Genomic DNA, 133,784 nt, shown 5'->3' with positions numbered 1-133,784 from the left:
AGGTTGGGTGCCTTTTTCTTATGGATCTAGTGTTTCGCATCGATGAACGGCAGATTGACCTTTTGTCTCTGATATCTCGAGTTTATGCTGTTAGTATACGGGTGTTTTACGTATAAACGTGATAGTTGTGTGTGATCTTCATGTTTTCTCCGATAATCTTAGAATTATGCTTGCGGGCTGTTGAGTATTACTCTGTTTTTGGGAGGATGTGGGGTTTTGCTGTTAATTAGGGGCTTCGCACTGATGAAAGATTGTTTAGCACTTTGTCTCTTCTTTCATGGACCTTTTTGCTGTTAATTCACGGGTCTTGCACCGATTAATACGTCGATTAATACTTTGTTGTTGTTGTAATGGGGTTTGTGTTGCTGATGGGTGGATAATTTGCGTTTAAGAATAATAATTACTGATGTCCTTCATGCTTGTTTAGACTAACTTTCGTCTTATGCACTGAATACTGCCTTATGCTGCTAATCTGGCCGATTGCCATGGTAATCCTGTTGTTTATAGGTTTTGTGGTTATTATAGGACATGATCGTGTCAATCTTTGGTTACGATGTTTGTTTCCTTACATAGTTCTTGTTTATCTATCTTTTCTAACGAATTGCGCTGACAAGCCTTTTGATGATTGTTTTGGTTTTCTTGATGCTCTGTTTTTTCCGTTGGATCTTAATGCGAGTTCACCGGGGAAAACTCCGTTATGCGGGTTCTGTTTTTTCAATCTATGTCCTGGGTTTATTTCCCAGTGCATAGCGTTACTTCGAGGGGAATTTTTTAACGGTCTCTGTACCGGTACTCGGGATTTATTATTGGATCTCTTATATCGGGACTTCAATCCGTAAACGGAGGATTTATGCTTTCGTCGCTGGGATTTTTCTCTCACGCTGTTTATATGCAGGTACCATGGGATCCTCTGATGCTCACCGGAACTTGGAGAAGGAGTTTGACTCTGCTACTGTCACTACTGAGGTGCCTACCTCGTTGTTCACGGGCCTTCAGGGTAATCCTACTTTCACTGTGCCACCGGGTTTTCAGGCTATCTCAGCCACGCCGACAACAGGGTTGAATGTCAGCGCACAGAGGTTTGCTTTGGTCACACCGGGTTCTGATCTGCCGAATCTGGCTCCCACGTCTGGAGGAGGATCGATTAACTTTGGGCTGGCAGAGCAAATGATGGCCTTGCTCAGCTACGCTAACATGCGACAGGCACTGGGAACTCCGATGATGTCCGTTATCCCTACGGTGGCTACCCCGGTGGGAGCAGCCAACCTGCAGGGCACTGAGGCCCCACCTCCCGCTGCTCAGGAGGCAAATATACTGGCAATCAACAAACAGGCCGTGATGCCTGGAGAAGGGCAAGGGGACGCTGTTGACAGAGAGTTAGCTATACCAGAGGGGAGCCGTGTTAGGCTTAATAGTGTTGTCAGGAGAGAGCGAGTTGACGAGTCTGATAGTCAATCCGTCTCCCTGGTGTTTGAGGAGGAGAGACCGAAGGAGAAAGCACGGTTGAAAAAGCAAGTATCACAATTGAAACATCAGCTTGAAAATCTGGAAGAATCGCTAAGGGAGAAACAAATACAAAAACTGCTTCTTAGCAGGTCAAAGGGAAAGCAAGACATCAGGAGCTGACGACTTCGCCTCCATGTGCCAACACTTCAAGCTTTTCTCCTCCGTTGGAGGATATTCACGCCAGATCTACCTCAGATCCACTCCGGATCTACCCCACACCTGCAGAATACCAAGAAAAGCAACAAGTCAAAATGCCAAAAAGAAAGAATACGGAGGAATAGAACAACCAACATCCAGATCTCGGGAACACGGCAATAATGCTCTCAAATACGGGAAGTCCCCTCCTTACAACCACAAAGCTAGAAACTTGCACTGGAAGCACAGGGAGGAAGGCGGAACCTCTAGGGATATGAGTGTTCTGAGGGGAACTTCCCGTACTTGAGTGCTTTACAACCAAGATGGGAAAAGATACGGGAAATGAGAGACAAGGGACGGCAGATCTAGGGTTTGAAGAAGAAAACAATTTGAGGCGGCGGAAAAAAGATGAAGGATTCTAAGCTAGGTCATGAAGTGGGGAGGGTATATATAGAGGCAGTGTTGGGCTTAAGGGAAGGGCTAAAAGATAATGGGCCCACGTGAGTAATTGGACCGGAGATGGAATAAGAAGTAATTGGGCCAACATGTTCATAACAGAGTATTGCACATGTCACCAGAGGGGGGAGTAGGGTGTATACCCGTAGGTCCCAATTTTTAAATTCTAAAATTTCTTCTCAAGGAAAACAGAGGAATCACGCTCCAGCAGAGCAGAGGAATCACGCTCCAGCAGAGCAGAGGAATCATGCTCCAGCAGCGCAGAGGGAGGGTTACCACTTAATCGTAAGCCGCGAAAGTTGGTTGTGCCATCCGGGCCTTCCATGCTCCGTGCAGAGGGTTACTATTTAATCGTAAGCCGCGAAAGTTGGTTGTGCCATCCGGGCCTTCCATGCTCCGCGCAGAGGGTTACTATTTAATCGTAAGCCGCGAAAGTTGGTTGTGCCATCCGGGCCTTCCATGCTCCGCGCAGAGGGTTACTATTTAATCGTAAGCCGCGAAAGTTGGTTGTGCCATCCGGGCCTTCCATGCTCCGCGCAGAGGGTTACTACTTAATCGTAAGCCGCGAAAGTTGGTTGTGCCATCCGGGCCTTCCATGCTCCGCGCAGAGGGTTACTACTTAATCGTAAGCCGCGAAAGTTGGTTGTGCCATCCGGGCCTTCCATGCTCCGCGCAGAGGGTTACTATTTAATCGTAAGCCGCGAAAGTTGGTTGTGCCATCCGGGCCTTCCATGCTCCGCGCAGAGGGTTACTACTTAATCGTAAGCCGCGAAAGTTGGTTGTGCCATCCGGGCCTTCCATGCTCCGCGCAGAGGGTTACTACTTAATCGTAAGCCGCGAAAGTTGGTTGTGCCATCCGGGCCTTCCATGCTCCGCGCAGAGGGTTACTACTTAATCGTAAGCCGCGAAAGTTGGTTGTGCCATCCGGGCCTTCCATGCTCCGCGCAGAGGGTTACTATTTAATCGTAAGCCGCGAAAGTTGGTTGTGCCATCCGGGCCTTCCATGCTTCGCGCAGAGGGTTACTACTTAATCGTAAGCCGCGAAAGTTGGTTGTGCCATCCGGGCCTTCCATGCTCCGCGCAGAGGGTTACTATTTAATCGTAAGCCGCGAAAGTTGGTTGTGTCATCCGGGCCTTCCATGCTCCGCGCAGAGGGTTACTATTTAATCGTAAGCCGCGAAAGTTGGTTGTGCCATCCGGGCCTTCCATGCTCCGCGCAGAAGGTTACTACTTAATCGTAAGCCGCGAAAGTTGGTCGTGCCATCCGGGCCTTCCATGCTCCGCGCAGAGGTTGCACATAATCGTAAGCCGCGAAAGTTGGTTGCACCCCCCTGGGTCCTCCATGCTCCGTGCAGAGGTTGCACTTAACCGTAAGCCACGGAAGTTGGTCGCACCCCCCGGGTTTTCCATGCTCCGTGCAGGGGGTTACTACTTAATCGTAAGCCGCGAAAGTTGGTCGTGCCATCCGGGCCTTCCATGCTCCGCGCAGAGGTTGCACTTAATCGTGAGCCGCGAAAGTTGGTTGCACCCCCCCTGGGTCCTCCATGCTCCGTGCAGAGGTTGCACTTAACCGTAAGCCACGGAAGTTGGTCGCACCCCCCGGGTTTTCCATGCTCCGTGCAGGGGGTTACTATTTAATCGTAAGCCGCGAAAGTTGGTTGTGCCATCCGGGCCTTCCATGCTCCGCGCAGAGGGTTACTATTTAATCGTAAGTCGCGAAAGTTGGTTGCACCCCCCGGGTCTTCCATGCTCCGCGCAGAGTGCTCAAGCTTGGATGGGAAGCAGCAAAGGAGTGCTTGGATGGGAAACAGCAAAGGAACGCTTGGATGAAAAGTAATCACGAAATCTCTGGCAGAGAAGTTAACCAAATCCTCGTAAGAGGAGGCGGTGAGATCCCTATCAGAGAAACCAACCAAATCCTCGTAAGAGGAGGCGGCGAAATCTCTGGCAGAGAAGTCAACCAAATCCTCGTAAGAGGAGGCGGCGAAATCTTTGGCAGAGAAGTCAACCAAATCCTTGCCAGAGGAGTCATCAAGATCCTCGCCAGAGGAGTCATCGGAATCCCCGCCAGAGGAGTCGTCAGAATCCTCGCCAGAGGAGTCATCAGAACCCTCGCTAGAAGAGTCATCAAAATCAAATCAAACCAGCAGAGGAGACGCGGGAATATAAATCCAACGTGAAAGAGCAACAAAACTACACAAAGAACAAGGAGAGAAAAGCAATGCAAGTAGGAAAGAAATTTCATAAAAACATGCCAAGGAGGCACAGCTGTACATCCAAGAACGAGAAGTAAGTACTAAGTTTGTACAAATTTAAGAATTACAAAAATTGCCTGTAAGACAGGGAAGAGATAGGAGACATCAAGAGGGAGGAGCAGAAGAATCTTCAGTGGGAGTAGAGGAAACCGGAGGAGGAGCATCACGGGCAGGGATCTGGCTAGCAGAGGTTCCTTCTGTAAACACCGGCAGCATGCTAGCTTCCTTCACCTCGGGGAGACGGACTCCCAAGTCCAGCAATTTTACAGCTTCTTGTACAAACGTTTTCTCATCTCGATACAGGGTAAAAAGCTGATCCATCGCAGAGGAGGAGGAGGAAGCGGAATCTTCAGAAACGGAGGCCGCCAAATCAGAGGGTAGAGGAAGCACCACGCCATACTGAGAAAATCTTCGGGTGCTTTTGTTGGTGGGATCCCGCAGCCGGTTCACAAAGCCCGCCAGGGAAGCAGAGAAAGCAGGCGTATACAATGGAGCGGAGGGCAATGAAGCAGACCCAACCCCAAAGGCGAAATAGGGAATGGCCCTCTCCAGCACTGGATACCCCACTCTGGTTTCCCCGGAGAATTCGTAGGGATCCCCATCAGCTTATTTATTTCCTCATCTTTGAGGTTATCCATTAAGGCATGCAAGTCCAGGGTAGCAAGCTGTTCCGAGGTCGCCCCAGCCATCTCTAACGCCTTGGAGGCAGACTGCTGTATCACATAAGCAAAGAGGGGCCCGAAGTCCTCCAGGTACTCTTGAGTCCGCTTGTAGGCCGCCAAGGTGCCCTCCAGCATTAACCCCAGAAAGTGTTGACCCCGCGGAGACAAGAAATACTCCAGACATTGATCTCGCGCCCCCAAAACATAGGCACGGTTCTGCGCCTCCACAAGCGTTTTCTTCCAACCACGCCGGGTCTCCTTGTAGGCTTCTTCATATCCCGCCTTGAACCTGGCCAAGTTCTCATGGCTTTCCTTGGTCGTCCTGGTCAGTTCAGAAACCAGGGAGGACTTCTCCACCTCTGCTTGGGACAACTGAGCCTTCAACTCAGCAATCTCTGCTTCAGCCTTACTCAAACGCGCCACCACCCCGGCCACGTCGTCATCACGCTTAGCGATATCCGCCTGTTCCTTCTCTCTCTCATTCTCTGACATGTCGTAGTCATGGATGCACTTAACATCCCCCCACATCCGAGCCTCCACCTGCAAGAAAGCAAAACGAGTTCCGACAGAACAATAAAGAGGTTAGTAACTTCGTTTTTTCTATGATAAAAGTATAAAAGGCAGGGTACCTGAAGAGCCAACTGGCATAGCTGAGTAACTAAAACCCCCCGGGTCAGCTTTTCCACTTTCTCCTGGTCATTTGAGTGGACACGAGCTATCAAGGCATCAATCAACTCCTGCCCCGACAAACTCGAAATCGGCCCACGAACAACATCTTCTGGCTCATCAGCAGGGGGCACCACAGCTTTGCCCTTGCCCTTTCCCCCGGCAGAAGAGGGAACCTTCGAACCGCCAGCAGACTTCTTCGATGGTTCCTGCGACTTGCCGGCTTTCTTTAGGCTCTCTTGCTTCTCCTTCTCGCCTACAGAAATCAGAGAACCTCTCTTCCTCTTCTTTGAAAGCTCGGAGAGGGTGACACCAGGAACCGAATCCGGCGAGGGAACTTCATCGGTAATGTCCACAATCTGGACATCTTCTTCACCGGCACCAGATGTATCACCAGTGCCGGGGCGGCCACGCTTGTGAACAAGGCCACCCGCATCAACCTCCTCGGCATCAAATGTGCGGGAGACTCCCATATTTCCCTCTGGGACCTCTATCACAGGGGGAATGATGACCAGCTCGGCCCCAGCTGGTTGCTCTGAGGGAGCGGTTCGGGAAGCAGAATCCCCCGAGCCATGCTCCCCACTGGGAACAGGAGAAGCAGCGATAGGCAATTTATCCCCACACTTCTTTCTCCAAGACATGTCTGCAAATCACAATTCCACATCTTTAAAATCAGGGTAACAAAAGTTAATGTATTTTCTAATTCATATTCTTTACCTATTGATTTCTTGGGATATAGGGGAAACAGGCCATTGTATGCCAGAGCCGAATTGTTCTCAGCAAGGTATTTACAATCTAAGGGCTGGGCCTTGTTCATAGCATTCAGACGAGCTATGACATCCAAGTCAGAGATCGAAGGGGCTTCTAGGGAGGCTGGTTTATAAGTAGTCCGAGGATTATGCCATTCTAGTTCCCGAACATGATAATCGCTCCAGGTGCCGAGAAGGGTGCGCACATAACAGTAATAGCTCAAAAAGCCCTTATCAGAAGAATTTAGAGAGGAGAGAAAGGTAGTAGGATATCTTCGAAGACCAGCAAAGCTATACAAGGGACTGCCCTGCATACGAAGAGATTGGGTTTGACAGAACAGTTGGGCGGTGTCCTTAACACCGTGGGCTCGGCAAAGAATATGGAAGGCGTATAGTCTTCGGATGGCAGAGGGAGCAACCTGATAAAAGGGGATACGAAAATGGTTGCAAACGTCAACCAGAAGGGTAGGAGGAGGGAGCCGAAGGCCAGCATCTATCTGGGCTTGCCAGATGGCGATTGTTTTGTGGTCGCGAAGTTTCTCGGGAGGTGTTGAGGCCTTAGAGAAGGCCGTGAATTGTAAACCTTCAGGGTGTCGACACTTGCTCTTTAATTTTTCCACCGCCGCGACGCCAAGGCGGGATTTAGGAATTTTCTTTGGAGGTTGGGGGGTCTTCTTACCCCTTTTCTTAGGCTGAGAAGAACTGGGGACGGTTTGAGAGTCATAAGAGGCAGGGGGGGAAGGGAAGTTGTCAAGATCCTGGAGTTGGGGAGAGGAAGATGAAGAAGTTCGGGAAGAAGGAGAGGGCGAACGCGAGGGTTGGGGAGCGGAAGTGGAGGCCATTATCGGAAATATCGATCCTAGGGTTTTCTAGCACGCTCAATCAGAGCACCAAATAATTATACCACTACGCTACAACTAATCACAAGAATTGGGAGAGGAGGGTATGCGAATTACCTAGGTCAAATAAAGTTTGACTGTAAATACCGGAGCGGAAGGGTCGCTGAAGGTACGCCGGAACAGGAGGGAGAATCGCCGGAATTTGCAGACGAAGGAGTTTGAGAAAACCGAAGAAGAAGAATAGTGAAAAACGGGAGTTCGAATCGACTAAGTAAAAATATACGCGGGCAACTACCAACATGCGGGATGAACGACACGTGGCATACGGAAATAAATCGACGGCTAAAAATCCCTACGGAAAGACGAAAGGACGCAAAGGTTAAAAAGATAACTTCGGGGTACGGGAAAAGCACTGTAGCTCGGACAGGCATTTAATGCGGGTGACGTCACCCACGCGGGCGAGTCCTCTGACTACTTACACTAATCCAGAGTGAACTAGCCAGACCAGGGGGATTTGCAGGGATCAGGGAAAACATCACAGCACCAGCTTTAACAATACTTCAATGGTTGAACACGAAGAATACCCGGTTCAACCAAACCAGAGGGGGGAGTGGTTGATGAGGAGTAATATGTGCAGAATAGAGAAAGGATTCAAATAAGAGAAATCCTCCATGCCAGAGAAGTCCCCCACGTCAGAGAAGTCATCCACGCCAGAGAAGTCATCCACGCCAGAGAAGTCCTCCACGTCAGAGAAGTCATCCACGCCAGAGAAGTCCTCCACGCCAGAGAGATCACCTCCATCAGAGGGACCGCCAGAAACACGGAAGACTTCCCGCGTAAAGATGAAATTCCGGATATACCCTTCGATCACGCCAAATACATGCGCTTACACCAATTTTACCATTTTACCCTTCTTTGTACTCTATAAATAGATCTCGCACTCGTGTATTGCGATTACGCTATCAGATACTTTCAAATACAACAGCTAGTTTTCCTTTGAGCTCCTGTTTTCCGATCGCTTCATTTCACTCTTTCTGATCAACTTTACTAGGTATAGTTTATGCTTTTCACCTCATAGTTTAGGTGTTGGTTTCATGAAACACCAGATAACAATTGATAGTAGTGGGTATTGTTGTGAATGGAGTTTGGATCTTACTATTGTTGTGAGTGGAGTTTGTGGACCATATTGTTATAAATAGAAGTGAAATGATATTGTGGACGGATCGAAATAGCAAAAATGAAAACATTATCGTGGACGGAGAGAATATAATTTATTGGATATCATAAAAATATTAATATAATACATAAAATTATTATTCTATACATATGTCTTTTAATATTACCCTCGCATAATTAACTGAATATCTGATCTATGCCATCCACTACTATTTTTCTTAATAATTAATAATGAAATTTAAAGATTACTTTATAATGGACTCAAGTATTAATCACTATATAGGTAAACCAAAAAATACAATTCCGCTGCCATTTCTTGCTACAAAATCGAAGGAGGTCGCATGTCCCCTTCGAATTTGTAGGACGACCGTTTTATTCACTGTAAATCTAGATAGTTTAGCTTTCATAATTAAGTGGGGAAAAAAATGATGGTAGATCGTAGAGCAAATTAGAGCATCTTCAATACATTGGTGCTTAGGGGGTGTCTTAGAAGGTGGTCCCCACCTAAGACACCCCTCTCCAATGCATTGTGTCTTAGATAGGTGCTTAGATCCTTATTTCCACAAAATTCACATTTCTACACTTTTATTTTTAAAATTCATATTGTATTAAAATTAAAATTATACATTACAATAATTTAAAGACATAATTTAAATACAATAATATATATATATATATATATATATATATATATATATATATCTCAAACTACCGTTGGAAGCCAACGGTCGAATTAAAAAAAATAAAAAAATAAAAAAAAAATTCAAACGGTAATATTTTAAAAAATTGAATTTCGAATATTTTTTTTTTAAATGAGGCGCGTCCTCCGGACGCGCCAGCCATTTCGCTCCTTCGCCCCGGGTCTCCACTTCAACCCAGCTTCGAATCAGGGCGCCACTCCAGCGCGGCCACCACCTTGGCGACCCGGATCGACCCCCCCTTCGCCCCCCGCGGTGGAGATGCTCTTAGTCATATACTAAAAAATTAAGAAAAATAACAGTGGGTGACATGCAAATAATTTAATTAAGGTAGTCATTTGCCAATTTAATGCAATAATCTAATTATGATAAGTTGCGAACTTTACGAATTTAAGAATTATTAGAATATAGAATTACTATTGTCGCAAAAAAAAAATGAATATAGAATTATTAGAAATATATATATGCAAAAAATTCCAAATAGCCCAAATTAGTAATTGTTAAACAAAATAACTCATAATATTAATATTATATGTAATCAAAGTAATTCATTAAAAGTAATTTGTCACTTACACATAAACATAAAAGATTAAATTTTAACTTTTAAAAATTTAAGAACATTATAGAGTAGTACCTCTCAATCAAGAAAAATCATTTACTACATTTGTTACAAACTTTATAATTTTTTAGTAGAAAATACAAACTGTCAACGTGGAGACATGAGTACGATTAAAAATTTAGAATAAAATTAAATTCATTTTGCAATTTGAACTCATGAAGATGATCGATTTTTTTTTCTCACACACATTAACATAAAGTGTCTGTTTCTGAAAAAGCAAGAACGTGAAAACGCCAACTCAAAATAATTTCACATTGAACCTTAAAAAAAAAAAAAAAAAACTTTTACTTTCTAAAATAAAAATCTTAAACTTTTACATTATCTTATACAATTTTCCTCAATCAATTTATTCCATTAAAACTAAAATTTATTTTAGTTTTAAATTTATCTAAAAGAATTCCATAAATTCACACCGAAAAGAGTATAAATTTTAATATGTTCAAAACAATCATCCAACTTATTCTGATCTCTATTGTCACCATCCGTATGAATAAAATATACTCTATCCGTCTCAAGTATATAGGCTTATTTTTCTTTTTCGAATGTCCAAAATATATAGGCCGATTTTCATGAAAAGTAATGTATTTTTGTCGTAATTTTTAGTGAAACATATGGACCTACATCTTCCCAAGATAATGCTTTTAGCTATTTTTCATAATTTTATTTATAACTTTTACATATTTTATCTTCATATTTAATTTCTTGTTATCATTATTTTATGGTGGTAGAAAACAATGACACATACTTTCACGAACAAAGATATTGAACTCGTCGTTATGACCTTATTTGGTTATCGTTCGGGCGGGAAGCTCATAAGGGAAATGTTTTACTTGTTATTTTAGGCATGTCTAGTAATTTGAATTTAATAAACATTTCTTAGATTTTTTTATAGTTTCAGTTGAATAAGAAAATGAGGAAATTTATAATCCATATCTTTATTTTTGTAAAGATCACAAATAAAGTAAGATTTTGGTGTTATTTGAATTTATAATACTTAGTGGATAATATTCGTGTCAAGCGACTGAATCTCTGGAAAAGGAATAAGAAAAACGTGTTGAATCACCGGAAGGAAAAGGACAAGCTAACCAAATTACACAAGCTAAAAAAACAAAAACGAAGTAACCAAATCACACACTTTCCTTATCCTTTTTCCTTCCGGTGATTCAACGCGCTTTCCTTAGCCCTTCTCGGCTTCTCCAGTGATTCAGTCGGCTGATACAAATACGATCTACTGAGTATTATAAATTCAAATAAACAAAAATATTATTCCCTTTGTTCACGTAAAATGGTGCACAATTACTATTTTTGGCGTCTACAAAAAATAGGGCACTTAAAATGGGCACAATTACTATTTTTGGCGTCCACAAAAAATAGGGTACTTTCTCTTTTAGTACATGGGCCAACATCTTTTCCTTATTACAAAAAAAATTGTCTTGAATTCAGTCTCAACCACTCATTTCATACCATGATGGAACCCTTTCTACACTTACCACCCATTTTATTAAAACTCATGCTAAAAAATGTGCTTCATTTATCATAGAAGAATAGAATATTTTATTTGTGCTCTTTACAAAAATAAAGACATGCATCACATTTATTGTTAAACTCAAACTATGAAACAATTTAAGATATGCTTATTAAATTTAAACTGCATGACAGACCTAAAATGAGGAGTAAAACATTCCTCTTATGGGCCTCTGATTGGAACGAAAGTAGCTCGTGACCAAATAAGGTTATAACAACGAGCTTATTATCCTTGTTCGTGAAAGTATGTGTCGTTGTATGCTACCACTAAAATATGTAAAAAATTATAAATAAAATTAAAACCATTACTTTGGAAAGTATGTTGGTCCAAATGTTCCGCCAAATTACGAAAAAATCGTAATAAGTTGGCGTTGTCATTTTTATAGGTGTATCATGTTTAGCAGCACTATGAAAACACAGACTAGCAGACCTCATTCTCTTGGATGCATCTTCTTTGCATTTATTGGTCCATTTTCCACTATTGAGTTGAGACATCCTTACCACATTTACTGCCATATCATATGCACTCGTCCTTATGCAGCGTGACAATCAACTCGTATGACGTGAATATAAAAATTAACTAAAATCATTACCTTGGGAAGATCTTTGTCCATATGTTCCGCCAAATTACGACAAAAGTGTAATAGGTTGGCATTGACATTATCATAGGGTGTGGCCTGTTTAGCGGGCCTCATTCTCTTGGTTATCATTGGGTGTGGCCAAACAAAAGAATAACAAAATAAAAATATAATTAACAAAAAAACATAATAAAGTTATATAGTACATGTAATTGTCCATGATATTCAATAGATCTTTCATATTAGGAGCCATTTCTTTTTTATCAATCGCCATAAATTTAAGTAATACTTATAATTGTCCATGATGTTCAAGAGATCTCAGAAGACATCTCTTTTTTATTCCGATTGCCACACAAGATAATACTTCATTTATCCCACTAAAAGTAACATGTATTCCATTTTGGGCCGTCCACTATAAGTGGTTTGTTTTCATAAATACAAAAATTTAACCCTTAAAAAAGTGTGGATCCTACCACTTTTTAACAAATTTACACATTTCTCCTTAATTCTTGTGTCGAAAAGTTTTGAGCCACTTATAGTGGGACGGAGGGAGTACTACTTACAAGAAAATAAAATGACTGCATTTCACTTTTTTTTTCACCACTGTCAAATTTATTACTCCCTTCGTCCGCCAAAAGTAGACCACTTTTACTATATTGGGCGTCCGCAAAGAGTAGATCACTTTCCTTTTATGGAAATGGTCCCACCACCCACTTTAATATTTTATCCTTACAAACAATCTTTATTTACAATAAAACCCACCCAAAATTCAATCTCAACCACACATCTCATAAAGTGGTGGGATCATTTCTCCACTACATCAAAATCATCACCAATTTTATTAAATCTCGTGCCCAACCAAAGTAGTCTACTTTTGGCGGACGGAGGGAGTATTTTTTTCATCTTTAACAAATGTGAAAACAACATCCAACATACATAGCCTCTACACGGCGGTAGTGGGCCGGGATATATATGATGAGAATAAGGCTTGTATTAATGGAAAAGTAAAAGAGTACAAAACATCCAAGAAAGCGCAAAAGAGAGCAAACAAAAGATCGAGCCTCAAAAAAACCTTCTAAGAAGAAGAGACCTTAGAAGGAAAAAGAGTACTCGTGAAAGACTCACATTCGGTTCAGGAGCGGGAAGAGACAACTTCAGGAGTTCCGGCCTAACCATCACCCCTAAGAAGCTCGGCTCAAGAAAACCGGAAGAAGAAGAACCAAGAAAGAAAACAGGAGACCAACAACAAAAGAAAACAACCCAACCAAAGCCTAAGGGAACCAACGAACCTGCTTATATAACCATACGGATATGACTATGCGTCGACATATCCCTTGCAACCGCAATCCTAATCTCCTCAATCGCAAAAGGCCACCAGCCTTCCTGCCGATCATCATTGGCCATAATATCTGCCGGTTGATTACCCTCACGGTAAATATGCGAGACCATCAAAGAAAAATCCCGAAGCAGGCGAAGAGTATGCTGCCAAAACGCCCTAAATCTCCAAGGAACATCACTCGAGCGAGAGTACAAAAGGTGAACCACATACATAGAGTCAGCCTCAACCCACAGATGCCGCCAGCCTCGGGTATGAGCAATGTGAATAGCATAGATCACAGCCAACAATTCCGCCTCGAAAGCAAAGCCGTTGCCGCCTTTAAAATGAAAACAACCTCGGACATGAGACCACTTGTCTCGAAAAACCCCACCCGCAGCAATAACTCCAGGAGCTCCCGCCGCCGAGCCATCTGTATTAACTTTAATCCATTGACCAACGGGAGGCCACCAGTGAACCTCCACCATACAGGGGGGAGGAGCAGCACGGCTCCTCACCCCAATCGCACGAGTGATCGAATAGTCAGCCCAAGAATTAGAAATATTACCCAACTTCCGGAAAACCCCATCAATCTCCATAAAGTAAGCCTTGACAAAGGCCAAAACCGCACGTCTATCAAAGCACAAATCCTCAAAAATAAGCGCATTGCGTCCCGACCAGATACGCCACATCAGAGTGATAATTCCCGCCTTCCAAAAAGAACCAATTTGGGAACTCCAAGAGAGATTCCAAGCCAGAACTACGGTTGATTCGTAACCTTGTTGGATATATATATATAAGGGGGAGCTATATATATAAGGGAGAGCTAAAATAAAAACACTTCTTAAAATATAAAATATAAATAATTTTCAGCCCTTAGATCATCAAGATCTACGGTTGATTCGTAACCTTGTTGGATGAATTCGTGGTCATGAGTTCGAATCTCAAAGGTAGCAAAAATTTATTTTTCACAATTCGTAACCCTGTTGGATGAATTCATACGTATTCTACATAAAATTTGTACATTGAAAAACTTTTTTATTTTTATTTTAAGAAGTGTTTTCACGGTAGCTCTTCCCTATATATATATATATATATACCGCGACGGAAGCGGCGACACGTGTTTGAGTACGAACCTCATTGCGAAAGGCAAACGAAGCAAGAGAGAAAGACCTAATTTCCCGGTTTCCTTCACCATCACACCACTCCCACGCGCTGCCGCCTCATCGGAGGAGAGCACCACGACGGAGAAAGCCGACACCGCCGGGTGCCTCACCCTCCTCTCCCGGGGCCTTTTCACCAACAACCGCCGAGCGACGCCGTGACCACCTCCTACGACGGCGGTGGCGGCGCGTGCATGTATTCATGCAAGATGTGCAACATGTCCTTCTCTTCCTTCCAGGCCCTAAGCGGCCACTGCGCCAGCCACAAGAAGCCTAGAAACGAGAAGCGATACACCATATTCTTCGACGAGGAGGATTTGACGTCGTCGTCATCGAGGAACAAATTCTCTCCGACCTCTCTCTCCCTTCAGCTGAGCTGCATGTCGACCACCACCACCACTGTGGTAAAGTCGCCGAGGGTCTACGAGTGCTCTTATTGCGGGTCGAGTTCGCTTCGAGAATTTTTGATGATGCGTTGAGGTTATACGACGCTGAATTTATATTTGTGGATGAGGATATGCTCTACGACCTACTCATGGCAGGACACTATCTGCAGCTCAAAATCCTTATTGAGCTCTCGTGCCATGCTGTAGCAGACGTGACAGAAGAACTACGGATAAAATCCGTCAAATATTCGGGCATAGATAGTGATTTCACTGATGACGAGGAAACTGTAGCAGATAGAGAACTCTGGGATCGCCATAAGTGGTCCTACCATCGACGTTTTTGAAAAAAAAAATATATTAAGGTAGAGATTGTCTTGGGACTTGATGAGCAATTTGGAATCTGTGTGGAAAAAGAGAACGCCCAGAGCATCGTTCAAGAAACAGCTGTGACAATCAACTCGTATGGCGTGAATATCAAAAATAACTAAAATCATTACCTTGGGAAGATCTTTGTCCAACAAAATTTAATTTTTCTTCTGAGTAGGGATGTAGGGATTAGCTTCTCATTTCTTTGTGGAAGAATAACTTCTCATTTCACCGATTATTTAATGGATTTGCACTGAGATCCGTTTTTCACATCTGTCGACTTCTGTTGGCCGGTAGCCTACCCCAACTCTACCTTACCAGTGAGACACCATGGATATTCATATCGTTACTATGCTTTTTCGACGGTGGATGCCCTCTACACCTCGTATTACATGGCTACCGGCTAGATGGTTAAATGCTCCGAGCAAGAGTGCTTGGATTTTGTATATAAGGTGATGTCATCTTCTTAAGAGTTTGATGACGACGGTAACATGCTTGAACCTGGCAGAGAAGGCTCAGGCCAACAATTAGCGGACGTGTTCGACTATCTAGAACTGTTTGGGCTGCTACGAGAATCGGACTATACGTTTCTCGGTCAGAGGAGACTTGTGGATTGGAGTGAGCGGCCAGTGGGGATGCCAAGAATTTATATTATGGACTATTTGTGGATTGAAGATCATCGTGATGACACCATAAGGCAAATGCTTGAGAATAAGGGCACTTTAGTTGCGGGGATCACATCGTTCCCCGATTTTGACTTTGGGGTGATGAGGATGAAGTTTTCATCGGTCCTGAATATGAATACGAGTACTTTGAAGATTACTCGATGCATGTTGTTCTCATAGTGGGATATGGAGAGCAAGACGGGACTCCATACTACATCATCAAAAATTGCTATCGCACTGACTGGGGCCACAAGGGTTACGCCAAGATTCGCCGGAAGTTAATAATTACGAGGGATTATATGGTCCGTCAAATACATATATGATAGACCCTCGATGATTGATGGCATATCAAACTTAAGACCCTCGTAATTAATGTGTGTATTTAGGTACATACATATCAAACTTTAGGCGCTGAATTTTTTTTTGAGGACACACAAATATTTTGGGAAACGATGGGTATTAATGAAAAAGTCAAAATTGATGGGGAGGGGGAAGATCTTTGTCCAAAATGTTCCGTCAAATTACGACAAAAGTGTAATAGATTGGCATTAACATTATCATAGGGTGTGTGGCCTGTTTAGCGGGCCTCATTCTCTTGGTTATCATAGGGTATGGACAAACAAAAGAATAACGAAATAAAAATATAATTAACAAAAAAAACATAATAAAGTTACATAATACATGTAATTGGGCATGATATTCAAAAATAGATAAATTATTTTAAATTTCAAACTCCATGAGCCACATGTGGGCCAAATTCGGCTATTTAAGGTCCCATTTTGACCCATATTTGGGTCAATTTAATTAGGAACATATTTGCAAATCGCTCTAAGAAAGCGGCCATAAAAAATTTTAAACTTGATTTTTCACATCTGGACGCATCTTTTTTTTTTATCTCGGTTGCCACATAAGATAATACTACTTAAAAGAAAAGAAAGTAACTCATTATCACCGATTATTTAATGGATTTGCACCGAGATTCGTTTTCCACATCTGCCGACTTCTGTTGGCCGGTAGCCTACCCTAACTCTACCTTACCAGTGAGACACCAGGGATATTCATATTGTTGCTATGCTTTTTCGACGGTGGATGCCTTGTACACCTCGTATTACATGGCTACCGGCGAGATGGTTAAATGCACTGAGCAAGAGTGCATAGATTTTGTATATAAGGCGATGCCATCTTCTTTAGAGTTTGATGACGATGGTAACATGCTTGAACCTGGCAGAGAAGGCTCAGGCCAACAATTAGCGGACGCGTTTGACTATCTAGAACTGTTTGGGCTGCTACGAGAATCGGACTATCGGTTTCTCGGTCAAAGGAGACTTGTGGATTGGAGTGAGCGGCCAGTGGGGATGCCAAGAATTTATATTATGGACTATTTGTGGATTGAAGATCATCGTGATGACACCATAAGGCAAATGCTTGAGATGAAGGGCCCTTTAGTTGCGAGGATCACATCGTTCCCCGATTTTTACTATTGGAGTGATGAGGATGAAGTTTTCATCGGTCCTGAATATGAATACGAGTACTTTGAAGATTACTCGATGCATGTTGTTCTCATAGTGGGATATGGAGAGCAAGACGAGACTCCATATTACATCATCAAAAATAGCTATCGCACAGACTCGGGCCACAAGGGTTACGCCAAGATTCACCGGAGGTTGATTCATAATTACGAAGCATTATATGGTCCGTCAGATACATATATGATAGACCCTCAATGATTGATGACATATCAAACTTAAGACCCTCGTAATTAATGTGTGTATTTAGGTGCATATATATCAAACTTTAGGTGCTGATTTTTTTTTAGGACACACAAATATTTTGGGAAACGATGGGTATTATTGAAAAAGTCAAAATTGATGGGGAGGGGGAAGATCTTTGTCCAAAATGTTCCGCCAAATTACGACAAAAGTGTAATAGGTTGGCACTGACATTATCATAGGGTGTGTGGTCTGTTTAGTGGGCCTCATTCTCTTGGTTATCATAGGGTGTGGAGAAACAAAAGAATAACGAAATAAAAATATAATTAACAAAAAAAACATAATAAAGTTACATAGTATATGTAATTGTGCATGATATTCAAAAATAGATAAATTATTTTAAATTTCAAACTCCATAAGCCACATGTGGGCCAAATTGGGCTATTGAAGGTCCCATTTTGACCCATATTTGGGTCAATTTAATTAGGAACATATTTGCAAATCGTTTTATGAAAGCGGCCATAAAAAATTTTAAACCTTATTTTTCACATCTGGACGCATTTTTTTTTATCTCGGTTGCCACATAAGATAATACTACTTAAAAGAAAAGAAAGTAACTCCTTATCACCGATTATTTAATGGATTTGCACCGAGATCCGTTTTTCACATCTGCCGACTTCTGTTGGCCGATAGCCTACCCCAACTCTACCTTACCTGTGAGACACCAGGGATATTCATATTGTTGCTATGCTTTTTCGACGGTGGATGCCCTCTACACCTTGTATTACATGGCTACCGGCGAGCTGGTTAAATGCTCCGAGCAAGAGTGCATGGATTTTGTATATAAGGTGATGCCATCTTCTTTAGGGTACCCGATTTTTTCGGGTAGGGTACCCGAACCCGACCCGATTCCAAGCCCTACTTTAGGCACTGAATTTTTTTTTGAGGACACACAAATATTTTGGGAAAGGATGGGTATTATTGAAAAAGTCAAAATTGATGGGGAGGGGGAAGATCTTTGTCCAAAATGTTCGGCCAAATTACGACAAAAGTGTAATAGGTTGGCACTGACATTATTATAGGGTGTGTGGCCTATTTAGTGGGCCTCATTCTCTTGGTTATCATAGGGTGTGGACAAACAAAAGAATAACGAAATAAAAATATAATTAACAAAAAAAACATAATAAAGTTACATAATACATGTAATTGGGCATGATATTCAAAAATAGATAAATTATTTTAAATTTCAAACTCCATGAGCCACATGTGGGCCAAATTGGGCTATTTAAGGTCTCATTTTGACCAATATTTGGGTCAATTTAATTAGGAACATATTTGCAAATCGCTCTAAGAAAGCGGCCATAAAAAATTTTAAACTTGATTTTTTCACATCTGGACGCATCTTTTTTTTTTTTAATCTCAGTTGCCACATAAGATAATACTACTTAAAAGAAAAGAAAATAACTCATTATCATCTGCATCAGATGTTGTAGAATTTTTTTGAAACTTACCCACGAAACATAATTCTAGCATTTGCACTGTAAAGATTGTTTTCAATATGAATATCTTTGTTCAAAGATATGTCCTAGTCATGTATATATCCTAAAAAACTTGTCATACCCTTGATAAGATTTTGATAAGCTATATGGAATTGACTTGAGCACACACTTCTTCTTGTATTGATAAAGGTGACGATCAATATATTCGATCCACTTACCAGACGGTTGATAAGCTATATGGAATTGACTTGAGCACACACTTCTTCTTGTATTGATAAAGGTGACGATCAATATATTCGATCCACTTACCAGACGGATCACGTACGGAAAACAAGTCATGAGAAAAGGGTGGCACAAGTATGAGTAATTGAGGAAGTTGGGCCCATGATCCAGATTTGGGATCAAATATCTCAAAATCAAAATTATTATGTTCAACTAGGCTTTCAAACTTATAATACTGGATGCACCGTGAAAAGATCATAATCTTCCCATCAGAGTTTTTGATAGTGTCTGGATCCGTTTTATATGATTTCGTCTTTTGTACCTCCTCATTTGGCCTACTTGGCTCAAATACAACATCAGTATCCCAAATATCTTGACTCAAATCAAACTTAAACATCTCCAATGGTCTCGTTTCAATTTCAAATTCAAATTCAGTTTCATGAAACATATAAAGACATGAATCTAATACACAGAAACACATTGGAGTCAGTGTTTTATCAACGAAAACATAAGGAGAATCACCATTAATATCCAGAGCAAATAAAGTGTAGCCATTATCATCTAGGCAAATAACCAACAACGTGTCCTCCAAGGTAGACATTTGTCCTTGGGTTTCAATAATCAATATCAAGTTCTAGACGGTGAAACTAACATTCGAACACTAAGTTCTCAACAAATGATCAATAAATTTACAAAATTGACAAAAACAATTCTCTGATTCAATAATCAATACCAAGTTTTCGACGGTAAAACTAACATTCCAACACCAAAATACAAATACAACAAGGCAACAACTAAATTCAACATACATAAAAATAAAAAAAAAAATTGAGTGTGAACATTTTTAGGACTCAGATTAATATTCTTTTAGGGTGGTTTGCAAAAATATGTCAATTTTTTTCGGACTTCCAAAAATAGATAAATTATTTTAAATTCAACGTCCATGAGCTACATGTGGGCCAAATCAGGCTATTTTTAAATCCCATTTTGACCCATATTTGGGTCCATTTATTATGACCATATTTGTGTTGTTGTATGCTGCCGTCAAAATATGTGAAAAATTATAAATATAATTATAAAAAAAATTAAAACCATTACCTTGGAAAGTATGTTTGTCCAAATGTTCAGCCAAATTACGATAAAATCGTAATAAGTTGGCGTTGTCGTTTTTATAGGTGTATCATGTTTAGCAGCACTACGAAAAGACAGACTAGCAGACCTCATTCTCTTGGTTGCATCTTCTTTGAATTTATTGGTCCATTTTCCCCTATTGAGTTGAGACATGCTTACCACATTTACTTCCATATCATATGCACTCGTCCTTATGCAGCGTGACAATCAACTCGTATGACGTGAATATAAAAAATAACTAAAATCATTACCTTTCGATTTAATTTAGGGATATTTACCGTAAAATACATGAACTTTCAGTAAATTCTTATTTTTCCCATGATCTTTAAAATTTGAAGAAAAATACATCACCTTTCAATTTTTTCTGATTTTTCTCATTGCTACGAAATACCCCAAATAGAAGCTGATTTTAGGAATTTGACTTTGACTTTATTATGCCACATTTATTATCCGTCATGCTTAGGTTTCAAAAAATCTAAGTCAAAAGTCTTAAAATCAACTTCTATTTGGGGTATTTCATATCCGTGGGAAAAATCAGAAAAAAAACAAAAGGTGATGTATTTTTTTTTTCAAATTTTAAAAATCATGAAAAAAATCAAAATTTACTAAAAGTTCGTGTATTTTACGACAAATATCCCTTTAATTTAAGCTTTAAATAGTAATAGTATCTATATTTTATATCTTATCTACCAAACACTAATTTTATGATACTAATCTCACTCTACATATGATATACTAGTATATATCTTAAATTTTATCTATGTTGGTTTATCCCAACATAGCTACCAAACATGCCCAGGCCCGTTTGATATATAGATGATTAGAATATGTAATAAGGCATTTAATATAGATTATTAGAGTGCATGATATGATGAATAAATAACAAGTTTCTTATGATATATGAATTGAGCGTTTTTTTTTTTCGCAGGAAAATAAAATTTGAAGTCTGCTTATTTACCCACACACATTTGAAGTGGTCAAAGGTGAAAAACAGCTCGAACTGATGTAATTCTAAGCATATAAGTGCACTGAAGTTGCAAGCATATAATCTCCTGAAAACAAGATCCATACATACATGAGGAACTTAACAAGTACCTGCTAGCCAGACTGGCATAGGCATATAGCTACAGTGCAATATATATAATAACTTTGAACGTGTACGGGTCTGAGAAGAGTCGAGAACAATGGGTGTGAGAGGGAAAAGATTGCATCCAGATAAGAGAATGCTATATATACATAATTTGAGATGGATGAGCATCAACCAGAACGGATCCCGCCCATGAAGGTCCTTGGATCGGGGCAATTCCCACTGAACTGAGCTTGCGAAAAGTCGAACCCTGGGTTCTGCAGAAAAAATTACAGTGAAGAACCAAATATAAGAGATTTGAGAGGGGGAAATAGTGGCAAAGTTGTGAAACTTAGTGAAGTGCTCTAGATATTACAATAAGCTTATTATGTGTTGATGGAACGAGGTCTGCTATTTTAAAGTCAGGCATTTAAGAAATGCAGTAATATGTTAGTTTGAAATAAATTGACTACTCATAATGCGCAAGCTTTGTATAGCTATGACGGATAACATGATTATACGTAAAACCAGATTCTACTCATAATGCATAGGCAATATCACCAATGTCTTACATGGAACATGGCAATTGCAGGTTTAGGTGCAATTATTAATATGTACATATTATTCCATGCTAGAAATATACGGAAATCAATTTATGACCTTCAACTGAAATATTACCAAAACTTTTCATCTATCAAACAATCAAAAACTAAAACCTGGGTTCTTTATGCTAAAGAATTAAGATGCTGTACCTCTTCTTGGAATCGTTGAAGCATGAGACGCCTCTGTTCAAGATCAGCAGCATACGGATCCAACTGGGCTTGGCCCATTATAGGCGAAGACCATGTCTGACCTTTGTCCCTCTTCTGCAAGGTTATGTGCATCATATTGTCTTCTGCAAAATGCAAAATTTGAAATACTGTTAAAGTCGTGCACTAGGAAACTAAGTTAATCATTAGAATAAAATGATATCCAGAACATGAAAAGTTAACTCTTATTTGGCATGACAATCTACCAAACCCAGTCATCAATGTTTTTGTGCACATGGAAATCATAGGGCATTCGAGAATACAATAAGTCCCCACAATAGCAAGCACAATAGCTTGGTTACATCAGACAATTTTAAGAACATGTATAAGTTTGGGCATGTACTTATCATAGGCTTCATCTCTAATCATTGCAGAAACTTTTGGTCCAAAACGAAAATGTTGACAGGCATTCCATAAGTGATGGAGTCAGATCTTTCAAATTCGTAAATTCAAACTTACCCATATTCAACTATACTTGAGCAATTAAATGATTACAACATTAAATGATTACAACTTATTTCAGTTCTTACACTTCTTCCTCCAAAAATTTCCTAAATCCTAATTACCAGAATGTTAAATTCTTGATTTCCATTCAAAAGACTGAACAGCAAAATGCAGTTCATAAAAACAGAAATAACATAATACATGATAAGGTAACTGCATTCTTATATCTAATTGAGTGAAAAAATTCAACTTACAAACAACTACTTTTTTCTTTTTCAAGATGTTTCTTAATTTTCAAATCTCTTTTTTCTGAAGCATTCAAACTGTCCTCGAGTCCTAAATTTTAGAAGATTTTTGTTCTATGTTAACTTTTTACCACACCACCAAATCATAGCAGACATTTATCAAGAAGAAATAATTAAAAATTAAAATAAAGAAGCAATAAAGCTATCATACTCATCTAACGCCCTGGTTTCCCAGAGAGAAATGACTTAATCAAAGTCACAACCTCATCAACCTAAGTGGTATAACTTGCACTAGGAAAAAGAAAAATTGATGTATTCTTTTAAGTGAAAAACAGCAGGGAACAAGAACATACCAAGAGTCCAAAAGGAACAATCCGTCTTCACCGGGAAAGCAAGGTCGTGCTATAATTCATCAATGATGGAAATGAGACAAAATCACTCTCAACCACTTAATACAGCTATAATAAGGCACATAAAGAATTAGGAAAAAGTTGTCCAAGAAAAAAGCACAAAAACGGACATTAAGGTAGGGTGGATTCCCTTTGATCCCAACTTCAACATGCTTGGAATCAATTTTGCAGTGGAATAACTTCTTTGGAACGTTAGCTGGAAGCTCTATGTACATATTCACCTCTTCTAGCGTTTGATCCCAGTCGAACACCTTTTGTCCTAAAACACCAACATTTCCACAAGTTCGTCACCATATCTAGATAGAAAATTTACTGTATTTAGAAAATATTATTACCGTTGTGAATGTAGCTGTGGCTTTTCTCAGGAGCTAATTTCTCAGCCATTTCTTTTGTGTTTTTGATCGGAGCTGAGCTGCTCCCTCTCTCTCTCTCTTAGCTCTGGAAATCTGATCAATCACAAATTTCTACCTCAGCAATCCAGACAATCAAGTAACAGTAAAAGGCGAGCACAATATTGACAATTAAAACAGTGTACTTTGCATTAATGCGATATTCTTGTTAATTTCAGATATTAAATTGCTCTATTTCTGAAAGACACAATCGCTGAAACTCAGAAAAGTTGGAAAACGGATTAAACAATGAAAAAAAAATCGCGATAATTACACGAAGAAGATGACTGCAAAGAACGAACCAGAAAATCTGACGAACACTGTTGAAAGTAAGCTGTAACGGAGAATTTTTGGTTGGTTGCGTCGGCGTCAGCGGAAAAGGTGACGGTCACGGTGAAGCGGAATTGGGCGTGTGATTCGCAGTGATGAATTGGGGCTTTGATTCTAGAATTTAGGGTTAATTTCATTTAGACCCCATGAGGTTGGTTTATATATTTGGCACCTTTAACTGTGGTTATTACAAATTACAATGAGTCCCTAATATTTTGTAAATTGCATAAATACCCTAAAACTTTTTCAAATGATCCAGCCTACTCCACGCGATTACCCGGTATTCTATTCAGGTAAGGATGCGATTGATAAGAAGGAATCAAGGAAATGAATTATAGTAATGAAACTATTATTTTTTTGACAAAAGTAATGAAATTAATGTAGGAATTGAATAAAGGTGAGAATAAAAATTTAATATTTCCTATGAGTATTTGTGGAATGAACAAAAAAATGTAATATTAATTTTAATATTTATCTTATAAAATTGAATATTTTTTTTGTATGTTCACATTGCTTTGTATTTAAAGTAACTCTATAACAAATATTACAATGAAATTGACCCAAAAAATATCTCAATGAAATTATCCTACATGTCCAACTACACTTATATCATATCTTAAAATCTACAGAACTGTCCCCGAGGAGACACCAAGCGGTGCGACCTTCTGTGAGTGAACAGTGAGGTCCCGTGTTCAAACTCCACTGCTCCCCCTCCCCAACTCCCCCCCCCAAAAAAAATCCACAGATTAAAAAGTAATAAAAAAATAATAAACTTACCTTTTTATCCCAAATTAAAAAACTCCTAATCTAACCATATAACCTCTCCATTCCCATTCTCAATCTATTTCATCCCACCATTTAGTTTGATTTTTTTTTCCTTCAAGGATTCAAGCAACAAATCTCTCTCTCTTCTCGATGTTTTAGTTGTGAGTTTCACATGAAATACACCCTGATGATACACATCATCGACAATAAATAAATATAGCACTCCATAAATATAATATATTTCTTAATTTAAGGGCTCAGACGATAGAAAGAGCAAAAGCTTCTCGACAGACTTTAGAGTGCTGCTATTTAGCCTCCATTTTGTTACCTTCATTTTCGTCATATGTTCATAGTATCATAAGAGCACCCACAGTGGGGACCCGATAGGGGGGACTCGAGTCATCCCCAAGATCGGGTCACCCACCGCAGCCTCAACACACTCGAGTCTGGCCTGATCTCCATTTTTGCCTCCGCGTGTGTTACACGCGCCATTATATATATATATATATATATATATATATATAGGGAAGGGATCAAAAAAGAAGGCTAAATGTAGAGAGAATGAAGAATAAATCCTGAGCCTTGATTTATGCCATCTAACGCACCAGATTTTTCCTAATTTTCGGTTATAATAATTAAACTAGTATTTTTCCCCGTGCGATGCACGGGTATTATTTTTGTTAGATATTATAATTTTTATTTTTTTCTTTAAAAAAAATTATTATATTTTTTATTTTATCTTAGTATTAAATTATACTCTCTCCGTCCCAATTCAAATGTCTCATTTTCTATTTTGGATTGTCCCACTTCAAATGTCTCATTCCTTTTTTGGCAATACACACTCTCTCTATACTTAATATTTAAATAATTTTCACCAACTCAACCCACTTTATCTACTTTTTACGCATTTCTTAATCTCCGTGCCCAAAAGAAAAGAGACATACGGAGCAGGACGGGGGAGTATATTATATAAAAATAATGTGATTGTGATGAGTTAATATATATATATATATATATATATATATATATATATATATATATATATTTTTGAAGTGGTATAAATTTAGGAATATATCTTTGTAAGTGACATGAAATCACCAATCATATACTATATCAATAGTTTGAAGTGAAATTGTCTAAAAAAATTTTTAAAGTGAAATTAACTAAACGATGAGTTGCGATCATATTTATTAAGCTTCACTGTTATGTACACATCATTTATTTTATACACTTATTTTAAAATTTAATAATAATTATGCAAACAATAATCTGAGTGCGAGTATAACCCGATTCTAAAGTTATTTTATACACTTATTTTAAAATTTAATAATAATTATGCAAACAATAATTTATTATTGAAATCCATAAAATTAAACATATTTTGTTGTTGATTTTATCATAGCCATTAAAAATAATGTATTTACAATTTTTTCAATGACCACATGATCTGCTTTTATATATAAATGTAGCTTTCTGATTAGACGGTTGCACTCGCGTTCAAACTCTAACCCGCGCTCAAATACCAACCCGCTTCCTGATTCGAACCTTGTAAATAACACTATTCAGTTATACAAATGACACTGTCTGTAATTGACTCTATTCGGTTATACAAATAACATCGCGTATAATTGACATTATAATATTGTAAATGACATTGTGTATAATTGACATTATTCATAAATATAAATGGCACTTCCTGTCATTGACATCATAAAATTGTAAATGACACTATGATGTTTCAAAATGTTATAGTGTAATTTGTATAACTGAATAATGTCAATTATAGACAGTGACATTTGTATAAGTTATAACTGAATAGTGTCATTTACATGGTTTGAATCAAGATGCAGGTTAAAGTCTGAGTGCGAGTATAACCCGATTCTACAGTGCACCCAATAACACCTAAGTTTTTGTGTTTGACTAATTGTTTACCTATTTTTATAAACGACAAATTAGTGTTGCTGATTATTTTGTTTCAAAATCTAAACAATTTTAACAATTATCATCTAATTTCATGAAGAAAATGCATATCACCTAAAAAAAAAATACTCCATCTTAACTATTTTTTTCCATGTCATTGTTTTCAATTTTAGGGCCGGTGAAATTGATTTTTTATTTTTTTTAATCTTTTAACCTATATAAATAATTAAATATTTTTTAATTTTATTTATGTCTCACTGAACATATTTTCAACTAACTTCCTATCCATATAATCATTTTACACAAAAACAATTTTTTATATATTTTGACGATAATTATTAAGTTTAGAATAAATTAATGTGGTTTAAGAACCTAATGTTATTAGTGTATTATATGAGAGATTATTTTTTACCAAAAAAATATCATTATACTTTTGTAGTATTAATTCTTATGAAATCCAATATTTTAAGATAAATATAAATGCTAATTCAAATGAGCATTTATATTGAAAATGATAACAAATTATAGTCGTAATTTAATAGATCAGAAATAGAACTTGCTAGTATAAATAAAAATCAGCATTAATTATGTAAATAAATGTTGAAATTAATATTGAATTGTGTAAATTAAGGTTAAAATTAATGCTACACTTTGGGCGGGAAAATAGTATAGGCATAGTGGTTCCACTTTTATATATATATAGATTCAAGGACATACATGTAATTTACTTTTTATCATTAACAACCATTCCTATATTTAAGGTAGATATGATTTTATTATTTATGGACATACACGCATCAAACTTTAATTCTTTCACACATTAAATTAAAGTAAATCACACGGTACATTAATTCTTCCTCAACTCAGCCTCACGCCATTATCGTCAGCAATTGAAGAAAAACATTTTCTTCAGCATTTTCGTATTTTCCGTATTCGCACAACTTGAAAGTTTATTCAGTTTAATATGTGAAACTATTCAGATTAGTTAAATGTTAATTCAACAGAGTCTGTATTTCATATTTTACGTTATTTATGGTTTTTTTCACAATTATTTTATATACTCGAATTCATGAATTCATCCAAATTTTTTATTTGTTCAAATTATTTTAATGTGTATTCAAAAATTAATATTATGTGAATAAATAATAGAATCTTCACCTAATTTATATTTTTATTAGTCCAATAATTAATTATTCATAATTTAACTCTTAATTGCTTAAATAAAATTAGTAATTCATGTAGCATTTTATTTTTTTCATTATTTCAAAACCTGTACATATTAATTTGGTTCTTTGTGTGATAATAAATAATTATATTGTATTTGAATATTGTTCAAAACGTACCCAAATAAGAATTATATTTTTGCGAATAGGGATACTAATTTGCAGAAAAACGTAACTGTTACTCATAAATTGTGAGCAAAGAAAATATTTTGTTGAATAAAGTAACGTTATTCGTGAATATATCGTATTCGAATATTGTTCATAACGTACTGAATAAAAATCATATTTATGCGAATAAGGATAATAGGTTTCTGAATAATTTATATGATACTCATAAATTGTGAATAAGGAAACTATTTTGTTGAATAAAGTAGCATTTTTCATGAATAAGTCTTATCTGAATATTGTTCAAAATTTACCGAATATTTTTCACTTGGCATCCAACCAGAAGCCTCATCGCCTCTAGCATCACTATTCTGGGCAGGGCATGTGCTTGCATTTCTTGGGAAAAAATCACAAAACACAGATCGTATGATATGTTCAACCAGTGGTGCCACATTTATAAATAAACAATTGAAAAAAATAAAAGAAACAAAAAAAGCAAATCTGCAGAAAACCACAGAAAAAGCAAGAAAGAAAAATGCCCACTAAAGAAGATGATTCAGAAAACCAACAACTTTCATCAATCCATCACGCCGGAGAAGGAGGGGGGCGGAATCGCTTAACGGCAAAAAACAACAACTTTCGCCGGAGAAGAACCTTCATCACGCCGTTTTCAGGCAGAGGCTGCACCGATGAGTGGATGAAATCCGGACACGCCGCGGCGCCTTCAGATGCGCGCGACGACCAATTACCGATCTTAGACCGCGGCTGCGGTAGGCAAAAGTGCAGGGAAGCGCCGGACTGAGGAGAAATTGGGGTTTGAGAAATTACCAATTCATATCGATTACCGAAAGTGCAGGGAAGAGCGACGACCAATTACCAATTCATCTCGATTTTGCGATTTGGGTTCGAGAAATTGAGAGAAGAGAAGACTGAGGAGCGTTGCAATCAGGCGGAGCAACGCCGGTAGAGGCAGACGACGGCGACAGCCTCACCATTGATATATTGAAGAGAAATGAATTTGCCTCTATTGTAGGTTTTCTGAATTGAGTGGAGGTGGGGTTTGCAGAAGTCGTGGGGAGGGAGAGAGAATTCCGACGCTAATTTAGGAATTACAGTTCAGTGAATAAGAAAATTGACAGATACACCCCTCTTCGAATATTTAATTGATTTTTTAGCTTATTCAGAAAATATAAAAAAGGAATTAATAACTGCCTAAATGTAATCCTGGCCATTAATCTATTCAGATTGTAAGGTTAGGATTAATTCCTTATTCTTTATACTAAGGGGATTCTTTGTAGATCCCCACCCTATATATATATATATATATATATATATATATATATATATATAGGGTAGGGTTAATATAAAAACCCCTCTTAAGATGAAAACTAGGAACCAATTTAAAGCCATTGATTTAAATAAAATAGAGGGCTGAGATTAAACTACAGATGCACAATTTCGATTGCATAGATGCACAGTTTCAATTGCATAGATGCACAATTTCGATTTGCTTGAGTATTTTGCATTGTTGGTTTCAATTGCATAAATTGCATATTTTTTAAGTGCACAGTAAAATATAATAGATGCACAGTTTCTTTTGTTGACTAAATCCTAACCATTAGATCTAATATTTAAAAGGTCAAGATTAGGTTCCTAGTTCTCATTTTAACAGAGGTTTTTATTAGAACCTCTTCCTATATATATATATATATATATATATATATATATAGGGGATGGATCCATAAAGAATAACCTCTAAGTAAAGAATAGAGAATAATCCTAGGCCTTAAGATGTACCTAATCTGACGGTAGATATAATTTCGAATAAACAGAAAAAAATAAAAAAAAATACAGAAATAATGAGATTTTGAATACGGAAGGACATTTTTGGGTATTTACCACAAATGTAAATCGAGTAGTTCCGAAAATTACTCTTCCATATTCTCTCTGTTTCAACTTCTCTAGTCTAGGGTTTTTCGAACAATAAAATCTTTGATTTCAGAAATTCTCCAGTGAGAATGTCGCCATTTGAAGCAGCCGGACAGCATCACATCTCATACCTTCATATTTCCTTCGGTCAGATTGTTGCTGACCATAAACCACCACCGCCACCCTTTCGCCTCACCTCACCGCCGCCGTCGCACAAGTATTGGGTCTGGGCCAACGCTGCTACTCCTTCGGCCGAGGACTGAGAGTTGATGCCGCCTGCCATGGTGAGCCGCTCTGTCGTCGGTCCTCCCTCTTCCATTCTCCCTCGACTCCGACAACGACTCCGACTCCGACCATTAATTATGTGGTCTTCTCTTTGTGTATATGTAGTTTCTTTCTTACATTTTTTGCATTTATCTATTATATCTGACATCATTCTAATGATATGGATGTTTCATCTTTATCTTGGAGGTTGACAATTTGGTGAATTTGATTGCAATTCAGAATTTAATTGCAACGTGGTGTTTAAGATGTGATTTTGCATGAAGAAAAAGGAAATATGACTTGTGTATATTCTGGAATTAATGAAACCAACAAGATCAAATGCAGATGTAGCGATCAAATTTCTCTCAAAGAAGATCGAGAATATATGATTGGAAATATCTCACCAATGGGTAAGCACTCTGAAGACGTTGTGCAGGCATGCAAAAAGGCAAAAGTTGGACATGATATAGCTATTCATACAAACTCAAAGAGTAGAACGGATTAAAGTTTATAATCATGTGTTGTCGTGTTAGATACATGGTTATAAATTGAATATTCGTTATAAATTCAGTATATTGTGTAATTTATTCTAAAATTTTCTATATATATTCATTAACTTTTGTAGTTTATTCAAATAAATATGATCTTTATTATGTGTGGTCATGTCATATTTGTTTATTATTCACAATTTATGAGTATTATAAAAATTATTCAACAAACTTTATTCCTTATTCACATAAATATGATTTTTATTCGATAAATCTTGAACAAAATTCAGATACGATTATTCATGAAAAATGCTACTTTATTCAACAAAATAGTTTCCTTATTCACAATTTATGAGTATCATATACTCCCTCCGTCCCGCGAGTCTTGACACGTTTGAGTTCGGCACGGGAATTAAGGAGTTGTAGATTAGTGTTTTAAGTGTGTAATTAATAAATTATAAAATTGATAAAGTAGGAGAGACAATGTAATAAAAGTGATAAAGTAGGAGAGAGAATATAATAAAGATGATAAAGTAGGAGAGAGAATGTAATAATTATTGCCAAAAAAGGAAACGTGTCAAGATTCGTGGGACGGCCCAAAAAGGAAAACGTGTCAAGATTCGTGGGACGGCTCAAAAAGGAAAACGTGTCAAGATTCGTGGGACGGAGGGAGTAAATTATTCAGCAAACTTTATTCCTTATTCACATAAATATGATTTTTATTCGATAAATCTTGAACAAAATTCAGATACGATTATTCATGAAAAATGCTACTTTATTCAACAAAATAGTTTCCTTATTCACAATTTATGAGTATCATATAAATTATTCAGCAAACTATTATCCTTATTCAGATAAATATGATTTTTATTCGAAAACGATATATTCATGAATAATGTTACTTTATTCAACTAATATTTTTCTTTTCATAATTTATGAGTAACAGTTACGTTATTAATCAAATTAGTATTCAAATATAATATAATTATTTATTATCACACAAAGAACCAAATTAATATGTACAGGTTTTGAAATAATGAAAAAAATAAAATGCTACATGAATTACTAAAATGATGAATTAGATAAATATTATTTCACGAATTTTAAATACTAATATGAAAAATACATAAAAACGAAAAAAAAATACAGCAACGCACATATATACAAAATGCAATAATAATAATAATAATAATAATAATAATAATAATAATAATAATAAAAGTAAATTTCTGAATGGCACACGGTGAAAGAAAGTAACTAATGTTGACCTATAATAATTAAATATATTTATGGATAGATTAATCCTACCTAATATAAAAAAGATATGGTCTTTTGTGAATCAATGCAGAATCCGTTACTCAAGCTAAAGGATTACACTATAGCCCTTTTGAAATTAATATAATAATTTAATCCCTAAATATATGGATCGTTTGATTAACTGAAATGAAAGCTTGTGATTAATTCTTTATTCTTCCTACATTTAGCTTTCTTTTTTGATCCCTTCCCTATATATATATGTATATATATATTTCGAATTTAAGGCTAATATAGCCGTTTCTCCCCTTTTGTTTTTTGCTCCCAACGGCTATGAAGTCGTTTCCCCCCCCCCCCTTTATTCCCTCTACAAATACCTCCACTTATTTCTTCATTCACACACATAAATCAATCTTCCTCCATTTTCTCCTTCAATCTTCCTATATTTTTCTTCAAAAAATGGAATGGTTTGATGATAATTCTTCATCTTCCTCCGACAAGGTAGCGCAGGCGATCATCGATGAGATCCAGAAGCAGAAACATTTGCTTCGATGAGTGCTTCGATGAGCGCATGCGATCATCGATGAGTGCTCGAGCAACACCGGTTTGCTTTGAGGAATACGTGCAAAGAGATGTAATTCTTCGAGATAGACAGATGCATGCTCAGCTCCAACGTGATTTGATCGAGCACATTTGGGCACGTTTCGGACCTCTAGATCCGGAATAATTATTTTAGGATATGTCTTTAAATTTTTAAGATTTATGTCATTTTTCTATATACTTTTTAGGATTTTAAAATTAATGCAATTTAAATTTGATATAAATTGTGTTATTTAAATGCGTGCAATGAAAAATACAAAAATCAAAACTAAAAAGATTAGGTGAGCTATTATGTCATCTCACTGTAGTCTTTCTGATCCAATGTGGTCCCCCTCTATCAGGTCAACCCCAGTGTGAATTCTCTAACTGCTATAATAAAAAATAAAAGTTTGAGAAATAAAATAACTTTTCGTTGAACTCCAAATTTTATCACCTATGAATTTGAGGCTATTCAACGTATTCTCTTCATGTTTTTAAAAATTGGGGATAAAGGAATTGATCTGGGGTTATGAGGTTAAAATAATATTTTTGTCAATTTTTTATTAAATTTTTAAATAGGTGACTATAGAGAGTAAAATAGAGACTATGAATAGAATCTATGAAAATAGGCCCATCTACTCATTGAAATTTGGCCCAGCCCATACTGCACCGAAACCCTAGAATTCAAAATCAGTTCTTTATAAATTCTCCTCACAATCCCATGAATCTCATCTCTCATCTCTCTGTATATCCAAATCTCTCTCTGCGATTTAGCAATGGTTCAAGGGAGCTAAGATCATCTTCGATGGTCGATTTTTAACATGATTGTTACAAGCAATTGATTTTTAGATCTAGATTTTTAAATTATTTTGGTTTGCATTTTTCAAATATTCAAAGAATTGCCTCTTCTTTCGGCTGCAAGGGAGCTGAGATCATCTTCGATGATCGATTTCCTGATGGCTTTGTTCTGGAGGCATAAATGTAAATTCAATCAAAGCGTAAGATAACCCACTTCTTTTTATCCACAGTTTTGGGTTCGCTCGCTCTGGTATATTTACCATTACAAAAAAAATCAATTTGTTAATTTCTTTATTTAAAAATACAACGTTGGTATTTTCTTTGCGTGGTTTTTCAACATTTTTTAAGTTTTGGTATATTTGGAAGCTAATTTCTCGTGTTCTTTGAAACAAAAATATCGTTTCAGTTATTTTTACACGCACAAAAATTGTTCACAGAAATTTCTGCGTTTTATTTATATTTTCATAGTTTTCTGTAAAAAAATTATGCTACTTCTTTTACCCGTTTGAATATCTCAAGTATTCCCGTTAATATGCGAAAGACGTGCACCGTTAAGAATCATTGAAATTTCGGCCAATGGATTGGATAATGAAGGAGATGGACTCAATTTGTCTTCGTTTGGCCTTACTACTGTACTTTTGATTTTGAATTCTAAAATATGGCAATTAAATTAAAAGAAATGCATGGTTCTCATTTATAATGACTTAAAGAACGAAAAGAAGAAAATAATGATTTAAAAATAAAAGTAACAGTGACTAAAAGATAAAAAGTGGCGAAATCACTTTTCTATTTTAGAATAAGTTACTATAATGACAGAAAAAAAGGACAGAGAGAGTACTAGAAGAATAAATAAGGCTGTAGGACACAATATTAATCCCCTCGAAAACGAGAAAAAAACCCATAATAGTAATAGTAATAATTGGAATAATAATTACAATTCGTGAAGGAAACAAAAATTCGTAGAAAAATTTATTTGAACGCCATACTTTTTCGGGTCAAGCTCCATCTTAAAATGCAAATTTATTAAACTAAAATTCTGCATCCGCAAAACAATTCCACTAAATAAACCAGAGAATATAGAAATTGAATCAAGGTAAACTCAGATACGGGAGGAGGCTCAACCAAAAAGTTGCCGATGGTTAATCGAGTTGATTCTAGATGGAATAATGCTGAGTTGAAACAATTACGAGGAAAATGGCAGTAAAACTAACACAAGATGGAATCATAATCGCAACATCTAGTATCTTGCCATTTGAAAGAAAAAGCAATACAAGTTAACAATCTCAAGAGATAAAAATGAACAACACCACAAGGTTTAGCATGTGCGCCTCTGCTATTTCCACAACATTTTTCTTCTTCTGCACCATTGTCAAGCTAGCTCTGTATAACAAGCAAATCAAGTCAAGACCAACCAAAAAAACAAGAAATTTGTGAATTGAAAAACATCACATTTGGTGAAAACTTGTCCAAGCTAATAAAGCTTACCTCTCCATGAGTCTCGTCGACCTTAGATTGTTCACCTGCGCCATATAAAGAAGGCGGGGATGAGAAACACAGAATAATTTAATACATATAAACAAACATAATATTGATACATTGTATGATAAAAGACCTTCTAGTCAAACATATAACAAGTCTTATTCATACTGTCAAGCAAATGAACCCTTAAAACTGAAGCATAGATGGTTGTTTGACTTAAAAAAATGCAATGCATGTAGGTTGTGAAATCCATGTATGAATTATGGTGATTTTATATACGTAGAGCTGGAACAAAAGATAATACCTCCTTCTTCTGGAAGATCTGAGGTCCACAAAGTAAGATTGTCCCTTAGAAGCTGCATAATGAGAGTGCTGTCTTTGTAGGATTCTTCGTTGAGGCTGTCAAGTTCTGCTATAGCTTCATCAAAGGCTTGTTTCGCAAGGTGGCATGCCCTGTCAAGTCAATACCAAACAATCAGTGGGGCAACACAAATTATACAGTAAACCTTCAAATGAATGATCAAAATGGGCAAAGGAAATTTCTTTTGGAGAGTGTCTAAACATACTAACTGTGAGAACATGACCATAGTGCTTAAAATCATAGGCACGGAATTCATCCCTTTCTAGTCACTGATTTAGGTTTACCAATAGCATACATAACATGAACATTGGAGTGAGGCGTATTATTATCTTCCCATTTTTTACAAACAAAATCCATTATATACTATTACTACTACTATTAATATCATTTTGCTTTTGTTGCAATGGGACCATCTAATTTTCCAGGAATCAAGATCACATGACTGTTAAAGTGTGAGATTCATTTAAAATTTAATTTGATTTTACTCCACATTTTTTAATGCATATTTTTCCAGTTCTTTTAATGGTGAATAAACCTACCTCATTATTCATCTTAAAGTAGCTCACTAGTGCATTAGAATATAAAATGATCTACTTAAGGCAGAGAGAGAGAGAGAGAGAGAGAGAGAGCATGCACACCTCTCAGGGGAATTCAAGATCTCATAGTAGAAAACAGAGAAGTTAAGGGCCAACCCAAGCCTAATGGGATGTGTAGGAGCAAGGTCAGTGGAAGCAGCACTAGTGGCAGCCTGAAATGCAAAATTAAGTCCTCAAATTATAAATCATGTAAGGTAACAAAGGAAAACCAATGAACCCAGAAAACTATCCATTAAGAAAATAAAAGATTTTGTGACTGCTATGGAATAATACATCTAGCAGCTACTGCATAGCCAGGAAAAAAACGAACCGAAAAAGAAAAAAGGTAAAGTTAAAAAACAAACTTCATAGGCCTTGAGTGACTGGTCTGCTGCCTCTTTACGATCATCCGTACCCTTGAATTCAGCTAAATAGCGGTAATAGTCTCCTTTCCTTTAACAAATTACAAAAAAAATATTAAGCTCAAGCAACCTACTAAATAAAATAATAACCAAAATCCACAAATCCAAGTGATTACAAATTGAACTGAAAGCAAAGTGATAAACCAAAAGTAGGGGCAATTTCAGGTTTTTCTTTTCTTTCGGGGGGGGGGGGTGGACTTTTTCTTATTCTATACTGACCTTAAGAGATGATGGTTAGCTTTTCCTTTAAAGGCAGAGAAAATGCACTTACATTTTGTAATAAAAAACTGATGACTCTCCTGTTGAGGAAGATGGAAGTAGATGTTCATCAATCACCGCGAGTATGTCCATGCATATCTTAGTGAGTTCATCTTCAACCTGTTGTCTGTAACTCTTTATTCTCTTCACATTCTGTTCGTGCCCCTTACTCTCCTCCTTTTGCTCAATGGAAGACAAGATCCGCCAGGATGCCCGTCTTGCACCGATGACATTCTTGTACCCAACTGAAACCAAATTCCTCTCCTCGACGGTCAGTTCAACATCCAGTCTTGCAACTTGTTTCATTGCTTCCACCATTTCTGGAAAACGAAAATAGTTAACAAACATTGATTGTCATCACATAAGAAAGAAAAGAAGTTAACCAAAGAAGTTCTGCGACTCTTAGAAGATGCATGAAATAAACTATGCCCTAAGCTTTAAGTCTACATTTCTACACAAAATGAGGTACATCCACATTAAAGCTAATTAAGGTGAGAAATCTATTTATTATCCTACTTAGTGAGCCACCTAAAATTTCTACTTTGTCTAGGTTATTAATAAGGCTCTGGGTCGAACACAATATTCACAAGTACAGGAGTTACTTTTCTTCTTCTACACACATGACACATCCACCCGTACAAAATTCATTCGGATAACCTACCATACTACTAAATATGTCTACAACTCAAAACTCCCCTTGATCATACACTAATCTGAAAATTCCTTTCATATAAATATATATACATATGTATCTGTAGACCTGTTATGTACACACCTCAAACAAAATGCCTTAGGTACTATAGGAAAAATCCAATAGATCCCTGACCATCCACGATACAAACTAATCAATAGCAGTTTTCAGCCAGAGTGTGAAACAGCAAACAGCACCACAAATAAATAAATAGAGCTGGTCTACTCTAATACAACGATAAATCACATAGATAAAACAAAGCAGAAACCATATTCCCAAATCCAAACCATCAAACCAAAAACCAAGTAAAAAATCATCAGATTCGGCTTCCGACGGCAGAAAATCACTCAGATCGGAAATTGACCGAAACAATTACACGCTGAAACCACGATAAAATAGCATAACTAACAATCCATCAAAACATCCCTACTTGAAAACCAAAACACACGAGCGCGAGATGTTTACCATCGTATCTCTCAGCTTGCTCAGCAAGCCTGGCCAAGTAAACCTGCTGCTCTCTCTCTTTCTCCATCTCTCTCTCTCTCTCTCTCTATCTAGACTCTAGAGTGGACGAAGCGAATTGCACGATCTTTTATCGAAATGATTCCTCTTTCTCTCTCTCTCTCTCTCTAAAAAGAGACGACTTTTTGGCGTAGAGGGGGTAACTGTATTTCTGGAGTGGGTTACAATGGCCTCTTGCGAGAAAAACTAGGTACTTAATCTCAGCCGTCCGTCGGTTTTGGGGTTTCAGCTCACAGCCGTTGGATCCCAATGTGAAACTGCTCCATTGACCCTTTGACCTCAGTCACATTTCGGCGCATGCGCTAAATTATTGCTGCTTTGTCACCAACGACTCATCCTTCTATAATGCTTACAAACAAAAAATGGATAATCGTTGTATAATAGTCATACAATAATACTACCTCGTCCCACTCCAATAGGCTCATTTTTCTTTTTGGAATGTCCCCTTATAATAGGCTTATTTTTCTTTTTGAGTAAAAAAATTATACTTAATTGGTGTGAACCACACTACTTTACTACCACTTTCCTACTAAAAAGTAAGTTTTCTTAATCTCCGTGCCCAAAAGAAGTGAGCCTATTGGAGTGAGACGTAGGAAGTAATTCACATTAAAAAATACACAAAATACGCAATTTTGATGTTATCGTTGTATAATAGTCATCGTCCATACTAATTCTTTAGTTTGGATATCTATGCAATAACTAAGTGTAAAACAAAAAGAAATTCATTACTTTCTTTAAATATACTCCCTCCATCTTCTTAAGGGAGATAAATTTTAATAAAAATTATGTGTTTGATGAATGGAAAAAAATACTACAAAAAAAATGATAATTTGAAGAAAAATAAATGATGATAGTAACTAATGGACCCATTCGATCAAATGAAAAGAAATGTGTCCATTAATGATAACATGTAAATATTTATAAGGGTAATAGTTTGTAAAATTATTTTCAAAAATATATTAAGAAGATGTTTTGAAGACAGACAAAAAATAAAATAAAATAAGATGTTTGAAGGACGGATAAAGTAATTTTTATTAAATAAGTGAAAAAGGTAGTAAATTATTCCCTTCATCTCAATTCAATAGGTTATAAATCTAAACACGAATATTATGAAATGAATAATTTATAATAAAAAAATTGAATAATTTACAAAACTATAATGGCCCTAAAAATATTAATAATGGCAAATATGATAGTCCGATATCATTTTTACATAAAACTTGCAATACAAAACGTATTTAGGGATGAAATAAATATCATACACTTCGAAAAGAAAAATAGAAGATTCTGCTTTATAAAACACTGATTGTAAAAAATTCAGCCACTCAATAATAAGATAATTATTGGTGCTTTTTATTTTAAAATATAGCATGATTTGATTCGGTATGTCTAGAGCTTTAATTCGATACTATTTGGGAAGATAATTACTATATCGAGTCTTTTTGGGAATGACAATAATAGTGAAAAGAGCGAATTTACAGTCAAAATGCACCAATTTGCCAATACGATCACGTGTATTTTATTGTATCGAATTTGTGCTGAAATTGATCAAAACTTTTTAATTATGCTTATGCGCCGCAAACCAACTACCAAGCATCCAATTAGTTAAGTATCTTATTTCCTAAAAAAACATAAATATATCAGTAAAAACTTAATCCTTCCATGTTCACTCCACCACCATCTTCATTCTCACCTGTATGTGAGAAGTGAAAACAACATTTTCATGTAAAATCATAAAAATGCACATAGCATGTATACTTCTATTGTAAAATTTCATTCTATGAATTCACTGTGACTTGTAAAAGTAACATCGGAATGGCAACCATTGGTTCATCTAAACAGAAACTGAGAAATAGAGAGAATACACAGAGATGGAAATTCGAAACTCGATGATGCATAGTAATCGAAGCTACACAAATTGAAAGGTAAGATATGCTCTTAACAAATTCTTTAAGGATGGTCAAACAAAATCAGCACTATGTTACAAGAATATATTATCACTGTGTGCCCCAACAAACATGAGATATGCGGCGCCGTGCAGAGCCTAAAACACCTACCTAAAGAATTTGGAAAAAGAATAGACGCGCACCAACATCAGCAAGCACCGAACCTGGATTGTGGTTTGTGCAAGGAGATGGTTGTGATTGCACCACGTCGTTGTTCCTGATGATGAGAGCTTAATTGGGGGGTTCGTCCAAGAAGACCTCATCCAGGCACGTGCAGCTCAAACTCTGATGATACTATGAGATATCTTCGTCTACTTGAAGAGCTGCTATCAAGAAAATGTACATAGATAGAAGTTAGTGGAGATTACTGAGCATTGTTATGGCTTGAGCTAGCATCCCCGAACGAGACGGTTGCTAGAGACTTGGACGCCCAAGCCTTGGCGTTCTTCGCTCCTTCCTGCAAATTACTTTTCTTGCCCTGCTCATTAAGAGACTTGAACAGCTGTAGAAGTCGATTGATGTGGACAACGGAATGCTCCCACAAGCTACTGAAGCTTGCGTTTATTATGTACCTCCTCCAAGCCAATTGACCATAACTGCGTAGTGTTGGGAAGGTGTAGTAAAGCAACCTCATGATCACAAAAATAGTTGCCAAGGCCAAATACGTTTCCTGCTGCAGCAAATTCTCCGGTGATCGAGCCCAAGGGAAGGGGCACGTTTCCTGCTGAGAGTTGTGTTTTTCGTCGGATCCTGAACATCCAATCTTTTCCAGATACACTGGATCAGCTGATGACGTCTTCAAGCCTGAATTTTTTAGACAGGTTTCAAGGTTAAATTCTTCGAGTTAACGAGATTTATATAGAACCTTATGGAGTAGGAAAAAAAAACTTGATTTAGACACTGATCTCCATCCACACCATCAGTTTGGTTATCTGAGAGTTGGACAAAATATTTTCTGGAGTAGCGATTTAACACGTTTTAAGAAATAACAATGTCTCTAGCTAAAGTTAAGCTACTGATGCAATACTCTAATCCAGAAATTTTAGGGCACTAACAATAACCAATAAGAGTGTTCTTTGATAACCTTACCCGTAACATCACCGTAGAAATTGATTAGAGAATCCATAGTGCGAGAGCCCTGATACCGTACGCGCATGGTAGAGTTTAGAAGTATCAAGGTAGGAAACCCATAAACTCCATATTTTGACAGAATGCTGAAAATAGACGTAATTTTCATTTAGATGATCATCCTCCAATGTAAAAAAGAACATAAGAATGAAGATATTGATCATCTAACCTTGGCCTGACCGATGATTCTTCGATTGCGAAGTGAGGGATTGAAGGAAATATGGAAGACAAAATGGAAAGCTTTGGTCTAAATGTTGCAGAGAAAGGACACCAAGCCGAGTAAAAGAGGACAGACGCATAATCATTTTCGTTTTTGTGAACCATATGCAATGCCTTCTGCAATGCAACTTCATCCCCCTTCACAGTCGAAATTTGTTATTGCAATAAGAACCCTTAATAAACATGAAACACAAGCATACGCTAACTCAAGCAATTGTCTTAAGATCAAAATGAAAATTAGCAGTCTCCCATTCCCAATAGACATGTAATAAATTTCAACTGAAAAGAAAAGGGCGCCATGCAGAGAGAGAGATAGAGACTATGATAGAACATCATTTCCATTTTGCAGCTCTTGCTTGTTACCTGATAAAGGAAATAAAATGGATTTTCAAGATGAACTGAAAACTTGCAGGCACACTAAGTCTATGTTGTGAGACCAGAGATGCAATCTTTTCTTATGTTTCTCAAGTAAAAGGGATCGTTACCAACATAATTCTTCTCCTCTTATTTTCTTATTTCAGTGATATTGCAATTTGCAAACCAACCCATCAACGCAAAGCTTTCTTTGCACATGACATTCGGAAAACCAAACCAAATATTTATCTTCCTAAACCTTTCACTATTCCTTACACTTCCCAAGTCATAATCCTCATCAGATAGTTCTCTCTTAACACCAATAAACCTTCATAGCATTCACAGGCACACTAAAAATAGTTAAGGTTAAAATCGCCAAGGAGCTCGTATCGAAATCAAATGCACCACAACAATGGATCGCAGTAAATTCTCCAAATATTCTTAAGAATTAAAAATCACTCAGCAAGAGCTAAAACTTCCAGCAAAAAGTGTTTCAGCTGTTTTCATAAATTCACAAACCCTATTCCACACATCAAAGAGCTTTCACAGTCATCAGTGATCGACCAGTGACCGTCAAAATAAACACTGTATCTTAATTCTTACATCAATTCACAAAACAATTAAATTACGCATATCCAGAAAGCAGTTTTACTTTAACCCAAAATAAACAAATAAACCAAAATTGAACATAATATACCTCAATCACGCCGACAGCGTGAGAAAATCGGTCCCGACTAATGTAACAAACATCGGTCCGGGAAGCAAAGATTGAGTCTTTGAGGGAGTCTAACGGACACACGGGCCGCGACGGAACCCTAACGGCGTCGGCGCACGTTAGCCTCCCGATGAGAAGAAACACCGCCAGTCCAGCAAGCTCGAGAATTCTGCGCAGATCCCCCATTTACGGAATCGATTAATCGAGGGTTTGGAGGAACGATTTGAGGAGGTAGGAGACGGGAGGTGGTGGTGAAGAAGGAACACGGCGCGTTTTAGCATCTACACCTTAATATTTTTGGTTTCAGCTTTCCCCTTCCAACCTGTCTCCTCTCTCTTTCGCTTACCCACCTATTTATTTTTTTAATTTATTCATTTATAATTTTCTCTTTTTCTCTATATTAAAATTTTGTGATATTTCAGAACTTTGAAATATCCGTTATCAAAAAAGTGGATTAAATTTAAAAAAAAAAAAAAGTGGATTAAATTGGCATTTGCGGTGTTGGCGGCTACATATCAACTATTTATATAACGAAAAATAAAACACCACTACTATAAACTATGATGGTTAATATGTGTGGGTCAACTGCTTCCCTTACTTTTTTTTTTGGTCAGACATTTAATTTTGTATTTTATGTCAATGCAGTTCATTATCATAATTACTATTTGGTTCATGTTTCATGTTTGGTTCCTTAATTAATTAACAAACTTATTATTCATTGGTTAAATTCATCATGTGATTGGATGTGTTATGACGTATAAAACTATAATTAAATATAAATGGTTGGAAATACTTTAAATTAACAATATCCAGCGGGAAATAACTAAAAGCTTGGACTATATCTTATTTTAGACAATTGATATTTATCCATAAAAATAATAAATCTAAATTGATGTATATAAGTGGTGTTTCCCAAATAACACCTAAAGTACCCTGAAAAAACAAAACAAATGATTTATCCTAATATTAATAATATAAAAATGGACTTCGAAAGTGAAATAAGTCTTTAGATCGATCATAAGCTTAAATCTTGAAATACAGTATTAAGATATTGAACTGTTAATCTTTTTACAATAAATATTGAACTATTAATCATGAAATATACATACGATTAGTTTACACAAGAAACTCTATAAGAATTCGACATTGCTTTCACTAAATACTTAATTATCCCATTATTCTGAAGAGTATGATTTAAATAATTTAGGTAATCTAAAGAAACAAATTTAAGTATGAGCAATTGAGCACATAAGAATAATTTAGACTAACACATGTTAATGTAATTACAATCAATTTCAATCTCGAGTCGATCATAATGGTGGGCACAATTCTTTTCTTTTTTACAAAGGATAAAGAATTTGGTAGGCATAATTCGTTAAAAATGGTATTTTTGTCTCAACGTGTACATGAAAAAGAGGATCTCCTTTTGGAGCAAAAATCAAATGTCAACTGAGGAATCATATTTAGATCGGTAGCACTAATTGGAATATATTTATTTTTGTTTCCTTTCTTTGTTTGTCTCAAATTAAATACTGAAATGGATTCTTTGAAGTTTGAATGGCAGAACTATTGCATAGTATAAGATTTGTGGCAGTTTCATAAAGATAAAATCGAATCATAACAAACAATATATATATATGGGGGCGCGCTCCAGTGAGACCCCCTATTTTTCGTGTAACATGAGTACAATGAATAAGACATATAATATTAATGAACAAAACGTATATCTAATGAACAAGATGTATATACTGATGAAAAATAAAATTCAAAAAATTCGTAATGAATAAGACATATATACTGATGAACAGGGTCGTATATACTGATGAACAATGCAGTATATACTGATGAATAACAAAATTTAAAATATTCTGCTCCCTCCAGGATTCGAACCCTGCGAAAAAAAATCATCCTTCAGATTCAATATCAGCCATATGATTGATAAAATAAACGCACCAGATCGTGCCCTAGATCTCACTAAAATTAAGGGGTCTCATTGGAGCGGCCCCCTATATATATATGTATGTGTGTATGTACATATTGACATTTTTCTAAATAGAATTAAAATTAATGCTTCGAATTTGAATCTGATTTATTTATTTGTTTTGGACAAGGGGAAAGACTCATAAACACATCCCTGATTTAAAAAGAAAAAAACAACTTTAAAATGAAAATTAACTCCACTAGCTGGGTCTGAAATGAACAACATATGATAAACTTGCTCAATAATTATAACCACATGAAAAACAAAAAAATGACTTAAACGGTTTTACATAATCACTGAATTTGAAAGATAATTTGTGGCTTTAGTAGTACCAGGCAATTGTTAAAACATTAGAAATTAATCAACATCTTTGTTGCTTATTTTAGGCAGAAAAGATGCAGTATTGATTGTAATTTAAATTTGGAGATGAATGACAAATCTGGTTAGGTCTGAAGTAGCTTTTCTTATGAAAAAACATCATCCTGAAATTGACATTTCTGAAGAACTTGAATGGAAGGTAGTGTCAGATATATGTCAGTAAATTAGTTCCTAATTACTTGAAACCATAAAAATAACATCATCAGTCAACAAAAGAATCAACATATAAGTTGGTCTTTAACACATCTTTTCTGAGCCATTTAGAGATGCCCCAACATGAAGTTTCCAATCAAATGCCAACACCGGAGATAGAAATTAATTTGTTGTTCAGCATGCATGCATGTTGCTGCAACAGATTCTTCTTCTTGTAGATCAAACATGTTTCTGACCCAAAGATTAGAAGACTTGTCAATCTTATGTGCCTCTGTTTAACATATTAAAACACTTCAGCCCAAAAGAATATGATCATTTAAATTCACAAATACTCTTGTGCAACTGGTTGCCAGAATGACACTACTTCATTCGATAAATGACAATTGGACATTTCTGAATGACACTATTTCAACATACAAGTGACACTTTGTCACTTGTATGTTGAAGTAGTGTCATTCAGAAACCAGTTGCACTGGAGAGTGCCTCATTTAAATTTATATTTGAACCTCTTGTTATCTTGTTCTCATCCAGCAATTAATCCTCGTCTGCAGGATTTAGCATTGTCTTTTGTTGAGTAACTTGAGTTCAGATGATACTTTATGCATTGCATCTTTTAATTTCTTACCTATAAATAACTTGTTGTTTACCTCAATCTCAACATGGGATACTACATTAAATTTAAATAATGGCTCGAAACCATAACCATCATACCAAAAAAATACTAATAGGATAACTTTTGGTTTAGGATTGACAGTTTGAATAATAACTCACTACAAAAAAAAATGCTAATTTACACGGGTTTTTAACCAGTGTCATAGCCTAGAAATGAGTGGTGTCATAGCTTGTGATGTTATAGGTGTCCTAGAAAAGATGCTAATAGACATCGGTTACCAGTGTCGTAGATACCTATACACCGGTTTTTAATCGGTGTCTATTAGCGCATTTTTTAAAATCTGTGTTGTAATATCACTATGACACCACAATAAAGAGACCGGTAACATAAAACTGGTGTCTTTCAGCATAATTTTTTAATCTACGACACCGATTTTTGAAGCTATGCCACCGGTTTTATGATAAAACTGGTGTCTTTTTAGTGGTGTCTATTAGCGTTTCTCTTGTAGACAAAATAAATGAATATATTTTACAGTCATGAAAATGAAACTGCATGATTCCTTCTCTTTCCTCAGGAATGAATTAGGATATATGGATATTGCCCTAGATACAAGTAAATTATAAGTATTTCTAATAGGAGGAATAACTCCATTTGCTTTGTCAGGTCTTCGTACACCAGATCAACCCATTAGCTGCTAATTATAGAAAAATTTAAGTACACATTAAATAAAACTAGGAGACAATTCTTAGTTAGTAGAGATGAAAAGATGTAGATGTACAAGGCAATCTAAAGCTTTTGAAAAACATGTTATGCAATAATAATGTGGAGGCTCTAGAAATTAGGTGATTAGAAGAGAGAAGATTGAGACTCGGTGAAGGAAATGTAGACGCCATCTATAAGCTCTTTCATACGTTGCAAATACACAAGCTATTCCAAGAAGAAATTAACAAGATTTGCAATTGCAATGTCAAAAGGGTTGTTAGTATTAGAGAAAACGATGTGGGTGGTGTTGAGAGATGAAGATGTAGAGAGCAATCCAAGAAAAAAAGAAAAGATGAAGAATTAATTGGAGTATTCTTGCCTTGCGCCTGGACTGGACCTCCGCCTCAACAAGGAATAACAATAATCACTCCAATTCATGATCCCACCAAACCAAAATTCAATCAAAACTACTGTTGTTCCAAATAATCCAATATTCTGTATTTTTCTTATGTTTTTGGATTCAGTTTCAAATTTTTTATTTTGAGTATTACTTGAATCTTCATTTTTTAAGTTTCTTAGTTTGTTTTTAGCTTGTTTGATTTCAGACGAAATCTTTTGTTAAGGTTTATGTGCCTTTTTTTCTTTCTTTTTCTGGATTTGCTGACATTCCCCTCTCTCATAATAATATGATGGAGATTTCAAGTTTATCAATTGAATCTTATTTTATTTGTTTTGGAAAAGGGGAAAGTAATTGTCCCAACTCATAAACACACCCCAGATTTAAAAAGACAAAAACAAGTTTAAAATGAAACTAAACTCTTTATAGTTCAACCAGAAGTTCATGAAATGAATTGATGAAAAAAATCCATCTACAATCTATCAAAAAAATCCATGTACAGCCATATCTACCTATGCATTCTAAAACTAATCAAATTCTAAAAATCTTTCTATAATTCAAGAATAATCCCGCAACGAATAGGTTACCTATTGGCCTGGATTATTGTTGGAGTTGAAAAAAAAATCGTCCGAGGAAGGCGGAGCCAGAGGGGAGCACGGAGCTCTAGAGCACATTGAACTGTCCTGGGCTCGAACTGCAGGATGGACAAATAGTGCCAATTGCACCTGTTTGTATTCCCGCTTGAACTTGCTCATGAAAGAATACGTTTCTGCACCAAACACAAATAGACGTAGCCTGACTGGCACGGGATGCATTTGGCGTTAAAGCATCCTTCCCCAGCCAAAATGAGGGATCCATCTCTTGTTCCACATTATTACCATATGGAAAATTCTTGGCATCTCCAGGTAACGAGTTTACACGTTCACCCATGAAACTGTATTCCACGGGTTGGGCTCTACCTGGCCTCATCATGCCACTTTGAATACCGAAGTTGTGATCCACACCAAATGAGCTTTCTTGTCCCTGCACAGGAAGCATGCCGACAAAAGCATGAGCATTTAGCAAAACAAGAAAGACAAACCATGTTTAGATCATTCATTGTTCTACTCAATTTCTTTTGGGATTATCATCTCCATCTAACATTGCACAATAACGATTTATGCAAGGTACCTTATTTGGTGCGAGGCCGAAAGTGGGAAAAAAACTTGATGGAATATGTGGGCCTGAATTAGCATCATAACAACCACCAAATACATTATCATGACCGGTTCGCCAAGAACCATCAGCTGTAGCACACTCATTGCTTGGCAAGCTGCTATTCCCGAAACCAACCATAAAGTTCTGGCTAGAAGTTCTTACCTTGTTTCCTCTGATCCCGTCCCAGTCCCTTTCAGGGTGAGCCACATCAAAACTACTGCCAGGTTCGTTTGTTGTGTCACTGAAGGATATATTAGAATATCCAAAAGGTCTGACTTGTTCCAGGTCAGAAGCTATGTTACTACTTAGGATACTTGAATGTGTTGGATCACCATATGTTTTAGGGCCAACAGATTCGATGTTAAAGCTATTTGCTTGATAGCTTTCCTGTTCAACCCTATTCGACTCTGCACACATATCTGTCTGAAGACTACCAAAGGAGAGGCTTAGCTCATGTTTCCCAGCATTTTCAATTCCATTGAGTTCAGAAGGATTAGCAGGGGTAGTGTAAATCTTATTCAATGTAAACGCCTCATTTGATATTTCTGAAATACCAGATTGATTGAGTAATATACCTTCAGATGGATCTTGTCTGCGCTCTTCCAAGGTATCATTGAACATCGTAATCATATTATCTTCTGCAGATAACGGCTTATCAGTTGTAGATGTAAAAGGAGAGCACACTCTAAGTCGTGTATCCTGCTTAGTTCCTGTAATGGAATTGGAACTTATTATAGCAGAGCTGCTGCTGAAAAGATCACTAGATTGACCACTCCCAAAATTTTGGAGACTATCAAATTCGGTCATTTTTGTCTCCCTTCCATGAACTCCAACGTCATTATTTTCATAATGATATGTGTTTTTATCATCAGCAACTAACTGGCTTTTAGACATGTCCTGCACCCCCGGCACCTCCAAAAGATGAGTGAATACATCGGTATCATCTTTTAACTCATCTTTTTTGGTTGCATTTTCTTGCTCATTCCAAGACTGAATAACTGAAGCCATTCCATATTGCATTTCCTCGTACCTGTTCTTGGAACTCTCATTCTCACATTTACCGATACTGAGTGTTTCACCGACTTTGCATTTAACTGTAGAGTAGGAAACATTGTCTTCTCGACATGCCTTCTCCCCATCAGGTATGGTCATACTGATATTAGGACCTTTCTCAAGTTTAGAGGCCTCTGATCCAGAAACTGATATACACTCGGTGGTACCAATGTTCTTACAAGGCATGTATTCCAAATCACTCTTTTCCATAATACTAACTGCTAAATCCTTTTCCTGGACTCCTTCACCTTGAGTACCAAAAAGATCGAACACAGACTCATTCACTGCAAGCTTCTGAGAATCAAAGTTGAGCTCCATCGTCTTTTGATTGCTATGATCAACACTTCTATGCTGATTATCATTCACCAGAGGACATTCTTCCACATGATCATTAGAATCTAATAAACAACTTGAAGATACCATAACTTGCACGGGGTTATCAGTAGATACAGAATTCTCAATCACACTGCTGTTCATATCACTATCTGCAGTGCCATTTTGAGACAAAGTTGATTCCATCATCACTCCCCCTTGCATAATGGAACCATCTTTACTTATTTCAGCAGCAGAATCATTCAGACATGCATCCTCATGCAAACTTTTATTCTGATCGCTAGAGAAGAGAACATCAGGAACTGAACAATGATTTGTTTCAGTGACTATCTCAGTAGCTTTATCCATCCCTCTAATGTTCCGATTAGCATCTTCTAAATCTCCGGAATGACCATCAGCTTTATCACCGTATGAGCAAATATTTGGCCCATTATTTGTGATAGAGTTACAAATCTCCATAGCATTATGAAACTTTGATGATCCTTCCATTACATTATCTTGAGTAGGAAATTCATTTATAGAAGTGGGATAAACAGACTGAGATAATTCTCCAGCAATCTTAGGTTGGAATCTCACATGGGTACCGACATGACCATTGTACCGATGCCGTTCACTAAATGTCTTGTGACAGAATTGGCACTCATATTTTCCATCCTTAATTATCACTCCATCAGTAATGCGAACGACATTTTTGTTCTTGTTTTTCCGGTGAAGTGATGATTGGTGGTGCAAGAATTCATCTTTGTCACTGAAAGTTATATTGCATTTGTGGCAACATAGACTCTCTCCTATTCTAACCTCCGAAGCATTCCCCATACTTACATCAACTTGGATCTCATGATTACCAGTTACCAAATCCAAAGGAGGTGATGATGCATGGGAGAAGTTCTCTGCTTCATGATCTTGTACAGTGACCTGCAAAATCATTCACGTTCACCATGAACAGACTTGTAACGAGAAAGGTTAAGTACAGATGGATAAATGGAAGAAACTCAAGAAAAGACAAGAGTACTTACAGGGACAGTAGTCAATTTATCAGCATCATTGACAATATCATTATATTGGCCAAAGCCGTATGGATTTGTATCTTGCATGCCATGAAGAGAGAGCAAATATGATGATACTCCCTTGCATGAAACAAAATGCAGTCCACTGGGGCTGAAATGAACAACATACGATAAACTTGCTCAATAATTACATGAAAAAGAAAACTGACTTAAATGGTTTATATAATCACTGAATTAAAAGATAAATTGTCGCTTCCAACTAACAGGTTAGTAGTGCCAGTAAACCTATCAAACTAAGCATATGGCTTCAGCAATTTCCAGGTAATTGTTAAAATATCAAAAAATTAATCAACATCTTTGTTGCCTATTTTAGGCAGAAAAGATGCAGTATTGATTGTAATTTATAATTTGGACATGAATGACAAATCTGCTTATTCCAAATATTAGCTTAACGGTTTGAAGTAGCTTTTCTTATTAAATATATGAAAAATATCATCCTGAAAATTGACATTTCTGAAGAATTTGAATGGAAGGTACTGTCAGATCTCAATAAATTAGTCCCTAATTACTTGAAACCATAAAAATAATATAATAACTTAACAGTGCAAGCAAGAGTATCATCAGTCAACAAAAGAATCAACATCTAAGTTGACCTTTAATACACCTAACTCAAGAAATGCAATGATAAGCTTCATAAAATTGCATGAGTGAGGATGATAAATCATCATTCAACAATGCCTAATTTTGACCAATCAATGCTCTCCGAAAAGAACCAATTGTTATTGTGGTAAGTCTTTTCTGAGCCATTTATAGATGCAACAAGCCTAGATTGCCCAACATGAAATTTCCAATCAAATCACTCTCTGCAAATGCCATGAATTTCACAACACCGGAGATAGAGTTTTTAGAAGGGGAGTGACAATAATAGATCACATGAAGCAGATAGTACTGATAGTTTCCCCCAGATTCCTAGTACTATTTTTAGTCCTTTTTTTCATGATAAATTCCAAGGCGATTGGCAGCGGCATTTTACTATCAAAGCTAATAAAAACAGGAAAAAAAGGAAACGCTTCATATCACCCAATTCAGGAAAACAATATAATTCCACAGTGTAATAACTATGATATCACTTTTTCCTTCATAATAACACAACACATAAAATCGCAACTTAGATAGATAAAAAAATAAAAAATAAAAAATAGAAAGGGAACCTTATGTAGCGACGGCAATACAGCCATACATGGCCATTTTTCTTCTTCACCGAGAGTAAAAGCTTCCAACCATCCGGCAGCTTAGACCCGAACTCATTAGCATCTACGATCCTCTTCTTCTTCCTCCTACTTCCCCACCTTCCATTCAGTCCTGTCAAAAACCCTAACAGTTCCTCTTCTGTTTGCAATCCGTCAGTCCTGCGCCTAATCTCCTCCCAATAAGGATGTTCCGAAGCGCCCAATGCCGCCAAATCGACGGCCACTCCGTCGCTATTCAACACTTCTCTGTCTTTATCCTCCCCATTGTCGCGCGGAACGAACTCATTCAGCGATGGAATTGGCATTGGGATTGGCATTGGCATTGGCATTGGCAATTGCAACCTATCCATATAACTGGCATCAATAACACTAACCTCCACAGCCAAATCCCCCACATTCCCTAAATAATCGGTCCTGCGGGGCCGGCCACGTTTCCGTTTGAGTACTGGCGGGGGCGCATTAGACGGGGACGGCGACGGCGGGGACAAAAATTGCTGCACCGGTAGCGAATTCAAGTACTCTATCTTCACCGGGAATAAATCCGCGGGGTTCATGTCCGCGACGAAGAATTGCTTCAGGAGATTGATGATTTGGTGATTCTCGGCGTTTTCCGGATCGGATTTACTGTTGGTGGCGCCATAGACGGCAGCGGTGGAGCGGAGATGGGGCGTGCGGCAGCGAGGGGTGGCGGACGAGGAGTCAGTGGGGGCGAGGCGGAGGCGGGAGTAGGTCTGCTTCCGGGAGCCGGCGGACTCGTTGAAGACGGAGCGGTCGATAATTGGGATGACGACGTCGTCGCGGCGGTTGGGGTCGGAGGCGGATGAAGAGCAGCGGGAGAGGGAATAAAGCTCCGATTGGGAGAGTAGGCGGAGATCCACGATGGGAATTGAATCCAATCGAAGTAGGCCACCGTCTGCGGTGCTCGCGGCGGCGGAATCGACGGTGGCAGAAGCCATAGTAAGGTCGGAATATGGAAGTTGGTTTGGGGTTTTAATTGTGGGAATAGCTGAGTTTGAAATTACTTTTCGAACCCTTCAAATTGGGGATTTGAAATTTGAATCGACTAAAATCCCTAATGTGCAACTCGAAAAAAATCTCTAAAAACCATAATAACCTTTTCTTATTTGTGAATGGTGTTTACTGTTTAGTGATCACAAGTTAGTATTTAAACTATTTTATTTTCTCCAAAAAAAAAATTATACGGCATTAAACCGCTTACAAGTTGCAATTAATTGGATACAAAACATGATGTTATAAAAACTCGAATTATCTAAGATATTCTTCGAGTAAGGGTGGGAATTAATTGACTGGTACTCCTCCTTCTACGATATCGTTTCTAATTTGTAGATGACACAAATTATAATAAAATGATGGATAATAAAAGATATTGTTGTAAGTAGAGTTTGAATCACATCATTGTTGTGGATAGAATTTATGGACCATACTATTATAAATGAAAATGGAAATAATATTATGGACAAACAAAATAACAAAAGTAGAAACGACATTGTGACCGAAGAAAGTATTATTTATTTATGAAAAAAAAAATATTCCAAGTTATTGAGTTAACATATATTCCCTATGTCCCACTATAATAGGCTCACTTCTTTTGAACACGAAGATTAAGAAATTTACCTTTTAAGAAGAAAGTGGTGTGGGTTCACATCAATTAAGTATATTTTTTTTTTACTTAAAATGGAAAACGAGTCTATTCTAGTGGGACGTCCCAAGAAGGAAAAACGAGTCTATTAGAGTGGAACGGAGGGAGTATATATTTATGGAATGGATCATGTAGATCCACCCCCTTATAATAGTACGTAGTATCTAGCGGATTGACCAAAAAATAGGCTATGTGACGCACCAAGAGCGCACCACGTGACAGCAAGGGGGTGGGGGTAAAATAGAAATATGCATGGAAAGTATCATTATGTGATCTATCTGAAAAAGTATGATCCGTCAAATGACCAGCGGCGAGAGCTACCTGACAGTGTCGCATAAAACTATGCATATAGTTCAACACGAATATGTATAAAGAAAAACATGAATATGCATAACGTTATACACAAATATGCATAGCATTATTCAACAGCGAAAGACACCTAAGGGTTTGTATACTGATACTTTCTCATGCATATTTCTATCCAACGTTATGCATATTTGGGTTTATGTATATGCATATTGGTGTACAATTATATGCATGATTTTGACGACGGCCGTAGGAAAAAAAATGAATTTTTGGTAAAAATTAAATTTAAAATTAAAAATATATATTTTTTAAATATATATATATATATATATATATATATATATATATAGGGGAGGACTAGAATAAAAACACTTTTAAGTGTATAAAATATGGATGAATCTCAGCCCTTAGATCATCAAGATCTACGGTTGATTCGTAACCCTCCTGGATGAATTCGTGATCCTGGGTTCGAATCCCAAAGGTAGCAAATATTTATTTTTCACAATTCGTAATCATGTTGGATGAATTCGTAACACTGTTGGATAAAATTCGTAATTTGAAAAAACGTTTATATTTATACACTTAAGAGTGTTTTCATCCTAGCCCACCCCTATATATATATATATTTGAAATAACTATTTTACCCCTCCGTGTTTTATGCCTTGGAAGGTCTTGGGAGGCTGTTGCCACGTGACGCGCTCCTAGTGAGCCACGTTGCATCATTGTGTGGTCCAGATTTGGACCTATATACTATGAGTGGAGTGGATACTATAGGATCTCACCCCTATATATATATATATAGTGAGAGAGAGAGACGGGAAGAGATCATGTAATACTCAAAATTTAGGTAGTACTCCCTTCGTCCCAATCTAATAGACTCGTTTTCTTTTTTGGAACATCCCACTATAATAGGCTCGTTTTTCATTTTAAGTAATAAAAAGTGTACTTAATTGGTGGGGATCATACTACTTTTCTCTTAAAATGTAAAGTTTTTAATCTCCATGCCTAAAAGAAATGAACCTATTAGAGTGAGAGGGAGGGAGTACTATATAGTTTCAATTTTGGATCACATATTTTGTTCATGCACGTGGCAGATGCCTTCTAAGGCAAAATACACGCATGGATAAAATAAAAATAGAAAATTTAGATAAAAAACTAATAATAATTTTTTATAAGTCTAATTTTTTTTTTTCCGCATCGCTCGTCGTCTTGATTATGCATATAATTGAATACAAAAATACATATATATAAACACAAAAATATGTTTGATGTTGTCATGTCACGTAATGCAATGCACATTTATGTTTAACTATATACATTTTTGTGTGCAACGTTAAGCATATTTGTTTTCAATTATATGCATAATTAAGACAACGAGAGGTACCTAATGAGTCGTCAATGCATATTTTGTTTAACTATATGCATACTTGTGTTCAATTATTTGCATGTGTACAAACAAGGCGGCCATTGAAGACAAAAAAATAAAAAAAATAAATATTTTTTTCAAAAATATCTGAAAAGTTTATTTTTATTTTACCCCTATATGTATTTTGCTTTGAAAGTCTTCTGTCATATGCCGCGTTCTTAGTGCTTCACATGTGCACAATATGGTTCAAATTTTAACAAGGCCCAACCCTTAATCTGTTTTTTTGTGCTTTCAAGGGTTTTAGGTTTTTTCTTTTTTTTCTTTTTAATAAAATTTAAATTAATAATATGTAGAAAATTCTACAATTATTTATATTGATTTAAAAAAAAAACTTAAACATGTGCCAAAAGATTGTACATCATAAGGGTGCAATACATCTAATTTTGTTTCTTTAAGTTTTGATAATTTATAGTGTAATATATTATTTCAATTTAGTATTTAATACAATTGATTTTTTTTTTGTTTTTTGTCTCTCTCTTATTTTTTTTAGTTAAGTATCTTTGTTTCTTAAATATTACTAGTATTTGTTTATTTAATTTGTATGACAAAGTATTTTTACTCTCAAGAATATGATTTCTTCAATCTTACCCTTTTATTGAGATATGAATCGATCAAAGTGGCTTAAATGATGAAATAATCAAAGACTTTGAAATATTTCAAAATTTTAATTTATTAAACTAGACAAATATTAAAATTAAAATAAACAAATATTTGGTAATTGTAATGGACAGAATCCGTGCAACCCAAAATCATGCGGCCCAACGGGTCGGCCCAATGAAGCAAGTCCATACGTAAGTCAATAGTAGTTGGTGTAATGGACAGAATCCGTGCAACCCGAAATCATGCGGCCCAACGGGTCGGCCCAATGAAGCAAGTCCATACGTAAGTCAATAGCAGTTGGATACCTAGGAAAAATAGGAAGATATGAAAGGACGTTTCCGGGGTAATCGGAACCAGAAGGGTTTCAGAGAATACTCTAGAAACCCTAGTCGCCACCCTACGGGCCCGTAACCTATATATGCACCAGCCCATTGACATAATGGGGACACGGTCAATCATTCATTCCCACTCTGGACTCACACACGATCTCTCACTCCCGCTATCCCCGCTCTTCCGTTCCGCCTCCACGCTCACAACTTTCCAGGGTTTCGATCGTCCGGCTGGCCCCGCTAGCCCCGACGTCCGTCGCCCCTTGATCCATACCGTTCATTAGCTCTACCTCTGACTACTGGATCAACCGGATCAGTCGGAGAACTCCCTCATTACTATCATTTTTCTATCTTCTCTCCATCGTTTAATTATTGTCATTACGTTACTTACGTTATTATTCATATCAATTCACTAACTTGAGCGTCGGAGGCCCTTCCATCGACACCCCCACCGGTGCTCTTCGGAGGGCTCTAACGTTGCTTGTGGTTTCAGGTTGCTAGTGCCCATCGATCCAGACGTTACTGACGTCACTTCCGTAATTGTTGGATTCATCCCCTACAATTTGGCGCCCACCGTGGGGCCCTAGCAATCAAAAGCTACACCATGAGTGCCCCGAACGACGCTCACGACCCGAACAACGCCTCAGACCAATTGGGTTCAACCCAATCCGAATTGCTTGCCAAGTGGAGGTGAACGCCCGGATCTCCGCTTTGGCCGACCAAATTGCGCAAGAACGGGAGAGTAGGCTGTTGTTGGAAAAGCAAAATGCGGAGCTACTCGCCCGATTGAATGCTATTAGCCAGATCCAGACGCCCCCTCAGATCCAAACGCACCAGACGGACAGATTTCGAGTTTCTGTTAATCCCATGGTGGACATGGAGGATATTCCGCTCACACCCCACGGAACGGAGATCAACCCGGATGACCCTTCATCATCGGTAAGAAACAACAGACTAGAGACCCTGCACTCTAACATGGGTGCCCTTCTTGTGAATGCAGGTGAAACGCGTACTCTAGATTAAACGCCCGGAACAACAGGGACAAACGCGACAAGATCCCTCACCCAGGCCACCCTGACGACCGGGGGAATAAGTCAGTCAACCTTGACGGGTCGGACCGACATCGCCCCTGAAGATGACTTCCTGCGTGACGCCCCAACGGGTCAACCGGATGGGCCAAGGAGAACAGCCCCAGTGGGCCAGAATGGCAGAACTCACGATCAACCACCTCTGGTCGAACAGGGTCGACAGGGCATACCGAGCATCCAACAGAGTATGGACCCCGTCTTGGCCAGAAGATTGGCAGACATGGAGGCCATCATCCAACGAATCCCTGGAGTCCCGGCCCCGATCAAGAAGAGTGCAGAAAGTTGCTACGCTGACTCTCCATTCGTGGATGAGATAGCCTTGGTGGAAATGCCCAGAAAGTTTAGCTTTCCACATATGAAGATGTTCGACGGCGCATCCGATCCAGACGACCATATAGCTCAATACCGCCAAAGAATGTTCACTGTGACCATATAGCTTAATAGGACTGGCCCTCCAGTGGTATACGAACCTTTCTAATAATTCAATTAGATCTTTTGCTCAACTAACGGATGTTTTTGTTCAACAGTATGCAAGCAGCAGGAAACTAGAGAAAATCTCAGAAGACCTGTACGCTATTGTCCAAAGGCATGGCGAACCTCTTCGGGACTACATCGGACGCTTCAACAAAGAGATAGTGTCAATCACCAACTGCAGCGAACAAACCGCTGTCACGGCCTTCCGTAAGGGCCTTCTACCAGGGTCAGATTTGTACAAGACACTCACCAAATACCCATGCAAAACTATGGAAGACATGTTGATCCAGGCTTGGGCTCAAATCAAATGGGAAGAGGACCAGTACAACATGCAAAGAGTCTTCCCGCCAGAGAGACCCGAAAGAGACTACAGGGTTGACAGGAGATCCGGTCGTGACAATCGTGACAGACGAAGTGAGCCTTACACGCCATCTCACAGAGGGAACAAAGGGAGAGGAGACTATGATCAAGCACCAAGTACGCGCCCGCGTGAAAGAGCAAAACTCCCAGAATACCTCCTATCCATTTCACCCGTAGAGGCGGTAACAGCTCTAATGAACCTTGGCAATAAAGTCAGCTGGCCGGAGAAAATGAGAGCCCCACCCGACCAAAGAGATAGATCAAAATGGTGTGACTTCCATAGTGACCACGGTCACCGCACGGACGAATGTATTGCACTCAGACTGGAAGTGGCGAACTTGTTGAAAAAGGGGCACCTAACCAATTACTTGACTGACAAAGGCAAGCAGACCCTGCAGCAGGCGAGGGATAGACAAGAGAAACAAAGAGACGACAGCCCGCCAGACCCGCCGCATCATGAGAGAACTGTAAACGTGATATTCGGAGGTTCCGAGGTCAGCGGAGTCACTCACTCAGCCGCAAAGAGGCATACCAGACAGGCAAGATCAAGCAAATCCGGGGTTCCGCCTTCAGGAAAAGCCGGAACAACAGACCCTACTCAGCTGATCAGCTTTGCAACATCCGAATCAGACAAGCTCCTACACCCTCATCATGATGCTTTAGTTATTTCCATTTATATTGCTAACTGCTTGACAAAGCGTGTACTAATAGACAATGGTAGCTCTGCCAATATTCTGTTTTACAGTGCATACAGGGAGATGGGTTTGGATGAGTCCAAGCTAATCAAGAAGGCTGCCGTACTCGTCGGCTTCAGTGGCGAGATTACGACCACTGTAGGGGAGATCGATCTTCCCGTCTATGCAGAAGGAGTCAACCTGTCCACTAGGTTTCTCGTGGTAGACGCCCCGTCTGCATACAACGTCATCCTGGGCCGTCCATGGATCCACGGAATGGAAGCAGTACCATCCACTTATCATCAAGTCATACGATTCCCAACCAAGTGGGGAATTAAGGAGATCAAGGGAGAGCAAAAGGACTCCAGGGCGTGCTACCAAACCACTATGAAAGCAAAAAGCCCGTCCTTATAGCAATTACAGCAGGAAGCTCCGTCCCGTTCGAAGAAGAATAAAGAATGCACGTCGAATCAATCAATTACACCAGGAGGGATACCTGAGTCGCTCAACCATGTTCATCAATCGAAGTACATGGGAGAACAGGAACACCCGAATGATACTCTGCAGTGCACTCAAGACATGAATCAACAGACGGATCACTATAATCAAGCTGCACGAACGAAGAGACCACGCAGCCTGATCGAGGAGGAGACGGTGGAGATAGAGGAAATTCAAATTAATGCGAGCTTTCCAGACCACAAAGTTCGGATCGGAGCACAACTCGAACCAGAGCTCAGAGAGAAGCTTATCAATTTCCTATCCGATTACTACGATTGTTTCGCTTGGTCCCATGAGGACATGACAGGGATTGACCCTAGTATTATTGTTCACAGGTTACAGGTCACCCCGGACTACCCACCGAGGAAGCAGAAACGTAGAAAGTTTGCACCGGAGAGGAACCAAGTAGTGAATGACGAAGTCACGAAGCTCCTCAAGAATGGACTCATTCGGGAGGTCCACTATCCCGAATGGCTCGCAAATGTGGTGGTAGTCAAGAAAAAGAACGACAAATGGCGGGTCTGCATCGACTTCACGAACCTCAATAAGGCATGCCCAAAAGACTCGTTCCCACTTCCACACATCGACATGCTAGTAGACGCGACAGCAGGCCATGAATTGATGAGTTTCATGGACGCATACTCGGGATACCATCAAATCCGGATGCACCCTGATGATGAGGAGAAGACGGCCTTCATGACCAGCGTAGCGTTATTCTGCTACAAGTATATGCCATTCGGATTGAAGAATGCAGGAGCAACATATCAACGCTTGGTCAATCGAATGTTTGCTAGCCTGCTGGGCCAAACAATGGAAGTCTACATCGACAACATGTTGGTCAAGTCCATCCACGCGAAGGACCACATTGATCACTTGAGGGAGACGTTTAAAATTCTTAGAAAATACAATATGAAGCTAAATCCTACTAAATGTTCCTTTGGTGTCAATGCAGGGAAGTTCCTAGGTTACATGGTGACCCAGCGGGGAATAGAGGCAAACCCGGCTCAAATCGAGTCAATTCAAATAATCCCTTCACCCACATGCGTGAAAGACGTTCAAAAACTGACGGGGAGAATAGCCGCTTTAAGCCGCTTCATTTCAAGGTCGTCCGAAAAATGCCACCTCTTCTTCAACACTTTGAGGAAGTCAAGAACGTTCGAGTGGACTGAGGAGTGCGAGGAAGCTCTAAAACAGCTCAAGCAATACTTGACTAGCCCGCCATTACTCGCAAAACCAAAGAACCATGAGATTTTGTTAGTGTATCTGGCTGTCTCCGATACTGCCGTTAGTGCCGTGTTGGTCAGAGAGGAAGATGGAAAGCGGTCACCAATCTACTACGTAAGTAAGTCACTACTTGATGTAGAAACCCGATACAGCCAGCTGGAGAAGCTAGCTCTCGCACTAGTCCACGCGGCAAGGAAGTTACGTCCGTATTTCCAGTGTCATCCGATTGTAGTAGCCACCACATATCCCTTGAAGGCCATACTCCATAAACCGGAACTATCCGGTCGACTGACTAAGTGGGCGGTGGAATTGAGTGAATACGACATCACATTCAAGCCACGGACTGCACTTAAATCTCAGGTATTAGCCGACTTCGTAGTTGACTTCACACCTAACCTTACTATGCAGGCAGACCAGGAATTATGTTGTATGACGGAGGAACCCGATCAAACTGGAATTTGGAAACTATACGTCGATGGATCCAGCAACATGCAAGGAAGTGGACTTGGAATCGTCCTGTCATCACCACAAGGAGACATCATGGAACGATCAATCCGATGTGAATTCAAAGCGACGAACAACGAGGCTGAATATGAAGCCATGCTAGCCGGACTCGAACTAGCTAAGGAAATTGGGGTAAAACGCATTAACGTATTCAGTGATTCTCAACTTGTAGTTAACCAGATGCAGGGTACATTTCAAGCCAAAGATACTAAAATGGCGGCTTACCTGGGTAAGACGAAAGAGCTCCAATCATGCTTTGAAGAATTCACCATCAATCAAGTACCGAGGGGGGAGAATGGCCATGCTGACGCTTTAGCCAACCTTGGGTCAGCAATTCAGACCGCACAACCTAAAACCGTAACGATCACTTGTCTTCAATATCCAGCAATCCAAAAAGGTGAGGCCGAAGAACAGGTGACCGAAGTATCAGTCGAACGAACATGGATTACCCCCATAATGGAATATCTCGAGAAAGATATACTCCCGGATGATCGTAACAAAGCACGTCGGCTCAAGGCTCAAGCAGCACGGTTCTGCATCATTCGAGGTAAACTGTACAAACGTTCATTTACTGGTCCCTATTTGAACTTCATTAACCCTGCAGAAGCAAGATACGTCTTGTCCGAATTACACGAAGGTGAATGTGGCAACCACTCGGGAGGCAGAAGCCTCACACACCGCACCTTAACCAACGGTTACTACTGGCCCACAATGAAAGCAGATGCAGCTGATTACGCCAAAAAATGCGATAAGTGCCAACGGTTCGCCCAAGTATCACATCTGCCCCCGGAACCCCTGACCGCTATCACTTCACCATGGCCATTCATGAAATGGGGGATGGACATTGTAGGCAAATTACCCGTTGCACCCGGCCAGAAGGTATACATGTTGGCAGTAACTGATTATTTTAGCAAATGGATAGAAGCAGAGTCTTTCCACCAAGTGCGTGACAAAGAAGTCAAGGGGTTCATATGGAAGAACGTGATCTGCCGGTACGGGGTACCCAAAGAGATTGTCACAGATAATGGATCACAATTCATCAGCGCGGACTTCCAGGGCTTTTGTAAGTTCTGGAATATAAAGCTGAGCTTCTCAACACCAAGGTATCCTCAGGCAAACGGACAAGCGGAGTCTTCCAACAAAACCATCATGAACACCCTGAAGAAACGGCTAGAAAAGGCCAAAGGCAAATGGGCAGATGAGTTACCAGGCGTGCTATGGTCCTACCGAACAACTACAAGAACATCAACAGGGGAAACACCATTCTCCTTCGCCTATGGGATGGAGGCAGTAATCCCAACGGAAAGCGAAGTACCCACCGCCAGACATGAGCTCACGACAGACGATGGGAATCAAGAGGCCATGTGCCACGAGTTAGATCTCCTCGATGAGAAACGGAACAAAGCAAATATCCGACTAGCTTCCTACCAACAAAGCATCGCCAGACATTACAACAAACATATCCGCACCCGCACATTTAAGCCGGGCGACTGGGTATTACGAAAAGTATTCCAGAACACCAAGGAAGCAGGTGCAGGTAAATTAGCCCCAAATTGGGAAGGACCATTTCTGATCACCAAAGTGGTTGGACACGGAGCATACAAATTGCAAACAACGGACGGACGTGACATCAACAACAGTTGGAACGCCATCCATCTCAAACAGTATCACGCTTGATCTCTACGCTTCTACTTTATTCCATAAGGTCTTCCGAGACCAACTCAATCTACTACACGTTTACTGACCTTTGCATGTAGGTCAGAACTACATTCGGGCTTGATCCCTTAATTGGGTATGTAGGCAGCTCTAAGGAGCGCAGCCCCCCTCCCCCTCCACACCTGTGGGGAAAAATTTTTATGTCTAAGGCGCACGCCCGTCTTACCCCGCACATCATGAATTTAGCCTTAAGTTCAAACAACTAAAGTCTAAATGGGGGAGAAAATTTTCATGACAAAGGCTAACGCCCGTCTCACCTGAATTTAGCCTTAAAGTTTAAACAACTAAGTCTAAATGGGGGAAAAAAATTTTCACATGAAAGGCGCAAGCCCCGTCTCGCCCCGAACATCCTGAATTTAGCCTTAAGTTTATTAACTAAGTCTAAATGGGGGGAAAAATTATCACATAAAAGGCGCAAGCCCGTCTCGCCCCGAACACCCTGAATTTAGCCTTAAGTTTATCAACTAAGTCTAAATGGGGGGGGGAAAAAATTTCACAAAAAAGGCGCAAGCCCCGTCTCGCCCCGAACATTCTAAATTTAGTCTTAGTTTAAACAACTAAGTCTAAATGGGGGGGAAAAATTTTCACATAAAAGGCGCAAGCCCGTCTCACCCCAAACACCCTGAATTTAGCCTTAAGTTTAAACAACTAAGTCTAAATGGGGGAAAAAAAATTTCACATGAAAGGCGCAAGCCCCGTCTCGCCCCGAACATCATGAATTTAGCCTCAAGTTTATCAACTAAGTCTAAATGGGGGGAAAATATTCACATAAAAGGCGCAAGCCCGTCTCACCCCGAACATCCCGAATTTAGTCTTAGTTTAAACGCCTAAGTCTAAATGGAGGGAAAATTTTACATATACAAGGCGCACGCCCGTTTCAACCCGAATAGCATCCATTTAGTCTTAGTTTAAAAACTAAGTCTAAATTGGGGGGGGGGGGAAATGGTCATCCTGCCATGAAACGCTTGATTGCCCATCTCAACCGACACGGTTCGAATACCGGAGTGATGCTGAAACTAAACGACGCGACCCTGCACGCCCCGCACCATTGGGCCCACCGTGTTCTCTCTTTTTTGAAAGGGAACATCAACACCCTGCACGCCCTGCACCATCGGGCCCATCGTGTCCTCCATTTTTTTGAAAGGGAACATCCTACACCCTACACGCCCCGCACCAATAGGCCAACCATGTTCTCCCTTCTTTTGAAAGTGGACATCAACACCCCGCACGCCCCGCATTCTTCCATTGTCCATATGGGGGGATACCCAGCCGCGCCCTCCTACACCGCGCACGCCATGCACGCCTCGCACGCCCTGCAATCCTCCATCATCCATGTTGGGGAAGCCCCAACTTCACTACCCCACGCCCGGCACGCCCCGCACGCCCGGCGCTCCTCCATCATCCATGTTGGGGAAGCCCCAACTTCACTACCCCACGCCCGGCACGCCCCGCACACCCGGCGCTCCTCCATCATCCATGTTGGGGGAGCCCCAACTTCACTACCCCACGCCCGGCACGCCCCGCACGCCCGACGTTCCTCCATCATCCATGTTGGGGGAGCCCCAACTTCACTACCTCACGCCCGGCACGCCCGGCGTTCCTCCATCATCCATGTTGGGGGAGCCCCAACTTCACTACCCCACGCCCGGCACGCCCCGCACGCCCGGCGCTCCTCCATCATCCATGTTGGGGAAGCTCCAACTTCACTACCCCACGCCCGGCACGCCCCGCACGCCCGGCGCTCCTCCATCATCCATGTTGGGGGAGCTCCAACATCACCACCCCACGCCCGGCACGCCCCGCGCGCACGGCACTCCTCCATCATTCATGATAGGGGGTCCCCAACCTCACCTTTCCACGCCGCACGCGCCCTACGATCCAGCTAAACTAGGCAACACGCCCTCCTCTTCTCCGGTAAGCCCCTCTCGAAAATTATGCCAAGGATATACGGATCACACGAAAAACTTTAAAACTCCATAGTTATAATATAACTAAGGAGTGGGGGACAAACTGTAATGGACAGAATCCGTGCAACCCAAAATCATGCGGCCCAACGGGTCGGCCCAATGAAGCAAGTCCATACGTAAGTCAATAGTAGTTGGTGTAATGGACAGAATCCGTGCAACCCGAAATCATGCGGCCCAACGGGTCGGCCCAATGAAGCAAGTCCATACGTAAGTCAATAGCAGTTGGATACCTAGGAAAAATAGGAAGATATGAAAGGACGTTTCCGGGGTAATCGGAACCAGAAGGGTTTCAGAGAATACTCTAGAAACCCTAGTCGCCACCCTACGGGCCCGTAACCTATATATGCACCAGCCCATTGACATAATGGGGACACGGTCAATCATTCATTCCCACTCTGGACTCACACACGATCTCTCACTCCCGCTATCCCCGCTCTTCCGTTCCGCCTTCACGCTCACAACTTTCCAGGGTTTCGATCGTCCGGCTGGCCCCGCTAGCCCCGACGTCCGTCGCCCCTTGATCCATACCGCTCATTAGCTCTACCTCTGACTACTGGATCAACCGGATCAGTCGGAGAACTCCCTCATTACTATCATTTTTCTATCTTCTCTCCATCGTTTAATTATTGTCATTACGTTACTTACGTTATTATTCATATCAATTCACTAACTTGAGCGTCGGATGCCCTTCCATCGACACCCCCACCGGTGCTCTTCGGAGGGCTCTAACGTTGCTTGTGGTTTCAGGTTGCTAGTGCCCATCGATCCAGACGTTACTGACGTCACTTCCGTAATTGTTGGATTCATCCCCTACAGTAATGAATTATAATTACCATTAGAATTATTAAACTAAAAATTAAATACCCCATTAATGATTAATTTTCAAAGCTTAATCATATGAATTCTTCCCTCTATCTCATTGATAATAGCTCATTATTGTTTGATATGATTATTAAGAAGAAAAGTGATTGATAGAAATTGATGAAACCTTCAACTTTTTATGAGAAAATGTACTATTTTTTTTTAAAAAAAATACACCATCCGTTCCATTACAAAATATCACATTACTTTTGGGCACGGAGATTTAGAAATGTGTAATTAGTAAATAAAGTGAGTTGGTGAAAATTGTTAAATTTAGGTAGAGAGAGATAATATGTTGACAAAAAGGAATGAGACGTCTCATTATGAAAAGTGGGACATTTGTAATGGGACGGAGGGAGCAATTATTAATAGAACAGAATAAAAGGAAAATAGATCATTATTAGTAATAGTTAGGGATGTTGGCAGGGCGCATCACCTTGGTGAAAGCAGTATTGCAGGCTATTCCGACATACCAACTCTCTTTCTCTACTTTACCAAAAAGCAACTGTCAGATCCCTTACATCCTTGTTTTGCAAATTTCTGTGGGGGGGAGGGGAGAGGGACGGGGGTATGGAGGGATTGCGTGGATAAAGTGGCAAGATTTATGTGCTGAAAAAGGGGAGGGGGCTGGGGTTTAGGAATTTAGAATGGTTTAATAAAGCTTTAGTCATGAAATGGTTGTGGAGATATCTTGTGGGAAATGGAAGGCTATGGGCTATCATGGTGAAATCCATTTATGGGGAGATTGTGTGGGATGAAGAGGGTGTGAAACTTGATGGAACTAGAAGGAATAGGGGGAGGGGGTGGCAGAAAATTGTATCGTTAGGCGGGGGGCAGTCCGGGAAGTGGTTTGTCAACAATATTAGACGTAGGGTCGGGAGAGAGAGTGATACAAAATTCTGGGAGCACAGATGGGTGGGTCCAAAACCTCTCAAGTTCGTGTTTCCTAGACTTTACCAGCTCAGCGAAAACAAAGAAGCGGTTATTAGTGAATTGGGGTTTTGGGATGAGGGAGTTTGGGTTTGGGATCTGAAATGGAGAAGGGTGTTATTTGACCAGGAAGTCAATGCCGCAAACGACCCTTTATCTTTCATCTTTAGTGTTACTCCGAATGCAGGTTGCGACGATGGATGGTCCTGGAGAGCGTCAAAGGAAGGAATATACACAACAAAGTCGGCATATGCAATCATCAAAGATGTGGGAAACGCGGATCCGGTGGAGTTATGTAAACATGGAAGGCTTGCAAAAATCTGGAAAATCAAGGCCCCACAGAAGACTAGAGTAACGGCGTGGAGATTACTCAGAAACCGGCTGCCTACGTGCGAGAATTTGAGGAAGAGAAATATCCCGCTTGGTGAGGAGGAATTAATGTGTAATGTATGTTGTTACCATCTTGAGTCGGTAAACCACCTGTTCTTGTCGTGCCCGAAGACCGAAAAGGTATGGAGTGAAATTTATAGGTGGTTGGGTTTGAGTGTAGTGCAGCCTCAATCTACCGAAGCACACTTCGATCTTTTCATAAATCATGGCAAATGAAAGAAGAGTAGGCAGTTCCTATCGTCTTTATGGATCTGCACTACTTGGCTACTGTGGAGACGAAGAAATGAGAGTAGATTTGAGAATAAAATATGGGAGATTAATGACTTGATAGATGAAGTAAAAGTTAGGATGAGAAGTTGGAACAAGATCTTTGGAATTGTTGATAAGGAGCTTAGCCCTCAAACTTGGTTCTCTTGTGTTATCATTTCTGTATTGTGTAATTAGGTACTGCTGGTACCAAACTTAATCTATAAAATCTTTTTTTTCTGTACAAAAAAAAGGGATTTCAATCAGGCCAGTCCAATCGGTTTCGGGGCAACCCATTCGGTTTCAAGTTATTTTCGATTCAGGCTAGTCATTTTTATTTTATTTTTCGGGCTAAAATTTTTCGACCCTAACCCTAACCCACTTGATTTCGGGCTAGCCCGTTTGGGCTTGCAAGTTTACGATTTTCTTATATGTTTAATTTTTTTTATAGATAATCGTAACAATAAATTGAGTTTTTACCCACACATAATTACCCACACATAATAATGTGTGGTAATTTAGCCACACATAATTTCAAAATGTGTAGGTAAATCACACAAAAAAAACTCATTAGTTATTGACATTTAAAATGTGTGGCAAAAATATTTTCGTGACATTTATTATTTTATGGTTATTTTTAAGTTTTATTTATGTATAACAAAATTTATTTTTGAATTTGTTGTGCCAATGTGGCAAACTAATAAAAGTTATTAACCACACATAATTATAAATTATTTATGTGTGGGTAACTAATTTTTATCATTATTTATTCTTGACATGTAAGAAACATGGCAAAATATTTTTAGCCACATTTATATTTTGGCTTTAATTAATTATTTATGCAAATCTTAATTGATGTTTTACCCACACATATTTTAAAAAATGTGTAGGTGAATCAATTCCAAATTTTCAATTAGTTATTGACATTTAAAATGTGTAGCAGAAAATTATTAGTAACATTTATTGTATGGCAGTAATTTTTTTTAAGTTTTATTTTACTTAATGAAGTTTATTTTTATATTTGGTGTGCATACATGGCAATCTATTAATTTTTTTTAACCACACATAATTATCAATTAATTAAAAATATTAACGATAAATTATTTATTTATCTATTGATATGTCTTTAAATTAATAAAAAAAAAAAATGGACCACAAGGCTATTACTAATTTATAGAACCGTGACTTTTAAAAAAATTGTCTTCCATCAATTCCCCAATTTCCACTATTAGATTATATCAAAAAATAAATTCCAAAACACATTAAAACTTTCAAACTCTTCAAATAATACTCCATCAGCGAAGTGGGGTTAGTTGAAGCTAATTTCATCCAATTCCCTATTTTTCGGTTTATTGGAGGTGGTGGAATTCTTTATATCAATCTCTTAACAATCATAGATTCATTTGTATATTTAAATGAAATAAAGAGCAGCTCAGCTCATTTTTCTTTTCATTATCTGTTTAGCCATTCATTGGTCTGCCAATCGCAACGAGGCGGGATCACCATAGCCTACGAAGTGCATGTCAAATAGCGATCCCATCTACGATTGCATTATCCATATTTTGGTCCTCATCTTATTGTTGTTCCCAATGTTGTGTTTGCATTATCCATATTTAAGGGCTCATTGTTGTACCTATTTAAATTCTTAGATGGGATCTAACTGTGATGGTGAATGGATGGAAGGTAAGGCTTCATATTGTTGTGTTTGTTCCCAATGTTTCTCTTTGTCTCGTTTTGATGTTTAATATGTTGAAACATTTTTACTTTCAAGTGGGGTGGTAAAAAAGAAGATAAGTTCTTTGCTAGAATATGAAAGAATGTTGTGTCTGTTTATGAAACTGAAAACTTTCATCTTATTGACAAGAAATCTATGAAGTTAGAAAATGTTGTTGACTTTAGTTGGTCACCTACGGATTCCATTCTTGCGCTTTATGTGCCTGAGTTGGGTGGAGGAAATCAATACAATATTCTTATAATTTCAATACATTTACATCTTAGTTATTTATACTTTATAATATATGATATTGTGTATCTCAAATAATATTGTGTTTTTATTATCTTAATAGAAATAACTGAAGCAGATATCAAGATGCAGTTAACCAATACGTTGGATTATTTTTCGTTATAATAGCTTTATAGAGTAGAGTTGTTTGATCAATTGTGTAGTGTTATTATGTAAAGCTTGTAGTTGTGACATAAATAATGTACTTTGATATTATTAATAAAGTAAATATTTTTATATAATCATGTTATATTTAAATTTATTTATGATAGAAATAAATATTATTATCATTTTACAATCAATTATCAAATGTCATGTCATCATCCACGTAATTTTCACATCATCATTATATTATAAAAACTTATTACCCACACTGCCAGTCTTCCACACATATGATATACTCCCTCCGTCCGCCAAGATTATGTAAAAATTACTATATTTGGCGTCCGCCAAGATTATGTCACTTTCCTTTTATGGCAATGGTCCCACCATCCTCTTTAATATTTTATCCTTACTAACACTCTTTATTTACAAAAAACCCACTCAAAATTCAATCTCAACCACACATCTCATAAAGTGGTGGGACCCTTTCTCCACTACATCAAAATCATCACCAATTTTATTAAATCCCGTGCCCAAGCAATTTTACATAATTTTGGCGGACGGAGGGAGTATCAATTACCTACACATATAAATTGTCACCTGTCAATATCAAATGTCACGTCACCATCCGCGTAATTTCCACATCAGCATTATATTATGACAAAAACCTATTTAACCACACATAAAAATCACTTTTGGCGACATATATATGTGCAGGTAATATTAACAGATTCATCCACACATAAATATATGTGTGGATAAAAACTTTTCTCTACACTTTTATTATAACACATGTTGACATTTGCATTATGTGTGGGTACTCACACATAACCTTACCCACATTTACGTGTGTGGCTGAAAATTCAAATTCTTGTAAATATTTCGTGTTTTTTAAAGCAAGGCATTTCGCCTTGATTTAGATACAAAATTAGTGTTATTTTAACCTAAATTTACATAATATCCAACTTTAACTTCGTTTCTGATAAAAATTGTATATCGATTTAACATAAATAACTATCTTTTTTTTACTTTTATATCATATATGTTTGTTATTAACCGTAGGAAAAAATCAAAACATATTATACACGCACCAAAATGTTATTATCGAATTAAAAAGTAAAGTATTAAAGTTTAAAATCAATTATTAAGATAGCGTTCGATTAATCGGGCCAACCCACTCAATTATTGGCGCGGGCTATTTTCAGTTTGAGCCATTCGAATTAAATATTTTTGGACTAAATTTTTTAGCTCTAATTTTTTTTTTTCATCGGTCTATTCAAATCGATCCATTGATTTCGAATTTTCTCGACATCCCTAATAGCAGTAGTATATTAAAAGAAAATACTAATGGGATTAGAGTGGGAAAGGCTCTTGACGCGTGAGATGGGACATATGGCTCTTGGAATCGGCTAAGGCTTCAGCATTCCGTACGCCATTTGGTAGTTGTACGGAGATTTAATGTGATGACGTGGAGTATTTTTTAAAATATATTTGTCTGTCCTTTTCATATTTCGTAATTCCGTGTATTTGTTTTCCTTGTTCTCCTTTTCTCATTTTGATCTTTGCATGTGAAATTATTGGCAGAAACATATTGGTTAAAGTTTAAATTATTCCTTTTTTTTATAAGTAATATGTTAAAAGAACATAGTAATTTCGATACAAATATAAATATGTTAGAATTATTTATTTATTTTTATTAGTCGCCCTTATTAACCATAATAAATTACTCGCTCCATCTCACTAAGTGTGACTATTTACTTTTGGACACAATTATTAAGAAAGTTATTATGAAGAAGAATTATTAAAAGATAAAAGTGATAGCGAATGATGAAATTCATAATTTTTTATGAAATAAAATAAATCTTTTTAAAAACTAATCATTTATAGCATAAAAACCCAAAATAGTAAAATGGTCAAAATGAGTATACTCTAAATGTTATTGTCAAAATGAATTTTTTTCACATGCATCTTAAGTGGTATATCTATGGATTGACACAAAATATATAACAGACACATGAATTAGTTTTATGAGGTTACGTGCAAATTAGATCTCAATCTTGGAGCGTGCTTACAAAATTAGACATAATTTTTCAAATGTTGCAATAATGTTCTAACTGTTCGATTTCAGCCGTCGTCCTGTATTATCAATTATGTCGTTAAACGCTTGAAATTGCTAATTGATATAAATAAGCGCTTTAACTCTACCTGTCAACTCTCGACTCAATTACTAAGTCATCAAAGAAACTGACAGCACGAGAGAACTGCCTAGACAATCGACTTCAAAAGTCCTCCATCAATTTTGAGTTTCAATATATATTGAACAAATAATTAATTCTTATATTGAAATTAGTGCAAAAAATTAAATGGAATGATTAATTTACTATAAATCGAAAGTTTGTGACAATATTGCAACCTTTTAAAGGTTATATTTAATTTGCAAAAACACTAAATGTTGGGATTTAGTTTGAATTACCCCTTAATTTGTTGTTGTTGTAGTCATAATAATTCCCCCCCCCCCTCCCCAAAAAAAATATAATTAAATTATTTATAATTAATTTCTTATTAAATTTAATTAATCTGAATGCATCATATATTCAAACGTTCGGAAGTTTTTTCCTTATAATATTCATACATATTTTTTTAGTTAATTTTTATCAATTTATTTTTTATATATTTCTTAATCTCCGTATTTAAAAGTAACGATGTACGTATTTTACCACTAAATCAACCGCATTTAGACAAAAAATGATACTCCTCGTCTTGTAAACACTCGGTGTACTCGAGGTTCATCTCATCAAACCTCATTTTCTCCGTCACTCTTATCAAAAGGAGGCGTGTTTCATCTTTTTCTTTCCTTTCCTATTTTAATTTTATATTTTATTCATTTAGTGAAAGTAAATGTTACATTCTTCTTCCTTTTAGTGCAATTATCTTCTCTTATTATTGCGAAAGTTTTTTTTTTTTCATTAGATACATGAATTTACTCAAACATATTGGAATAACATTTATGTTTATTTCGAAGGAATAGCGATTCTTTGACAGTATCTTCACGTTTTAAAAGTGTGACAATTACTGTAGCAACTACAACGATCTGATTTTGCTCTAACCTTTTGAATAGTTTATCAATTTTATAAAATCTGTTTTATTTTTCTCTCTTGTATGTGGGAAAAGTCATTTTATTTTGAAAAGTTATATGCACTAGAAAAACTAATAATACAAATCATTTATTTCATAAATTTGACCTCTGACTCTTGACACCGATTTTTACTAACCTTGTCATCATATAATAATACATAAGCATCTTTCTCCTGACGCGATTCAAGAATACTTATTTATTTTCGAATTTATTAAATCATTATTCATGTTCACATAAACTGGCTTGTGAGATAAATATGAGTAATTAATTGAGTAGATTGACATTATTATGTAGGTCACGACTTACGACAAACATGAATGCAAAGGAGATGCATCGATAGAGAAAATTGTGGCTTGTATTTTACTTGGACCCACATATAATCAATTTTAAAACTCCATCCATTTTTGTTTTCTTCTTTTATTTGAATAAATATCCTACAATTTTTATGGAGTAAACTATCGGTTCAAAAAAGAGTTCACTTTTAATTTTCATGCATACTAGGAAAAATATTTATTACATTTAAAAATTGTAATCTCCAAAACAACAATCACGAACTTTAACCCAATTTTATAAATCATTTCGATAATAATACAGTTTTTCAATTTGTACTAAATTAGACACACTCAATAGTCAATATATTTTAAGAGCATTATTTGATTTTGCACGATACCCATACAATATTAGTTCACGAGTGATATATAATGAGTACACGTAAGATTTTCTATCAACGTATATAAAAAATAGGCCACTTTAATTTTATTGACCGTTGTAAAAATATAAGCATGTTTATTTTGCTACGAATTAATAAATGACATTATCATTGCAACAATGTATTTTTTCAGATTTTCTACCAACGAGGGAAAAAAACAGGCCACTTTAATTTTTCGATCGTTGTAAAAATATAAGCATGTTTATTTTGCTACAAATTAATAAATGACATTATCATTGCAACAGTTTATAAAAAATACGAAATCTTATAAAAGTTCCTAACTTTAACAATTTAACCTCATTTAACAAAATGAATTACATTATAATTCTATATTCCAAAGTCTAGAAACCAAAAATGTCCTTCAATTGTCCATCAGCTATGTATTGTTTCATCGATACAACAACAAGTGTATAATTTAAATCACTAATAAAATATGTATACCCGCGTTGAAAAATATACAATCATCACATGTTAACGTAGTATGTTTCATTAGAAAAATCCTCACGGCGTGAAACCACCACATCGTAGAACTACCACTAAACATTATTAATCTAGTCAAAGAATTCTAGGTCGATAATTTTCGGTAATAATCATAAAAAGACGTCAATTTTCCAAGCTGAGACAATACCCACATGTAAAAGAATTGCAATAATTGTATTTCTTTATGTTGGAAAGATTGCAATAATAGTGTTTGGAGGCATATATGTGACACTATTAATTAATGAAAGCAGGCACCACCGCGGGAATTACGCGTACATCTGTTGATGAATTTTCCGTCTATTTCTAGTCTCTTCTGCTCCACCTCACGATCACCATTTTTATGCAACTTCGTCGCACACAATTTCACCTCGCACAAACAGCTTCATTGTAGCTTGCTTCTTCCCAATATTTGGAACTTCTCAACCTGGCCTCAATTTTTTCATGTGAATCTCTACGGTAAATCTTTACCTGTCTCAATCGTTTTGCCGTTTTTCTTTTATTAATTAATGACAGATAATCAAGCTTTCATGTGGCCATTATTTAGCATATCCTTTTTAGGTTTTGATTATTTTGCCTGATTTGTGGTGAAAATGGTTGCTTATTGGTTTGGAACTTGTCTAATTTGAGATGGGCTACCTGCAAAATTTGTTGGCTGTTTAAAAAGTTTTGATTTTTCGTGTGCTTTTGGGACTTTCTTGAAATGGGATTGTGATTTTTGTTGCTGAGGTTTTACAGGAAAGGAGGTTGGTGGAGGTTCCAAATATGCATTGCCTTGTTTGATTGATCACTCTGGACAACCTTTCCTATATATTTGAGTTGTGTTGGTTTTTGGAAAGGTTGGAAGCAAGAAAAGCAGGTTGTGTAGCTCTGTTTATCCGGTTTTGGGGTTTATGGATTTGGAAGTTGCCAGTTGATTATGGCTAATCCGATGTGAAATTCTGTGTATTTTTGTGTGGGAGGGGGAGATGTGAGTGTTCTGGTTGAGTATACAATTGCAGCTTTGCCCGAATACGAAGAGAGGAGGCGACTCGCGGTAATTTTAGGCTTTGCCGAAATCGGTTTGAGGTTTTTGAAGTGAGGTTTTGATCTGAGGAATGGCTTCTCTTAATTGCTTTTGCCCTTCTTGGAAGAAGAAGAGGAATAAGGTGATTTGTCTATATGAGTTGCTTCTTGATTTGATGAATTGTGTGGGTGTGTGTGTGTGTTGTTTGCATTTGTTGGTTGTTGAACTGGTTTGATTTGGGTGTAGGGAGGGAAACTACGGCGCGTTGAGCTATCCGATAAGGAGAAGAATGTGAATGCTTTGCACGTGAAGCTCGATCATGTCCAGACATCTTCAGAAATGGCCGAGTTGAGATCAACATCTTTTAGTGTTCCCGTTCCTTTCCGTGTCACGGGGAGTTCTAGGTGCAGTGTTAAGGTGATGAATCACGAGAGCCCCGTTGCACTTGATTCCGGTGAGGTGAACTATGAAGGGGGAGACGAGCACGATGGGGCTTCCCGACTGGAGAGGCATTCTGAATTCAATTTCCAAGCATATTCTGGAAATCCAAACGAAGAAAAAGGCCGAGATGCTCAAGGTACTAAGAGCTCCAGCTCCTTGGATATAAACCATGCTGAATTTAACTTTCAAGCGTGTGTTGAACGTCCCAACGAAGAAAAAGGGCGAGCTCTACGAGAAGTGAATTCTTCCTGCTCTTTGAATATTGATGACGATGTTGAACACAGTAACACGGAAGCAATGTTCGAGATGGATGCCAGCGGACACCTAAGTGATCCGGGGACCGGGAAAGCTAGGTTTTGGGCTTCTCCTGAGCTCAAGCGCTCGTGCTCTAGTTTGGCAATAAGAAGCGTCTCTCTAGAGCTGGACAAGTGTAAATCCTACGAGGATATGCAGATGTTAGCTGAAATGCACGCGGTAGGTAATCTTGGAGTAGATGGGGCAAGCCCTACTGTGTCCATCAAGACGCGTTGCAGTGCTGACAAGGTGATGTTGAAGAAGCATTCCTCGAGCCAGATTCTTCCCTCCGGGAGCCGGAAATTGTGGTGGAAATTGTTCCTATGGAGTCACAGAAACTTGCATATAACAGCTAGTACAACAAAACCGCACCTATCTGAAGTCGAGGGGGCTGCTCCTGTCAACCAGCGCGGTGGCTACTCATCAGATACAGTTGAGCCTAAGCACGCCACCGGCTTGAGATCTCCGAGTTCATTCACACAAGAGTCGACTGAGAGGGGCAAGCACAGCGTGGATGACACCAAGTGGGATGGATTTTACGGAAACTCCAGCATGTGGCCTCAAAATGAGTGGCTCGCCTTCCCCCCAGACTCGTCTCCTCTATGGAGAGTCAATGAGTGGGTGAAAGAAGCTTCCTCGCAGCCTCCTTGCCTAGTGGACAACGATGAGCATGAACACGAAGATGATATCCACTTCCCGTCCTCTCCTGAGAACGATGCATCACAGCCACGAGGCTCATCTCATTTGTCTCGACCTCCAGCTGCAGACACGCCAGAGGAAATCTCACACGCCAACACTGTCATCCGGTCCTTGACTACTAACTCGAGCGTGGCTCATATCACAGGCCTCGGACTTGCGGCCATTCCCTCCATTTCACAGTTTTCCAGCCTCCGATCAGTCAACTTGTCTGGCAATCTTATAGGTATATAAATATGCTCACTTCAAATATTTGTTGAATGCTTATTAGTTCCATAACGGATTAAATGATGCAGACAGATCTCACACTCTCACATTTCTTACTGTATAATTGTCACTTTTCTTAATGATGGATGATTTATTGTTCTCGTATTTCCAGTCCATATAACTCCAGGATCTCTCCCAAAGGGTCTCCATGTTCTTAATTTATCGAGGAACAAGATAAGCACGATCGAGGGTTTGAGGGACTTGACTCGTCTCCGTGTGCTCGATCTCAGCTACAACCGGATCTCCAGAATAGGTCAAGGTACGTCATGTGCAAGCAAAACATTCATAATGAATACGAGCTATATCAAAGCTAGCTAACACGTCGTTGTTTTCTTGCAGGGTTGTCGAACTGCACTCTTGTTAAAGAGCTGTATCTTGCAGGGAACAAGATAAGTATGGTGGAAGGTCTGCATCGACTCTTGAAGCTGACGGTGCTCGACTTGAGCTTCAACAAGATAACCACAGCCAAGGCGCTAGGCCAGCTCGTAGCCAACTACAGCTCCCTCATAGCAGTCAATCTGCTCGGGAATCCGATACAGAGCAACATGAGCGACGACCTACTGAGGAAGACCATCTGCAGCCTGCTCCCCAAGCTCGCCCTGCTCAACAAGCAGCCCATAAATCCGCAGAAGGCTCGAGAGATTCGTGCGGACACCAATGCTTCTAAAGCTGCACTCGGGAGCAGCAGCTGGAGCAGTCGGAGGAAAGCAGCAAGGAAGGGGGCAGCAGCAACGGGGGCTTCGTCTCGGAGAAGCAGTGCTGGCGTCAGCACCAGCCATAAGAGCAAACACAGGTCAAAAAGCAATTATCGCCAGCATTCCACTTTGAAGGACAAGGCTTAATTTAATTTTAAATTTGAAGCTCTTGGCCCTTTTGATTTGTTTGCTTGGTTTTTTAATTTCAAGCATTCAAATATGACTTTTTGTGATCTGTATTTTGCATTTGAGTGTAAATTGTAGCTGCTTCTGTATGATTTCCTAAATTACAGCAACAAAACACAGTTTACATCCTTGCTCGAGCCAAATATTTCATCAAGTGTAGCATCTCGTCATGATTTCGACTTAATCATGTTTTTCTATTATGTAAAATAGAAAACGAACACCCAAGCTTGGAGAATTGTTTCATATACAAGAACACACAAGTATGATCCTATTCCTCCCCATAAAAATGACCCTCTCTCTCTCAAAATTCAAAATCCATTTGCCCTCCACTCTCAAGAATCCATCCATTCACAAATCTCTCTGCCCATCTTCTCATTCTCATTCAACCCTGCAATCCAATTGCAATTCTTGCAAAATCAAATATTTGGAACCTCATTTCTCATCTCATTCTTCTTCCACCTCTTCTATTCTTGCTAAATCCGATCACTCATTACGTTCCTGCTCAATCCTGCAACCCATCTCCGATTCCTGCATATCCGCATACTTATAGAGCTTCTCATTGAACACCACCTGCGGATCCTTGCTAACGAGCTCCCCATCCCCGCCATAGCCATCCTTGAGAAACACACACCAGTTCATCTGTGTGCCAGCCAGGTAGAACGTCCGAGGCTGCTTCAGAAGCATCTGGTACGTGTGCTTCGTGAGGCTAAACTCCTCCTTGAACTCCACAACATTGTGTATGTATGCCCTCTTCTCCAAAGTCAAGCTCAAGAACTCATGGATGATCCCCACTCTGTACTTCTCCGCCTCCAACGTCCATAAATCGAGCTTGCTCCCATCCGAATAAGGCGAAACCAATGGCAATGTGTTCAACAAGTTCAACTTCCTCTCATCCTCCAACTCCAACTCCAGCTTCCTACCATGCTTCACCGGGAATCTGAATGCCTTCTTCACCTTCTCCTCATCAGCCATGAATTCCTTCTCCAACGCGCTCACCGCCAACGAGTCGTCCCAATTCACTAGCTCGAGAATCCTTTTGCCATCATCTTCAACAGTTACTCGAAAATAATTTGGGTAATTAGCAATTTTATCCCTAAAATCCTCTGAAATCCCAAATAGAAGCCTATTGTGATAGATTTTGCTCAAGGGGATCCGTTTATTCACCGACATCATCAGCAATTTCCTCACGACATCGACCCTCTGAAGCTCCGATTTGGCTTCGATTTCGCGCTCCTCGCGGAGGAGATCGTCCATGAGGTCGCTGAATCCGAACCACATCTTGCCGTCGGAGTGGCGGTAGGTTTGGAAGATGAGCGGGTGGCGGAGGATGGATTTCAGGACTTTCCGGCCGCGGGGGAACCCTAGCTGCTGGTGGAGCTTTCCGGCGTCGTCGAGGAGGAGGACCTGTTCGCGCTGTTTGGAGAGGAATTCCTTGGTTTTAGTGAAGAATCGAAAATAGGCGTCGCGGTGGAGGATGTTCTCGAAGTGGGGAATGAGATTGGGCTGGGTTTGGATCGATTTGGTTCTAGGGCTTTCCTTTTTCTTGCGTTTTTTCCTGAATTTTTTGGGGATTTTGGTGATGAGGAAGGAGGTGGAGAAGAAAGCGGCGGCGGTGGCGGATGAGGAGGAGAGAATGTGGTGGGGTTTGGAGGGGATTGCGGTGGTCCTGGAGAGGAGGCGAAGAAGGGCCATGACGGCGGCGAAGGCGGGAGAGCGGCAGAGGACAGCAATGGGGTTTTAGACTGTGAAGTTCAAAGTTCTTGCAAGGAAAATGGTGGAAAATTGAAATTTACATAACAAACTCCTACAAAGAAAAGAAAATTGGAAAATCTATAAAATATTATTAAATTAAAATTTTATTAAAAGGGGAAAAAAGAAAAACTAAGAACCCAAGCACAAGAGAGCAGACTATGGGCCGAGCCTCATTAAAAACTCAAGACGAGGAAAAAGAGTACTCGTGTAAACCAAGCCTCATTAAAAACTCAAGACGAGGAAAAAGAGTACTCGTGTAAACCAACAAACGAATTGCTTGAAGAGCGGAATTAGAATTATTTTAAAAGCTCCGACCAAACCATCGCCCCTAAACAATCTCGGCTCCCAAGCACTAAATAAAAAACTAGAACAAATATAGAAACTAAAGCCATCAAACGAAAAGTAAAAACTTATAAGAAAAAAAATACCCTCCAACTGCTTGAGAAAAGTACACAGTGAGCAAAGCCCGCCAAGTGAGACCAAATGAAACCAAATCTCCCCCAAACCCATCTATCGACCAAAGGCCAGTGAGAACGCCAGCACCCCCAACCTGCTGAAAGAACCTGCAGCAATCCCACCCCACGCCAACAGGGAGACGGGACTGAGCAGGACCCGCCACCCGTTTGAAGAAAAACCCAGCCGCGCAAATCCTGACCAAGCGCCAACACCCGACAGCTGCACGACTAAACCGTTGAGACAGAAACCCAGAAACCAAACTATGAAAAAACATGTAAGACACATGAATACTCCTCTCTTCAACGACAAGATCAGAGAAATAGAAGACAAAACCACAACGGCACCAAGAAGTGCCGTTGGGCATCCAAACAGACGAAACCAAATTCCCAACTTTGAGCTCGCCTGAAAGTTGACAAAGGAAAACTGACAGCATCCAACCCACAACACCAAAGAGAAACCCGCGGCAGCCCCGGGACCACCGCACTCTTAAGTTAAAGCTTGATGCGGAGATGACTATGAACCGCCATATCCATACGGACTGCATCCTTAATAGCATTAATCTCATGAGGCGACCACCCCTCATCTCTGCTGTCATTAGCCATAATATCAGTTGCCTTATTCCCCTTACGATAGATGTGAGCTATTTGAAGATTAAAATCTCCAAGTAAACGAAGCACCTCCCGCCAAGCAGCAAAATACCTCCAAGGAACCGAGGTGGAACGGCCATGAAGAATGTGGACAATGTAAGCCGAATCCGACTCCACCCAAAGATGTAACCAACCACGACGATGAGCAATACGGATAGCGTAAATGGTAGCAAGGAGCTCAGCCTCAAAAGCATATCCAATACCTCCTTTAATGTGAAAGCAACCACGAACCCAAGCCCAATTGTCCCGAAACACACCCCCAACCGAAATTTTACCGGACGCACCCAAGGCCGAGCCGTCGGTATTCACCTTTATCCAATGAGCATTTGGTGGCCACCAATGGACGTTAATGATTGCAGGGGAAGGAGTTGCCCGGGAGGCAACCCCAAGCTGCCTCAGGATAATATAGTCCTTCCAATCATTATAAATATGGCCCATGCTAGGAAAGACAGCCTCCGTCTCAAGAAAAGTGGAGCGAAGAAACTTAACGATAGGAATTCTATTCCACATAATATTCTCGAAGATGCAGTTGTTACGAGCATTCCAAATAGCCCATAGCATGGTAATAATGTCAAGCTTCCAGTAAGCTCCAATTTGTGAACTAAGTTTTCTGTTTCAAGAGTCCACCAACATGCTATGAATGTCCGGAAGAGAAAGAGCCTGTTTATAGCGAAACCAAGTGAAAAAATCTTTCCATAAAGGCTCTACCTGGCTGCACTTCCATAGAATGTGATCAATCGTTTCAGCCTGCTTGTAGCAAAAAACGCAGTAATTAGGCATGATCATCCCGTGCTTAATAAGCCTATCAAAAGTAGGAAGGCGGTTATGAATAATGCGCCAACAAAAGATGGATCTTCTGTCATGAATAAAATCGGCCCAAATCCATTTCCCCCATAACACCGAAGGATGCCGCTGCCCATGATGTCTAAACGCCAGTTTGGCCATTACATCGCCATGAGTAGCAGGTTTCCAAAATCACGTATCTTCCTCCTCCCCGATCGGAATAAGCAAAATTGTCGCAAACAATCTCCGAGTAGTCATTGACAAACTCATGAGTAAAATGCCACACACCCTCAAAGAAGTAGTCTGCCACCGAAAAAGAAGGCTTTAAAAACGCAGGAAGGCCACATTTCTCGGCAATAACGTAACCAAGCCAATCGTCCAACTAAAAATTAGTCAAATGTCCAGACCCCACATGACAATAAGTATCGTCCACGATGCCATCAATCTCATCACGTATGCCCAGCCAGATGGAAGAGGATGTCGTATTAGAGGAAATACGGCTATGAGCATTCAAATAATGGTTATGCATCAGATCATAACCAAACTCAGTTCCTTTGATAACTTTCCAAGCAAGCTTCATTAGAAAACTTTCAATGTTGTTACTGACACGATTTGTATCATGTACGAATATTTTAAAGGGCTTTGGAAAATAAAATCAACAACTATTTTTAACGTGATTTTTAAAGTGTGATAAATTAAATCATTATATTTTTAAATTTTGTAATTTCGTCCCTCAAATTTTTCCGGTCATCGAATTGTTAAGTTGGAGTTTACGTGGATTAATTCGTCACTTAATATTAATGTTATGGCGTTGTTTTCTAGGAGTATAAAATTATTGAATATTGAAAATATTACGGCGTTGTTTTGTATACGATTGTTAAATATTGAAAATTATGGTGCAAATACAGGATACAATCCTTTTATAATCTAGATTTTTTTTTGTTGAAATTGTATGAAACAGCGTGGTTTAAGTCTAAAAAAACGACGATGTCTTTACTAATCCACGTAAGCTCCAATTCAACACTCTGGCGATCGAAAAAAAATTAAGTGGATGGAAATGCAAAAATTGAAAAGATGATGATTTGATTCGCTACACTTTAAAAATCACGTTAAAATTGCAAATTCAAAATAATTCGTGATTTTATTTACCAAAACTCCTATTTTAAAACTAAACTAGAAAATCTCTTGGGTGAGTCGGGATAAAGTGTGTAGAAATAGGAATGATGGTGGTCTTGGGGTTAGTGATCTAAGAGCATCCACAATGGAGAGCTAAGGGTGGGCTCTTAAATGTGGTCCCTACATTTTTGAGCCCACTCTCCACAATGGGAAAGCCCACCCCTTGGCTCTCTAATTTCTTTTTTTATTTTTTTAAATTTTATGGTTGTTTTTAATTAAATTTTACTTTAAATTTAACAACTCAAATTTCATTAAATTTAAAAATTAACCATACATTGATTGAAAATTAAAATTGCAATACAATTAAATGGATGAAATGGAGCAATTTATAGAAGAAAGAAAGAAAAATAAATAAACAAAAGGGCCAAACGACCGATTGAAAAATAAAATGAACATTAAATTTAACAACTTAAATTTCATTATTAAAATAAAAATCTAAAACTACATTGATTGAAAAATAAAATTAAATTACAATATAAATAATAATTAAAAATTAGAATTAAATGTAGGATTATTTTGAAGCTACATTAAGTTGATTATTAAATCTCACATTGAAAAATTTAGGATTCTCTACAATGTGTAGTACACTATAAATAGTGAGGCTACATTAAGTTGAGTATTGAATCCCACATTAAAAAATGTAGGATTCTCTACCATGTGTATGTAGTACACAATAAATAGTAAAACTACATTTAGTTAAAATTAAAATTTTAAATGATTTTTATATAAAAAACAATTAAAAATAGTTAAAAGTTTTTTTTTAGGTAGGCGGTGCGTTGCACGTGCCTACCTAAAATACCGTCTGAGCCCGGTGTGCTGGGGTGAGCCGGGCGCGCGAGCCCAAGGCTCGGCAATGGGGAGTGGCACGCAAGAGAGGTCGTGCCCAATCTCCGAGCCCGATTGCGGGTGCTCTAAGATCTTTTAATTTGGCTCTTCTCTGTAAATGATTTTGGAGGTGGATGAATAATAAAAATGCTCTTTGGGTGAGGGTACTCAATTCTAGATATGGGAGTATTAGAGACTGTCATAGGGAAAGATATTATGCTACTGTTGATTATTTCTGGTGGAGGGATATGAATGAGATTTTCAAGGGGGTTGTAGGAAAAACCTTTTGTGAAAACATCTATTTTTCTGTTGGGAATGGTATATCTGTTCTTTTTTGGGATGATCCTTAGGTTGAGGGAGGTCAGTCTCTAAAAAATAGATTCAGGAATCTCTATCTAATATCCTCTTAAAAGGTTTGTAAGACCATCTCCAATGGTACACCAAATTCCATTTTGGTGTACCAAAACCTCTCCAATGGTACATCAAACCCAAACCCAAAATGGGTTTGGGGCCACCATTTGAATAGTGTTACACCGAATTTGGTGTAACACTATTCACTACACCAAAACACTTTAATTAATTTTAAGAACTACAAATTAACCCCTCTTCTTGCTAGATACTCCCTCCGTCCCGGCTTTTTGTATCCAGTTGAAAACGGCACGAGTTTTAATAAAGTGATTGATGTGTTGTGAGTGGAATAAGGGTCCCATATTTTAGGTGAGAGTTAAAATAATTAAAGTGGAGTAAGGGCCCCATCTACTTTTACTAAAAATAGAAATGGATACCAAAATGTGGGACGACCAAAAAAGAAAAGTTGGATACTAAAAGTTGGGACGGAGGGAGTATTATTTTGTTAATTTAGTAGGTTTAAATGATTAGAATGAAAGTTAATTATTTTTTGTTAATTTCGTAGGTTTATAAGAAAGGAATGAAAATAATAATGTTGGTTATTATTTTTTTGGTTAATTTCGTAGGTTAATTATTTTTTGTTAATTTCGTAGGAATGAAAGTTAATTGAACATTTGTGGGAAGTATATACTAATTCCGTGTCTTGAATTTTATGTGGATGTTGGTTTATTTGTTGTATTTTATTTTCAAGTTATGTAATATTTAATGAATTTTAATGAATTTTATTTTAAAGTTTAGGTTTTTTTGTTGCTTATTTATAATAATAATAATAATAATAATCATAATAATAATAATAATAATAATAATAAAATTAATTTTCGTATAATATTTATTTTAATATGAAATTGTTAATTAACAAATTGGGGCAAATGTATAATTTAAAAGAAATACATAGGTATGATTGAAGAAGTATAAAAAGTAAGTGGAAAGAGAATATTTAAAGATTATTTTTTTGGGTTTGAGTTTGGTGTAAATGGTTGGAGAAGAATTACTGTTGGATGTGACATATACTGTAAAATGGGTTTGGGTTTGGTGTAAATGGTTGGAGATGCTCTAAGGTGGGGGAAATGAGTTACTTCAGCGAGGACTCGTGGAGCTGGTCTTTCAAGTGGAATTATGCCTTTAATTTTGATGATTTTCTTGAATTTTTGGATCTTTGGTATCTTGTATGCAGTGTATCTGTTAGGCCTTCAATTCCTGATGCGTTCTTGTGGAAAGGGGCAAGCAATGAAACTTTTTCAACTAAAGAGATGCATTCCTTGCTTTCACAGAGCATCATTTAATGAGGAAAGCATTCCTGTGGTTTTTCGCAACATTTGGTCGAGGCATATCCCGAGCAAAGTTTCTTCTTTCACGTGGAGGGCTCTTCAAGATAGAATTCCTACAAGATCCAACCTGTTGAAGAGAAGAGTTGCTTTTTAGAACGATGATTACAGCTGCCTATTTTGTCAATCTCTTGAAGAAAACTCTGACACATTCTTGTCTCTTGCCAGTTTGCTGATTCAATTTGGAAGAGTATATGTTGCTCGCTCAAGGTCCCATTCCTCTCTTCAACTTCTCTTTTGAATCATTTTTATGAGTTTGTCAACTTGGGTAAGAATAAAGACACAAAGATGATGTTCAATGTCATTTGGCAATGTGCTTGTTGGAAGATCTGAAAAGGAAAGAACGATAAGATTTTTAATGAAGGGTGTCCGGATATTGGTAGGATTATTGATGGCAATTTTATATGTATCTGGAGGTGGTTCAAGACGAACTCTCCTTTTGATTTTTGTGTTTCTTTTCATTATTGGTTCTCTGATCCCATTAGATGCTTCCCTTCTAGGATATGCTAGATGTTTTTTATTAGTGTGTGTGGACACTCCTCTTTGTACTTTTTGATCTTGAGTACTCCTTGTACTCATGTTGTTTTAAATATAAAAAATTTTGACCTTTCAAAAAAAAAAAAAAACTAAACTAGAAAATCAGTTTGGTTTAGGTTTAGTGATTTCCATGATGTTGATTTCCCTTTCCATCAGTTCGGTTTTGATCTTCGATCAAATCTGTTGATTGTTGACCTTGTAATTGGATTGTATTTACACTATTTTAGGAGTGTTAATAGCCACAATCCTCAACAAATCCTACTAAATCTAGATAAAATTAAAACTTAGTTTTCAATAATCTTCGACTGTTAGCAAGGGAGGGGGGAAAGGATATGTAAAATTGTGGAGCGGGTGAGATTAAAGCACCAATCATCAATGGTATGAACATGTGTATTTATTAATTCTGACATTGATTGCTTAGAACTTGAGATTTGATATATTTATCAACTAAAGAAAATGATAAGTATATTTTTGTCATTTATAACCATATAACCGATTTGAACTTCTTTTTGTTATTAGATAACAATTAAACTTCTTGTGCATTCACCGCATACATCATCAATTAATCAATTCATAGTGTGCATGTATTGGTTTAGTGGTAGGTAATTAATATTCAAAACCTGAGATTTTGAGTTCGAATTCACCGTGACACGATCTTTAAATTTCATTATTTACTTATATAATTTATCAAAAAAAATAATAATTTATCTTCAGCTTACAGACTTCAAAGTGAGATGCTCAATATTATGAAATTTGTCTTTTAATTAAAGGGCGTTATTATACTACAAGTCTATCTTGGACGCACTTGGTCTTTGTCATTTTAGCTATAGCACGTTTTGACCTTACCCCAAAAAAGGAACTATTTTCATTTCTTAAATAGACGTGATATAAATCAAAATCCCCACCACTAGCAATAGGCAATAACCCCAGAAATGTTATGAAAACAAACAAACACTCATTAAATGCAGCAAGTAGAGAAGTTAACAAAGAATATCTATACACAAGCAAACCAATTTTTGTTTATTGTATACTTCTATAAATCCATCATCACAGTTGAGTATATATATGTATGGAAATGTCCCCAAAAAGAGGCATCAAAAGGGTATATAAGTCCTATATCTCTCCCACATTGCCCTTCGTCTCCGATCTCTAGTTACACGGTCTTAAGGACGCCTTGCGGCTCCATAAGAGCTATCAAAAATAACGTGATCATGCAGTTTCTGCACCGTGCTATCGAGCTTTCTGTTCAATGTTAACTTTCTTTCCACCATTTCTATGGAAGCTTTAAGAAGGTAGATGCAGTAAAGAAATGAATGTGAATAATATCGTCTATGATATGTAGAGATACCCGACGTTTTCCCCCAGAAATCAGCTGGCTTGTCTCTTGAGGAATGGTTTCTGGCAGATCAGGAGCCTCTCGTTGCTGTTGCTCTCGATCTCCACGACTCGTGCATCCCATTTCAGATGCGTTGTTAGAGATCTTGCAAACTCAATAAGAGGAGTGGTGTCCCTCAGAATCAACCATCCCTGTGTTTTTTCACGTTGATCAGCATATCGAGAGAGCACACGAGTAAAATCTTCACTCTGTCAGTTTCACTCAGTACTAAAGCAACTAAATCTAGACATGAATGAGAACCATCGATCTAAAATTGAGCTTTTAGATACGAAATGCAAACTTGTGCAATCTAAATGGTCCTGTCTCAGATCTTGATTATCCTATCCATTTATGCAAATCATGAGGCAACTCTACTGTCATTTACTGCACACATTTATATTTGAAGATCCATATATTGTTTCATAAATCATCATCTTGAAGTAGAAAATATTACCTCTGGACGAAGTAAGCGATCTATCTCAGCAAACATATCTATCATTTGGCATTTTGGCTGCTCAGAAAATTCAAGAGAGAGAAGTCCTTCCGCGTGAACTAGATCATACGTCCTTGGATACGATGGAAACGGTTCGCACCTGCCAAAAAACATATAAACTTCAAATACATTGAAGATCCGAGGAAGATGACAATTGAAAGGAACTTTTCCTCGGATTTATAATGGCTACAAAAATTCCAAAAATACAATGCTGTCTCAAAAGAAGGAATCAAACTATGATTAATATGTAATGGAAGGCAAGAATTACCAGTTATGTAGCACGCCAATAAAGCCCCGGTCGACTATTAAAGGGAGACTGTTACGACCGCTTGTAGGAACCACGTTCATAACCCACACAGATTTCTTAGTCTCTAATAAGGCAGCATTAAATCCTCCCAAATGTGCATTCATGTCCAGCACATTTCTCAGCATGTTATAAGGCGGAGAAGGATCTTCGTCGCCAGGCCTCTTTGGATGATCTGAAAATATGAGCGGTGAAAGCAGAGACCAGAAATCTTGGACGGCGGATTTCCAGTTTATAGAATCCTCTGCAAACTCTTCCGCGCTATAGCCTACACGAAACAAAAATGAAAACATTCAGGAGATGCTAATAAAAGGTAACACGACGTGTATTCCGCACCAAGCAGTCAGTTCGAATCAACGAACACACTAATGAAACCAGTAGGGAATGTAAATGTTACCATAACGTTCAAGTTCAGCTGAGGTCAATGCCGCCTGTGAAGGCCATTTTCTCCTTTCTTCAATGGGAAACCAACGGCGATTTTGAGTCCCTCCAATGCATGCTGGGAGTGGTCGATAATACGGGGTCTCTATATCATGGCTCTTACTACACAGAGAAAAGGAACCACTTTTCCTGGAAACAAGAGCAAACGTTTCCTTCTGAGGATGATGCAATCACTTGCAAATGCAGCCATCAATTTATTACTATTATATAACAACACAAGAAATATTCACTTTCAGAATAAAAAACAATATTTCATTGAGCTGCAGTGATTCATTTCTAGCCCTGCTTACCTTTTGGAGTAACAATTCTTCTTACTAGTTTTCTTCCACACAACAGTTTCGTCTTGCTGTGGGAGCATATCCCAGCAGAGATTTTCTGCTGCCAGGCGCACTGTATCCCATTTTTTCAGGTTGGCTTTGTTGCGTAAGGAACGCTGAGAGTTTATAATGGGATCGGTCCACACAAAATATCCACCAGGCCGCAACAATCGATCAACCTCAACCAAATATATGCCATCTGCATTAAATGAGATAATACACTTAAATCGTAGGAAATTTATTTTGAATGGTGATACTTTCCTCTGTAGCCTCTGAAACAACACTAGAGCATTTGATTTGTAATTAGAGAATAATTAGAGATCGGAGCAGAACTCGACTCAAGCTCATTACAATTGCATTACTTTGCTTTATCAGTATAGCTTTTCATGTAAGCTTCTACAGTTAATGTTCAAAAAAGGTACGGTAAAGTTTAAAATAGCACAAGACATATTTTCTGAAGGAAACACTTGGTTACAGAACAAACCGTGAAAACTATATTGATCATGCAGTTCTTGAAGATTCTGAAAGCAACAAGGCAAGAATCATCTTTCCAAGTTTCAGAACCGATGCTTCTAATCTTATGCAAGTGTTCTTGGAAAACAATACAAGTTTTCTAGAGAAATTAGGGATCTATAGGGCATGAACCGCATTTGACGTAGAAATTGCAAAACCTGAAGCAAATATTCGAGTAAATATAAAAAATAAAAGGAGGTTCTTTAAACTTTTTGGGATCTAACTCAACAACTGTAATGTATAAAATACACACAGAGGTAATACTCAACCTGAACCGTATGTATCTAGCAAACAATCAATTAAATGAATTTTGTCTATGATGGCATTAGTGCAAGAAAAAAAATTGCATCTAAACAGTGAAAAAGTTTTCGCTTCATTTTACCATTAATTGTTTCACATGTGAATTGACCAGAGAGTAATGATTGAAGAAAATTTTCTTGTCTAATCTGAAATGCATCTCTTTTCCACATAGTAATCAAGTAACTTCTAGAATATTTTCTTTCTAACCATTAAAAAATATAGACATTTAAAAGAAGAGACAATAGAGAAAAAAACAAAATAGTTACAGAATCGAGAGTACCTTTAGTGTCCCAATCAACTCGACATCTTGCACAATGAATCATGTCAAACGATATAGATGGATACGGGAGCTGCTTAGACGTAAATGAACCAATCATTGCTGGGAGACCCCTTTCCAGAGTTAGCTGAACTTGACTGCCTGACGCCTCATAGTTTGCTAAACACATGGTTAATAGTTGGTACGAAGATAAACGTGCCCCAAGACTACCATAACCACATTCTATGTCCAGGATTGTTCTGACCTGAAAAAGGGAACAAAAAATGTATATTCGTATTTCAGAACCCTGAGAAGAAGTTATTAAGTATGAAACACATCAAAGATTGCCACATACATAGTCTCATGCTGTAAAATATAACAACTTGCTAATGCAAATGATCTGCCCCATTCTGCTCTTATAATAAAATGCAGTACTAAATGCATGATCAGCCGAGATGTGAAGATCCAATTAACAAGGGCTCAAATGCTTTCAGCGAACAAGGTCATATCACTCCTCATAAATGGCTAGATAGACAAATATCAGGTAACTGCTAGATCACTGTCATGCTTTCACAGCATAATTTAAGTATCGAATGATCATTATTTCCCACATCTGCTGCAATAGGGGCACTTCACTCAAAAGGTGCTGAATCATGCAAAGAAAAATGTATGATGGTTTCCACTTACTCCAGCTTGTATAAATGAGGACTCATTTCTAAGCCCAATAATTTCTGCAATTTGATGAGAATAATCTTCAACATCAAAGGTAGAAGACACCGAACGAAAGGAAATCTGGTCTTCATCCAACATCATCATCCTGCGATCACACGATGGAGAAAAGAATAAAGATATCAGATAGAAGAAAGACCCAAGACCAACTTCAATTCGGCTTATGAGACTCACCTCTTAGTCAAACTACCAGAAGACAGGACCTCCTGTGCTGTAATATTAACATTCGCAAACCAGATTATATCTTTTCCAGCAGGCCACCGTAGAGGAATCCTATAGTTCACAGGTGGAAGAACCAAGCAGTTATGCTTCAACCCGTGCACACAATGGCGGCCATATTCTTCGCCCCCAGTGAATCCCAAAGCAAGATTCTCCGAGACATTGAAGCACGGAACATAGTTCTCCGACTCCTGAGAACAGTACTCTAATTCCCTAAACCTCGAAGAACTAAGAGAAAGCTCCCCAATTTCATACATGTCGGAGACCAGCTGCTCTTGAAGTCGCCTATATCCATGGAATACTTGACCTCTCGATGTTGAGGCTATAGAAAGCGACCACCAGTATGAACCAGTCAGAGCAAGAATCACAATGACTACTAAACTGAATTTGATAAAGGAGAGTATCACTTTCTGCCAACTCCTAACAACCCCTGGACTGAAGGGGTCCGATACAAAGCCGTGCTCCCCCAAATTGTGAGTCGAAGACGGATGATTATTTGTGAAAAGAAAGCGAAAAGGGTTTTTCAAAGACAAATGGTGTGTGGCATCAGCTCCATTTGGCTGAATTTTCACATCTTCCTTCTCCAACCTATCTTTCTTCTGAGAATCCTCCCAATAATCATGACTATTCCCCGAGACTCGCCCACCGCCACTCAATACACCCCTGTGAAGAGGCCTCGACATCTTACTCACTACCTAAACAACTCCAGAAAGGAATGATCACACAACAGATAAAGAATCAATACCAATCAAAACAGAAAAAAAGAAGGAAAAAAGAAAAGAAAGGGAGGGCAAACTGATATTATAAAGAAACTGGTGAATTTGGAATCCCCTATTTCCAAATCTGATACTAGATCCTCTAACATCAATATATATAGCACACGCCGTGATTTATGGAAAACACATAGATGCAGATACATGGCGTGATTTGTGGAGAATACATAGATATCAAATCTAAAAGAGGAAGCTTTGCAGTGTACATGTGACTTGAACTAAAACTAGAAATGGGAAATACAGAATCCAAATCAAGAAACCAATATAAGTGATAAATTAAGGAGATATCTGAAAAACACAACTAAGATTCCAGTTACTGAAAATAAAAATCACTGAATTGAAGGTGAAGTGAATTCAGTTCAAATCACTCCCAAAACCAAAACGCAAAACCCATTTGGATCAATTGCACCAAATGAATCAAAAACAAACAGAAAAGAACAACAAAAATTCTGGGCGTCAGTGTGTACCTCAAAAGATGCAAACTTTGCTAGAAACAAGAGAGCCCTCACTTTCAGCTAAATTCTGGGGCAAGTTTTCATGAATTTCTCATAACCCAAGGTTTATTTGTCGTTTCTCAAAACCCTCCATCACCCCTTGATTTCACACTCTCACACTAAAATTTCACACTTAGCTTCAGATCACATTACTGAATGGGAGCAGGAAATTCCAGCTAGAGAGCAGAGATGAAGGAGAGATTGCAACGAGGTGGAAAGGGGTTATATATATATGCATACAAATTGGTGGGACTGTGAAGAAATTCTACTGCGGAGTGGGATCCAATCTTATCAGAGGTGGCTCGGTTAAGATCTCTCTCTCTCTCTCTCTCTCATTAATGTCGAGGTTCGTATGATTTCTTATCTAAATGTCGACAATTGTATTTGAGTTAAATTTATTTTTCACTTTGTCGAGCTTTTATCATTTTTAATTGAATAGAATGTAAGTACAATCCGAATATTTTGGTTCTTTAATATTCATCTAGTTTTGTTTATTTATAGAAGAGTAAATTCACTTGTATATGCATTTATATTTAGCGAACCGACTTCTCTAGAAGTGATTTTATTATAAAATTAGATTGTGTGAATATTTTTTTGATAGTTTACAAGTTAGTTTGAGGTTTTCTTTTCTCCATCGAATTGAAAGAAATTTTAATTGGACTATTATAGAAGAGTAAATTTTAAAAATATAGACTTTTTTTCAAAAGAAGAACAAATGTAAGTAAGCCTTCAAAATTAAATACGGCGTGCGATCAATATGATTGTTTTTTTTTTTCAGTTGGAACATGATGGAATTATAAAGTGCTCATTATTAACAATGTAACTATAATTGTGAGCATTAATAAGTAGAGTTCAATCACATTAACACAAGTCTTAATTCATGGGGTGGGGTAATAATAAAAGATGTTCGATTCTCCCTAAAGAATTATTATTTCGTATAGGTATTCCTCAAAGTTAATTAATATATTTATGTAATATACATAGACTAGAATGATAAAACAAAATGAAAATTCAGGAGAATAAAAATGTATACATACAATGCACATCTTTATGTCATATATATTTTTTTAATCATATTTTGGATTTTAGATATTAAATAAAGTTAATTGTTTGGCTGGATAAGGAATTGCATGGAGTTGTCAATTTGTAGTGGCCCGCCTGGTTTCGGTGGCATATTGATTCTCGAAATATAATTTTATAGAAAAAGATTAATTTTTAAATTATTACATAGTATATAATATAGCATTTCGATTTCGATATTGTAAAATTTATATGAAATTATTGTAAAAAACGTTGTCATTAATGGTTAATTAAGACTAATCAGATAGTCAAACAGAGACCAAATCTCGAGGAAATTAAATCTAAAACTCTAGCTACTAATAAGTTTTTTTTTTACCTAACAAATGAATAATATGGTTAAAATCCTAATCACGCCATATAAATTCAAGGTCAAATTTTTTTGCGCAATATTCTGCGCAAGTTGAAAGTCCAACTGTTTGGACTGATTCTTTCCCAATTTATGTGAAAGACATTGTATATTCGGGTTTATAATTATCATTAATTTAACTATTTTGATATAGTGTAATGGGCATGATTATCTGGACTTAAAGTAAAAGTTGGATTTGAACCAAACTATATAAAACGTCTATCTTTTTACGAGTCAAACAATCAAGGCAAACGCCAAGCTAGCATATGTTTGTATATACATATATAAATTTATTTTATTTTTAAAAGAATTACTATGTTTTGTATGTATGTATATAATTACAACTACAAATTGCTTTTAAATCCTCGACGTAATGGTCATACTTGGAAGTATTAGGTTGAGTGGGCATATTCACCAACCTTAATAAATGTGAACACGTCCAAAATAGTCACAATCAGTTTTCCTAACATTCAAAAATAGCTGGTAATATTTTGGATAATGATACGTAACATCGAAATTTATATGATTACGAGATCGCCCAAAGTGGCGGAGGCAATAGAAAATTGTACAATTTCCATAGTTTTGTTAAATTAGAAGTGGAATTGATTATGCCAGCTAAGTTCGAATTTACCAAGATTGAAATTTAAGACCCATGCATTTAGAGTGTAACGCGGTTGTGAATAGGACAAGTTGGACACTAATATAGTGATCAAATAATTCAACCCTTTTTAATTACTATTATACTGGTTGAGTCAAACTTGGACATGATTCACATATGATTAATTTTGACTAATTTTTCTCAATAATAGGTGGAATAGTAAGAATCTTTATTTCAAATCAATAATTCGTTATATATTAATGAAAAATAACAAGAGGTGATTAGTTTACAATTATAGTGATATCTTTTAAAAATTTATAGTGATATACTTAGACACATCTAGTTAATAAATAATATATATATAGTCAATGTATGATAACAAAAAATAAATATAAATTGAATATATTATGGTACTGACTAAATGAACTTGAAGTAGTCATATATGAAATTGAAACGTGCCGAAACCCATTTAACATTAAATAGGTCACCAACTCGCAGACGGCGCTTCCACTAGCTACAGTTCAAGAGATATAGTAATACATATGAAACATATAAAATATATTTTATTAAATGATACGTATGTTATTTAAAGTATTAAAGTGGGTGCATATAAATAAATAAATACATTTAAAAGCATATATATATATATAAGTAGGAATGCATTTTGCACCCATTTTAATTAAATTTATAATTAGAAATAATAAATTTTAATTAAAAACTAATAAACCATAACTATAAATTAATATATTTAAACTTTTAATTTATTTTTATTAAGTAATTATCTATATTAATTACTCCAATTATTATGACTGACGATTGCTGATGAGTTTTTTCGATTTTTCAAATACATACATACACGAATAATGATACAAACAAAACGCGTATAATGAAATCGAAGTACAAATTGAAGGATTAATTTTGCGTTAACCCCTCGTTTGGTTTTCAGTAAAGGATTATATAGAATAATTTGTAACCAAGGTATTTAGCGTGGATAATGACAGATTATTAATACCGAGTTGGTGTTTGCTATCATGGCTAAATACAGAATATCCTGGTTTAAGTTAATCCTAGGGGGGAGGTGGTATTATTAATCCTAAGAAATCTGGATTACTAATACTGGGTCGTGAGATTAAACCGGGCCATCCGCATTATTACTAAATAATACCAAACACTAGACTGATCTGTACTAAATTAACTAATACAGTGTATTAGCCAATATCAAACACGCCCTTAATATCATAACTTAACACAATTTATATTGTGAAATGGACTATATAATTTCTTTCTTTATTTCTTATTGAAGTTATTAGTTCGAGGTGGCGCAAAACGAAGGATGGGTGAACTGTAATACTATAGAATATGATGGGATAATATTATATTTCGAAAACGGGTGATGGTTTAAAAAATCAGAATAAATACGCGAATAATAACATTCTGTAATGAAAACAAGACAAACAATAAATTCGGTAACGTGTAAATTGGCGGTGACTTGTAATAAATTTTGAAGCACTAAATTCAGAAGCAGCAAAATAATATGCTGATGTCTTCACTCGTGAATATGTTTTGTGCCTTTTCACACTGCTGTATGTCTCCTTGTCTACTTTTCGTTTCTATTCAATCCTAGTATATACACTATATATTTATGGAAGCAAATAAATTAATTATTATAAAATCGATTTATCGTGTTATTTGTACGTCTTTACTGTAAACTTACATATAGTCTATGTTTGCATTTTTTTTCCATTTAATTTTTTCTTTTATACACAAGCTACAAATTGCGATTGTCGTAATCAAATTTATAAATTATATAAAAATTAAAGGTTAAAGGCATTAAACTATTTTTTCTATGATTTGCAATTTCGACCAAATTCAAATTGACGTGGCGTCACGTGAGCTGCTATCCATGAATATGATATCAAGAGGGGCGACTTTAATTTATTTTAAGGGATTTCTTTTGTCTATAATTTTAATCGAATTTCAAAATATTTTCCTCAAATTAAAACCATCCATGCTTGAGATTAAGAGTTTTTTTTTGCTTAATATTCTAAAAAAAACTTCGAGTTCTCATCAATTATTAAAGTATTTGAATCATGCGACTACGAATTGTCCTTCTCGCCTTTTGAAAATTAAAAAGCGTTAAAAGATGGAAGATAAAGTTCATGATCTTTTTAGAAAAAAATTGTGGAAAATGAAACTCATTATACTAAAATTTGTGTATTTTGGTGCATTTAATCAAAAGATAAAGCCCAATTTCTTAATTTCGTCCCCTTCATTGAAGTTAAATGGAGAAATAATAAATTAGGATTTGATTTTTATATAAAATATAAATTTGTTGGTCCCAATTATTTATGATTGTAAGGGTATAAGAGAAAAAATAAAATGAAAAAAGAAAATAATTAAAAGGGATTACATTTCAGTGATGTTCACAATTGGTGCTCGCAAATAAGTGTAGTTTTCGCATATGTGATATGGATTTTATTTGAGTGCAAATGGAGTAACAAATATAATAAATTCATTAGTTTCTTTGAATAAGGACCTGAAAATAACAATTATAAAAACATGAAGAAATATTGTGATAAAAAATTGTACAAATATCTATTAAAATGAAACGTATATAAAAACTAGCGAAGCTTAAGAACGTGTTTTGTCAAAAATAAATAAATAAATACTTTCTCCGTCCCACTAAGTATGGCCACTTACTTTTAAGTATGATTATTAAAAAAAAGAGTGATTAAAGAATAAAAGTGATACAAAATAGTGGAACTTATAATTTTTTGTGAGATAAAATGTGTGTTTCTTTTTTATTTTTTGTTTTTTTTGGAAAATGATCATTTGTATCGATACAGTTCAAAAATGACAAAATAGTCATGTTAAATAGAACAGAGCAAATAAGTATATCTATCATTATATGTCAAATTAATGCTTAAGGAACATATGCCCACCTTTAATAAATAATTATTTTTGCATGACAAAACTATATATAGTTACTTTATTTTTAAAATTCAATAAATCCTTAAAGCAATACAAACACTTATGTGATTGTTTTGACAGACCAAAAGTTCATCACACTGATACTTGATACTTCTTTTGCAGTGCTCTATCTGTTCCGACTATCTTGAGATTTTTTTTGCCACGAAAATTAAAAAATATATATATTTTATGTATAAATAAAAATAAAAATAAATTGTCAAATAAAAAAATGTCTCAAGATAGGTGGGACGCCCAAAATAAAAAGTGTCTCAAGATAGGTGAGAAACGCCCAAAAAATAAATAAAGAGTAAAACTTTTACCAAATAAAGAAACTTTTGTGTGTGTGTTAATTTAGCGGTAAGTGACTAATGTTTAAGGCATCAAGTTCGAGGTTCGAGTTCATCATGGTGCAATCTATAAATTTCTTTATTTATTTATAATTTATCAAAAAATTAAAGATTATATTCAATAGTATATTTTAAACCCTTGTGTTGAAAATCCGAATATTAGACTAGTACACAAGATTTCCCAGTACCTCGGATATCTATGAGGATCAGCCATTTGTCGTTTCCACGTACTTCATGCAATACGAGGGTTTTGACTCTAGTTATTTTATTTGTGAAGTCAAATCAAATTAAACAATATACCAGGTTTCTTCGCTCAACGAATTATTAATTACTAGTACTATTTAAAACTTTTGTCATAAAAATATTACTACTTTAAACCACGTAAATTTCAATAAAAATGATTGAATGTATTCACTTTAAAAAATGTCGTGATCCCATATAAAGTGTAATATTAATAAGGATTAAGCCTACGTTTGATCGAGTGTTTTTAGAGGTTGGAAAGAGAATCAAGTAATTGAATCCATTACTTGTTGTTTGGTTTGAGTAATGAGATAATCATTACCCTTACTTGAGGGTAATCCAATCACCCAATTTGTTACCCCAATCTCTTACTAATGATTCATTTCCATTGTTAAACCAAACACTCAATAAAAGTAATGGTTATTGTTACCATTCCACTCCTTTATTTGATTTCATTCTCTTTCCATTCCTCTACTTGAACCAAACGAGCATTAAGTAGTAAATACACTTTTAATATTTACTCCCTTCGTCCCATGAAGCACGACCCAGTTTTCTTTTTGGTTTGTCTCATGAATCTTGACTTGTTTCTAAAAATAATAAAAAATTTATCCTTTATTCACCTTTTCACTTTTGCACCTACCACACTTAACACACAAAATACAAATTTATTAATTCTCGTGCCGAAAAGAACTGGATCATGCTTTATGGAACGAAGATAGTATATCTAAAAGACATATAGATCTCTAATGTTATGTTTTGTGCAATTACATCTTTAACGTTTATAAATTGAGGAAAAATAACGTTAACAAATTGGGGCAAATAAGTCACTTTGTCTAATGGTTGTGAATATTATGGATGTTTACTTTGAAGGATTACACTTGATAGATAAAAATAATTAGGATAATTTCTTTTGACTTTGATTGATTGAAACTTTAGGATATCCCAAAAAACCCTTGATTATTTTTATCATTTAAGATAATATTTGATTTTTATATATACCTATAAAAATGTGAAATTGGAAAAATCCTAGTATTAAGGATCAAAATACTCAATCATGCATCTTATCAATCATGTAAAGTAAATGCCCCTTAGGAACTTATTTGCCCTAATTTGTGACGTTAGAGGTTTATTTTGTTTCTAATATAAACATTAGGGGTATTTTTTTTACTACATAACCATTCTTTTCTCTAAGTTCTTAAAATTTTTTCTTCTAAGTTCTTAATTTATACTCCAATTCCATAATATTATATTTCTTTCTTTATTTTTCTAAATTCTTAATTTATGACTTCTTAATTTTATATTGTATTTTAAATAATTTTATGAATATATTATTGCATTAAATGTAATTTGTGCATTTATTCAAGAGAATTTATGCATTACTAATTCATATATATTTTAAAAAATATTAAATCCCTCATTAAATTTTTTTTGGTCACCACCGACTAAAAATATATATATAAAAAAATATTAGAAATAAATCAATATTATGGAAATATAATTCAATCATGCATGACATCCCCATATTTTTTTGTTTTTATGTATCTAAATTCTCTATTTAAACTTATAAGTTGTTTAACAACTTATTTTGTCAAACATTTTGAATGAACTTATAAACTCTTACTTTATAAGGTTTTTTTTAAAAGGTAAAATTATTTATTAGAAAAGTGAGTACAAGGGGTACTCAATCCCAAACAACAACACAACACAACACATAAAATATTACAACACCAAAAAAAAAGGAAATGATTAATTAGATGAATTTGGCCGGAATCCATTCATAGAATGTGTAGCATAAATTAATGGGATTCATCGCCTTAACCCACCTCCATATATAAAATATAATACCTTTCACTGTTTGAGCAATATTAGGAGTTCTATCAGTTAAAATTCTCTCGTTTCTTCCTACAAATACATTATCAAATATTATTGAACAACACCTTTTTGAGCTTGTTCCCACATATCTCACCAAATTCATAGAAGTGATTCAAAATCGAGGGCAAAGAAAGGAGGGGGATTTCAACCAACTATAAATTTTATTTTAAATATACACTAGATTAGGGCATTCTAGCAGAATATGGTCGGCGGACTCCACTTGAAAAGAGCAGCTAGACTAGGCAATTGTGGTTTTTAATTTTTTATTCTCGAAATTGACTCTTCTGTTCATTAAATTATCTCTTAAAAAAAATTAAAATAAAAAAGGATATTTTGTGTGGGATGCATTTAAATTAAATAATATTATTTATTATTATCGGATCTTTGTGGATAAGAAAATACATCTCTTTTATTTAAAAGCTTCGAGAACTTGATCCATTTTAGGAGATGGAATCAGCCAAACACCCTCCTCGTTAAACTAGACTAGACTACAACTATTTAATTCCACCGCATTACTGAATAAATGAAAACAACGTTCCAACTTCCAATCAAGATTTTACATCTCAATTTGTAACGACTTAATTCCAAATCAAACATTTACAATGGCGTCGACGTTATTCAAATAAACTAATAAATTGACTAATATTATTTTGTACAAACGATACTTAAAATTGATTTTTAATAGTTTTATGTGGGCGAGATGAGATCCACACCACATAGGGATTGGGTGCAATGATGGTAATGGACTGTCAGTATAAATATGATGGGAGTATGACATTATTAGTCAATTTGTCATTAATTACCAAGGCATAGTGCAAGCCCCCACTCATTTCTTTAATGCTTAGTATTAATTTTTGTCTCCTTTTCTTTTGAAAAATCTTAATACGCATTATATAATTCTATCGAAATTAAAATTATATTCCAGCAACTGAAGTCAAAGTCGTGGCAATATTTGGCAAACATGAGTAAGGGGATGGAAAAGTTTAATAGTTGAGTTAATAATTTAAAGTTATTTTAGATTTATAAATTACTAGAGCCATCTTAAAAGTGATCACATATATATATATAGAGAGAGAGAGGGGGTGCGAATGGACTGTCAATTTGAACTGTATAATTGACAAGTGAGTCTGATCAAGCGACGTACGAAATTGCACTATCATCTTTTTTCGAAAAGTTTTTGATCCGTTAATTTTGATTTTCAAGGATTAATGATTTTAGGATGATTTTAATGATTAGATATGTTGATTTGGACTTAGGGTCATACATAATTTACTTAAATTTAGTGCATCTATATGAATTCAACTTTTCAACTTGGCATTAGGTTGAATGTTGTATACAAAATCGAGTCGAGCTATAGTTGTTAAAATTATTAGGATCCAAATATCAATTTAGTGCTGCCTAAGAAAACTACATGATCTGAATTATTATTTAAAATAAAATAACAACTTTATGCATCTTTACACACACACACACACCGTGTTATGAGGTTTGGTCCCCACAAAGAGATTGGATATTACGTAGTTCCTACGTTTGAAGCAGAGTCATGAGGTGATCGCATTATTAGTGGTACAACCCTTTATTCTAGTTTAAATATAAGGGTAATTTGTTCATATTGATACTAATATAAGGGTGATCGCATTATTAGTGGTACAACCCTTTATTCTAGTTTCAACTCACATAAGGTCAATATTACTATATCATAAATATGTTATAAATTCATGTATTATATATATATATATATATATATATATATATATTTATCATTGAATGATATTTATACGGTGAATATTATAGCATAACTATATGAGCTATATTTTGTTTATTGTATCATTTGATGATATTTATAAATTCATGTAATTGTATATATTCATATAATATAGATTATATACATGATTTTATAAAATTTATCAATACTTTAAAAAAATATAAACGTAAAAATATATATATTATATTTTTAAACTATAGATTTTGATACGGTATATACTGCGATTTTTGATATACCGGAATATACCGACAACTGCGGTATATCAAAACAAGGTATTATACCTTAATACCGGTATATACCGGTATACCGTTAATAAAGTATCATGCCTTATTCCGGTATATACCTTTAATACGGTATTTATTGATTTTCGGTATATACCTCGGTATTGGTATATGCCAGTATACCTCAGTATTTGAAAAATCCATACCTTTACCTTACCGTAAATCTTCGGTACGGTATTATACCTTACTGAAAAATTCGATATGCCTTAAGTTCGGTATTTTACGGTATTTTTCGATACGCTATGACCGGTATACCAAGTTTTCGGTATATTTCTCCAGCCCTAGGAAGGGCTACCGTGAGAGCACCTCTTAAAATAAGAAATAAGAACTAGAAAAAATGTATGAATTTTATGTAAAACACGTATGAATTCGTTGTATAAAGGTATGAATTGCGAAAAATAAATTTTTGCTACCTTTGGGATTCGAACTCAGGACCATGAATTCATCGAACAGGATGATGAATGAACCGTAGATCTTGATGATCTAAGGGCCGACATTGATTCTTATTTTATATCTTAAGAAATGTACTTATTTTAGCTGGGCTAAAATAAAAATATACTCCCTCCGTCCATGAAAGAACTTCCTATATTTCCTTTTTGGGACGTCCACAAAAGAATTTCCTACCTATTTTTGGACTATACCCCACCACTTATAATCATCTTACTTTTCACTTTTCACAATTCTCAATATTAATTATAACACCTTTTCACCACTTCCAATACACTCAACTACATTTTATCTACTCTCAATACACTCAACAATATTTTTTCTTAAAATCCGTGTCACTCCCTCTTAGGAAGTTCTTTCATGGACGGAGGGAATATATTAGAATATAAAATAAGAATTATTTTAAACTCTTATATCATCAAGATTTACGGTTGATTCATCACCAAGTTTGATGAATTCATGATCTTGAACACTACAAAAAAAAAAGTGATTACCGGCGGCATTTCCCGTCGGTAAAAAAGGGACGGCCGCCGGCGATTCAATTACCGGCGGCATTACCGGCGGCAGGTTGCCGCCGGTATATATCTCGTCGGAGATGTGAATCCCGGCGGCGAAGCTCAGCCGCCGGAGATTGGCGGCGGCCGCACCGCCGGTGGAGTTTCTCGGGAAGCTCAGGTGATTTCCCGAATGTTTACCGGCGGTCTTTGCCGCCGGTAATCAGCGGCGGCTATATGCAGCCGGTAATCAGCGGCGGTACCATTGCCGCCGGTGATCACCACCACTACACCGATGGTCGTCGATGTTTGGGGATTACCGGCGGCCCTTGCCGCCGCCAATTACCGGCGGGATATTGCCGCCGGTAATTAATTAATTATTTAAATTATTTATTTATTTAAATTATTTATTTTATTTATTTTATTTATTTTATTTATTTTATTTATTTTATTTATTTTATTTTCGTATTTATACAATATTTCAAACCTTAGGCGAACTTCCCAGTGGGTCACCCATCTTAGTTGTGCTCTAAGTCAAGCACGCTTAACCTTGAAGTTCCTTTTGAATTGTCCCCAGTAGAGAACACTCGTATAATTGATATATCTATTGCCTATTAAATCATTTAAAGGCTATTTCAATATACAATATATATCATATATTCATAACATTTGAATATGAGGAGATTATATCCAAGTAATGTTAATTACGGACCAGTCTCGTGCCGCCCGTATTTTTATGACAAATAAATATTTATTTTTTAATTTTTTTTTTAATTTTTTTTTAATTTTTTTAATTTTTTTTTTAATTTTTTTTAAAATTTTTTTAAAATTATTTTTATCAATATAGTTTATTAATCATAAGTATTTTAATTTGATAGTTTTAATGTATTTTTGAATTCATTTGCATATATGTCTTTATTTTTATGTCGAAACAATATATCTATTTATTAATCAATATGTTATTAATTTTTTTTTATCAATCTACGTTATAGAATATAAGTATTTTCATTTTGTAATTATAATATATTTTGAATTCATTTGCATACCTTGAATTCACTCACAATAAATAGAAGTATGTATCAATAGAAGTTCCCCGAGCAGACAAGTCAAACCATTCACATTTGAACAAGACTGTCTTCTTAATTGGATACCCCCCATACTCCAGCACACACACCTCTTGTAGACGCCCATAAAAGTCTTGCACATCTCTACCATAGACCGAGCCTTTTATGCACACGCCACTGTTCACAGTTGCGCGCTCTCCATCAAGATCAGTCGTGTGAAATCTATAGCCATTCACAAAATACCCCGAGTATGTCTCAATCTCAGTTAAAGGCCCGGCTGCAAGCGACTTGATATACGGGTTCAAATCATTGTTAGAAGGGCGAATCACCTGTTCCATACAATCTTTTAGGTTTGCAACCCCATTTTTAGTCAAGTAAATGTATATTGAACATAAATTTATCACATCTTACATAATGGCCAAACCACAACATAAAATCCTTGTCGAAAGCACTCTCTAACTCGGCTTCGGTTAGTGAAGGATTTACGTAGCGCATTTCGTCCTCGAAGATCCTAAGATATAACGAAAAAAGTTATAAGTTACGTACGTCGAGAATTGATATACATAAATTGAGGCAACAATACTCACTTGATATATGTGTTTGCAACCTCCGCACAATTGCTCAAAATATACATATGCGCAGCCATGTATTCTTTAGGATCCATGTATCTCTTTGTCATTCGCCCAATCGGACGTCCAACTGGTTTGAAGATTAAGAGTTGATTAGGATCATCACTGTCTTCAACAGACTCTTCAATATTGCGAGGCAAATTTCTCCACTTTGTAGTCACATGATCCTCAAAGTAATATGAAGAGAAGGTAGACATTTCCTCTAGTATATATGCATTGCTGATGGATGCTTCAACCTGAGCTTTGTTTCTGATATGATTTTTCAATGTCCTCAAATATCGTTCAAAAGGATACATCCACCGATACTGCACTGGACCAGCCAATCGTGCTTCATCTGCCAAATGAACTGGTAGGTGCTCCATTGAATCAAAGAAACTCGGGGGGAAGATACGCTCAAGTTTGCATAGAGTAACTGATATCTTCTCATTGAGTATTCCCATATCATGTATTGAGATATTGCGGGCTGTTAATTCTCTAAAGAAACAACTTAACTCTGTAATTGCCTCCCAAACATTCTTAGGAAGAAGTTCTTTAAAGGCTACAGGTAGTAGTAATTGCATGAACACGTGACAGTCGTGGCTTTTCATGTTATGCATCTTCAGAGCGTTCAAATCAACGCATCTGCTAATATTTGACATGTACCCATCGGGAAACTTAAGACTCTTGATCCATTGAAGTAAGATTTTCTTTTCATCCCTTTCAAGCGTATAACATGCTTTTGGATACAGTCGGGATCCATCCACTTTCTTCAATTCAGGCCGTCGACAGAAGATGTTCAATTCTTCTCTCGACTTTTCGGTATCTTTTGTCTTCCCCTTCACATTGAGGACGGTATTAAACACATTATCAAACACATTTTTTTCAATGTGCATGACATCCAGATTATGTCGAATCAAAAGGTCCTTCCAATAGGGAAGATCCCAAAATATGCTTTTCTTCTTCCACCCAACATGTTCATATTTTGCAAGTTGAGCGTTCTTGTTATCGAAGTCTTCGGTAACCTTCACGAAGCCCAACCCCTCAATTTGATTCAAGATTTCTATTCCGGATCTGTGTTCTGGTGGACCCACATTGCATGTCTTATTCTTCAAGAATGAAGTCTTATTTCTCCTAAACACATGGTCACGAGGTAAGAACTTCCGATGATTGTCAAACCACGATTGTTTACCACTCTTCGTTAGTGTAAATGCGTCTGTATTCTCCATACAGTGTGGACATGCCAATTTCCCAGCTGTACCCCACCCAGACAACATAGCGTACGCTGGAAAATCACTAATAGTCCATATTAGAGCTGCCCGCATCTGAAAATTTTGCTGCAACGATATGTCATAAGTGTTCACACCAACCTCCCACAAATATTTCAACTCATGTATCAGTGGCTGTAAGAAAACATCCAACTTCATCTTTGGGTTAGATGGCCCAGGCACGAGGACAGTGAGGAACATGAATTGTTCTTTCATGCACAACCACGGAGGCAAGTTATACGGTGTGACAATGACCGGCCAAGAAGAATATTGACGCCCTGATTGTGCAAATGGGGCAAAACCATCTGTAGAAAGGCCTAATCTCACATTTCTTATCTCCTCGGTGAATCCAGGATATACTGAATTCAAGTGTTTCCATGCCGGAGAGTCTGCTGGGTGGCGCATGATCCCATCTTCTATTGAAGTCGCATGCCATCGCATATTTTCGGCTGTTGCCGCAGATGCAAACAACCTTTGCAGTCGGGGCGTCAAAGGAAAATAGTGCATCTGTTTGGCGGCCACACGTTTCTTTCGGCGGCTTCCAGATGCACGCAAGTTCTCCTTATATCGTGATGCACCACAAAAATTACAACTCTCTAGCTCACTGTCGTCCCCCCAATACAACATGCAGTTATTAACGCAACAATCAATCTTCTCTACTGGCAAACCCAACCCGCGCAGATTTCTCTTCGTACTGTAAAAGCTGTCAGGGCAGTTGTTATCCTTCGGTAAAGCCTTTTGAACCATCTCAGATATCTGATTAAAACATCTCTCTGACATGTGATTTTCAACCTTTATGCTCATCATCTGTGTCATCCAGGATAACTGTGAGTAAGTATCACAGTCTGGGTATAGAGGACTATCGGCTGCGTTCAACATGTCATAAATTTGTTGAGCGTCAGGATTAGGCGGCTCCTCAAGATTTGGAGGATCTTGATAATTACTAGGTCCAGCATGATCATGCACCATCCTTTGGTAATTACTGTATGACCCATCATCCTCATCCATTATAGTATGTTCTGCTGGCATATACACTGGTGCTTCCCCTTGATAACACCAGTTCGTGTAATTGTGGACAAATCCACGCCTAGTAACATGTTCTCTGACTGTAGGTACAGATGCAAAGACTTTATTCTTACACTTCCTACACGGGCACCTAATGTTACCAATTCCATCTGTATACGCTGTTTGATTTATCGCAAACTCGAGGAAACTCTCAAGTCCCGTTTCAAATGCAGCACGATCATTGTATCTCGCGTACATCCACGATCGATTATCACTCATTCTTGCAAATTCTAATTGAGAATAAAAATAAATCAAATACAATAAATTACTTGAATCTAAGAAAATTTCGACAGCATAACCCCACTATCCTAACTACCAAGTGCTCGACTCTACCAGCAACTATAGTGACCATAGTGGTCCTAATTTACTAAACCTATACTAGGTCTACCCGGCCCCCCAATGTCGAAACAATAATAAAATAACATATAAAACAATAAAAAAAATAAAGTAATAAAAGCAAACACAATCATTTGTTGGGAGAAGATCCTTAAGAAATAATCAATTTCTATCCCAAAGGGAGAAGATCCTTAAGAAATTGATTAAATCTATCCCACAATATATAATAACATATCATTTCATCCAAAACAGAAAATCAATTTAAAATTAATCTAATTAACAAATTAATTTCAATTAATCATACTTTAAACATCCTATAAAGTAACTACAGTTAAATCAATTCATAATTAATCTAATTACCAAATTAATTTCAATTAATCATACTTTAAACATCCTATAAAGTATCTAATTACCAAATTAATTTCAATTTATCATACTTTAAACATCCTATAAAGTAATTAGAATTATGTTAATTTTAATCAAACAAATAAATAATAAATAAATAAACAAATAAATAAAAGTCTATTAAAAACGAAAGTGTACCGTAGGAGTTGACGGCGGAACCGTGCGGTGGCAGGAGCGGTGAGACGGCAGGATTGGCCTGCAATTAGGAGGAGAAAGATGAAGAGAGGATGAGAGGGTGAGAGAGAGAGAGAGAGAGAGAGAGAGAGAGACAGAGAGAGAGAAGGAAAGGAGGGGCTTACCTTGACGGAGGCGACGGCGGCGACCGGCGACGGCGACAGGCGGCGGCAGGAGGGCAGGGCAGCGGCAGGGCAGGGTGGGGGGGGGGGCAGGGGGGCTGGAGGCGCGAGAGGGGGGAGGGATCTGTTCTGGAGGAGAGAGGGTTAGGGCACGATTTTGGGCTTTAAAATTAGCGGCGGCCCATTACCGCCGCTAAAGCCCGACCCGCACTATTTTTACCGGCGGCAAATTACCGCCGCTAATCACCGGCGGCAGATGCCGCCGCTATCTGCTAAATATAATAAAAAAAAATTAAAAAATAAAATTCCCGGCGGCCTTAATATTTACCGGCCGCGTTGCCGCCGGTGATCACCGGCGGTACTTTGCCGCCGGTATCATCGCCATATATTCAAAAAATACGGGTCGGCAGCATTGCCGTCGGAAAGCCGCCGGTGATCGCCGGCGGCGAGACTGCCGCCGGTAAATCCTGCCGGTAAATCGGCGCTTTTTTGTAGTGGAACTCGAATCTCATAGTTAGCAAAAAAAAATATTTTTGCAATTAATACATTTATACAACAAATTCATATGTGTTCTAATACAATATTCATACATTTTACCCAAATTATATTTTATATGTTAAAAAGTGTTTATACCCTATCTCTCCTCCGTATATGCGTGGACATTCAGATCGTGCGAACTTTTCATTTTGCATATGACAAATTAATCAATGACGACAACTTATATTGTCACTTGAATGTAATTAAGAAACAATTAATTTAATATTTATTATTTTATCTGCTTACAAGTAAAGACACTGATATTATATATAGCAATACCATGTGCTATCGCTAGACATATTAACATGCATTCAACTTCATAAATAATTAGTTCGTGACTTGCCTCCACTTTTTAATGTAACTGGTCTAATCTGACGTCAAAATCATCATATTTTTCACATGAAAATGTTATATTGAAGGTAGAATACATTAATAATATAGATTTATTACACATGTAAAATGGAAAATAAAAACATATATAAAAAATAAAAAACAGCAAAGCATAAAGAGGCTTTACTATATGTACTGAACTCATAGCCAAATTTATGTAACAAAAATTAAATTCATCAATCATTTTTATAGAAAGTTAGAAAAAGGTAGTAGTACTATTTTTTGATAATATGGTCGCGTTTTATGATTGGTTGAAAAAGGTTTGATGCATCAGGTATATCTACTTATATATGGACAATAATTAAATCATGCTAAACGTTAATATATAAATCTTTTCTATATTCTGAACGATAACAAGCGATATAGAAATTCAGGAATTTCGAAGAAAATTTGTAACATCCATTTTGTCGATAATAATTCATTTGCACGTTAAAAAAGCAAATAATTATAGAGCGAGAATTAAGAGTCACATGCAGACTTTGTGTGTTCAATCACGTGTGGGGCCTCTCGCGATAGGAGTTTGTTGTGAGACGGCAGAGGTCCACGTGTTACATTTAATAAAATTACACTATAAATAAAAAATGCAAAAGAAAATAACTACTCCGAACGTTCTTCAAATTTTAGAGATTATAACCTGCTTTATATATAAATTCTCACATCTCCCTTTTTTTTTATGTGATTTAAAGTTCATAATATGAATCAAACGATATTTACCCAACAACAACATTACCACAGTAATTTATGAAACATATGAGGTTTATGTGAATTTTACTCGTAAAACAAAAGTGGTAAAATTATATTTTTTAAAAAATGAGATGTTTTGGTGCAATTGTAATGTTTTAAAACCTGTATTGTAAATGTAAGTTTGATGTAAATTTGTGTTATATTCCACAATTAATTCAATTTTGATTAGAGATGGTCTCATGTGTGCTATAGCACATAGTTCGTGCTTATTTTTTTCGATTTGATTTGTCTTGGATTCAATTCATCGACTTTTTTTTCATAAGAATAATCACTTTACTTAAAACGAGGATCAATGTTACTTGTATGAGTTAATCTAGTGATTGAAGGTTAATGTTCAAGACCTGAGATTATGGTTTTGAGTTCTCCGTCGCACGAATATATATAGTATCATAACTACTTATAAATTAAAAAAAAATGTTACTTTTATATAGTAATCATATAAATCGTGAACATTTGTTGAATGAATTCATAGTCCACAGTTCAAAAATCATATATAAGTGGCAAAGTTATAGTTTTTTGAATTCATCATTTTACACAACGCAACCATAATATTTTATAGTGGACTCCTTTTATACCATAACTCTAATTTGCATAATAACCACTCTTATCGTGTGTGTATGTATTATATGTATGTATGTATTAGGTAATTAGTAAGAATATTTGTTAGTTTTCTTAGAATAATTGCCACATTTTTTTATTGAATAAATAGAAATTTTAAAGGTTGTGTCATTATAGTCTTATAGATTTCATTATGAGATTTTTGACTTTAAATATTAATCATTCTATATTTTATTAACTCAAAAATACACGTATAATTGTTACTTCCTTCATCTACGTACCAAAAGTATGGTATTTTTGTCATTTTGGTAGTTCATAAAAATTATGACACTTTTTATTTTAATACATAATTCGATCTTTTTTCTTGTCTTTTATCCTTATAAATATTCCTTAATTATTTACAAAAAAAAAAAAACATATTCAATTCAATTTCAACCGCTCATTTTAAATTTTGGTAGGACCATTTTTCCACTACATAAAAATCACCATCCGTTTTATTAAAATTTATGTCCACCAAAAATATCATATTTTTCGTGGACGGAGAGAGTATTTTTATTTATAAGAACTTTCATCTAGGCATTTTTTTATCTGTGCATAATGAGGATGATCGCATAAAAACTTTTGTGTTTTAATTATGGTATAAATTTAGAATACCTTTTTTGGTAGGAAAAATTTAGAATACATTAGAGCTGGTCACGGGCTTTTTATTTTTCTTCAATTTTAAAACATGAGTTATATTTCTGTCGGCAGTTGCTTATCTATACCCCGGAGAGAGTATCTCGTCGATTATTATCGATGATTAAATAATATTCTACTACTTCTTCCAAGTAGAAATTAAACATGGTTTTAGGATAGATTGATTTAACCAATTCAACAGTTAAGAACCATGACATATACATTTATAATTAATAATTTTTTTTTGAGATAATTGAAAGATCACTGTACCGTTGAATGATAAATATCAGTTTCTCTTTATAATACTCCATCCGTCCCAGCTTTTAGTATCCAACTTTCCTTTTTTGGTCGTCTCATATTTTAGTATCCATTTCTATTTTTGATAAAAGTAGGTGTGACCTTACTCCACTTTAATTATTTTAACTCTCACATAAAATGTGGGACCCTTATTCCACTCACAACACATCAATCACTTTATTAAAACTCGTGCCGTTCTCAATTGGATACTAAAAGCCGAGACGGAGGGAGTAGTAGGTATTTTAAGTTCCAAAATTCTTTTTAAACTCTTCTAATGCACATAAATTTTCTCAAACAGGAATCTTTAGTCAATGCACAGGACGTTCAACATATTTAATTTAACTATGTGCATGTTGTCGCCTCACATGTACATTTACTTTAATAAATTGTCGAAATTGATTATGTAGTTCATTAACGTTGTCTATAAAAGGCACCGTTAATAATTACTACGTAGCTACTAAAATCATCAAAATAACCTTTAATAATTTAACACCGTACAAAATATTTAACGCACAAACTTTAAATACTAATTATAGTTATAATTTTACAAAATTTAAATACTAGTTATACTTCATAACTAAAATTGTAATGGTCATACCTGTGCTAATATTTAATATAATCATATAATTTAGTTAAAATTTTCGCGGATTGAAACGAGTTTATTAAAGTTTGAACTGTTTAATATTAATTCACCGACAGTAGTATGTATTGGATGATTTATGACAAGTGACAATATAACCAGGTGACGTGTCGGCCGTGTGAACGGCGCCGCAAGTGCGCTGCCCGTGAATTGCTAACTATTATTATTATTATTATTATTATTATTACTACTCTCTCCCCCTTGGTTCCTTTATGAGGTGGCTCAAAATTTTTCACTACAAAAATTGTGGAGAATGTATAAATTAATTTAAAATAATAGGACCTTCACTACAAAAATTGTGGAGAATGTATAAATTAATTTAAAATAATAGGACCTGTACTTTTTTATGATTAATTTTTTTATTCATAAAAATAATCACTTATAATGAAACAATTTAAAATAAAATACAGATCACATAAATAAATTAAGAAATTTATTATTATTATTATTATTATTATTATTATTATTATTATTATTATTATTATTATTATTATTATTATTATTATTGTTGTTGTTGTTGTTGTTGTTGTTGTTGTTGTTGTTGTTGTTGTTGTTTGGGGGAAGGGAAGCAAGGAGTTTTGAACTTTAAAGTTTAAACTTTATTGTTAGTAAACTCAAATTTGTATGGTTTGAATGTTCTCTTGAAGACACCTTCCAATTATTTCAAGAAAATAAATATATTAATAATATTTAAACCTTGCTTTATTTGTTATGCTCAAATTCAAAAGTATTCCTATTATTAAAGATGTAATCGAATAAAAGCGAACCAAATTGAATATTAACATTACCAAACTTGATTAGTTTATTAATAAACAAATTTAGAATTTTATTTAATGAAAATTTTGAGATTCACGAGTTTTTTATATTTAAATTTATATTTAAAATATTGATTATTTTATTCATAATAATTTTATACATGTATTAATTTCTTATAACATATACTCCGTTCATCAAAAATAATCTTAAAGATGGATAGCATGGGTTTTAATAAAAATAATTATTATATTTTGAGTAGAGAAATGAGCCCACTAAAAAAATAATGTTTATAATGATAATTAATTATAGGGCAAAGGTGCAGATTGGTCCCTGAACTCGACCCCCCTAGAGCGTTGAGCCCCCATACTCAGTCAAGGCGCGTTGACCTCCCTGAACTCCCGAGAAAAAGGTGCAACTAAACCCACGAGTTTAACGGCGGTTTAACAACGTTAAATTTTTTTCTTTTTTTTAAATTCTGGTCATCTTCTCCGGCTGGATTCCTTCAATTTTTCGGCGAGAACCACCGGCTCGGACGGCCAAGGATGGAGCGCCGCCACCGCCGCTCGCCTCCCCCTCATCCCTCTCTCTCATTTTCGGCAACGAATCTGTTTTTTCTCTCTCTCTCTCTCTCGGATCTCTGACAGCAGACAACCAAGGATGGAGCGCCTCTGCCGCCGCTCGCCTCCCCCTCATCCCTTTCTCACATTTTCAGCAACGGATCTGTCTTCCCTTTCTCTCTCGCATCTCCGACAGCGCCGGACGGCCAAGGATGGAGCGCCGCCGCCACTCGTTTCCCCCTCATCCCTCTCTTGTGTTTTCGGCAACAGATCTGTTCTCTCTCTCTCGCGCGCATCTCCGACAGCGGACGACCAAGGATGGAGCGCCGCTGCCGTTCGCCTCCCCCTCACCCCTCTCTCGCGTTTCTGACAGTAGATGGCCAAGGAGGATCCGCCGCTGCAGATCTGCTCCGATTACGCCTCGCATTTGGTTGGGGTGGGGCATTCGTCAGAGAATAAGTGGCGCCGACAAGATTTCCCCTTTCGACAGATGAATGTCGCCGAAAAATTGAAGAAATCCAGCTGGAGAAGATGACCAAAAAATTAAAAAAAAAAACATTTAACGGCGTTAAACCGCCGGCCGTTAAACTCGTGAGTTTAGTTGCACATTTTTCTCAGGAGTTCAGAGAGGTCAACGCGCCTTAACCGAATATGGGGGACTCAACGTTCTAGGGGAGTCGAGTTCAGGGACCAATCTGCACCTTTGCCCTTAATTGTATTGTGAGTGGAGAATATGACCCACCATGTGATAGATAGTTTCTAAAAATGGACAAGAACTAATTTTTATGGACATCCCAAAATGAAAAAAATGAGCTATTTTTTGTGAATGGGGGGAGTATAATTGTGGTTAGAGACTTAGTACAATTGCTACTAACCATAGTACTGATTTAAATTGTATCTAATTAATAATTTTACATTTTCAAGTTAAATCATTTTACGAGTTTGTACATGACTTGTGAGTTATCTAGCCAAATACTATAAATTCAAGTTTGAAATGCATTGTTGGACCTTACTAGGACTTTTTTAGACGACCTTACTAGGACTAAATACATTGTTAATTTAATGTCATTGTATTTCTATTTTTAGTAATTTTATATTTGTATTTTTGTGTTGTTGTAATATTATTGTATTTTTATGTTTTTGGAATATAAGTTATTTTTTAATTTCATAGTTTTATGTTATTATCAAAAGATAAATGACAATGCAATGAAACTAAACATCTATTTAAAACCTATTTAAAATATATTAATAATGAAAACTAAATATAAACAACAATGTAAACAAATTAATATCATAAAAATAGGATTATTTGTGCATAAATACACCAACTTTGTAGCAATTTTGATTTTTAAAACTAACATTAAAAACTATCGAAAAAATACATTAACTTATTGATTGTAGCAATTTTAACATGAATTTGATTTTTATCCAAATTGAAACTGGTGTGGCACGCTGGAATGTTGATATGGAAAAATCAGACGTTTACAAAAACAACATTGTGGACACATCATCCCAACGGCATTGTTTCTTTTTTTAAAGAAATCTATATTCAAATTGGGCATAATTATGAGGCATGGCCATTGTTTAAAAAATTAGGGTTTATAGTTATTAAATGTCGTCTTCTGCAAATACATCAGATTCTATTTGAGGTTCGAGTATGACTGTCGTTTGTAACTATAGATATCAAGCTGACTCTCTCTCTCTCTCTGCCATTTAGATTCCACCTCACTCAATTAATACCACTGAATTGCCAAGTCAGGCTTAATTTGATTGGAACTAGAATTTGTGTCAAAATTACTATGATCAATAAATTGATATATTTTGTAATATTTTTTAAAGTTCGTGTTAAAAATAAAATTTGATCTAAAATTGATATATTTATACGCCAATAATCCTAAAAAAATACATAAAGTGGAAAATAAATTTTAGGATAAAAAGAAGATAAATAATAGCATATGAAAACAAAAGAAACAAAGGAAGAAAAAAAAGAGCAATGTAACGGGAATGAACAATACTCCGGTACAACTACTGGGGTATGGTTCATTTACTCTAAAATGTGGCGGACATTACAGCGTCATTAGAGATTCAAAGTAGCGTAAAATTCTAGAATACATAGCCGCGCGCTGGTATCAAAACAAATTCCAACGACCTTAGTTCATTTGTAACCTAGCTACGACCCATTAAATCATCACATTAGATGCAAGAAACAAAAACATTATAGTATTACATAGGATTTCTCAGACCCACTAAAATGAGTAGCGTACCAGTAACACTCAAGTCTGAAGATAAGGCCCAGCCCAGCCCAGCCCAACATCAAAGCCTACCAAAATATATAAAAATGCTCTTCTAATATAGCACCACTACTGGTCCATATGAATAAGGCCCGCAAACATGTATTACTTAACTCCAGTAATTAAATTCCTCATTCTTCAGAAATTCAATGCCCAAACTGCATCTTCTTATCTAACCCAAGAATTTATCTATCCCCATGCATTTCTATTCCTTACAAAAATAATCCAATATAATTCATTCTATTCGAGATTATTTCCCAGTATCGCCTTTAACTTGAATTTAATAAAATAATATTCAAGTGTTTTATTGTATCCTTAAAGCTAGTGGTGTACATACAGCCTAATTAGCCCATATTGAAAATTCAAAAACAAAAATATTAGCAAGTCTAATTTTAACTTCTTCTTGGAGTGTGCCTTTTTTATAATAAATTTAATACTCCCACTATCCACGAAAGATCTTTTTCAAAAAGAGTGACACAAATTTTTAAAAAAAGATTGTTGAGTGTATTGAAAGTGGTCAAAAAGTTGTTAAATGTATTGATAGTGATGAAAAAGTATTTTCCCTAAAATAAAATAATGAAAAAGTGTTTTAATTGGTATTGAAGTGATGAAAATGTGAAAATAAAAGTAAATAAGATATTTATAAGTGGTGGGATATAATTTAGAAATATATAGGAAGTTCTTTTGTGGACATCTTAAAAAAGAAAAATAGAAAGTTTTTTCGTATACGGAGGTAGTATAATAAATAATACTAAAATAAAATTTTTCCTTAAAATCCCTCATTTTGTACGAAATAGAATTTCACCATTTTTCATTAATTTGTTTCACTCCAAAGAGGAATAATATGTTATCACACAAAAAAAAATGGAAGAATAATAGAACCTCTCCTTGAAGCAAAAAAGAGGAATTGGAAAGGGTTAAATTATCTTTTGTAGAAAATGAGAGGAAAAAAATGACATATTTAAAGGGAGTTATTTTTTTTTTGGGGGGGGGGGGGGTTAACATGCACCCCTGAAGTAGAAGTTCTTAGAGCGTATAGCCGACTTTGGATCAAATACTCCTCCGGAGTCCAAAAAAAGAATCAATTAAACCCAGACCATAAACGATTTTACCATCCGTTACCTTTAAAGTCTGATTGAAGCGAGAAAGGTGTTCGACAAAATGTACGAGAGAAAAGTGGATTCGTCTAGTCATGTGGTCTTGGGGTTGATCCCATGGTCCATGAGCCAAGCCAGCCCAAAGTCGCCTAGCTTCACATTGACATTGCTCGACTTGATATCCCTGTGCACCACGCACTGTTCCCACTCCTCGTGAAGATAGAGCAATGCAGTTGCCAATCCAGTGGCTACTTTGTATCGCACAGTCCAATTAAGAGCAATCTTTCTGCCAAATAGATGATGGTCCAAGCTAATCAATTTTTCTTTATTCTTATTTTTCTTAAAACTTCTATTCCATATTATTTTTTAATCATACTTCACATTGAATAAAGCCTATATAAATAGTTATGTGTTGTATCTTGTCCTACATATATTTTGCACCTTGAATTGAATTTACTTTGACTAATTAATTAATTAGTTGGCCAAGAAAATAGTTATATTTTTCCATCAAAATTTTATAATTTATTTTGATTAATAATTATTCAACCAATAACTAAGTTTGCTAAATCATAGAAGTTCATATATTAGAACAATGAATTAATAAATTTATTTTTTTCTTATGTTATTTTTTTTAGTTTATTAATTTTATAATTAGACATAAAATAATTAAGTTCGTAAAAAATAATAGAAATCCACATATGTTAGAACAACGAATTAACAAATTCTATTTTTTGGGTTTAATATTTATGGCTCATTTCAATTTCTCAATTAATCAACAAAATATCAATTCAATATATATATAGAGTGGATTTTGAAAATAGTCTATTTCTTTTAGTAAACTTAAAAATTACCCACTAAAATATAAACTTAAAAAAATACCCACACTTACCATTTTACCTTTGCATATAAAAATTTAAACATTACCCTTTAAAAAATTCGTGCACTTCACAACCAAGATTTATTTTGGTTGTGAATTCAAGTAGTCGTGAATTTCAATTTTTAAATTTTGAATTCACAACCAAAACAACTAGTTGTGAAATCGAGCTTTAAAACTCGAATTTACAACCAACACTAACGATTCAGTTGTGAATTCATCGAGCTGGTTGTGAATTCAAGAATATTAAGTTGTGAATTCGTAGATGTGGCCACGAATTCAAGAACATTAGGTTGTGAATTCATAGATTTTGTCGTGAATTTAAGAACATTAAGTTGTGAATTCAAGTTTTAAATAAATTCACAACTACAAATATTGTTAGTTTCACAACTAGAAATATTGGTGATCGTGAATTCGCGTGAATTCACAACTGTAAATAACATTGGTTGTGAATTCAAGTTTTAAATGAATTCACAACTAGAAATATTGTTAGTCGTGAATTCGAGCTTTAAAACTTAAATTCACAACTAGCATTATTCTAGTTGTGAATTCATAAAATTACTGATTGTGAATTATAGTTTTAAAACTCGAATTCACAATCAAAACAACTAGTTGTGAATTTGAGCTTTAAATCTCGAATTCACAACCAAAGACATTAATTAATTATCCAAAGACAGCTAAAGTTTTTTTTTTTAAAATAAAAAATTATTCACAACTATAAATAGTATTAGTCGTGAATTCAAATTTTAAATGAATTCACGGCTATAAATATTGTCACCTCCTGGAGTGATATTGCCATTTTCATCAAAGATTGTGACTTTATTGAGCGTAATGTGACCCAACTCGCAAATCTTCTCAAGAATATAGCATATCACCAAAAGCATAGAAAAGATTATGAGTTTATGACATGCTCGACAGTTACACCAGAAGATAGTAATTAACAAACTCAATTCTGCTAGAAGCGCCAAATGATTCATCTCTCACTTTAATAGTTACACAATCAAGACAACTAAAAGAAACAAACCACAGACAAAGGGGCTACACAATTTCACATATACATCGATATATTCCTTCTGACAAATTTCTACAGTATCATGTATAGCAAAACACTCCCTCTCCATCGCTCTCAAACATTACCTTCCACTCGCATCCAACATCATCTTCCCTCTCACCTCCGCCGCCATGCCCACCGCTGGAGACTCCGTCGCCCTCACAATCGCCACATCCGATGCGGACTTCGTTAACCTCACGTCCAATGGTTCCAAAGCTGCCAACCAGTTCCATCGCACAGAGAGAGAGAGAGAGAGGGTCTTCCACATGGCACAGAGAGGAGTGTGATAGAAATTAGGTGTGGGTAGTTTTTTAATTTTAATCTTACGGGCAATTTAGTCATTTAACACAAAAGTGAGTAATTTTTTAAGTTTTTATTTGAGTGGATAAATTTTAAGTTTACTAAAAGAAAATGGCTACTTTCATATATTGACTCATATATATATACGCAAATTATATTGTGCGGACGTCTGCATACTATGCGGCCGGGTCTGCCCGGCCCGATTCGGTTATATAAAATATAAAAGATTATTTTTCCATTTTTTTCCTCATTTTGGGTTCGCTCTCCTCCATCTCCTCTCTTCCGCCGCTCTCTCTTCTCTCTCTCTTCGTTAGGGTTTGCTCTTCTCTCTTCCGCTGCTTCTCCAACTCTCGCGCCACCCTCACCTCCCGCCGCTCGTCATTGGATTCTCGCTACAGTCGGTGGCGACGATAGGTCTATTTCGATCCACTTGTTTCTCCATCTCTCTACCTCAAGTTTAGTATGCTTTACTGTCATGCATCCTAAGTGTTCGATAAATTGCTACACAGAGAACATTTGTTTTTGCCTTTTGGAGTGGGAAGAGCTACTCCATATGTTATGAGGCAAAATTATGCTAATTTGGTGCATTAGAAACTGTTTGGGACCGAAATTGTTATTGTTGGAAGTGTTGGTTTACTTGGCATTAAGAGAGTATTATGATTATGCTACAAATTAATGATGGAGATAAATAGTGGATTTCTGAATTTTTCTCGTGCAGTCATTCCACGTTTCAACAATGGTTGATCCTAGTTACGTGATATCTTTGATAGGGAAACTTTTGTCATCAGATGGTGAACATGCTACTCAGACTGGTTTTTGGAACATTACATTTTTTCACAATAATGTTTATTTCTGTTCATTAGAACATTTACTTTTAGCTATTTGCTCAAGTAATTATTTTTGGAAACAAAAGTAATTATTGATGTAAAGAAAAGTAATCTTATTTTCACTCGCTATAACTTTTATTCTTAGTTATTTGGTTAAGTAATTATTGTCGTAATAAAAAATAATTATTATTACAATGAAAAGTAACGTTTCTAGATTATTACATTTGTTCACGATAATTGTTACTTTTATTCTTAAGAATTTATACTTTTAGTTATTTAATTAAATAATAATTATTATTGTACGAAAAAGTAATCATTAATATGTATAAAAGTAATGCTATTTTTACTCGTTAGAACTTGTAATGTAATCAAGTATTGATATGACATAATGATATTTTTACTCATTAATTATTTGTATTAGAATTTTATTTATGAGAATTTGTACTTTTAGTTATTTGATCAAATAATTAATTATTGGTGTAATCAAAAGTAATAATTATCTGAATTTCTAAACTCAATCAATCAAGTACTTCGTGTTTAGTGTTTATAATTTAGTGTTTAGGGTTTAGAAAATATAATACTTTAAATAAAATGAAATTAAATCCTTATATTAATATGAATATACATTTGTGCTAACAAATGAATATCTTATACTGATTGAAAGTAAATAGTATTTGTATTATGAAATGTAAAATTTTATTTTCTTAAATTAAATTTAAATTTTCTTAGTATTTTGCACTCTTTAAATAATAATATGAAAAGTAATAGGAGTACTTATTTTCAATGAAAGTAAACATTACGTCTAGAAAATGTAATACTTATAATGTATGAAAATAGTCATTTATTTGATATTCTAAACTCAATCAATCAAGTGTTTAGGGTTTAGTGTTTAATGTTTAGGGTTTAGAATTTAATGTTTAGAGAAAGAAATGTAATATTCCAAAAATATTATTTTTCTTCATATTGATTATTAATTTTCATTATAACAATAATTACTTTGAAATAACTTGAAATAATTAATAACATTTAAAAAAATACATATAAAGAAAACTAAAAAGCAAATTAAAAAAATTAAAGAAAATAGGAAATGAAAACAAAAAGGACAAGAAAACTGAAAGAAAAACGTAAAAAGCAAAAAAAAAAAACACGCCTATTAAGAAACAGAAAAAAAAATAAAGAAAACAAAAAATGAAAATGGATAAAGAAAACAGAAAATGAAAATGTTGGCAAAAGTAGATTTTGAACGCATTATCTTAGGGAGAAACTAGCACTTAAGGCGTAACAATTGCACCACAACTTTTATTTTACTTTTAAATGTCACAATTATAATATAAACAGTTCTATTTAGCGTGGGTTGGGGCTGCATGCCACCTGCACCCAATACCAACTGATATATATATATATATATATATATATATATATATATATATATATATATATATATATATATATATATATATATAGGGTAGGGTTAATATAGAAACCCCTCTTAAGATGAGAACTAGGAACCTAATCTAAACCATTCATTTAGAAAAAATAGATGGTTGAGATTAAATTACAGATGCACAATTAAATTAATAATTTAAATGGTATTGAAATTGAAAGGATAAAAATGTAAAATAGTAATTTAAAATTAATCACGTCTCTCATTCCCCATTCAGTTTCACAATTTCACTTTTTTTTTAAGGTTTGCAATTGAGAGAAGCCGCCTATACACCTAGAAGCCGCCGATTGAATCTGTTGAAAACGACGACTAGAGATAATTGTTCGCCGGTCGAATCTACCGGTGGTATAATTGTTCTGTGCAAGTCGGCTTCTCCGTCGGAGGATTCAATATTGGACGCCGATCTGTGCAGGGCGACGGCGGAGGGATTGACTTTGAAGTGTGCAAGACGAAGGCTTTTCCGGCGGTGGCGGCGGAGACGGAAGTATTAACTTACGGCGGAGGGATTGACTTTGAAGTGTGCAGGACGAAGGCTTTTCCAGCAGCGGCGACAGTCTTAGTCGTGGGTCTTAGGCGTTTCCGGCGGCGGCGGAGACAGATGTATTAACTTAAGTGGTTGTTCCCCGGCGATTCTAAGTAGGCGGAGGCGTAGGCGGAGCGATTTCAAGGCGGCGGCGAACTCGACTTTTCTTCAGGCGATTCAAAACAGACTATTGCTTAACCATTTCGAATTTCAATTGCATTGATGTTGGATGTTGTTGCAAAGTTGTTGAATTTTTGTTAATTTTTTTAAAATTGAATAGATGATGGTTGTTGTTGCATAGATGTGCGTTGTTGTTGCATAGAATTAAAATTGCTTACGATTTTTTTTGTTAATTATTTTTAGATAGTATAGATGATGGTTGTTGTTGCATAAATGTTAGATGTTGATGCATAGATGTCAATTTGCCTTACGATTTTTTTTGTTATTTTTTTTAGAATGCATAGATGAATGTTGTTGTGGCATAGATGTTGGATGTTGATGCATAGATATCAAATTGTCTACGATTTTTTTGTACACTTTGTATGTATGGGTTTTCTTTTGTTATTGTTAATACTTGTTGAATATGCCGGGGAATTTTATCTTATTTGCACAATAAATTGATGGATTTTGTTTAATATACCGAATGTTTCGAATCTTGTTGAATAAAACGTGTAATTGCATAGTTTTTGGAATTTGTTGAAGATACCGTGTGATTCGATAATATTGAATCGTAATTTCTAGAATGCATAATTGAATGAATTAATTGCATAGTAGGGATCAAAATTGAGTTGTTGGTCTCGATATTGTGTAGATGTATCAATTTTAATTGCGTATTTTATATGAAGAATGTATAGTTATAACAATTGCTACTGCATAGTTGAATATATGTTAACTACATAGTTCATAGCTGAATTGTACAGATAATTTGTTGGTTTGTAGTGCACAAATGATAATTGTAGATGAATAGATTAAATTGCATAGTTGGTATTTGAAATTGAGTAGATGATTTATTGGTTTGTGTTGCACAAGATTAAAGTTTAATTGCATAGTTAGTATCTGAAATTATAGTTGGTGTAGTGTCATGTGTCGCACAAGTGAAGAATTTAAATGCATAGATTGATTCTTTTCGGTGCAACTGTATTTGTATGTGTTGTTTTGATGGCAGTTTGATATTGTTGTAAGTTAAAATTAAATGCATTTGCATAGTTGTTATAATTTGCCTCATTTGGTTCACTTCATTGCATATATGCACATGTTTGATTTATTGGTTATTTGCATAGATACATAAATTTGATTCATTGCACAGTTAGTATTTTTATTGCATGAGTCAATTTTTTATGTTGCATTGTTTAACATATAGATGCATAAATGCATAGTTATGGTTTCCTAATTTTTTAGCATACAAGTTGATAATGTTTTTGTCGTTTAGATTAAAATCGGCATCTGTGTAGAGATTTCTGGTGGAGATCAGCGCTCGTGCGGCGATGTCGAGAGACTAACGCGATCGTGCTGAATTTCTAGTGACGAACGACATTAGTGCGGAGGTAATTCGAAAGAGTGAGTTGTTCGTGCAAAGCTTTCCGACTAAGATTAGTGTTCGAACGACGATTTAGAGAGAGTGTATCGGTTGTGCAAATTTGAATGAATTAGTTGCATAGTAGGGATCGAAATTGAGTTGTTGGTCTTGATATTGTGCAGATGTATCAATTTTATTTGCGTATTTCATATGGAGAATGTATAGTTATAACAATTGCTACTGCATAGTTGAGTATATGTTAACTGCATAGTTCATAACTAAATTGCACAGATCCTTTGTTGGTTTGTAGTGAACAAATGATAATTGTAGATGAATAGATTAAATTGCATAGTTGGTATTTGAAAAAATTGAGTAGATGATTTATTGGTCTGTGTTGCACAAGATTAAAGTTTAATTGCATAGTTGGTATCTGAAATTGCATATATTCGTCTGTGCAATTCAAACGTTTTGCTATGCACGTACAATAATCAAATAGTATATAATTTGATTATGCAACTCAAAGATATTATGAACAATAATTGAAATAATAATAATAATTAACACTACCAAAAAAAAAACAATTTCCTAACAATTGAATAAGCACAATAATCGTTTTATAAAAAAAATATGATAAACAATTTTAATAAATAAATTATTTAAATTAATCAACAAAAAACGACAATAAATCTAAATTAATAAATACCGTCAGTGTTCATCGTATATAAATACTTGCTTCAACTGGCTTCAATACGAATTGATATTAAGATTATGGAAGAATAAAGAAGACTTGGAGAAAGAATGGGAGATAATTAAGAACATAAAATAAAAAATTCAAAAAACCTAGACGGAACGTGCAACAAAAATAAATAATCATCTTTCATTAAAAAAGAATATTATTTTTCATCTTTGATTCTTTATTTAAAAAACTTATGAAAAACGATAGACACGTCCCTTAAAAAAAAGATAGCCACGTCCAACACTACTAATTAATAGACTATAACTAATTAAGAATATTGTAAAAGTCAAAAGTAACCTTCCACTAATTGAAAACTAAAACACACGGTATATTAAAACCAATCAACACACTAATTAGGCGGTTTTTTGTTAATAAATCCTAACCACTAGATCTAAAATTTAAAAGGCTAAGATTAGGTTCCTAGTTCTCATTTTAACAGAGGTTTTTATTAGAACCTCTTCCTATATATATATATATATATATGGAGAGGTTCAAATAAGAACCACTAAATAAAATTAGAACGGAGAACCATTTTAAGCCATTCGATCATCAAGATCTACGGTGGATGCATCATCTTGGTGGATGAATGCAGATCCTGGGTTCGAATCCTGAAGGGAGCAAAATTTTTATTATTTTCGGATGCATTAAATTTAATAGCGAATGCATTAATTTATATAGCAGATGCATTGATTTTAATGGTTCTTATGTTCTCACGATAAGTGTGGTTCTCACTATAATCGCACCCTATATATATATATATATGATGTTTATGTACATGATTTTTATTATATGTTTTTTAAGAATTTATAACTACTAACACGTGTAAGACTAATATTTGATTAGCTTCTTTAAATTAATAAATTTAATTTTTTATGTTATTTTTTTTTAGTTTACTAATTTCATAACTAACATAAATTAATTAAGTTTGTTAAATAACAGAAATCCATATTTTAGAACAATGAATTGACAAATTAATTTTATTTTTTAGGATTAATCTTTGTGGCTCATTTTCATTTGTAAATTAATCAAGGAAATATCAATCAATATATAGATGATGTTTATCTACATGATTTTTATTATATAGATTTTAAAAATTGGTACATGTTAACATGTGTAAGACTCATATTTCATTAACTACTTTAAATTCATATATTAACTTCTTTATATTCATATATATATATTTGTTGGTAGTAATATATAGGCTTCAATTTTTTTAAAAGAAAATTTGAATCCCACAATATTTTTTTATGAGAATTCGTCAATTGAAATCTCACATCAATCTTTTATACAACTTCATTTTAATTGATAAACTAACTTTATGATCAAAAGAACCATGTATAATAACATATAACGTTTTATTAGATTAATCGGATAGCACTATATATGATTAATAGTAAGAAATATGATGTATCAATCCTCCATCATATCCTATGTTAAATTTACATGTTCTTTTTTCTTCTTATTTTTCTAAATCCCCAATCCACATTAATATTTTATGAAATTTCACCAAACAAAAATTTATATAAAAAGACAATCTTTTCTAAACTCTCAATCGAAAATAATTGAGATTATTATAGTTTGAATTGTACTATCAATTTAATTTAATCAAATAAATTAAAAAAAATAATTTATATAAATACATTGATATGACTATAAACAATATACATTGATTATAAATTACAATGTAAAGTCTATTTTCCGTTGAATTTCGACGAGTTGCATGCTAGTTTAAATAAAATAGTATGCTGAACTTCTAAACGATGAATATATTCTATATATAGCTTTCATACTCAATATCGCAATAAAAATATTAGGCAAATAAATAATGTGAGAAATTCAATTCAATCAAACCAATTTATTACACTAGATCACTAGACACTTTTCTCATCAACCTGTCACCAAAACTGTGAAAAGTAGAATCAATATTTCGAATTTTGGGATTTCGAACAACCCTAAAATTGAAAAGGATACCAGAGTAAAGAAAAACTTTTGAACATTGCTTTTATGTTATTTTAAAAAATAGAAAGTTCTGCATAAAATTTTCCATTGGTAAATAGCTAATAAAAGGCCATGGAAAAGTAAAGTTTTCTTTTTTCCTCTTTTTTTGAGAAAGGAGAAGCAACATATAGATATTATCATAATAATAAAAGGATGACATAGATATTTCATAATTAAATTATTCTCATAATAACTATTTTTTTAAAAAAAAATTGTTATAACCAAAGAAAGGAAAAAAACACCTCACACTCTAGCCCTTAGGTGACTCGAACCCCCGACCTATTGGTTGGAGAAGAAGCATCTTACCAACAAACTGCGTTTCATCGTCTTATTCTCATAATAACTATTTAGTTGAAACTAGCTAGGAATCATTTTGAATCATTATGAATTACGGTTATCATGAAAAAGAAGTATCAATATTGTATTCATAATTTTTTTTTGAAGATTATTGCATATATAATAAGCATTAATATCATAAAAATATTAGCGTATATATATACAAAGGTGTGTTTCTAAGTTATCACACTAAAAATGATTTTTACTAGATACCCACACAGTCACACTATATATTTTATATATTTGTCATTCATGTTTTTTTTTTCTTTTTTCTTTTTCTCTTATATCTCATAAATTACGATCATGATAATTAACTATACAAATTACATGAAAATCAAAGTCTAATTTTATTGATTTTATTTTTCTCTTTAGTTAAAAAGGAAAATAACAAATCAGGCTTGCATTATAATTTGTAAATGTCATGATCATAGTCATAATTTATGAGATATAAGAGAAAAACCAAAATAGTAGGGAAAAAAAATACTAACATAGATTATATGTCAATTGTCACCAATTCGTAGATGCTCACAAATAATGCATGATATATAACTCCTATATATATTGTTAATTACTCTGATCAGAAGGCATGATATCCACCGAAAAAATGATGATTTTACAAATGAAAGTCTCCATAGTAAAGATATTTTAAATACAAAAAGAAATAAGAGGCGACATTGATTAATACAGATCGTCTTGAATGAGAAAGCCTTCGTTAATAAGAATTGTTTGTTAATATGAATGATCGACCCCTAAAACAGATAAAAGGGGGGAAAATGAATGGTTACATAAATGAGATTTTTATTGAGAGGGAAAAAAAGGAATATCGATTAATTTTCCAATATTGTACAATAAACACCTTTTTAATTTAAAAAATTTAGTTCAAGGTTTCTGTCTTAAGCAGTTGAACTTGTTGAAGTAGCTGGCCCCGCTTCTGTTTCCGTTGATGTCTGATTAGGAGCCAATGAATCTGCTTCAAAAGAGAAAATAAATAAATAAATATCGATGGTTGTAGCCGTTATACAATTCTTTATCTTACAATTGATTGTGTCACATTATGTCTCACTATTAATTTACTGCAGTGTTTATTATAATAATAAAAAGTATTTATATAATGAGTCTTAAATAATATTTACCACTAAAAGTATTTTAATATAACTATATACCCTGATTCTAGATTAAGTAGATAACCCTAATAATTGATTATTAATTCAGTAATTTAAAAAATAATTATAAACTCTAATTGAAATATCAAACCCTACTTAATTATCTTAATACTATAGTAAAACATAATAAATCAAAATTAAAGAAAAAATAATTAAAAATTATTAAAATTGAAAGTAAGACATGGAATGAGATGTAAAAAATGAGAGAGAGGATCTCATGTCGGAAGAATTAGCAGCAAAGAATAGGTGAATTTGTGTTGAAATATCACGAAAATAGTACGAAATACACTATTGCAAGATTATTTTTGAAGTGATACATAATCATAGTAGTGAAATAAAATTGAGCATAAGATGAAATTGTCTGTGGCGCACATGGTGGTGGCATGAATTCCGATTGACCCATTTTAATGGGTCAGACCACCAGCTCATATCACGTGCTTACACCTTCAATTTTGGGTCCCTTGCCTCTCACATCCTTTCATTTTTCCCTATATATATCCCACTTATTAATCTAAATTTATTATTCTGTAGATAATGGGTATATGATCCGAGAAATCAAGCTTTAATTTTCCTTATTTACTATTAATGCCCATATTGTAAAATGGGTGTGTTTCATAAATCATGAAGAACGCATAATACGACTCGAGCTGGAATTATTTGATTAATTATCTATTTTAGGATTCTGTTATGAATTTATTCATCTCTATTTAACTATAAGAATGGGATAAGTAAAAAGAAAATATAACGTTAGTATCTTAGGGAAGCTAATATCATTTGATATTTTGAAAAATTGATATAAACAATATACTACATCCATCGATAAAGATTAGATCACAATTGTCTTATTCGACATTTACAAAGAGTATATCACTTTTATTTTAAGATATAAATTCAACCTTACAAACACTCTTTATGTACCATAAAATCATCTAATTACCTACATTTAATCCATATAATTTAATTTCAAGTGCGTGATATGACCTTTTATCCACTGAAAATATATCCATCAATTATTTTATTGAGAGTCAGTGTCAAACCTTATATGATATACTCTTTATGAATGTAGAGAGTATTATGTAAATAAAGTTGATCATAACTTCTCCTAACCTAACTATACACATTTTAATTACTTTTAAGGTTTCGCATGTGCCTCAGCCTTACGATCTCTTTTCTCTATGGTACAAAAATAAAGATCGTTATTATTGAGTTTAAATATTGGATATATACATAGATGCACAACAAATACAATTAATGCACATCATCTCGAATTCTTTTTTTCCCCCTCATTATTCCTAACATATTGAGCGGGCCGGATCGGAGTGCATGCATAATATGACAAATGTAATGACCATCATATCTTATACTAAATGAGCAGTTCATGAGATATCATCATAAAATTTGATAATACTTTATTATCTGGCCGTATCCACTTGGCAAAATTTATTAAATTCGCAAAATATAAACAAAATCTTCTAGGTACTCCTTAAGGTGTATTCATGTTCATATTCATATTATATATAGGACACACAATTTAATCCTTAAGAAAAATCATGGAGCATATTAAAACAAAACTAACTTTTGTAATTAAACTAATTGTTGCAGAGAAATCCAACATGGATAAAGCCTGTCACCACGTGGAGGACTGCAAGTGGAAAATGACTATCTTCAATGTGGTCAAACATTTCAAATCCAGACCAAATGATCATTTTAATTCTATTTTAGATTCACTCAAAATTGTTACTGTTAAAGTGGATTCTTTATTCATAAAAGTGTTTTTCAATTCCTATTAATACGATATTACCTCAAAAGATAGAAGAATGTCATCCTACACACTAAGCGTGCATGATACTACGTCAATGTCTACTCTTATAAATGTCATGTAAGATATGGTTTAAAACGAAACGAATCAAGCGAGTATTTTTTTTAAGACGATTAAAATTAAATAGAAAAAAGTTGAAAAAAAAAAAAAAAACTTACCCGAGGGAGATGGAAGCGAATGCCTTATTGGTTGTAATGAAGGAAGAGGGTGAGGGGTAGGAGGATAAGTTAGAGAAGTGCCCTCCACCTGCGCAGGATAGTAAAGATAAGACGGTCCCGGCATACGTTGCGCCGCGGGCATGGAAAATGCTCCCCTGGGTGCGTACCCATAGTAATAAGGTGAGCCCAATGCAGAAGATGAAGTCCCATATAGCTGATTGTAGTACTGGGATTGCTGCATATGTGGATTGTACATTGTCTGTCCAAATAAAATCCTATTGTTACGTTTTTGCTCAATCAAGAAAATTCCCTTGCTTGTGTGCAAATCTAAAAATGGCTGTCACACACACACACATATAGGTAAATATTATAAAAACCCCTAAATTATACTCATTTTATCAAAAATACCCTGAAACTTTTAAAATGTTATTTAAACCCTCAAACTATCAAGTTTTTATCAAATATATCCTGCATCTATTTTTCGGTCACCAGAAATATGATGTGGCTCGCCGGATGCCACAATGTAATTTATATTCTATTTTTTTTTAAATGCAAATGCAAAAACAACGTCGTTTCGTACCATATCATTTAAAAAAATCCACTCTAAAATTTAAAATTCACTTCTATCCTGTTTAAAATTCACGCTAATAACCTAGAATTAGGGATAAGCACAATAGAATATGGTACGAAACGAAGTTGTTTTTGTCATGTCATTTAAAAAAATAGAATATAAATTATATTGTGGCATCCGGCGAGCCACATCACATTTCTGGTGACCGAAAAATAGATGCAGGATATATTTGATAAAAACTTGATAGTTTGAGGGTTTAAATAACATTTCAAAAGTTTCAGGGTATTTTTGATAAAGTGGGTATAGTTTAGGGGTTTTCATGATATTTAGCATATATATATATATATATATATATATTACGTATTCTGTTTTTGCATTTTATTTATTCAACGTACGCGAGAACACACATATATATGAATTAAACACGAATTATAGACTACGTCAGGATTTTTGTGAAATTATGTACGTACAATAATAGTTATTGTATTTGACAAAGATTTTTTTTAAAAATTATGTACATGTGATATTATATGGATACAATACAAAAATAGATCGATGGTTTAGATTGATTTTTCAAATCGTTTAGATTGATTAATTGTAAACGACAATGGCTAACCTGCTGCTGGTAAGCATAATCGGGTGAATAGCTTGTGTACCTGAGATGAAACATGCATCCAAAATAGTACTTTAATTAAAATAAAATAAAAAAATAGTTTCTTAATTATACTAAGAGAATTGCATTTTAATAGATAGCGATAATATTGAGAAAAATATATTGAAATAAAATACTCCACTTATTTGGTCTAAAAAATTGCTTAAAATGTTAACTAATGTCAAGTATTGGTTAACCATGATCAGAAAAATTTCATTAAATATTGGCCTAATTGCATTAGTGCATCTAATAAAAGTCTAAAGTCGTGAGTAAGTGATCGACACGTCTCATAAGTTTACTTTCTCATGATTAAATAAATTTAATTATGATTTCATAACACAAACTAATTGCTGTCATTAAGCTTTTCATGGCCACCTATTTTATAATGAGTTACGCTCTAGCAAAAAGGTAGACAAAGGTCCAATATTAGTATCTGTCATTAATCTTCCAAAGCATGATTACTTAATCCATTAGTTTCAACCTTAGATTAATAATCAAAATCTTGAAACGATATTTCATCTTAATTAATAAATTAATGTTCATTATAATGTTTCATCTATGCTCATTATTTTTGTACTACTATCAATTGAAGATTAGTTGGAAAGAAAACCATTTATAATAAATATATCCAAAAGTCTCTGCGGACTGACAATTTTTATACATCCATTTTATTTATTGTTCATCTGCCAATATCTACTGCATTCAATTGAATTGAAGAATTTTACTTTATTTCAGCTCTCGATCGTTTTTCTTAAAAAAAAAAAAAAACTAATGCAACAAATTTACTGTAGCATGATATCGTGGATGCTAGCTACATGCCTATATGCACATTGATGAAATAAAATAGACGATCATATCATACCCGTATGGTGGATAAATGAGGGGCGGATGCGGCGGCACTGGTGGCGGAGGAGGTGGCGGCGGCAACGGCAGATACGACGACATTCCGCCTTGTGCTATTCCACTTCCTTGATATACATTGGCAACTTGATTTCTACCTACATATGTACCAAATATTATCAAATAAATTTAATTAGTAATTGATATTTTTATTGTTATAGAAAATGTACCTCTAGGAGGAGATGGTCGAGGCCGTCCCAACGAAGCAATATTACAATTGGCTCTTCTCCCATCGATCATAGGATTCGGATCGGCACAAGCTCGCCGGGCTGACTCGGGATCTTGAAACGTCACCTGAAATCGAATTTTTTTCGACGATAAGAGATGATAAAATAAAATAAAATAAATTCAAAAACACACCTAGTATAAAGTAAAAAAATTGGTTGGGGGTGCTAGTGCTCCCCCTAGCACCCACTACTTGTAATTTTGCGAGCAATAGTATTTCACTATTTATAGTAACATGTTGATTTACCGAACCATGAAAATGCAGCACATACTGCACGAGTGCGACATTTAAAATATAAAGATAAAAAAAAAAAAAAAAACGATCGGACGGTGGAGAATTCTTACAAATCCATAACCCTTGGATTTGCCGGTGTTCTTGTCCGTGATAATGACAGCCTCTAGGATATCTCCGAACTGGTCGAAGTAGCCGCGCATTACGTCGGTCGGAGTTTCCCAGGCGAGGCCTCCGACAAAAACCTTAGTGAGAGTGGTGTCGCCGAACGGCGATCGGTAATGCTGGTGGTGAGCCATCGCCGGCGAGCGAACTCAATAATCAATCCGATCGTCGATCGATCGCGAATTCTGGCATTATCTTAGAGCGGCATTGAAAGTGATCCATCCATCGCAATGCACAATAGGAGTTGGTGGCGGCGGAGGTGGAGCTTAGGGGGATAGAGAGAGAGAGAGAGAGAGAGGTAGTAGTGTAAGTAATAAGGTGGTGGAGAGAGAAAGTGGGAAAAGGTATCCGACAGTTGCAAACTCTGATTTGCTGTATATGAGGAGGGAATTGGGATTTGTGGGTTTTGTGTACTCGAATGACAGCTGCGTGACTAAAGAGCACTTGACTCTGTCCTCTCTGTCTTTCACCTATTCAAATTAATATATATGTGTATATATTACGCACTTATATTTTTAATTTCTATGTAATTCTATAATTTCATGTACACGGAAAACTCAGATTCTTCGTTTTAATCGTTGAATCATCAAATGTATATATGTTTGTGTGTGTGTATACTATATGGAATGTTTAGGCCTTAGGGGAAGTATATGTGGAGTCGTTAAATTAGAATCAATTTTGTTTGAGCTACATAAGAATTTGCGGACTTTTTGGTTGGATAATAATGGCAACCTTACCAAGTTGCTTGCTTACGCAAATGTATATATTAATTTCTTACAGAAACAAGGATACGATTGATTTTGATATTTTTCAAACTATAAATGTAAATGTAATAGAATTGACATTCGTTGACAAGATATGGTAATATGGTACGAAAATAAGCCGTGTGTGTTTTGTTTGCTTCTTATGGGATGTTTTTTTTTTTTTTTTGAAACGTTCTTATAGGATGTTTTGATAGTATGATAACCTATGATAATTGATAACAATATGTTTAGTGACACTATAATGTTTTTAAAAATAAATATAATATGATGTGTTCCTATTTAATATTTTTAAGCATAATATTTAAAATTATAGTATTATTTTAATAATCATTTTCATTGTGTCTATCTGAAAAATATTTTGTTTATATTGATCTTTATGTCATGTTAACAATGATCACTACAAGAAAAACTCACATCCATAACGGAAATATTGAAAAATCGTTAAGTATGAGCAATTTTTGGAAATAGATAACGTTTTTATAAATATCTGTTATGTATGTAATATTATGTATATGTATAGTGAATATTACATTATGTATTAGCATTATCTTTTAGTCATATATATAACGATATCACAAACCGTTAAACCAACTATTATGTATGCGCGTATTTTTAAATTCCTACATAACAGTTATTGAAATCGTTTAAACTAATCTGTTATGTTGTGCTTATTTTTAAAAGAAATAAAAAAAATGTTTAATTTAAAATAAAATATTTTTAATAACATTTAAATAAATTAAAATAAAAAATATACAAAGTATTAGAACAAATTATTGTCCTCTCTTTCATTCATCGTACTCTCTCTCTCTCTCTCTTCCTTCTCCGGCGATTTCACCGATCCTCGCTGCCTCCGGCGTAGTGGTGGGTGATGTTCGTCCCTCTCGCTCTCTGTTACTTGTGCCTCAATTATCTCTCTCATTCTCTCTTTTTCTCCCTCTCTATCTCTTCGTCTCTCTGTCTCGTTTACGGCGGCATTCGCAGACCGCTGCAGCTCAAGCAGTGTTGCACTATTATCTATTATATTATAGATATCGATTTTTTCCCATTGCGTATAATAAATATAGATAACGGTAATTTAGCAGTACATATGGGCTCATAGAACTGTTATCTATTACATTATAGATAATAATTTTTTTTTTCTATTACATATGAGCACATTATACATAACCCCATTATATACCATCATTTTTAAGAGGCATAAATAACAAAGAAATTCCATTATGTATAAGCAAAACTCTAGTAGTGGATCATCGATAGATCCTTATATTTCATATTGTATTTGTGTTGGGCCTTACCTCAAGTGCAACAATTACAAGAATAGCTAATTAGTTTTGCTCTACATATCTGAATATTAACCCTTTTTTATAAGTTTATAACATAATGCATTAAACACAATTAATTCCTTTTTAACTAGGAAATGAGAGGATTGAGATTCGTACCTTGACCACTCACTTTTATAAGATAGAGGAATACTATTAAATAATCATTGATTTATAATAATAATAATAATAATAATAATAATAATAATAATAATAATAATAATAATAATTCGTATGTTGCAAATTACATTATAAATTTTGATTAATTTATGGGTTAATTGTAGTTTATAGCACAAACTTTGAATCATTTGTAAAAATGAGTTGAACTATAGTATATATATATATACAAAGGAGGGCTATAATAAAAACACTCTTAAGTGTATAAAATATGAACAAATCCTGTCCATTAGATCTTGGCCAATCTTGTGGCCTTAAATTATTATAATTTTAATGCCTACAATTTACGACTGCCACAATAGAGGAGAACTTTGTAATTTTTCAATATCAATATCGATTAGGAAGATTTAGCTAATTAATAAAGTTTTACTTTCCATATCTAATCAAATCAAATCTTTGACCATTTAAAAATCCATCCTAAAAATCTAACCTAAACGTCAATTATTTCCGTAAAACAATTCTCTTATCAATTACGCACCTCTGAAATTCGTAACAACATTAATTATAATTCGTGATTACATTAAAAAAAATTCAGGTTACAAGTTACAACACTACTTCTAGTTCGAGAATAAATTTAATTCGCAAAGTATTAAATATAATTCATAATAAAAGTACGGTCAATTCGTTTTAGAGGAGAAAATAATATTTCTTCGTCTGTGAATTCATCTTTTTGAAAATACCAAAAAAATCTAGTATTTTAGTTTTATGAATCAAACATGGAAAATCTAAATTTCCTAATTAATGGGCGCAAATCTTAGAAGTGAATGGTTGGAGACGGAAAGGTCAAATTTTCAATTCTTATTTTATCTTTCATAAAAAAAAAAACAAACGTATGAATTGTAAGTATAAGTGTTAAAAATTTCGTCAAGTGAGCAGAATCTAATCTGGACCATCAATTCACTCTAGATCTATGGTCAATTATTGTTCTTATTTTATACACTTAAGAGTCTTTTCATGGTAGCCATTCTCTCTCTCTATCTCTCTCTCTCTCTCTCTCTCTCTCTCTCTATATATATATATATATATATATATATATATATATAGGGGTGGGCTAGAATAAAAACACTCTTAAGTGTATAAAATATAAACGTTTCTTAATGTACGAATTTTATTTAGAACACGTATGAATTTATCCAACAGAGTTACGAATTGCGAAAAATAAATTTTTGTTACCTTTGTGATTCGAACTCAAGACCACGAATTCATCCAATAGGGTTACGAATCAACCGTAGATCTTAATGATCTAAGGGCTGAAAATCATTTATATTTTACACACTTAAGAGTGCTTTTATTCTAGCCCTCCCTTATATGCTAGAATAAAAGCACTCTTAAGTGTATAAAATATAAATGATTTTCAGCCCTTAGATCATTAAGATCTACGGTTGATTCGTAACACTATTGGATGAATTCGTGGTCCTGAGTTCGAATCCCAAAGGTAAAAAAAAATATTTTTCACAATTCGTAACCATGTTTGATAAATTCGTAACCCTGTTGGATAAAATTCGTATATTAAAAAACGTTTATATTTATATTTTAAGAAGTGTTTTTACCGTAG

General features: G+C 35.9%; 10 protein-coding genes across 12 annotated transcripts; 2 read left to right on the top strand and 8 right to left on the bottom strand.

The window, feature by feature from the left end:
* The first annotated feature begins 16,870 nt into the window (after window positions 1-16,870).
* LOC131009845 (uncharacterized) lies at window positions 16,871-17,485 on the top strand. The gene has a single exon (XM_057937249.1). The coding sequence runs from the start codon at window positions 16,871-16,873 to the stop codon at window positions 17,483-17,485; it is 615 nt and encodes a 204-aa protein (XP_057793232.1).
* Window positions 17,486-21,343: 3,858 nt separating this feature from the next.
* LOC131010918 (uncharacterized) lies at window positions 21,344-24,310 on the bottom strand. The gene is made up of 6 exons (XM_057938625.1): window positions 23,985-24,310; window positions 23,629-23,739; window positions 23,404-23,552; window positions 23,237-23,285; window positions 22,138-22,280; window positions 21,344-21,663 (listed from the first exon to the last, which is right to left on the bottom strand). The coding sequence occupies exons 2-6, from the start codon at window positions 23,675-23,677 to the stop codon at window positions 21,577-21,579; spliced, it is 477 nt and encodes a 158-aa protein (XP_057794608.1). The 5' UTR covers window positions 23,678-23,739; window positions 23,985-24,310; the 3' UTR covers window positions 21,344-21,576.
* A 10,144-nt stretch (window positions 24,311-34,454) lies between these two features.
* On the bottom strand, window positions 34,455-111,276 carry LOC131010909 (14-3-3 protein 7). 2 transcript variants are annotated; one of them, XM_057938614.1, is made up of 7 exons: window positions 111,267-111,276; window positions 37,589-37,730; window positions 36,446-36,752; window positions 36,118-36,205; window positions 35,816-35,925; window positions 35,121-35,269; window positions 34,455-34,857 (listed from the first exon to the last, which is right to left on the bottom strand). In XM_057938614.1, the coding sequence occupies exons 2-7, from the start codon at window positions 37,653-37,655 to the stop codon at window positions 34,739-34,741; spliced, it is 840 nt and encodes a 279-aa protein (XP_057794597.1). In that variant the 5' UTR covers window positions 37,656-37,730; window positions 111,267-111,276; the 3' UTR covers window positions 34,455-34,738. The 2 variants fall into 2 exon arrangements, with proteins under 2 accessions (XP_057794597.1, XP_057794598.1); XM_057938615.1 differs by lacking the exon at window positions 111,267-111,276 and having other exon boundaries at window positions 34,455-34,717; window positions 34,823-34,857; window positions 37,589-37,764.
* On the bottom strand, window positions 39,564-42,501 carry LOC131010901 (5'-adenylylsulfate reductase-like 4). Its single transcript, XM_057938603.1, has 4 exons — window positions 41,990-42,501; window positions 40,889-41,076; window positions 40,681-40,805; window positions 39,564-40,395 (listed from the first exon to the last, which is right to left on the bottom strand). The coding sequence occupies exons 1-4, from the start codon at window positions 42,191-42,193 to the stop codon at window positions 39,956-39,958; spliced, it is 957 nt and encodes a 318-aa protein (XP_057794586.1). The 5' UTR covers window positions 42,194-42,501; the 3' UTR covers window positions 39,564-39,955.
* Window positions 46,634-52,147, bottom strand: LOC131010867 (uncharacterized). The gene is made up of 4 exons (XM_057938555.1): window positions 51,033-52,147; window positions 49,831-49,972; window positions 47,402-49,729; window positions 46,634-47,254 (listed from the first exon to the last, which is right to left on the bottom strand). Exons 1-4 carry the CDS (start codon window positions 52,025-52,027, stop codon window positions 46,895-46,897), a joined length of 3,825 nt encoding a protein of 1,274 aa, XP_057794538.1. The 5' UTR covers window positions 52,028-52,147; the 3' UTR covers window positions 46,634-46,894.
* LOC131010873 (uncharacterized) lies at window positions 72,798-76,468 on the top strand. The gene is made up of 5 exons (XM_057938562.1): window positions 72,798-73,209; window positions 73,489-73,898; window positions 74,003-75,413; window positions 75,567-75,713; window positions 75,794-76,468. Exons 2-5 carry the CDS (start codon window positions 73,848-73,850, stop codon window positions 76,294-76,296), a joined length of 2,112 nt encoding a protein of 703 aa, XP_057794545.1. The 5' UTR covers window positions 72,798-73,209; window positions 73,489-73,847; the 3' UTR covers window positions 76,297-76,468.
* Window positions 76,509-78,241, bottom strand: LOC131010887 (protein WHAT'S THIS FACTOR 1 homolog, chloroplastic). The gene has a single exon (XM_057938589.1). It carries the CDS (start codon window positions 78,025-78,027, stop codon window positions 76,819-76,821), a length of 1,209 nt encoding a protein of 402 aa, XP_057794572.1. The 5' UTR covers window positions 78,028-78,241; the 3' UTR covers window positions 76,509-76,818.
* LOC131010874 (probable pectin methyltransferase QUA2) lies at window positions 85,178-90,895 on the bottom strand. 2 transcript variants are annotated; one of them, XM_057938564.1, is made up of 9 exons: window positions 90,432-90,895; window positions 89,147-89,886; window positions 88,931-89,060; window positions 88,268-88,508; window positions 87,148-87,373; window positions 86,814-86,986; window positions 86,381-86,684; window positions 86,074-86,212; window positions 85,178-85,771 (listed from the first exon to the last, which is right to left on the bottom strand). In XM_057938564.1, exons 2-9 carry the CDS (start codon window positions 89,872-89,874, stop codon window positions 85,613-85,615), a joined length of 2,100 nt encoding a protein of 699 aa, XP_057794547.1. In that variant the 5' UTR covers window positions 89,875-89,886; window positions 90,432-90,895; the 3' UTR covers window positions 85,178-85,612. The 2 variants fall into 2 exon arrangements, with proteins under 2 accessions (XP_057794547.1, XP_057794546.1); XM_057938563.1 differs by having other exon boundaries at window positions 89,147-89,894; window positions 90,432-90,844.
* On the bottom strand, window positions 101,956-106,027 carry LOC131009843 (uncharacterized). The gene is made up of 5 exons (XM_057937248.1): window positions 105,941-106,027; window positions 105,780-105,837; window positions 102,550-105,130; window positions 102,374-102,473; window positions 101,956-102,291 (listed from the first exon to the last, which is right to left on the bottom strand). The coding sequence occupies exons 3-5, from the start codon at window positions 105,117-105,119 to the stop codon at window positions 101,956-101,958; spliced, it is 3,006 nt and encodes a 1,001-aa protein (XP_057793231.1). The 5' UTR covers window positions 105,120-105,130; window positions 105,780-105,837; window positions 105,941-106,027.
* Window positions 111,277-124,777: 13,501 nt separating the features above from the next.
* LOC131010911 (uncharacterized) lies at window positions 124,778-130,430 on the bottom strand. The gene is made up of 6 exons (XM_057938619.1): window positions 129,918-130,430; window positions 129,518-129,641; window positions 129,310-129,445; window positions 128,412-128,451; window positions 127,225-127,483; window positions 124,778-125,051 (listed from the first exon to the last, which is right to left on the bottom strand). The coding sequence occupies exons 1-6, from the start codon at window positions 130,101-130,103 to the stop codon at window positions 124,978-124,980; spliced, it is 819 nt and encodes a 272-aa protein (XP_057794602.1). The 5' UTR covers window positions 130,104-130,430; the 3' UTR covers window positions 124,778-124,977.
* Between the last annotated feature and the right edge of the window lie 3,354 nt (window positions 130,431-133,784).

This window comes from Salvia miltiorrhiza, chromosome 2 (assembly GCF_028751815.1).
Source record: "Salvia miltiorrhiza cultivar Shanhuang (shh) chromosome 2, IMPLAD_Smil_shh, whole genome shotgun sequence".
Lineage (NCBI taxonomy): Eukaryota > Viridiplantae > Streptophyta > Magnoliopsida > Lamiales > Lamiaceae > Salvia > Salvia miltiorrhiza.
The sequence above is the reverse complement of the archived record's forward strand: the minus strand, read 5'-3'. Positions and strand labels throughout refer to the sequence as shown.

Coding starts and splice junctions, on each gene's coding strand:
- LOC131010873 (XM_057938562.1), top strand. CDS start 73,848: ATGGCTTCTCTTAATTGCTTTTGCCCTTCTTGGAAGAAGAAGAGGAAT. Junction 73,899..74,002: donor GGAAGAAGAAGAGGAATAAG/GTGATTTGTCTA, acceptor ATTTGGGTGTAG/GGAGGGAAACTACGGCGCGT. Junction 75,714..75,793: donor GATCTCCAGAATAGGTCAAG/GTACGTCATGTG, acceptor GTTTTCTTGCAG/GGTTGTCGAACTGCACTCTT.
- LOC131009845 (XM_057937249.1), top strand. CDS start 16,871: ATGGCTACCGGCGAGATGGTTAAATGCACTGAGCAAGAGTGCATAGAT.
- LOC131010911 (XM_057938619.1), bottom strand. CDS start 130,103: ATGGCTCACCACCAGCATTACCGATCGCCGTTCGGCGACACCACTCTC. Junction 129,446..129,517: donor TCGACCATCTCCTCCTAGAG/GTACATTTTCTA, acceptor GTACATATGTAG/GTAGAAATCAAGTTGCCAAT. Junction 127,484..128,411: donor ATTATGCTTACCAGCAGCAG/GTTAGCCATTGT, acceptor TTATTTGGACAG/ACAATGTACAATCCACATAT.
- LOC131010874 (XM_057938564.1), bottom strand. CDS start 89,874: ATGTCGAGGCCTCTTCACAGGGGTGTATTGAGTGGCGGTGGGCGAGTC. Junction 88,509..88,930: donor CCTCATTTATACAAGCTGGA/GTAAGTGGAAAC, acceptor TCCCTTTTTCAG/GTCAGAACAATCCTGGACAT. Junction 87,374..88,267: donor AGTTGATTGGGACACTAAAG/GTACTCTCGATT, acceptor CATTTAATGCAG/ATGGCATATATTTGGTTGAG.
- LOC131010918 (XM_057938625.1), bottom strand. CDS start 23,677: ATGGCTGAGAAATTAGCTCCTGAGAAAAGCCACAGCTACATTCACAAC. Junction 23,553..23,628: donor CCACAGCTACATTCACAACG/GTAATAATATTT, acceptor TTGGTGTTTTAG/GACAAAAGGTGTTCGACTGG. Junction 21,664..22,137: donor TTCAACGATTCCAAGAAGAG/GTACAGCATCTT, acceptor TTTTTTCTGCAG/AACCCAGGGTTCGACTTTTC.
- LOC131010901 (XM_057938603.1), bottom strand. CDS start 42,193: ATGGGGGATCTGCGCAGAATTCTCGAGCTTGCTGGACTGGCGGTGTTT. Junction 41,077..41,989: donor ACGCTGTCGGCGTGATTGAG/GTATATTATGTT, acceptor TCGACTGTGAAG/GGGGATGAAGTTGCATTGCA. Junction 40,806..40,888: donor GAATCATCGGTCAGGCCAAG/GTTAGATGATCA, acceptor GTCTATTTTCAG/CATTCTGTCAAAATATGGAG.
- LOC131010909 (XM_057938614.1), bottom strand. CDS start 37,655: ATGGAGAAAGAGAGAGAGCAGCAGGTTTACTTGGCCAGGCTTGCTGAG. Junction 36,206..36,445: donor TCAGTTTTTTATTACAAAAT/GTAAGTGCATTT, acceptor AATTTGTTAAAG/GAAAGGAGACTATTACCGCT. Junction 35,926..36,117: donor AGTCACTCAAGGCCTATGAA/GTTTGTTTTTTA, acceptor TTTGCATTTCAG/GCTGCCACTAGTGCTGCTTC.
- LOC131010887 (XM_057938589.1), bottom strand. CDS start 78,027: ATGGCCCTTCTTCGCCTCCTCTCCAGGACCACCGCAATCCCCTCCAAA.
- LOC131009843 (XM_057937248.1), bottom strand. CDS start 105,119: ATGAGTGATAATCGATCGTGGATGTACGCGAGATACAATGATCGTGCT. Junction 102,474..102,549: donor GTTGCAAACACATATATCAA/GTGAGTATTGTT, acceptor GTTATATCTTAG/GATCTTCGAGGACGAAATGC. Junction 102,292..102,373: donor TGTTGTGGTTTGGCCATTAT/GTAAGATGTGAT, acceptor TGTATGGAACAG/GTGATTCGCCCTTCTAACAA.
- LOC131010867 (XM_057938555.1), bottom strand. CDS start 52,027: ATGGCTTCTGCCACCGTCGATTCCGCCGCCGCGAGCACCGCAGACGGT. Junction 49,973..51,032: donor TATTGCCGTCGCTACATAAG/GTTCCCTTTCTA, acceptor TGTTCATTTCAG/CCCCAGTGGACTGCATTTTG. Junction 49,730..49,830: donor ATAAATTGACTACTGTCCCT/GTAAGTACTCTT, acceptor ATGATTTTGCAG/GTCACTGTACAAGATCATGA.